This window comes from Cherax quadricarinatus, chromosome 86 (assembly GCF_038502225.1).
Source record: "Cherax quadricarinatus isolate ZL_2023a chromosome 86, ASM3850222v1, whole genome shotgun sequence".
NCBI lineage: Eukaryota > Metazoa > Arthropoda > Malacostraca > Decapoda > Parastacidae > Cherax > Cherax quadricarinatus.
The window spans coordinates 14,683,965-14,828,143 of record NC_091377.1 but is presented as its reverse complement, the minus strand read 5'-3'; the positions used below and the strand labels follow the sequence as shown (position 1 = coordinate 14,828,143).

The 144,179-nt window shown below is 44.1% G+C and overlaps 1 protein-coding gene across 1 annotated transcript; it reads right to left on the bottom strand.

Annotated features, from left to right (window-relative positions):
- Nucleotides 1-64,558: 64,558 nt before the first annotated feature.
- On the bottom strand, nt 64,559-128,584 carry LOC138855251 (uncharacterized). Its single transcript, XM_070103658.1, has 4 exons — nt 128,353-128,584; nt 114,330-114,428; nt 109,450-109,605; nt 64,559-67,443 (listed from the first exon to the last, which is right to left on the bottom strand). The coding sequence occupies exons 3-4, from the start codon at nt 109,595-109,597 to the stop codon at nt 67,235-67,237; spliced, it is 357 nt and encodes a 118-aa protein (XP_069959759.1). The 5' UTR covers nt 109,598-109,605; nt 114,330-114,428; nt 128,353-128,584; the 3' UTR covers nt 64,559-67,234.
- Nucleotides 128,585-144,179: the final 15,595 nt, after the last annotated feature.

Below are 144,179 nucleotides of genomic sequence, written 5' to 3'. Positions count from 1 at the left end.
ACACTGTTATACATAGAAACACTAGACAAAGATCATACCATAAATACATACATCACACTGTTATACATAGAAACACTAGACAAAGATCATACCATAAATACATACATCACACTGTTATACATAGAAACACTAGACAAAGATCATACCATAAATACATACATCACACTGTTATACATAGAAACACTAGACAAAGATCACACCATAAATACATACATCACTCTGTTATACATAGAAACACTAGACAAAGATCACACCATAAATACATACATCACACTGTTATACATAGAAACATAGAAACACTAGACAAAGATCACACCATAAATACATACATCACACTGTTATACATAGAAACACTAGACAAAGATCACACCATAAATACATACATCACTCTGTTATACATAGAAACACTAGACAAAGATCATACCATAAATACATACATCACTCTGTTATACATAGAAACACTAGACAAAGATCATACCATAAATACATACATCACACTGTTATACATAGAAACACTAGACAAAGATCACACCATAAATACATACATCACTCTGTTATACATAGAAACACTAGACAAAGATCACACCATAAATACATACATCACTCTGTTATACATAGAAACACTAGACAAAGATCACACCATAAATACATACATCACACTGTTATACATAGAAACACTAGACAAAGATCACACCATAAATACATACATCACACTGTTATACATAGAAACACTAGACAAAGATCATACCATAAATACATACATCACACTGTTATACATAGAAACACCATAAATGCTTCGCTCATATACAAACAAACAAACACACACACACACACACAATATATATATACATATACCACCAGTCCGATAATATTCTTCTTTGCAAATATACAGGGTCTAAAGCCAGCAACAAACAACAAAATACCTTTCATCCGTGGACTGCTTGCAGAGGCAAAGGCAATGTTCGCGGCTTTCACTGAGACCCACATAAAGGATCACTTGGACAACGAAATATGGATCCCAGGTTACAACCTATACAGATGTGACAGAGTGAACAGGCAAAAGGGGGGGGGTTGGCCTGTACATTGCAGAGTCACTTGTTTGCACAGAACTGCTTAATGCCTCAAATGACGTAGTGGAAGTTTTAGCAGTAAAGGTCGAGAACCAAAACCTAGTCATTGTGGTAGTCTACAAGCCTCCGGATGCAACATCCCAGCAATTCCAGGAACAGCTGTTAAAAATTGACCACTGTCTGGAAAATCTTCCAGCTCCTGCACCCAACATCTTGCTCCTGGGGGATTTCAACTTAAGGCACCTAAAATGGAGGAATATAGCAAATAATATTGTTGCAGTAATAACACCAGGAGGCAGCTCTGATGAAAACTCACACTCACACGAGCTTTTAAATCTCTGCACAAAATTCAATTTAAACCAGCAAATAATAGAGCCTACTAGACTGGAGAATACACTAGACCTCATCTTCACTAACAATGATGATCTGATAAGAAATGTCACCATATCAAAAACAATATACTCAGATCACAACATAATTGAGGTTCAGACATGTATGCGTGGAGCCCCAGACCGACAAAATGAGACTAGTCACGAGGGAGCATTCACCAAATTCAACTTCAATAACAAAAACATAAAGTGGGACCAAGTAAACCAAGTCCTAACCGATATAAGCTGGGAAGATATACTAAGCAACACAGACCCAAACTTATGCCTAGAACAGATTAACTCGGTGGCACTCGATGTATGCACAAGGCTTATTCCTCTAAGAAAAAGGAGGAGTAGATGTAAAATAGAAAGAGACAGGCGCTCCCTTTACAGGCGACGGAAAAGAATAACAGAGCGGCTAAAAGAGGTCAATATATCTGAAATGCGCAGGGAGACACTGGTCAGAGAAATAACAAGCATCGAACTTAAGCTAAAAGAATCCTTTAGGAGTCAGGAATCGCGGGAAGAACTAAAAGCCATAAATGAAATCGAAAGAAACCCAAAGTATTTCTTCTCCTATGCCAAATCAAAATCGAGAACAACGTCCAGTATTGGGCCCCTACTTAAACAAGATGGGTCCTACACAGATGACAGCAAGGAAATGAGTGAGCTACTCAAGTCCCAATATGACTCAGTTTTTAGCAAGCCGCTGACCAGACTGAGAGTCGAAGATCAAAATGAATTTTTTATGAGAGAGCCACAAAATTTGATTAACACAAGCCTATCCGATGTTATCCTGACGCCAAATGACTTCGAACAGGCGATAAATGACATGCCCATGCACTCTGCCCCAGGGCCAGACTCATGGAACTCTGTGTTCATCAAGAACTGCAAGAAGCCCCTATCACGAGCCTTTTCCATCCTATGGAGAGGGAGCATGGACACGGGGGTCGTCCCTCAGTTACTAAAAACAACAGACATAACCCCACTCCACAAAGGGGGCAGTAAAGCAACAGCAAAGAACTACAGACCAATAGCACTAACATCCCATATCATAAAAATCTTTGAAAGGGTCCTAAGAAGCAAGATCACCACCCATCTAGAAACCCATCAGTTACACAACCCAGGGCAACATGGGTTTAGAACAGGTCGCTCCTGTCTGTCTCAACTACTGGATCACTACGACAAGGTCCTAAATGCACTAGAAGACCAAAAGAATGCAGATGTAATATATACAGACTTTGCAAAAGCCTTCGACAAGTGTGACCATGGCGTAATAGCGCACAAAATGCGCGCTAAAGGAATAACAGGAAAAGTCGGTCGATGGATCTATAATTTCCTCACTAACAGAACACAGAGAGTAGTCGTCAACAGAGTAAAGTCCGAGGCAGCTACGGTGAAAAGCTCTTTTCCACAAGGCACAGTACTAGCTCCCATCTTGTTCCTCATCCTCATATCCGACATAGACAAGGATGTCAGCCACAGCACCGTGTCTTCCTTTGCAGATGACACCCGAATCTGCATGACAGTGTCTTCCATTGCAGACACTGCAAGGCTCCAGGCGGACATCAACCAAATCTTTCAGTGGGCTGCAGAAAACAATATGAAGTTCAACGATGAGAAATTTCAATTACTCAGATATGGTAAACATGAGGAAATTAAATCTTCATCAGAGTACAAAACAAATTCTGGCCACAAAATAGAGCGAAACACCAACGTCAAAGACCTGGGAGTGATTATGTCGGAGGATCTCACCTTCAAGGACCATAACATTGTATCAATCGCAGCTGCTAGAAAAATGACAGGATGGATAATGAGAACCTTCAAAACTAGGGAGGCCAAGCCCATGATGACACTCTTCAGGTCACTTGTTCTATCTAGGCTGGAATATTGCTGCACTCTAACAGCACCTTTCAAGGCAGGTGAAATTGCCGACCTAGAAAATGTACAGAGAACTTTCACGGCGCGCATAAAGGAGATAAAACACCTCAATTACTGGGAGCGCTTGAGGTTTCTAAACCTGTATTCCCTGGAACGCAGGAGGGAGAGATACATGATTATATACACCTGGAAAATCCTAGAGGGACTAGTACCGAACTTGCACACGAAAATCACTCACTACGAAAGCAAAAGACTTGGCAGACGATGCACCATCCCCCCAATGAAAAGCAGGGGTGTCACTAGCACGTTAAGAGACCATACAATAAGTGTCAGGGGCCCGAGACTGTTCAACTGCCTCCCAGCACACATAAGGGGGATTACCAACAGACCCCTGAAAGTCTTCAAGCTGGCACTGGACAAGCACCTAAAGTCAGTTCCGGATCAGCCGGGCTGTGGCTCGTACGTTGGTTTGCGTGCAGCCAGCAGCAACAGCCTGGTTGATCAGGCGCTGATCCACCAGGAGGCCTGGTCACAGACCGGGCCGCGGGGGCGTTGACCCTCGAAACTCTCTCCAGGTAAACTCCAGGTAATATATATATATATATATATATATATATATATATATATATATATATATATATATATATATATATATATATATATATATATATATATATATATATATATATATACAATTTAAATTAAGGAATTAAATACTATGATATACAAATAGAAGGATAAAATTTAAAATAATTGGCCTCACCATGGTGGTGTAACCGGACGGTACGAGTCTACCCGGGTGGATGTGTTTACACAGCACAGATTTCTGTGTGTCCCTCTCTGTAATCACATCTGTCTGTATATAATGATATTAAAACATTTATTGTAATATCATATATGAGTAATGTTCCATGGGAGGCTACATTTGAAGAGTTAAGTTCCTCTTTGAAGAAATGCTGTGTTTGGGGTTCACAGCTCTCAACATCCCCCTCAAATGCTGTGTTCGGGGTTCACAGCTCTCAACATCCCCCTCAAATGCTGTGTTTGGGGTTCACAGCTCTCAACGTCCCCCTCAAATGCTGTGTTTGGGGTTCACAGCTCTCAACGTCCCCCTCAAATGCTGTGTTTGGGGTTCACAGCTCTCAACATCCCCCTCAAATGCTGTGTTCGGGGTTCACAGCTCTCAACATCCCCCTCAAATGCTGTGTTCGGGGTTCACAGCTCTCAACATCCCCCTCAAATGCTGTGTTTGGGGTTCACAGCTCTCAACGTCCCCCTCAAATGCTGTGTTTGGGGTTCACAGCTCTCAACGTCCCCCTCAAATGCTGTGTTTGGGGTTCACAGCTCTCAACATCCCCCTCAAATGCTGTGTTCGGGGTTCACAGCTCTCAACATCCCCCTCAAATGCTGTGTTCGGGGTTCACAGCTCTCAACATCCCCCTCAAATGCTGTGTTCGGGGTTCACAGCTCTCAACATCCCCCTCAAATGCTGTGTTCGGGGTTCACAGCTCTCAACATCCCCCTCAAATGCTGTGTTCGGGGTTCACAGCTCTCAACATCCCCCTCAAATGCTGTGTTTGGGGTTCACAGCTCTCAACGTCCCCCTCAAATGTACTATGATAGTTTTTTTTTTCTTTTTATAATGCGAAGCCAAGTGAATGAGTGCAATGCACATTATTACACATTGTTAAAGAGTGTTGAGTGAGTGTTAGAGTGCAGAAAGTATTCTTTAACAATGTGTAATAATGCAGAGTGTGTGGGGGTAGTACAGAGTACATTAGCACACAGTGTCCCAGAGTGCAGAGATTGAGCAAGTCACTAATCGGAACATTGTTCCATTAAAAGGCTGTCCTACAAAGAATGTTTTATCCTCACTCTTTTACATAGCACACAGCATCAACTAATTTAATATAGCAAAGGAAGTTATGTGAGTAATTATCATAATCATAACGAGAAAGCACAATATTACTGGGAAATAATGTCTTGACCTTAACCAACACTATTATTATTCACATGTTCAACACTCACTTCTCTATATCACCTGAGATCAACTACAGCCCAGTTAGAAATAACTGATTTTCATAACCAATATGTTAAAATTATGGTATATAATAGTCTTTCCTTTATGTTTATTTAAGTAGTTGTAGATAACATGTCCGAGCAAACATTCTCAACAAGTCAAAGATATGATACAGGATTACCGATGACAATTTGTACACGATTTCGCTGTTAGAAATTACAAAATTTGTTCCTAACGTCTTAATTAAACTTGTTTAAAAAAAGACACTGCAAAAATTGGTAATGAAAACTATTATCTAAATGAAAAATAAATTGTTTATTTACTTTTATACTATATATTTTAAGCCCCTGAAAGCCGACTACAGCTTATCCAGCGAAGTTTTTTTTTTTTACATATAAATGGAAAATTATAGAAAATTGATGTATGAAACAGAGTTGTTTATACTCAGGGTCGATACTTCACCTGTAGTTCACATCACACCTTCACCTGTAATGAACCTAGCATGTTCACCTGTAATTTGTCCTTACATCTTCACCTGTAATTCGTCTTGTGTATGCCCCTGTAGTTCACCTACACCTTCATCTGTAATTCGCCTTTACACCTTCACCTGTAAATCGTAAAAGAAGCAAAAGGCACGATACAGTCACTGGAACAATTTACAAAAACCCCCACATAGAAGAACCTTATGACATTTGATGTGGGAAGGAAGGTTGCTGTTACCCTTGATGTGGGAAGGAAGGTTGCTGTTACATTTGATGTGGGAAGGAAGGTTGCTGTTAACCTTGATGTGGGAAGGAAGGTTGCTGTTAACCTTGATGTGGGAAGGAAGGTTGCTGTTACCCTTGATGTGGGAAGGAAGGTTGCTGTTACCCTTGATGTGGGAAGGAAGGTTGCTGTTACCCTTTATGTGGGAAGGAAGGTTGCTGTTACCCTTGATGTGGGAAGGAAGGTTGCTGTTACATTTGATGTGGGAAGGAAGGTTGCTGTTACATTTGATGTGGGAAGGAAGGTTGCTGTTACCCTTGATGTGGGAAGGAAGGTTGCTGTTACCCTTGATGTGGGAAGGAAGGTTGCTGTTACATTTGATGTGGGAAGGAAGGTTGCTGTTACATTTGATGTGGGAAGGAAGGTTGCTGTTACCCTTGATGTGGGAAGGAAGGTTGCTGTTACATTTGATGTGGGAAGGAAGGTTGCTGTTACATTTGATGTGGGAAGGAAGGTTGCTGTTACATTTGATGTGGGAAGGAAGGTTGCTGTTACCCTTGATGTGGGAAGGAAGGTTGCTGTTACCCTTGATGTGGGAAGGAAGGTTGCTGTTACATTTGATGTGGGAAGGAAGGTTGCTGTTACATTTGATGTGGGAAGGAAGGTTGCTGTTACCCTTGATGTGGGAAGGAAGGTTACCATTACCCTTGATGTGGGAAGGAAGGTTGCTGTTACATTTGATGTGGGAAGGAAGGTTGCTGTTACATTTGATGTGGGAAGGAAGGTTACTGTTACCCTTGATGTGGAAAGGAAGGTTGCTGTTACATTTGATGTGGGAAGGAAGGTTGCTGTTACATTTGATGTGGGAAGGAAGGTTGCTGTTACATTTGATGTGGGAAGGAAGGTTGCTGTTACCCTTGATGTGGGAAGGAAGGTTGCTGTTACATTTGATGTGGGAAGGAAGGTTGCTGTTACATTTGATGTGGGAAGGAAGGTTGCTGTTACATTTGATGTGGGAAGGAAGGTTGCTGTTACCCTTGATGTGGGAAGGAAGGTTGCTGTTACCCTTGATGTGGGAAGGAAGGTTGCTGTTACCCTTGATGTGGGAAGGAAGGTTGCTGTTACATTTGATGTGGGAAGGAAGGTTGCTGTTACATTTGATGTCTGAAGGAAAGTTTCTGTTACCCTTGATGTGGGAAGGAAGGTTGCTGTTAACCTTGATGTGGGATGGAAGGTTGCTGTTAACCTTGACGTGGGAAGGAAGGTTGCTGTTACATTTGATGTAGGAAGGAAGGTTGCTGTTACATTTGATGTGGGAAGGAAGGTTACTGTTACATTTGATGTGGGAAGGAAGGTTGCTGTTAACCTTGATGTGGGAAGGAAGGTTGCTGTTAACCTTGATGTGGGAAGGAAGGTTGCTGTTACCCTTGATGTGGGAAGGAAGGTTGCTGTTACCCTTGATGTGGGAAGGAAGGTTGCTGTTACCCTTTATGTGGGAAGGAAGGTTGCTGTTACCCTTTATGTGGGAAGGAAGGTTGCTGTTACCCTTGATTTGGGAAGGAAGGTTGCTGTTACCCTTGATGTGGAAAGGAAGGTTGCTGTTACCCTTGATGTGGAAAGGAAGGATGCTGTTACCCTTGATGTGGGAAGGAAGGTTGCTGTTACATTTGATGTGGGAAGGAAGGTTGCTGTTACCCTTGATGTGGGAAGGAAGGTTGCTGTTACCCTTGATGTGGGAAGGAAGGTTGCTGTTACATTTGATGTGGGAAGGAAGGTTGCTGTTACATTTGATGTGGGAAGGAAGGTTGCTGTTACATTTGATGTGGGAAGGAAGGTTGCTGTTACCCTTGATGTGGGAAGGAAGGTTGCTGTTACCCTTGATGTGGGAAGGAAGGTTGCTGTTAACCTTGATGTGGGAAGGAAGGTTGCTGTTACCCTTGATGTGGGATGGAAGGTTGCTGTTAACCTTGATGTGGGAAGGAAGGTTGCTGTTACCCTTGATGTGGGAAGGAAGGTTGCTGTTAACCTTGATGTGAGAAGGAAGGTTGCTGTTACCCTTGATGTGGGAAGGAAGGTTGCTGTTACCCTTGATGTGGGAAGGAAGGTTGCTGTTACCCTTGATGTGGGAAGGAAGGTTGCTGTTAACCTTGATGTGAGAAGGAAGGTTGCTGTTACCCTTGATGTGGGAAGGAAGGTTGCTGTTACCCTTGATGTGGGAAGGAAGGTTGCTGTTACCCTTCATGTGGGAAGGAAGGTTGCTGTTAACCTTGATGTGAGAAGGAAGGTTGCTGTTAACCTTGATGTGGGAAGGAAGGTTGCTGTTACCCTTGATGTGGGAAGGAAGGTTGCTGTTACCCTTTATGTGGGAAGGAAGGTTGCTGTTACCCTTTATGTGGGATGGAAGGTTGCTGTTACCCTTTATGTGGGATGGAAGGTTTCTGTTACCCTTTATGTGGGAAGGAAGGTTGCTGTTACCCTTTATGTGGGAAGGAAGGTTGCTGTTACCCTTGATGTGGAAAGGAAGGTTGCTGTTACCCTTTATGTGGGATGGAAGGTTGCTGTTACCCTTTATGTGGGATGGAAGGTTGCTGTTACCCTTTATGTGGGAAGGAAGGTTGCTGTTACCCTTGATGTGGGAAGGAAGGTTGCTGTTACCCTTGATGTGGAAAGGAAGGTTGCTGTTACCCTTGAGGGGGAAAGGAAGGTTGCTGTTACCCTTGATGTGGGAAGGAAGGTTGCTGTTACCCTTGATGTGGGAAGGAAGGTTGCTGTTAACCTTGATGTGGGAAGGAAGGTTGCTGTTAACCTTGATGTGGGAAGGAAGGTTGCTGTTACCCTTCATGTGGGAAGGAAGGTGTTACCCTTGATGTGGGAAGGAAGGTTGCTGTTAACCTTGATGTGGGAAGGAAGGTTGCTGTTAACCTTGATGTGGGAAGGAAGGTTGCTGTTAACCTTGATGTGGGAAGGAAGGTTGCTGTTAACCTTGATGTGGGAAGGAAGGTTGCTGTTACCCTTGATGTGGGAAGGAAGGTTGCTGTTACCCTTGATGTGGGAAGGAAGGCTGCTGTTAACCTTGATGTGGGAAGGAAGGTTGCTGTTAACCTTGATGTGGGAAGGAAGGTTGCTGTTAACCTTGATGTGGGAAGGAAGGTTGCTGTTAACCTTGATGTGGGAAGGAAGGTTGCTGTTAACCTTGATGTGGGAAGGAAGGTTGCTGTTAACCTTGATGTGGGAAGGAAGGTTGCTGTTAACCTTGATGTGGGAAGGAAGGTTGCTGTTAACCTTGATGTGGGAAGGAAGGTTGCTGTTAACCTTGATGTGGGAAGGAAGGTTGCTGTTAACCTTGATGTGGGAAGGAAGGTTGCTGTTACCCTTGATGTGGGAAGGAAGGCTGCTGTTAACCTTGATGTGGGAAGGAAGGTTGCTGTTAACCTTGATGTGGGAAGGAAGGTTGCTGTTAACCTTGATGTGGGAAGGAAGGTTGCTGTTACCCTTGATGTGGGAAGGAAGGCTGCTGTTAACCTTGATGTGGGAAGGAAGGTTGCTGTTAACCTTGATGTGGGAAGGAAGGTTGCTGTTAACCTTGATGTGGGAAGGAAGGTTGCTGTTACCCTTGATGTGGGAAGGAAGGTGTTACCCTTGATGTGGGAAGGAAGGTTGCTGTTAACCTTGATGTGGGAAGGAAGGTTGCTGTTAACCTTGATGTGGGAAGGAAGGTTGCTGTTACCCTTGATGTGGGAAGGAAGGCTGCTGTTAACCTTGATGTGGGAAGGAAGGTTGCTGTTAACCTTGATGTGGGAAGGAAGGTTTCTGTTAACCTTGATGTGGGAAGGAAGGTTGCTGTTACCCTTGATGTGGGAAGGAAGGCTGCTGTTAACCTTGATGTGGGAAGGAAGGTTGCTGTTAACCTTGATGTGGGAAGGAAGGTTGCTGTTAACCTTGATGTGGGAAGGAAGGTTGCTCTTACCCTTGATGTGGGAAGGAAGGCTGCTGTTAACCTTGATGTGGGAAGGAAGGTTGCTGTTAACCTTGATGTGGGAAGGAAGGTTGCTGTTAACCTTGATGTGGGAAGGAAGGTTGCTGTTAACCTTGATGTGGGAAGGAAGGCTGCTGTTAACCTTGATGTGGGAAGGAAGGTTGCTGTTACCCTTCATGTGGGAAGGAAGGTTGCTGTTACCCTTCATGTGGGAAGGAAGATTGTTGTTACCCTTGATGTGGGAAGGAAGGTTGCTGTTATCCTTGATGTGGGAAGGGAGGTTCCTGTTACCCTTGATGTGGGAAGAAAGGTTGCTGTTAACCTTGATGTGGGAAGGAAGGTTGCTGTTACCCTTTATGTGGGATGGAAGGTTGCTGTTACCCTTTATGTGGGAAGGAAGGTTGCTGTTACCCTCCATGTGGGAAGGAAGGTTGCTGTTACCCTTGATGTGGGAAGGAAGATTGTTGTTACCCTTGATGTGGAAAGGAAGGTTGCTGTTACCCTTGATGTGGGAAGGAAGGTTGCTGTTACCCTTGATGTGGGAAGGAAGGTTGCTGTTACCCTTGATGTGGAAAGGAAGGTTGCTGTTACCCTTGAGGGGGAAAGGAAGGTTGCTGTTACCCTTGATGTGGGAAGGAAGGTTGCTGTTACCCTTGATGTGGGAAGGAAGGTTGCTGTTAACCTTGATGTGGGAAGGAAGGTTGCTGTTAACCTTGATGTGGGAAGGAAGGTTGCTGTTACCCTTCATGTGGGAAGGAAGGTGTTACCCTTGATGTGGGAAGGAAGGTTGCTGTTAACCTTTATGTGGGAAGGAAGGTTGCTGTTAACCTTGATGTGGGAAGGAAGGTTGTTGTTACCCTTGATGTGGGAAGGAAGGCTGCTGTTAACCTTGATGTGGGAAGGAAGGTTGCTGTTAACCTTGATGTGGGAAGGAAGGTTGCTGTTAACCTTGATGTGGGAAGGAAGGTTGCTGTTACCCTTGATGTGGGAAGGAAGGCTGCTGTTAACCTTGATGTGGGAAGGAAGGTTGCTGTTAACCTTGATGTGGGAAGGAAGGTTGCTGTTAACCTTGATGTGGGAAGGAAGGTTGCTGTTACCCTTGATGTGGGAAGGAAGGCTGCTGTTAACCTTGATGTGGGAAGGAAGGTTGCTGTTAACCTTGATGTGGGAAGGAAGGTTGCTGTTAACCTTGATGTGGGAAGGAAGGTTGCTGTTACCCTTCATGTGGGAAGGAAGGTTGCTGTTACCCTTCATGTGGGAAGGAAGGTTGTTGTTACCCTTGATGTGGGAAGGAAGGTTGCTGTTATCCTTGATGTGGGAAGGGAGGTTCCTGTTACCCTTGATGTGGGAAGAAAGGTTGCTGTTACCCTTCATGTGGGAAGAAAGGTTGCTGGTACCCTTGATGTGGGAAGGGAGGTTGCTGTTACCCTTGATGTGGGAAGAAAGGTTGCTGGTACCCTTGATGTGGGAAGGGAGGTTGCTGTTACCCTTCATGTGGGGAGAAAGGTTGCTGGTACCCTTGATGTGGGAAGGGAGGTTGCTGTTACCCTTCATGTGGGGAGAAAGGTTGCTGGTACCCTTGATGTGGGGAGAAAGGTTGCTGGTACCCTTGATGTGGGAAGGGAGGTTGCTGTTACCCTTCATGTGGGGAGAAAGGTTGCTGGTACCCTTCATGTGGGAAGAAAGGTTGCTGGTACCCTTGATGTGGGAAGGGAGGTTGCTGTTACCCTTGATGTGGGAAGGCAGGTTCCTGTTACCCTTGATGTGGGAAGGGAGGTTGCTCTTACATATAATGTGGGAAGGGAGGTTCTGTTACCCTTGATGTGGGAAGGCAGGTTCCTGTTACCCTTGATGTGGGAAGGGAGGTTGCTCTTACATATAATGTGGGAAGGGAGGTTCTGTTACCCTTGATGTGGGAAGGGAGGTTGCTCTTACATATAATGTGGGAAGGGAGGTTGCTCTTACATATAATGTGGGAAGGGAGCTTGCTCTTACATACAGTGTGGGAAGGGAGGTTGCTCTTACATATAATGTGGGAAACGAGGTTGCTCTTACATATAATGTGGGAAGGGAGGTTCTGTTACCCTTGATGTGGGAAGGGAGGTTGCTCTTACATATAATGTGGGAAGGGAGGTTGCTCTTACATATAATGTGGGAAACGAGGTTGCTCTTACATATAATGTGGGAAGGGAGGTTGCTCTTACATATAATGTGGGAAACGAGGTTGCTCTTACATATAATGTGGGAAGGGAGGTTGCTCTTACATATAATGTGGGAAACGAGGTTGCTCTTACATATAATGTGGGAAGGGAGGTTGCTCTTACATATAATGTGGGAAGGGAGGTTCCTGTTACCCTTGATGTGGGAAGGGAGGTTGCTCTTACATATAATGTGGGAAGGGAGGTTGCTCTTACATATAATGTGGGAAGGGAGGTTGCTCTTACATATAATGTGGGAAGGGAGGATGGTAAATATAATCAGACATGGTGTAATTTAAATAATTTCGCAGTGTATGAGTATTTAAAACAATACTTGAAATTTCTACTGTTTCTCATCTGCAGCTGTTTTCTTTTTCAAGTTTCTTATTATTTTATGGAGGTGATGATGTGGACGGACTTGTGCTGAATTGAGCAGCAATTGTGCAGCTTTGGTTATGGCAACGTTTGTTTTTAAGTCAAGTCTGACGACAAAATACAGTTGATTCTCTCAGAATTCAGATATTCTATCAACCTACTTACCAGAGTAACTAAACTATTTCAGTACATTCCCATAAGTCATGCAGTGCTCGCGTGTCAAAGTCAGTTTACTATTTGCTCTGGATGCTGACTTTTTCAGCTAACTTTGGAAAAACATGTCCCTTAACTACGTGAACATTATAACTTTTGTTATGCAGAACTGACTTTCCCCTCGCAACAACCATCAGTGGCAACTTTGTGGCGAATGAAGTTGCTGCTATTTTCCTTGTACTGCAGCTAGACTACACCAAGTATTGCTGTTTTCTTTGAGTGGGATACCCGGACGAGGACTTACTATATCAAAAAGTATTAGCCACCCTGACACTCAGTGAACCCTTGAACAAAAAATGTTCGGTATTCTCTACCTGAAGACCCGAGCTTGATTTTGTTACAACGTTTACACGCTATAGTCTGGACAAAACGGTGGCAATATTAAAGAACCTCGGTAGTAAATCCTCGAGGCTCAATGATGCAAAAATCACTGGGGATGAATTGGTTGGTCCAAAGATTCGCGAGTTTCTTTGAGATGAGTTGAACTATATACTAGTCTGTGAGGAGAAAAATGCGTGGTATACCTTAAAATTAGTTGCAAAAAAAATTCTCGGAAATGCCAAAACTGACAGTTACAGAGAATAAGTGGAAACCTGCCGTTGTCCTGTCAACAGATGGGTTGCAGTATGCGTATGAAGAGGAACCGTCATCGAGGAACAATACCAGGGGTAGCACAGTGCTCTCAGTGATGCTGGAAGTGACAATAACCAACAGTGGTAAACACATCACTGGTAGCACAGTGCTCTCAGTGATGCTGAAAGTGACAATATCCAACAGTGGTAAACACATCACTGGTAGCACAGTGCTCTCAGCGGTGCTGGCAGTGACAAACAGTGAATACATCACTGGTAGCACAGTGTTCTCAGCGGTGTTGATAGTGACAATAACATCAGTGGACACATCACTGGTAGCACAGTGCTCTCAGCGGTGCTGACAGTGACAAGCAGTGAATACATCACTGGTAGCACAGTGTTCTCAGCGGTGCTGACAGTGACAACAGTGAACACATCACTGGTAGCACAGTGTTCTCTGCGGTGTTGACAGTGACAATAACATCAGTGGACACATCACTGGTAGCACAGTACTCACAGCAGTGCTGACAGTGACAATAACAACATTGGTGAACATATCACTGGTAGCACAGTGCTCTCAACGGTGCTGGCAGGTACAATACCCAACAGTGGTAAACACATCACTGGTAGGACAGTACTCACAGCGGTGCTGACAGTGTTAGTTTAATATGTTATTGTGCACCCCATACCCATCCTGTGGGCGGTAGTCAAAAGATTACAGAGGTACATAATTGGTCCAGGGACTGGACTCCAAAGTTTTGATAGCTGAGCAAGTTACAGTGGTAATGAATTCACAATTTACAAAGGTAATGAACTCACAAATTACAAAGGTAATGAACTCCGGGTAGGTCTAGTCACAATCATGACAAGTTACAAAGGTATTTACAGATTACAGAGGTACGTAATGGATCCAGGGACTGGGCCCCAAAGTTTGGATGGCTGAACTAGGTACAAGGTAATGAGCTCACAAGTTACAAAGGTAATGAATACTGTAAGAATGGTTACTTACGTTTATACATGGCTACAATCATGAACAAATTATAGTGTAATGAGCAATTCACACTTCCACACCCGGTCACAACTGTAGTGAGTTATTGGTGCAAATATTGATTGTTGAGTCGGCTGACAGTGACAATAGCATACAGTGGTGAAAATATCACTGGTAGCACAGTGCTCTCATCGGTGTTGACAGTGACAATGCTCAACAGTGGTGAACACATCACTGGTAGCACAGTATTCACAGTGGTGCTGACAGTGACAATAACCAACAGTGAACACATCACTGGTAGCACAGTGCTCTCAGTGATGCTGACAGTGACAATAACCAACAGTGAACACATCACTGGTAGCACAGTGCTCTCAGTGGTGCTGACAGTGACAATAACCAACAGTGAACACATCACTGGTAGCACAGTGCTCTCAGTGGTGCTGACAGTGACAATAACCAACAGTGAACACATCACTGGTAGCACAGTGCTCTCAGTGGTGCTGACAGTGACAATAACCAACAGTGAACACATCACTGGTAGCACAGTGCTCTCAGTGGTGCTGACAGTGACAATAACCAACAGTGAACACATCACTGGTAGCACAGTGCTCTCAGTGGTGCTGACAGTGACAATAACCAACAGTGGTGAACACATCACTGGTAGCACAGTGCTCTCAGCGGTGCTGACAGTGACAAGCAGTGAATACATCACTGGTAGCACAGTGTTCTCAGCGGTGCTGACAGTGACAATAACCAACAGTGGTGAACACATCACTGGTAGCACAGTGCTCTCAGTGGTGCTGACAGTGACAATAACCAACAGTGGTAAACACATCACTGGTAGCACAGTGTTCTCAGCGGTGCTGACAGTGACAATAACCAACAGTGGTGAACACATCACTGGTAGCACAGTGCTCTCAGTGGTGCTGACAGTGACAATAACCAACAGTGGTGAACACATCACTGTTAGCACAGTGCTCTCAGTGGTGCTGACAGTGACAATAACCAACAGTGGTGAACACATCACTGGTAGCACAGTGCTCTCAGTGGCGCTGACAGTGACAATAACCAACAGTGGTGAACACATCACTGTTAGCACAGTGCTCTCAGTGGTGCTGACAGTGACAATAACCAACAGTGGTGAACATCACTGTTAGCACAGTGCTCTCAGTGGTGCTGACAGTGACAATAACCAACAGTGGTGAACACATCACTGTTAGCACAGTGCTCTCAGTGGTGCTGACAGTGACAATAACCAACAGTGGTGAACACATCACTGGTAGCACAGTGCTCTCAGTGGTGCTGACAGTGACAATAACCAACAGTGGTAAACACATCACTGGTAGCACAGTGCTCTCAGTGGTGCTGACAGTGACAATAACCAACAGTGGTGAACACATCACTGGTAGCAGTGATGGTGACACTAAAAACATAAGAAAGGAGGAACACTGCGGCAGGCCTACTGACCCATACTAGGCAGTGCTGCAGCAACATAAGAGAAAAATCCTTTGTTTCTATATAGCCTATTATAAGATTACAGAGTACAATTAGGCCTATATAGGGAAAATCAATGACGCTATATGATAAACTACGATAAATCGACAATTTTATTGATGATGTTTTGGAAAAACCCTTAATCGCCCTGGCATCACTATGATCAGTCATCAGTGACGTTACATACTGTGTCTGCTGCACCGCCCACCAGTGAGTTTGGTCCAGGTGTATATGTGTCTGCTGCACCGCCCACCAGTGAGTTTGGTCCAGGTGGTGTATATGTGTATGCTGCACCGCCCACCAGTGAGTTTGGTCCAGGTGGTCAGTGGTCAGTCGTCACGTGAGGTCACAGACCCTGAGCTGCTTTGGGGATTAGCGTGGACGGTTACAAAGCATGGCTTGCTTCTGCAGTGTTTTAAAAATTGAGGTTGGAGAGTTGAAGGAGGAGGTCTTGCTTCTCCAGGAGGAGATTAGGAGGCTGAAGGTCCACCTCAATGGGTCTGGGAGAGAGTGTGAGGTGGCTGGAGTTGTGGGGAATGAGGCTTCTAGCAGTGAGGTGCAGTCTGTCTCTCGCTGTGAGGAGGCTGTAGTTGGGGAGGTAGCAACGGCTGCCAGCAGTGAGGTGCAGCCCAGCACCTGCTACAAGTGGCGAGTGGTTCACAGTAATGGGAGGCGCATCAGAGTAAGGAAAGTTAAGAGTGAAGATCTGAAGGTAGGAAATCGCTTCTCTGTTCTTCAGGATGAATGTACTTCAGTGGCCAGTGAAGGTAAGGGTACTATTGCCCCTGCTAATGGAGGTAAGCGCATTCTTGTTGTTGGTGACTCTCAGGTAAGATATATTGACCGTGCTTTTTGTAATAGGAATAAGAAGATGAGAGATAGAGTGTGCTTCCCTGGAGCTGGTGTTGGGGACATAGTCAACAGGCTGGATAATATCATGTCAGGTAATGGGAACAAGCCCATTATCTGTCTCAGTGCTGGTGGAAATGATATTGGGAAGGGTAGGAGAGAAGAGCTGCTAGATAAGTACAGGTCAGCTATAGATTTCATTAAGTCTAAGGGAGGGATCCCAATCATATGTAGCATCTTGCCTAGAAGGGGAGTAGGAAATGAATGGTTGTCTAGGGCAATTGGTGTAAATTGCTGGCTAGATAGATACTGCAAGGAACTTGCAATCCCATTCATTGACAACTGGAACAACTTTTATGGCAAACATGATATGTATGCAAGGGATGGGGTACATCTCTCTGGGGCAGGGGTGGTAGCACTTGCAGACTCGATTGAGAAGGCCATTGGTGAAATGCCTATGATTTTAAACTGATGAAAGATAGAGGTATGGGTGTGTGTGGGAAACAAGCAGGTTGCAACACTAGGATTGGAAACAGTAAATGTATAAAAGGCATTCAACATGAAGTTATAAATAAAGACAACAGATCAGGTCAGCAAACAAAGGGGGACAGCAGAGGGCAGCAAGGGACTAGCTCCCTTAAGGTCGCCCTCGAGTTGATAACATAATACTACGATAAGCATTCCTGTTTCACAAGGCTTCTATCTCTCAGTGGCGTACGACAGGGCGGTGGTACCTGCTCGTACCATGCACTGTCCTTCATGGACATAGTTGTCAGTTCTAGGCTCACAGACTCCATGGATATCGCTAGATGGTTCTGCATTAGAATGAAATATTTCCCTGATATTAAGGCAATAAACCTGGTCAAGTCAATGCTGAGTGAAATCAAAAGTGATATAGATACTTCCTGCGACAATTTCCAGGAGAGTGTATTGAAGAAAGTGATTAAAAGTCATCTGGTTGAAATAAGGAAGATTGATACATCTGGTAAACGTCCACTGGAGAGTGAGACGCCCTCAGCCCCACCACAAAAAGTGATTAAAGTCTGAATAATAAGAACTAAGAACAAGAACTAAGTTCAGAGTCCTCCCCCCCCCCCCGTCCAAAAACTGAAGGAGACAAGGTTAAAAAAAATTATATATCTATATATAAACATTGTCTCTACGTCCACAGCGGGACTCGAACCTGCTCTGTATCAGAGTTCACAGTACTTTACCACGTACCGTGTACTATAATACAATGTAATGCAATTACAATTCTGAATTCTTCTAGTAAATTTCCTTGGTTAGCCCAGTCGGTAGAGCGTCGGACTGTAAATGTGAGGACGGCGGTTCGAACCCAGCGTGAGCCTTTCTGTTTATTAATGGACAGTTCTTAATTAAACTTAATTTGAGTTAATATACATAACTAAGTATGAGAGTGAGAGTCAGGATGACTTGGTCATCATTGTTTGTGTATAAGATCATCCCTTGATCCCTGGACATCAAAGTGAAGCAATGAAATCCTCCGTAAGACAATATTCAGTTTGAAGATCATCATAAGACAACATTCAGTTGCAAGATCATCATAAGACAATATTCAGTTTGAAGATCATCATAAGACAACATTCAGTTGCAAGATCATCATAAGACAATATTCAGTTTGAAGATCATCATAAGACAACATTCAGTTGCAAGATCATCATCTTGCAACACCAGTTGCAAAATGATGATAAAGTGCTAGAAAAAAACTGCCTCTAGGCGCGACAGAACTGAAGACAAGTTTTAGATTTCTGACGGCCAGCTTTAAAAGGCCTAGCAGTGCTGTATAGCCCTTGTGGTTTAGCGCTTCTTTTTTATTACAATAATTTAAGTGCTAGTTGTAGTGACGGTGAGAGATGGTATTGATATTGGTCGTCGGCTGGAGTAAATAACATCAGTAAGTTTATTCAGGTATACACAAATACATTATTATTATTATTATTATTATTATTATTATTATTATTATAAAAAAAGCGCTAAACCACAAGGGCTATACTTCTTTGTCAACCTTCGTCGGGTGTAGACGTCTCTCTCTTCCCTGAGTATCAGTGACAAATGTTCTCAGTTAACCCGGGAGGCAGGGTTCAATACGGTGTAAGGTGTCAGAGGCCCTACAACCCAACAACAACAACAAGACGCTGTCAACTTAAGGCTCAGGGAGATTGACACCAGTGAGTCCATCTATCATCATTCTATCATGCAGGAGGAGCCACATGTCTATGGTGCATCCAACAAAATAAGCAGACTCTTGGATGTCACTACCGCCCGGCTCCGGCTGGGTTACAAGTATCTTTGGCAGGTTAAATCACCACCACCAGATGTAGACCAAACGAAATGTAAACTTTGCCAGATGGATTATTGTCACACCCTGCGTCATTATGTACTGGAGTGCGATAAAATTAATGAATTTAGAAACAACTCACTCAGAAGTGTTCAAGAAATGGCTAAGTATTTTATCCACAGTGGTATATTACAGACCATTCTGGAGAAATACCCTGACTTTGCTAGCTGTAAATAAAGCATTACCACATGTGTGCATGTGTGTGTGTGTGTGTGTGTGTGTGTGTGTGTGTGTGTGTGTGTGTGTGTGTGTGTGTGTGTGTGTGAGTATGAGTGTGTGTGTGTATGAGTGTGAGTGTGTGTATGAGTGTGTGTGAGTATGAGTGTGTGTGCGTGTGTGTATGAGTTTGTGTGTGTGTGTGTGTGTGTGTTTATGTGTGTGTGTGTATGAATTTGTATGTGTGTGTGTGTGTGTGTGTGTGTGTGTGAGAGAGAGAGAGAGACTCAGCAATCAACATTTGCACCAATAACTCACTACAGTTGTGACCGGGTGTGGAAGTGTGAATTGCTCATTACTCTAAAATTTGTTCATGATTGCAGCCATGTATAAACGTAAGTAACCATTCTTACAGTATTCATTACCTTTGTAACTTGTGAGTTCATTACCTTTGTAACTTGTGAGTTCATTACCTTGTACCTAGTTCAGCCATCAAAACTTTGGAGCCCGGTCCCTGGACCCATTGTGTACCTCTGTAATCTGTAAATACCTTTGTAACTTGTAATGATTGTGACTAGACCTACCTGGAGTTCATTACCTTTGTAAATTGTGAGTTCATTACCTTTGTAAATTGTGAGTTCATTGCCTCTGTGGCTTGCTCAGCTATCAAAACTTTGAGGCCCAGTCCCTGGACCCATTATGTACCTCTGTAATCTTTTGACTACCGCCCACAGGATGGGTATGGGGTGCATAATAAACATATTAAACTAACTAACTAACACTCTTGTGTCTCTCGTAGTCCCTGGACCCATTATGTACCTTTGTAATCTTTTGACTACCGCCCACAGGATGGGTATTGGGTGCATAATAAACATATTAAACTAACTGTCTGGCTTGGCAAGGGCGTCCCTCTGCTGGGGCTCGGCAAGGGTGTTTTAAAGTTACTGCATATTTTATACGTACTCTGATAATTATACTTATGTGTACCTGTACCTAAATATGCTTACACACTGTGCTGGTGTGCAGGTACACATTAAAATCGCTAAGTCTCTCTTTACTCATGACGCCCCAATACTACGTAATAATCACTCTTGGGCACACTAAATGTCTTATTTTACATCAATATAGGCATTTTCATTAATCCATCTATGATATTTTCCTCAAAATTATATATGAGACCCATTACATAGCATATAAACATGTTACATACACTCAGAATAAAAAATTGATGTAAATACGAGATTTGTTTATAAAGCAGCTGCTGTATAGCCCTTGTGGCTTAGCGCTTCTTTTTGATTATAATAATAATATAAAGCAGCTGTGTAGGTGGTGTCGGAAGAATTACGTTTTCTCTAGTCAAACACTGGGGGGTAAATAAATAACCCGCACATAAAAGAGAAGCTTACGACGACGTTTCGGTCCGACTTGGACCATTGACAGTCACAGTGTGACTTTGTCAATGGTCCAAGTCGGACCGAAACGTCGTCGTAAGCTTCTCTCTTTTATGTGCGGGTTATTTGTGTATCGTTCCAGTCACGGTATTGTGCCTTTTTGTTATTTACTGGGGGGTAAATGTAGAAAAATATTCTTTTCGTATGCCTTTACTCTATATATAGCAATTCACGACCCTTGTGGGTTTAGTGCTTTTTATTATAATAATAATATAATAATATTATTATTATTATTAATATTATTATTATATTATTATTATTATTAATTATTATTATCTTCATTCACTCTAAAAATGGGGTGTTTTCTGTTTGTTTATTCTGAACTAACTTGTACACAATGTAAGAGTGTTTGTATTGTGAGGTAATTATTATTAAAATAAAAAAATATATTGAGGTAAATGTTTTACAAACTCTTACAAATGGACGTGAATGAACTAAAAGTAGACACATGTTAATACGCACTTATTTCGCCTGACCAAGTGATCATCCACTACCTGTTCAGTTTGTGTTCTTACATTGTCTCAACTCTGTATCTCGTTCTCTCTCTCGTTTACTCTTTCGTTAACTAGTTGGCTCTCATTGACGATGGCGTCTAAGGTTAGCTGTAATAAAAAGAGAAGTCGTAAGCCTCTTGCTTTAAGTGCCAAGTTAGAGGATGATGGTGTGCCATTCTGATTTTATTCAATAAACACCCTGCCACTCACCTCTCACACATTAATATTAATATTTTAAGGTAAGTAATAAGTGTACTCTGTGTGTATCTTACCTTTTATTGTGTTTTTAATGCCTATTTCTATTGCTAACTTAATATAAGTTAGTGTAAACTTGTTGTCTGGCATTTATTGCATATTTTATATGCTCTGATAATAATACTTGTGGAGCCGGGTGGAGGGACAACATTACGTTTTCTCTGTTCAGCCATCAGAGAAAACGTGTATGAATCTGCGTTTGGCCCAGCCACTCCCCCACTCCGCTTTTGTTTACAATTTTCGGCATGAATTATTCATTACTTCTACCTTCTTTTATGATGGCATCTAAAGGTAGTTGTTAGAAATGATTAAATTCAGTGAACAAGGCATGTCGATGTTAATAATATGGCTCTGGGCCACGGTGTAGGCACCGGCTACCTACACTGACTTCCTACAAATAAATACTACTCACCTCTCTTCCTATATTATGACTACACATATTTTAAGGTAAATAATGAGTGTACTGTATGTGTATTTTACCTCTGGGATGTTTTAAATATCGTATATTAAGTATGAGACGGGGAGCCAGTGCTACCAACAACTGGGCTACCTGGAAATAAATGGTATAAAATACCGACACAATGGCAATATAAACACAAATGCAGTATAATGTGATCCTTTATTGACTACGTTTCGCCCACACAGTGGGCTTTTTCAAGTCACAAACAGAACAGTTCTGTTTGTGACTTGAAAAAGCCCACTGTGTGGGCGAAACGTAGTCAATAAAGGATCACATTATACTGCATTTGTGTTTATATTGCCACCTGGGCTACCTGCACCTGACTTCCTACAAGTAAGTACTACTCACCTCTCTCCCTACATTAAGATTACAAATACTTTAAGATAAGTAATGAATTTACTGTGAATGTATTTTATTTTGTGTGTTTTTAATGCCTAGTTCTATTACTAACCTAATATAATTTAGTGTAAACTTGTTGTCTGGCATTTATATGCATTTATAGATGGAAAAAATGGCATTCTGCCTTCCGGCGATGTCTGCTTTCCGGCGACAGCCTGGAACCTAACCCCCCGTATAAGTGGGGCCCTACTGTATACTCAACAGACTTATTTCCCTATAATTTTTGCACTCTCTTTTATTCCCTTTGCCTTTATACAAAGGAACTATGCATGCTCTCTGCCAATCCCTAGGTCTAGACCTTACCCTCTTCCATACATTTATTAAATAAAAGCACCAACCACTCTAAAACTATATCTCCACCTGCTTTTAACATTTCTATCTTTATCCCATCAATCCCAGCTGCTTTACTCCCTTTCATTCTACCCACTGCCTCACAAACTTCTCCCCACACTCACAACTCACTCCTCCTCACTCCTACAAGATGTTATTCCTCCTTGCCCTGTACAGGAATTCACAGCTTCCCTATCTTCATCAACATTTAACAATTCCTCAAAATATTCCCTCCATCTTCCTGATACCTCTAACTCTCCATTTAATAACTCTCTTATTTTTAACAATCAAATCCATTTGTTCCCTAGGTTTCCTCAACTTATTAATCTCACTCCAAAACTTTCTTATTTTCAACAAAATTTGTTGATAACATCTCACCCACTCTCTCATATGCTCTCTTTTTACATTGCTTCACCACTTTCTTAACTCCTCTTTTCCTCTCCATATACTCCTCCCTCCTTGCATCACTTTTTTGAAAAATCTCTCATACGCTAACTTTTTCTCTCTTACTACTCTCTCTACATCATCATTCCACCAATCGCTCTTCTTCCCTCCTGCAACCCACTTTACTGTAACCACAAACTTCTGCTGAACACTTTAACACTACATTCTTAAACCTACTCCATACAGCGCTGTAGCAATTAGTACTGTATGGGGTTTAGTGTGTCTTTTTTATTATAATAATGTAGTAATTATGTTCACAATATCACTAATAACTCCAGCTAACATTCAGTGATAAGTATGCTCACCATATAAAATAGTCAATATTTAACTATATAAACTATTTAACAAAATTACTTATGTTAGCACCTAGTGCAAATTATGCAGTGTTGTAGTGTGTGTGTGTGTGTGTGTAAGTGCAGTGTTGTAGTGTGTATTTACTTAATTGTGGTTGCAGGGGTCAATTCATAGCTCCTGGCCCCGCCTCTTCACTCGTTGCTACTAGGTCCTCTCCCTCCTCTATGAACTTTATCATACCTCTTCTTAAAACTATGTATGGATCCTGCCTCTACTACGTCACTCTCCAGACTATTCCACTTCCTGACAACTCTATGGCTTAAATGATTCCTAACATCCCTCTGATTCATCTGAGTCTACGACTTCCAATTGTGACCCCTTGTAGCTGTGTCCCATCTCTGGAACATTCTGTCTTTGTCCACCCTGTCAATTCCTTGTAGTATTTTAGATGTAGTTATCATGTCTCCCCTGACCCTCCTGTCCTCCAGTGTCATTAGGTCAATTTCCCTTAACCTTCCTTTGTAGGACATTCCCCTTAGCTCTGGGACTAGTCTTGTTGCAAGCCTTTGCACTTTCTCTAATATCTTGACATGCTTGACCAGGTGTGGGTTCCAAACTGATGCTGCATACTCCAGTATGGAGCCTGACATACACGACATACAGAGTCTTGAATGTTTCCTTATTGAGGTGTCAGAATGCTATTCTTGGGTTTGCCAGGTGTATATATGCCACAACAGTTATCTGGTTGATGTGCACCTCAGAAGATATGCTCAGTATTATACTCACCCCAAGATCCTTTTCCTTGAGTGAGGTACTTAATAATACCTGCTGGTTACTCAAAAGCTACACAAAAAAAAAAAACTTCTACCGTATATAATTTAAGACTGCTCAACTTAAAATTGTCTAAATTTCGTTACTGTATATTGTGCTGAGGATTGCTCAACCATTTATGTACTCATTACTTCAAAATTTGAATGTTTAAATTTCATTGTTTTAAATACTAAATTGCAATACCTCATATTGTAAATTGTTTAAATTGCTCTATTATAATAATGTAATTTTTATAAAATAATTCAAAACTGTAATTATGCTCTACTAAACTTCTCTGCTAGACTTATTAAAGCTATATAGCATTACCTAATAATTCTCAGTTCTCTTATTCTCACTTTAATTCATCTAATGACCACATAATCTGTTATTGCCTTAAGTTAATTTTAAGTTTGCCCGAAGTGCTCAGCATACAAGGGGCTTTTGGCATGTACACCCAACTATTTTATTCCATTGTACAACCATGTATCAAGTCAAAATAAAGTTATTATTATTATTATTATTATTATTATTATTATTATTATTATTATTATTATTATTATTATTATTATTATTATTATTATTATTATTATAGGTTTGTAGTCTTTGGCCCCCTAGCCTGTACTCTTGTCTTCAGTCTTCTTTGCCCTTCCCTGATCTTCATGACTTTGCATTTGCTGGGGTTAAATTCCAGGAGCCAGTTGCTGGACCAGGCTTGCATCCTGTCCAGGTCCCTTTGTAGTCCTATCTGATCCCTATCTGATTTAATTCTCCTCTTTAACTTCAAATCATCTGCAAACAAGGACACTTCTGACTATCACTTTCAGCAGGTCATTCACATATGCCAGAAACAGCACTGGTTCTAGAACTGACCCCTGTGGAATGCCACTCATCACAGGTGCCCACTCTGACACCTCGTCACGTACTGTGACTCATTGTTGCCTCCCTCTCAGGTATTCTCTGATCCATTGCAGTGCCTTTCCTGTTATGTGTGCCTGATCCTTTAGCTTTTGCACTAGTCTCTTGTGTGAAACTGTGTCAAAAGTCATCGTGCAGTCCAAGAAAATGCAATCTACCCACCCCTCTTTTGTTTTACTTCTGTTACCCTATCATAAAACTCCAGCAAGTTTGTGATGCAGAATTTCCCTTCCCTGAAACCATGCTGGTTGTCATGTATAAGCTTGTTCCTTTCTAGGTGCTCTACCACTCTCCATGACTTTGCATACTATACATGTCATTGATACTGGTCTGTAGTTTAATGCCTCATGTCTATCAACTTTCTAAAAAATTGGGACTACCTTTGCCGTTTTCCATGCCTCAGGTAGTTGCCCATGGAGAGATGTTGTCTGGTCCCACTACCTTTGCGGTATCTAGTTCACTTAGCAGCATCTTCACCTCCTCCTCGGTTGTGTGTATTTCATCCAGCTCTTCTTGGTGTATCCCCTTCTTGTGTACCCCCACTATCCTGGCTTTCTGGAGTCCTTCCTGTATCCACTTATAAATAGAGACAGACAGAGAGATAGATAGATAGAGAGATAGACAGAGACAGACAGACAGACCCTAAACTTAGGGTTAACATCACTTTCCTCTTAAAAGGGGAGTATTAATATGACATTACATCAGTGAATCCTTGGTGTTTGCCACACTGTTTGCTCTTGCTGGTGCTCACTTAACTGGCACTCCCACAAGGTACTAAGTGGTCCCAGATTTTTTTAATATGGTGCACACTGAGTGTTAAGACCCATTGTATGTTGACCAAGCATCTCAAGCCAGTCATGCCAAATTTGGAGGCAGGAAAAACAAAACGTATATATGCGTTAGGGGCGCTAGCGATAACGTATATATACATTTGGACCGTTTAGGGGTTAAACCAAGACAGCAATGCCTATGTGTACGTAATAAGGCAAACAGATTACTGGGATTTACATCAAGAAGTGTAAGCAACACAAGTCCAGAGGTTATACTACAGCTTTATACATCATTAGTAAAGCCTCACCTAGATTATGCAGCTCAGTTCTGGTCTCCATATTACAGAATGGATATAAATTCGTTAGAAAACATTCAGTGAAGAATGACAAAATTAATTCATAACATTAGAAATCTTCCGTATGAAGAAAGATTGAAGTCCCTTAAATTACAGTCACTTGTAAGACGAAGAATGAGGGGAGACATGATCGAAGTGTACAAGTGGAAGATGGGTATTACAAAGGGAATATAAATAAGGTCTTGAGGATATCTCTCCAAGAAAGAACCCGCAATATTGGATTCAAATTAGATAAGTTTAGATTTAGAAAGGATATAGGAAAGTAATGATTTGGAAATAGGGTAGTTGATGAGTGGAACAGTCTGCCTAGTAGGGTTATTGAAGCTTACTTCTTGGGTGGCATTGAAAATTGGGTTGGGCAAATATTTTGTTAGTGGGATGGATCGAAGTGTATAAGGGGATATAAATAAGGTTTTGAGGATATCCCTCCAAGAGAGAACTCACAATAATGGATTCAAATTAGACAAGTTTAGATTTCAAAAGGATATACGAAAGTACTGGTTTGGTAATAGGGTAGTTGATGAGTAGAACAATCTGCCTAGTAGGGTTATTGAAGCTAAAACCTTGGCTAGTTTCAAATTTAGGTTGGATAAATACATGAGTGAGAGGGGTTGAATTTGAGTGGGACTTGCACCTGAGTAAAGAGAATTATCAAAGTTTATTGCTTGGGTAGCGTTTATTTTGTTAGTGGGATGGATTTGTGAAGGACCTGCCAATAGGCCTGCTGCAGTGTTCCTCCTTTCTTATGTTCTTATTAGTGGCTTTCTTTTGTGCCTACCAATGTTTTATTTCATGTAAACTACATTATTTGTACCATATAAAGAAATAACTGTATTGTAATTACCAGTTTACAGCTGCAGGAGAAGAGCTCAGCTCACGGTGTTCTCGGTATTCACTACTTAATGTTTCCTCTTGCAAACAATTCAATGGATCTAACACACTTCATTCTTATATTTATGGCTTCTTTTGGAATTCATGGAGTCAGGAATTCTGTTAATATACCTCAAAACATGCAACAATATCACAAGAAAGAAGTGATATTTAAATATGCAGTTTCACCACTCTGAGATGGAATGAAATTCAGAATGCTCTCATAAGTTCCTAGTTACATTCTCATGGAAATGTTCTTTGAGAATAATCATGATAAATCTCAAAAGGGACTTGGAATTTAATTTCCCTTCAAATTAGTTAAACTGAAGAGCCGTTTATATAGAGGACAAAACAAGTGACTATGGCCTACCATGAAGGAAACATATATGGTGAGCATTTAATAGCAACATTTATTATCAACAATGTGTAGATGCTTGCAGCTCAGTTGGTAGCATCCTCATCCTTCACACTGAGGACTGGGAATCAGTTCCCAGCATGAGTGAGATGATGGGCATGTTTCCTTACACCTGCTGATTCTGTTCCCCCAGTAGTAATTATGTACCCAGGCATTAGTTGACTACTGTGGGTAATATCCAGGAGAAGGGAATCAAAGGACCCCAGTGGAAATAGGACTGACAATCCCCAATGATGCATAGAGTTTACAAACTTTATTTCTATAAAGTGGGGTAGAGTATTTTATACAGTTATGGTGACTGATATATATATTATACTTTATAGTAGTACAGTAGGGCCCCATTTATACAGCAGGTTAGGTTTCCGGCTATCACCAGTAAGCGGACATCACCAGAAATCAGAATGCCATTTTTCCACTTATAAATGCATACAAATGCCAGATAACAAGTTTACACTGACATAAATTAAGTTAACAGTACAACTAGGCCTTAAAAAACAATAAAAAGTACAACACATACACAGTACATTCATTACTTACCTTAAAATATTTGTAGTCTTATTGTAGGGTGAGACCTGGAGTTTACCTGGAGAGAGTTTCGGGGGTCAACGCCCCCGCGGCCCGGTCTGTGACCAGGCCTCCTGGTGGATCAGAGCCTGATCAACCAGGCTGTTGCTGCTGGCTGCGTGCAAACCAACGTACGAGCCACAGCCCGGCTGGTCAGGAACCGACTTTAGGTGCTTGTCCCGTGCCAGCTTGAAGACTGCCAGGGGTCTGTTGGTAATCCCCCTTATGTATGCTGGGAGGCAGTTGAACAGTCTCGGGCCCCTGACACTTATTGTATGGTCTCTTAACGTGCTAGTGACACCCCTGCTTTTCATTGGGGGGATGTTGCATCGTCTGCCAAGTCTTTTGCTTTCGTAGTGAGTGATTTTCGTGTGCAAGTTCGGTACTAGTCCCTCTAGGATTTTCCAGGTGTGTATAATTATGTATCTCTCCCGCCTGCATTCCAGGGAATACAGGTTTAGGAACCTCAAGCGCTTCCAGTAATTGAGGTGTTTTATCTCCGTTATGCGCGCCGTGAAGGTTCTCTGTACATTTTCTAGGTCAGCAATTTCACCTGCCTTGAAAGGTGCTGTTAGTGTGCAGCAATATTCCAGCCTAGATAGAACAAGTGACCTGAAGAGTGTCATCATGGGCTTGGCCTCCCTAGTTTTGAAGGTTCTCATTATCCATCCTGTCATTTTTCTAGCAGATGCGATTGATACAATGTTATGGTCCTTGAAGGTGAGATCCTCTGACATGATCACTCCCAGGTCTTTGACGTTGGTGTTTCGCTCTATTTTGTGGCCAGAATTTGTTTTGTACTCTGATGAAGATTTAATTTCCTCGTGTTTACCATATCTGAGTAATTGAAATTTCTCATCGTTGAACTCATATTGTTTTCTGCAGCCCACTGAAAGATTTGGTTGATGTCCGCCTGGAGCCTTGCAGTGTCTGCAATGGAAGACACTGTCATGCAGATTCGGGTGTCATCTGCAAAGGAAGACACGGTACTGTGGCTGACATCCTTGTCTACGTTGGATATGAGGATGAGGAACAAGATGGGAGCGAGTACTGTGCCTTGTGGAACAGAGCTTTTCACTGTAGCTGCCTCGGGCTTTACTCTGTTGACGACTACTCTCTGTGTTCTGTTAGTGAGGAAATTATAGATCCATCGACCGACTTTTCCTGTTATTCCTTTAGCACGCATTTTGTGCACTATTACGCCATGGTCACACTTGTTGAAGGCTTTTGCAAAGTCTGTATATATTACATCTGCATTCTTTTTGTCTTCTAGTGCATTTAGGACCTTGTCGTAGTGATCCAATAGTTGAGACAGACAGGAACAACCTGTTCTAAACCCATGTTGCCCTGGGTTGTGTAACTGATGGGTTTGTAGATGGGTAGTGATCTTGCTTCTTAGGACCCTTTCAAAGATTTTTATGATATGGGATGTTAGTGCTATCAGTCTGTAGTTCTTTGCTGTTGCTTTACTGCCCCCTTTGTGGAGTGGGGCTATGTCTGTTGTTTTTAGTAACTGTGGGACAACCCCCGTGTCCATGCTCCCTCTCCATAGGATGGAAAAGGCTCGTGATAAGGGCTTCTTGCAGTTCTTGATGAACACGGAGTTCCATGAGTCTGGCCCTGGGGCAGAGTGCATGGGCATGTCATTTATCGCCTGTTCGAAGTCATTTGGCATCAGGATAACATCGGATAGGCTTGTGTTAACCAAATTTTGTGGCTCTCTCATAAAAAATTCATTTTGATCTTCGACTCTCAGTCTGGTTAGAGGCTTGCTAAAAACTGAGTCATATTGGGACTTGAGTAGCTCACTCATTTCCTTGCTGTCATCTGTGTAGGACCCATCTTGTTTAAGTAGGGGCCCAATACTGGACGTTGTTCTCGACTTTGATTTGGCATAGGAGAAGAAATACTTTGGGTTTCTTTCGATTTCATTTATGGCTTTTAGTTCTTCCCGCGATTCCTGACTCCTATAAGATTCCTTTAGCTTAAGTTCGATGCTTGCTATTTCTCTGACCAGTGTCTCCCTACGCATTTCAGATATATTGACCTCTTTTAGCCGCTCTGTTATTCTTTTCCGTCGCCTGTAAAGGGAGCGCCTGTCTCTTTCTATTTTACATCTACTCCTCCTTTTTCTTAGAGGAATAAGCCTTGTGCATACATCGAGTGCCACCAAGTTAATCTGTTCTAGGCATAAGTTGGGGTCTGTGTTGCTTAGTATATCTTCCCAGCTTATATCGGTTAGGACTTGGTTTACTTGGTCCCACTTTATGTTTTTGTTATTGAAGTTGAATTTGGTGAATGCTCCCTCGTGACTAGTCTCATTATGTCGGTCTGGGGCTCCACGCATACATGTCTGAACCTCAATTATGTTGTGATCTGAGTATATTGTTTTTGATATGGTGACATTTCTTATCAGATCATCATTGTTAGTGAAGATGAGGTCTAGTGTATTCTCCAGTCTAGTAGGCTCTATTATTTGCTGGTTTAAATTGAATTTTGTGCAGAGATTTAAAAGCTCATGTGAGTGTGAGTTTTCATCAGAGCTGCCTCCTGGTGTTATTACTGCAACAATATTATTTGCTATATTCCTCCATTTTAGGTGCCTTAAGTTGAAATCCCCCAGGAGCTGGAAGATTTTCCAGACAGTGGTCAATTTTTAACAGCTGTTCCTGGAATTGCTGGGATGTTGCATCCGGAGGCTTGTAGACTACCACAATGACTAGGTTTTGGTTCTCGACCTTTACTGCTAAAACTTCCACTACATCATTTGAGGCATTAAGCAGTTCTGTGCAAACAAGTGACTCTGCAATGTACAGGCCAACCCCCCCCCCCCCCCCTTTTGCCTGTTCACTCTGTCACATCTGTATAGGTTGTAACCTGGGATCCATATTTCGTTGTCCAAGTGATCCTTTATGTGGGTCTCAGTGAAAGCCGCGAACATTGTCTTTGCCTCTGCAAGCAGTCCACGGATGAAAGGTATTTTGTTGTTTGTTGCTGGCTTTAGACCCTGTATATTTGCAAAGAAGAATGTCATCGGACTGGTGGTATTGTTGGTACTGGGGGGGGGGATTTTTTTTCCGGCATTAGTATCTGTATCTGTTGGTTTGGAGTGGAGGCCATTGACTGTGGTTCCACTCCAGAAATGACTGGATTTGGTGTACGATTTCTGCCATTTCCTGCCAGTTTTTTTCCTTCCTGGCACTAAAAAACCTCTCCCTCTTGAGTGGCTGTGGCTACCCAGGTTTTCCCATGGCCTGGATGTTTTGTATCTTTTTGTATCTTTTTATCCCCTTTAGATGGTGTGCCTGGCAATTTAAGTTATAGCACAGTCTTTCCTGTACTGAAGAGGTACACATTTCAGGGTGAAAAAGCTTACAGGAAGGGAGTTTGCATTTTCCTGTTGTCATATGGGCATGGCATTTTCTAGGGTGGTCATAGTTGCACGTCCCATCTGTTTTTCCAGATTTCCCATGTCTGCAGATACCAAGTGCATAGTATGTGCACAGGCTTGGTTTCCGTTTGCCTTGGTTTTCTGTGACTGTATTCCCTGTTGGTGCATGTTTCCCTGTCTTATTCCTATCCTCCCTAGCACCAACAATGGAGCTCCCACCAGTTGTTTTTGGTAATATATCCTCACTATTGCTAGTGGAGTCCTCTTGTCTGCTATTTCCTGTGGTATTTCTAGTTTGCAATATTGGTTTTATCTTATCTTTGACTACACTTGTTTCCCCACTATGGCTCCTGTCCCCTATGAGGTCATTTATATGTATTCCTTCCTGCATATAATTCCCGACTACCTGGACAAAATCTCCAGCTTCACCATTACTGTCTCCCAGGACAGCACCTCCAGCTTCACCATTACTGTCTCCCAGGACAGCACCTCCAGCTTCACCATTACTGTCTCCCAGGACAGCACCTCCAGCCTCACCATTACTGTCTCCCAGGACAGCACCTCCAGCTTCACCATTTCTGTCTCCCAGGACAGCACCTCCAGCTTCACTATTACTGTCTCCCAGGACAGCACTATCAGCCCCACATTTACTGACTACCAGGACATCACCTCCAGCCTTACAGCTTCTGACTACATGGCCAGTATCAAGGGCAGTACCATTCAGCCCAGACTTTTTATGTTCCCATCTGTTGTAGAAAGCTTCCAGGTTGTCTATGAAAGCAGCTTTGATGTTATCCTCTTTTAATACCCTTGTGATTTTAGTCCACAGATTTATCTCATTTGGGCATACCCAAAAACACTTCCCTGTTTTAATACTGCTTGTAGCTAGTTCTTGGATATCTGCACAAGGGGCGTGACACCAATTTCCACAAAAATTACAATTTATCCATGTGGAAGCCCGTTTGTTTGATTAACTGCAGACTACACAGGGCTTCATAATGATTTGAATGGTTGATTTACTGTAATTCTACTAGCAACCTCTTGAATACTCTATTAATAACCTCCTTAAATAAAGCTCTAGCTATTTGTATTTCTATTTCTAACTGTACTTGTATATTGGACAGCTTACCGTGTACGTTCCTGATTTATATTTATTGTTTGTGTTTGATAAGGGCACCTACAACCCCATCCGTTTACAGTCTGCTTTATTGTCTAACGAATTCGTTTGAAACCAGTCAAGGGTTCGGACCAGTCAAGGGTTCGGACCAGTCAAGGGTTCGGAACCAGGCTGATCTGATCAGTGGGTCGCTTATTTAAAACATACTGGTCGGTGATTTGGGCTAACACATGAAGGATCTACTTGAAATTATCTACCCGAGTAATATGTGATTTGATTGATACAAAAGTATAACTTGCGTGTTGAAGAACCGGTGATTTCTGGCAGCTCCTACAGTGACGAACGGTTGAGCCTCAACCCTTGTTTATCAATCGCTGTATCTAGCTTTTCTAGTTTTTTTCGTCTCCACCACAATAAATGCTATATTATCACTATAGGTGACTGGTGGAAATTTTGGAGGAAGGACGCTTTTTCTGTAGTAATAATTGCTTCTCGTTGTGTATATTGCGACCGCTGGTAACTACAGGTTATATGAAATTCACAGTATACGTCTGGTATTTCAAGAAAAAAGAAACTAATGAAAGTCACTCCACTCCACTAAGTACCATTATAATACTGGTTAGTTGCTACTACAACACTGTATTCTGCTATTCACTGGTATCACTAGATTATATGCGAGTACACTAGCAGGCCAGGAAGATTATTAAAACAGCTGACCACTGTGGTAAGATTCTGGCGACTTCTGGCACCTGCCTCTATAGGCTTATCACTTCATTTACAAATTCACCTGTTTTCAAATGACACTTTAGCCTTTATCATCTATATACTAGGGAGCCACTGTAGTATACACTATACACTATGTATACACAATGTTATCAGGGAGACTCTTTCCTGTGACAAAGAAAAGTTCTATTATTATTATTTTGCACACGGAACACAGGCCTATGATTCCCCTCTGGCAGTAAAACTCTGCTAGGTAGTGCACACTAATTCTCCTTTTTTGACTCAGTATATAATGTTTTCCGCCCAAGATTGGTTCCAGGCGCTAGAGGGATGTATCGTATAGGATTGATGGCACAAATTAAAGTTCTAGCACGTAAGAGCGACCGTGAAAACACGAGAAAACCCGGAGCACAACAAGGCACGCTGACACGCTGACAAGGGTGAGAGGTGAGTAGTATTTATTTGTTGGAAGTCAGGTGTAGATAGCCAGTAGATGTAGCAGCCCAAAGCTATATTATTACCATTGACATACCTTGTTCACTGAGTTCAATCATTTCTAACAACTACCTTCAGATGCCATCATAAACAAAGGGAGAAGTGAGTAGAAGTCATGCCGAGAATTGTAAACAAAGCCGAATGTGTTAATTAAGGGGAGTGACTGGGCCAAAGGCAGATTGATACACATTTTCTCTGGTGCTAGACCAGAGAAAACGTAAATTTTTCCCTCTGCCCGGCTACCACATCTCATATTTACGTGAAATTTATTGTACTGTGGGTGTATGTATCATGTTTATATGCCATGTAACGTGTTTCTTATATAATATTGAAAAAATATCATAGATGGATTAATGAAAATGTCTATATTAATGTAAAATAAGACATTTAATGTGCCCGAGAGTGATTATTATTATTACGTATTAGTATTATTATTGTTAATATGGTGTCAAGACTAGAGGGACACTTAGTGATTTTAATGTGTACCTGTATGCCAGCACAGTGTGTAAGTTTATTTAGGTATAGGTACACAAGTATAATTATCAGAGTACATATAAAATACACAGTAGCTTTAAAACACTTGAAATTTTGGAAAGTTTCCAGGCATAATGGAGAGACACTGAACTCAGGGAGATCGTAAACAAACCAGGTGGTGCACAGTAACCATATTAGAGAGTCAGGTGAGGGAGCTGTATAGTGAGTTTTGGTCATATTTGAATTGTCCATATTAGCAGAATGCTGTAAGGAGAAATGTTGTAAAGCAGGGCCCTACTGTACTACAAAAATTGAGAAGCATGTGAAAGGCCCTTGAAGTATGTGCTGTTTATTTTTTTATGCATATTTTAAGTCGTATATACAAAAAATCACACTCTAGATTGATGGGGTGTCTTACTGTAGTCAGTCTGCTGAATGGGGTGGAGTTGAAAGCCCTGGTAAGCCAGGTTGACAGCTAGCAAGACTGACTTGCAAGCAAGACTGGCTTGCTAGCAAGACTGGCTTACCATGGCTTTAAACCCCATTCCATCCAACAAACTGCTTGCTATTGTCTCACAATTTTGCAAGTCATTCTCTGGCAGTACACTTTGGATATAAAGGACATTTATATAACAGACTTCAGACATACTGGACAAAAGTGGCTGGTCAATCAGTTTTAAGACAAAATCCTCTGATCACACAATAACAGTAACACTATATCCTCTCTACCACCATTATCAGTCACCATCTACCACCATTACCAGTCACCATCTACCACCATTACCAGTCACCATCTACCACCCTTACCAGTCACCATCTACCACCATTACCAGTCACCATCTACCATCATTACCAGTCACCCTCTACCAGCATATTAAAACACTCATATAATGCACTAGTAGAGGATTGTCTAAGTGTCCTTTACAGGAGGCCCTCCACATTTGCGAGGGTTAGGGGACCAAGAACCTCGCAAATCTTGAAAATTCATGAATGTTTGGTACACAAATATGATGTAGGGAAATATAATAATACTGTACTGTACTGTTCGTGAATATTTTGATGAGCAAATATATTGTAGGGAAATATAATAATAGCATTTACTTAGCCTAACAATACTGCTTCCTTAACCTATTGAACCACGAACAATCATAAAACACATGAAAACATCATAAACTATTGTATATATGTGTTATGTTTAATAACAAATAATGAACAAACAAAACACTCACCACTCGTCAGGTTAGGCAGATGAACTCTGACGACTTGTGATGATGACAATGATGGTGATGATAGCCATGCAGTTCCTGATGACAGTTGAATGGAGGTGATTATATGGAGTGTAACTTCATGGCATGATGAGTCTAGTGTGTAGATTATAACTCTTCACTGTCAGCATCACTGCCGACATCGCTAGAGTCAGAGTTAGCAATGGAGTCAGATTCTGCCACGGGTCGAGATTCAGGTGAAGCAGTAGGGGTAGCGGCAGGGGTAGTGGCAGGCTTCCTTGTGAAGAACATTGTGATGGGCAACTGAGACCATTTCCTCTTCATATCTACAAACAGTTTTGTAAGAAATTATGCTCCTATCAGTGTTGCACATCACCTTCAAGGCCCTCAACTTCGATGGGCCTAAGTCGTAAAAAAATTGTTTGAGCTGTGCTGTCATTCTTATCACTTGCCCTAGCTTTTCAAGGGTGAGGGCTTGAGGTTGATTGGCCTCAGCAACACTCTCCTCTTCTTCATCCTCACTCTCTGCCTGCACAATCTCCAACAACTCTTCATCATTTAGGCCCAGTGCATGTTCTTCAACTAGTTCTCTCACCTCACCCTTCTGCATGTCCTCAAACCCTTCACCACCAACTAGCCTTGCTGACTCCACAGTCTTCCTCACGGCTTTGTTAACCTCGTCTTGAGGTCCAAATCCAACAAAATCACACACACACACACTAGACTGGCTGGTTGAGGGGGTAAAAGGGAGAATAGTGGGGATGCAGCGGGAAGTGTTTTCCCATACTTTTTTCCTGCATTAGTTTGGTAAATATGATTGGGCGACTGGGCATTCATGAATGTTTGAAGCTCGTGAAAGTGGAACTTGCGAAAGTGGAGGGCTTGCTGTATATCAGAATAATACTTTATGTAGTGTATATACTGTACACTGTATATAGTATATATTACAGTATACAGTGGACCCTTCCTTTTCGTCGATCTCCGTTACCGCTGATTTCTGTTTTCGCCAAGTTTTTTCGTCAAAATATTCGTTCTTTTTCCTCAATTTCCTACATTTTCATCGATGGTACGGAACCTGTCCAGTGCCCAGCACGCACACAAAGCCGCCTCCCACACACATTCTCAGGCAGTGTCGTGTTGTTTCTCAGCGAGGTCATATGAAGCATTTCGTATTGTTTATTGTGTGTGACTGCTGAATAAGCCACCATGGACCCAAAGAAAGCTCCTAGTGCCAGTCTTTTGATAAAGAAAGTGAGGAACACGATAGTATTAAAGAAAGAAATCATAGCAAAGTACCAAAGTGGAGGAGGAAGAGAGAGGGAAGAATGCGCCTTCTTCAGTGATTCAGTGATTCTCCGATATGTACGATACTCAAGCAGCACGAGTCAATAAAGGCTATAGCACCAGCCAGTGATAAAGTGTAGCATTAACAGCGTAGCAAGTAAGTTAAGCAATTAATCAATAGAAAAAGGACAGCACGAACCTAACTACTCTAATGTTGTTTGAGTTATATAGGGCTACTGACAACACTGCCGCCTCCACCACCACTATGTACAGCTTATGCTCTCAGTGGCCCTTATACACCCAACAGCAACAACACATCACCACCCGTGACATACATAATGACATATTTTATTCTAGAGTATATGTTATGTTTCTATATTATTAATATTGTTTATTATGTCATATTAGATGAATTATGATAGGTAAATAAGCTGTAGAGTTGATATTAGTGTCATACTGAAGCATATTGTCCTGTCTCCAACAATAAACTCGTCTCCCTCTCCCCTCCGCCCCATCTGCCATACACCAACAAGAGTCTTCAATAAAGGTAAGTGTGATGTTAAATGTTCATTTATACATTTTATTAGTGTTTTATATTTATTTGTCATTCTTTTCTACAAGTAAATCTGTAAGTTAAAAAAAAAAAAATTAATACTTCTGGGTGTGTGACACAGATTAATTGATTTACATTATTTCTTAAGGGAAAAATAGTTTCAGTTTTCACCGATTTCAGTTTTTGCCAATCTCTCTGGAACAGATTAACCCTTTGACTGTTTCCGACGTATAAATACGTCTTAAGAGCCAATGTTTCTGACGTATTTATACGCACAAATTCTAGCGGCTTCAAATCGCGCGCCAAAGGCCTGGTAGGCCTACACGGGAGAGAATGGGTCTCAGTGGTCGGTGTGCACCCTGTGAAAAAAATCTGGGACCTAGCGGTGCATTGTGGGAACGCCATGTTGTCAGTCCATTTTCACCATGCCTCTCGGTAAGAAGTTCCTCACTCCTCGGCGGATTGGAGGTCTTTTGTTCCCAAGTGATAGCTCTAACAGCGATGAAAATGTCAGTGACAGTGAATTCAAGGGTTTTCAAGTGAGTGTTACCGAAAAAAGTGCCCAGGATAACGTAAATAGTGACGAAAACCCAGATGACCCACAACCTTCGACCTCTGGTGCTGTGCCGGCTTGTTCACATTCACCTTCGCCTGTACCAGGACGAAAGAGGAAACTATTTGGTCGTGTACAACACCCTGATGATAGCAGTGATAGTGATAGTGATAGTGATTTCAAGGTCATTGAAAGCAGTTCTAGTGACAGTGAGAGTGAATATTCCCCAGTGAAGCGCCAGTATGTACGACGTAGCATGCGGTCTGGTAGTGTTTCATATGTTGTTCCAAGGGGAAGGAGAAACTCTGGGAGCACATCCCGTGGCCCAACACCACGACCTGATAGTGAAGATGACGATATTGTAACGATGGGTATGAATGGTGACAGTGAGGGAGGAGGCAGTGGTGGTGATAGTGAGGGTGGCACGGCCCATGTGGCACCATCACCGGGCCACGCTACTAGCCACGCGGCTGACTCAGCAGAACAACCAGCCTCACCCTACCCCACACTGCCACAACCTGCACCACCACAACCTGCACAGCCACAACCACGGTACAATATCCAGACCCCACCAGCAGACCGCATCTGGGATTGGCAGGACGGTGACGAGTTTGTTCCCAGTCCCCATGACTTTGATGAAACACAAAGTGGAATAAAGCCATCTTGTCCACTTGGGAACAATGCCAGTGAACTGGACTGCTTTGAGTTATTCTTCGATGAACCCCTGATGGACATCATTGTCAGGGAAACCAACACATACTGTGAATACACCATGGCAAATACAATTCTCTCACCAAAATCACGGCTACACAAGTGGAAGGAGACAACTGTGGCAGAGATGTACCTGTTTTTTGCCACAATAATGCTTATGCCACATGTGTATAAGCACACTGTCACCACATACTGGACAACAGATCGCCTGATTTCAACTCCAGGTTTTAGTGACATTATAGGTGTCAATCGTTTCCTGATACTGTTGCGTATGTTACACTTTTCAGACAAAACCAGGCCTGACAGAAGCGACAGGTTATATAAGATAAGAAATGTGTTTATGTACCTGAAACAAAAGTGCTGCATGTATTTTTATCCCTTCAGGAAGCTTGTTATTGATGAGTCCTTGATTTTATTCAAAGGAAGACTCTCATTCAAGCAATATATACCAAGCAAGAGGAAACGCTTTGGTATAAAGCTATTTGTACTGTGTGATTGCAGAAGTGGTCTTGTTTTAGATATTATTGTGTACACTGGCAGTAATACTTTGAGAGATACCATGAAGTTATTGGGTATCTCTGGTGATGTGGTTCGAACAATGATGGAACCATATCTTGGTAAGGGGCATATGTTATTTACTGATAACTGGTACACAAGCCCCTTACTCAGTGATTTCTTGCGAGTGAACTTGACAGATGTGTGTGGCACAGTGCGTGGTAATCGCAAACATATGCCAAGGTTCGACGCTGGCACTCGCAGAGGTGAGGTGCAAGCCTTTGCTGCCAATGACATCATGGCATTTCGGTGGCATGACAAACGTGATGTCACATTGTTGACATCAGTTCACACAAACGAAATGGTACCCAGTGGCAGGGACAACAGAGAGACCAATGAACCCATTGTAAAGCCTGCAGCTGTCATGGACTACAACCTCAATATGCGCTTAGTGGACAAATGTGACATGCAGATTGGGTTTGCAGACTGTGTACGCAAGAGTTATAAGTGGTATATCAAACTTTTTTTCCATCTTGTTGATATCTCTATGCTAAATGCTTATAACATATACAAGTTGAAGACCAACAAAACACTACAGTGGACCCTCAACCAGCGATGGCATCGATTAACGATAAATCTGACTAGCGATTCATTTTAATGTAAAAATTTTGCCTCGACTAGCGCTTAAAAACCCTACCAGCGCTATTTGTTCCGTACCATACGCGTCCACTTTGGCCTGAGCGCGCCTCACTTGTCCCTTTGGTGCCAGTGTTTATAAGCCAGCCAGCCACCGCTGTCGCTTCCAAACATACAACTGGAACATTTCATATTATCACAGCCTTTTTAGTGATTGCACCTGCAAAATAAGTCACCATGGGCCCCAAGAAAGATTCTAGTGCCAACCCTACAGCAAAAAGAGTGAAAATTACTATGGAGATGAAGAAAGAGATCACTGATAAATATGAAAGTGGAGTGCGTATCTCTGAGCTGGTCAGGTTGTATAATAAACCCCAATCAACCATCGCTACTATTGTGGGCAAGAAAACGGCAATCAAGGAAGCTGTTCTTGCCAAAGGTGCAACTATGTTTTCGAAACTGAGATCGCAAGTACTCGAAGATGTTGAGAGACTGTTATTGGTGTGGATAAACAAGAAACAGATAGCAGGAGACAGCATCTCTCAAGCGATCATATGTGAAAAGGCTAGGAAGTTGCATGATGATTTAATTAAAAAAATGCCAGCAACTAGTGATGTGAGTGAATTTAAGGCCAGCAAAGGTTGGTTTGAGAGATTTAAGAAGCGTAGTGGCATTCATAGTGTGATAAGGCATGGTGAGGCTACCAGTTCGGACCACAAATCGGCTGAAAAATATGTGCAGGACTTCAAGGAGTACATAGACAGTGAAGGACTGAAACCTGAACAAGTGTTTAATTGTGACGAAACAGGCCTGTTTTGGAAGAAAATGCCAAGCAGGACGTACATTACTCAGGAGGAAAAGGCACTCCCAGGACATAAGCCTATGAAAGACAGGCTTACTTTGTTGATGTGTGCCAATGCTAGTGGTGATTGCAAAGTGAAGCCTTTATTGGTGTATCACTCTGAAACCCCCAGAGTGTTCAGGAAAAACAATGTCCTCAAGGCTAATTTGTGTGTGCTGTGGAGGGCAAACAGTAAGGCATGGGTCACTAAGGACTTTTTCTATGACTGGTTACACCATGCATTTGCCCCCGATGTGAAAAATTACCTAATTGAAAAGAAATTAGACCTTAAGTGCCTCCTGGTATTAGACAATGCCCCTGGTCATCCTACAGATGTGACAGAGCGACTTTCTAGGGACATGAGCTTCATTAAGGTGAAGTTTTTGCCTCCTAATACCACTCCTCTCCTGCAGCCCATGGACCAGCAGGTTATTTCCAACTTCAAGAAACTGTACACAAAAGCTATGTTTGAAAGGTGCTTTGTAGTGACCTCAGAAACTCAACTGACTCTAAGAGAGTTTTGGAAAGATCATTTTACCATCCTCAATTGTGTAAACATTATAGGCAAGGCTTGGGAGGAAGTGACTAAGAGGACATTGAACTCTGCTTGGAAAAAACTGTTGCCAGAATGTGTAGACAAAAGGGATTTTGAAGGGTTTGAGGCTAACCCTGAGAATCCTATGCCAGTTGAGGAATCCATTGTGGCATTGGGGAAGTCCTTGGGGTTGGAGGTTAGTGGGGAGGATGTGGAAGAGTTGGTGGTGGAGGACAGTGAAGAACTAACCACTGATGAGCTGCTAGATCATCTTGAACAGCAAGAGGGCAGACCTGAGGAAACTGCTTCGGAGGAGGGGAGAGAGAAATTGAAGAAGTTGCCTACTCCTAAGATTAAGGAAATCTGTGCAATGTGGCTTAAAGTGCAAACCTTTATGGATGATAATCACCCTGACACAGCTACTGCAAGCCGTGTTGGCAACCTGTACTCTGACAATGTTGTGAACCACTTTAGGAAAGTCATAAAGGAACGAGAGGTACAGGCCTCTATGGACAGATATGTTTTGCGACAGAAGTCCAGTGACTCTGAAGCTGATCCTAGTGGCATTAAAAGAACAAGGGAAGTAACCCCAGAAAAAGACTTGCTGCCTCAAGTGCTAATGGAAGGGGATTCCCCAAACACTAACACCTCTCCCCTCCTCCCATCCCATCAATCATCACCAGATCTTCAATAAAGGTAAGTGTCATGTAACTGTGCATGTAATCTTCAATTTGTGTGTATTAAAATTAATATTTCATGTTGTAAAAAATTTTTTTTTTCAATACTTTTGGGTGTCTTGCACGGATTAATTTGATTTCCATTATTTCTTATGGGGAAAATTAACTTGACTAACGGTTATTTTGACTAACGATGAGCTCTCAGGAACAGATTAATATCGCTGGTTGAGGGTCCACTGTATATATATATATATATATATATATATATATATATATATATATATATATATATATATATATATATATATATATATATATATATATATATATATATATATATATATATATTATATATATATATATATATACATATATATATATATATATATATATATATTTTATTTATTTATTATCACACTGGCCGATTCCCACCAAGGCAGGGTGGCCCGAAAAAGAAAAACTTTCACCATCATTCACTCCATCACTGTCTTGCCAGAAGGGTGCTTTACACTACAGTTTTTAAACTGCAACATTAACACCCCTCCTTCAGAGTGCAGGCACTGTACTTCCCATCTCCAGGACTCAAGTCCGGTCTGCCGGTTTCCCTGAACCCCTTCATAAATGTTACTTTGCTCACACTCCAACAGCACGTCAAGTATTAAAAACCATTTGTCTCCATTCACTCCTATCAAACACGCTCACACATACCTGCTGGAAGTCCAAGCCCCTCACACACAAAACCTCCTTTACCCCCTCTCTCCAACCTTTCCTAGGCCGACCCCTACCCCGCCTTCCTTCCACTACAGACTGATACACTCTTGAAGTCATTCTGTTTCGCTCCATTCTCTCTACATGTCCGAACCACCTCAACAACCCTTCCTCAGCCCTCTGGACAACAGTTTTGGTAATCCCGCACCTCCTCCTAACTTCCAAACTATGAATTCTCTGCATTATATTCACACCACACATTGCCCTCAGACATGACATCTCCACTGCCTCCAGCCTTCTCCTCGCTGCAACATTCATCACCCATGCTTCACACCCATATAAGAGCGTTGGTAAAACTATACTCTCATACATTCCCCTCTTTGCCTCCAAGGACAAAGTTCTTTGTCTCCACAGACTCCTAAGTGCACCACTCACTCTTTTTCCCTCATCAATTCTATGATTCACCTCATCTTTCATAGACCCATCCGCTGAAACGTCCACTCCCAAATATCTGAATACATTCACCTCCTCCATACTCTCTCCCTCCAATCTGATATTCAATCTTTCATCACCTAATCTTTTTGTTATCCTCATAACCTTACTCTTTCCTGTATTCACCTTTAATTTTCTTCTTTTGCACACCCTACCAAATTCATCCACCAATCTCTGCAACTTCTCTTCAGAATCTCCCAAGAGCACAGTGTCATCAGCAAAGAGCAGCTGTGACAACTCCCACTTTGTGTGTGATTCTTTATCTTTTAACTCCACGTCTCTTGTCAAGACCCTCGCATTTACTTCTCTTACAACCCCATCTATAAATATATTAAACAACCACGGTGACATCACACATCCTTGTCTAAGGCCTACTTTTACTGGGAAATAATTTCCCTCTTTCCTACATATTCTAACTTGAGCCTCACTATCCTCGTAAAAACTCTTCACTGCTTTCAGTAACCTACCTCCTACACCATACACATGCAACATCTGCCACATTGCCTCCCTATCCACCCTGTCATACGCCTTTTCCAAATCCATAAATGCCACAAAGACCTCTTTAGCCTTATCTAAATACTGTTCACTTATATGTTTCACTGTAAACACCTGGTCCACACACCCCCTACCTTTCCTAAAGCCTCCTTGTTCATCTGCTATCCTATTCTCCGTCTTACTCTTAATTCTTTCAATAATAACTCTACCATACACTTTACCAGGTATACTCAGCAGACTTATCCCCCTATAACTTTTGCACTCTCTTTTATCCCCTTTGCCTTTATACAAAGGAACTATGCATGCTCTCTGCCAATCCCTAGGTACCTTACCCTCTTCCATACATTTATTAAATAATTGCACCAACCACTCCAAAACTATATCCCCACCTGCTTTTAACATTTCTATCTTTATCCCATCAATCCCGGCTGCCTTACCCCCTTTCATTTTACCTACTGCCTCACGAACTTCCCCCACACTCACAACTGGCTCTTCCTCACTCCTACAAGATGTTATTCCTCCTTGTCCTATACACGAAATCACAGCTTCCCTATCTTCATCAACATTTAACAATTCCTCAAAATATTCCCTCCATCTTCCCAATACCTCTAACTCTCCATTTAATAACTCTCCTCTCCTATTTTTAACTGACAAATCCATTTGTTCTCTAGGCTTTCTTAACTTGTTAATCTCACTCCAAAACTTTTTCTTATTTTCAACAAAATTTGTTGATAACATCTCACCCACTCTCTCATTTGCTCTCTTTTTACATTGCTTCACCACTCTCTTAACCTCTCTCTTTTTCTCCATATACTCTTCCCTCCTTGCATCACTTCTACTTTGTAAAAACTTCTCATATGCTAACTTTTTCTCCCTTACTACTCTCTTTACATCATCATTCCACCAATCGCTCCTCTTCCCTCCCACACCCACTTTCCTGTAACCACAAACTTCTGCTGAACACTCTAACACTACATTTTTAAACCTACCCCATACCTCTTCGACCCCATTGCCTATGCTCTCATTAGCCCATCTATCCTCCAATAGCTGTTTATATCTTACCCTAACTGCCTCCTCTTTTAGTTTATAAACCTTCACCTCTCTCTTCCCTGATGCTTCTATTCTCCTTGTATCCCATCTACCTTTTACTCTCAGTGCAGCTACAACTAGAAAGTGATCTGATATATCTGTGGCCCCTCTATAAACATGTACATCCTGAAGTCTACTCAACAGTCTTTTATCTACCAATACATAATCCAACAAACTACTGTCATTTCGCCCTACATCATATCTTGTATACTTATTTATCCTCTTTTTCTTAAAATATGTATTACCTATAACTAAACCCCTTTCTATACAAAGTTCAATCAAAGGGCTCCCATTATCATTTACACCTGGCACCCCAAACTTACCTACCACACCCTCTCTAAAAGTTTCTCCTACTTTAGCATTCAGGTCCCCTACCACAATTACTCTCTCACTTGGTTCAAAGGCTCCTATACATTCACTTAACATCTCCCAAAATCTCTCTCTCTCCTCTGCATTCCTCTCTTCTCCAGGTGCATACACGCTTATTATGACCCACTTCTCGCATCCAACCTTTACTTTAATCCACATAATTCTTGAATTTACACATTCATATTCTCTTTTCTCCTTCCATAACTGATCATTTAACATTACTGCTACCCCTTCCTTTGCTCTAACTCTCTCAGATACTCCAGATTTAATCCCATTTATTTCCCCCCACTGAAACTCTCTTACCCCCTTCAGCTTTGTTTCGCTTAGGGCCAGGACATCCAACTTCTTTTCATTCATAACATCAGCAATCATCTGTTTCTTGTCATCCGCACTATATCCACGCACATTTAAGCATCCCAGTTTTATTAAGTTTTTCTTCTTCTCTTTTTTAGTAAGTGTCTACAGGAGAAGGGGTTATGGAGTTTGACAATTATTTTAAAAGTCTGTTATATTTTTTTTTTTTTTTTTTTTTTTTCCAAATCTAGGGCAAACACAATATGCAGTATTGTACCACTGCTTAGACAAGATGGGACTTACACAGATGACAGCAAAGAAATGAGTGAGATACTGAAGTCCCAGTATGACTCAGCATTTAGTGAGCTTAATCAGACTAAGGGTCGACAATCTGAATGAATTTTTTATGACCATTAATTAAAAAAATCTGATATTATCCTAACACTACAAGACTGAAAAAACAATAAATGACATGATCATGCACTCTGCCCCAGGTCCAGACTTGTGGAATTCCGTGTTCATCAAGAACTGTAAAAAGCCCTTTTCACATGCCTTCAGCATTCTATGGAGAGGGAGCATGGACACAGGGGTCATCCCACACTCACTAAAAACAACAGACATAGCCCCCCCTCCACAAAGGTGGCAGTAAAGCAATTACAAAGAATTACAGCCCCTCAAGGGAGGTTCCTTGACACTGGTGAGGGGCTCTTGATCTAGGGAATTGGATGTGTACTCCAGTTTCCTGAATTGAGCCTGAATACCTTCCATCCCCCCCACATGCACTGTATAATCCTATGGGTTTAGTGCCCCCCCATAATAATTGTTATAAAGAATTACAGACCAATAGCACTAAGTCTCACATCATAAAAATCTTTGAAAGGGTCCTTAGAAGCAAGACTGCCACCCACCTAGATACCCATCAGTTACACAGCCCAGGGCAACGTGGGTTTAGAGCAAGTCGCTCCTGCCTATCCCAACTATTGGACCACTATGACATGGTCTTGGATGCTCTGGAGTAATATACACCGATTCTGCAAAAGCCTTTGACAGTTGCAATCATGGTGTAATAGCACACTAAATGTGTGATAAAAGAATAACAGGAAAAATGGGTAGATGGATCTATAACTACATAACAAATAGTGAAAAGCTCTGTTCCACAAGGCACAGTATTAACTCCCATCCTGTTCCTCATCCGTATACAGTGGACCCTCGACCAACGATATTAATCCATTCCTGAGAGCTCATCGTTAGTCGAAATTATCGTTAGTCGAGTTAATTTTTCCCATAAGAAATCAAATTAATCCGTTCCCGACACCCCAAAGTATTAAAAAAAAAAATTTTACCACATGAAATATTAATTTTAATACACACAAACTGAAGAAGACATGTACAATTACATGACACTTACCTTTATTGAAGATCTGGTGATGATTGACGGGATGGGAGGAGGGGAGAGTGTGGACGGTGTTAGTGTTTAGAAGGGGAATCCCCTTCCATTAGGACTTGAGGTGTCAAGTCCTTTTCCGGGGTTACTTCCCTTCTTCATTTAACCCTTAAATGGTCCAAACGTATATATACGTTTTTTCAACATCTGAAAGTATGTAATAAAATGTAGATTTTTTTTTTTGTTTTACATGTGAAAATGTGTAAAAAAACTTTTATCTACATTTTTTTTGTTATATTTGAAAATATGTAAAAAAAAGTAGATCTACTTTTGTAGCACTACGAATTTGAACGTCAATCTGTTTGGACCGTTTAAGGGTTAATGCCACTAGGACCAACTTGAGAGTCACTGGACCTCTGTCGCACAACATATCTGTCCATAGAGCTCTGTACCTCCCTTTCCTTTACGATTTGTCTAAAACGGGCCACAACATTGTCATTGTAATTGTCACCAGCACAGCTTGCAATAGCTGTGTTAGGGTGATTTTCATCCATAAAGGTTTGCAGTTCAACCCACTTTCCACACATTTCCTTAATCTTTGAAGTAGGCACAATGGACTCCACAACTGGCATTGGCATCTCAGGGTTAGCCCCAAACCCTTCAAAATCTTTCTTAATTTCCATATTAATTCTTACCCTTTTTATCACAGGGATGGCACTAGAAGATTTCTTGGGGCCCATGGTGACTTATTTTGCAGGTGCAATCACTAAAAGCGCTGTGAAAATATGAAATGTTCCGATTGTATGTTTGGATGCGACTGCGGTGGCTGGCTTGTAAACACTGCGCTAGTCGAGGCAAAAATTTTACGTTAAAATGTATCGCTAGTCGGATTTAACAATATACGATGTCATCGTTGGTCGAGATGGCGAAGTCATCAGTAACCGATAAATCCGGTATCCGAAGCATTATATCGCCAAAAATTTGCCTCATTTCCCGTTACAAAACCTGGTACGCGATACGATTCGTACGAGACGTGTCCACATGTGGCCTGAACTGCCCCATGTGTGCCAGTGTTTACAAGCCAGCCAGTGTGCGCGCATCTAAGGATACATTCAGTATATTCCATATTATCCATATAATCACTGATTTTGGTGCTTGTTTCTGCAAAATAAGTCACCATGGGCCCCAAGAAAGCTTCTAGTGCCAACCCATCGAGACCAAGGGTGCTAATGACTATTGAAATGAAGAAAGAGATAATTGCAAAGTATGAAAGTGGAGTGCGTGTGTCGGACCTGGCCAAGTTGTATAGTAAATCCCAATCAACCATCTCTACTATAGTGAGCAGGAAAACGGCAATCAAGGAAGCTGTTCTTGCAAAAGGTGCAACTGTGATTACAAAATAGCGATCGTAAGTGTTAGAAAATATTGAGAGACTGTTATTGGTGTGGATAAATGAAAAACAGATAGCAGGAGATAGCATCTCTCAAGCGATCATTTGTGAAAAGGCTAGGCAGTTGCATGAGGATTTAATTAGAAAAATGCCTGCAACTAGTGGTGATGTGAGTGAATTTAACGAGAGGTACAGGCCTCTATGGACAGATATGTTGTGCGACAGAAGTCCAGTGACTCTCAAGCTGGTCCTAGTGGCATTAAAAGAAGAAGGGAAGTAACCTCAGAAAAGGACTTGCTACCTCAAGTCCTAATGGAGGGGGATTCCCCTTCTAAACATTAAAAACTTCGACACACTCCCCTCTTCCCATCCCATCAATCATCACCAGATCTTCATTAAAGGTAAGTGTCAATTATTCTATTGTGATTTTTCTATTGTTATTATTGTTATTGTAATTATTCTATTGCATTAAACTTAATATTTCATGTGGTAAAAGTTTTTTTTTTCATACTTTTGGGTGTCTTGCACGGATTAATTTGATTTCCATTATTTCTTACGGGGAAAATTGATTCGCTTTCCAATAATTTTGCTTTACGATGAGCTCTCAGGAATGGATTAATAACGTGAACTGGGGGTCCACTTTATATGACATAGACAGAGATGTAAGCCACACCACCGTGTCTTCCTTTGTGGATGACAACTGAATTTGCATTACAGGCAGAGGCGAAAGTGCGGACCTGGAGAATGTACAGAGAACTTTCACTGCACATGAATTACTGGGAACGGTTGATGTCCCTTGATTTGTATTCCCTGGAATGCAGACAGGCAAGATACATGCTAATATACATTGGAAAATCCTAGAGGGACTAGTCTCAAATTTACACACAAAAATCACTTCCTACAGAAGTAAAAGATTTGGCTGGAGATGCAACATCCCCCAATGAAATGCAGGGGCACCACGAATACACTAAGAAACAACACAATAAGTGTCAGGGACCCAAGACTGTTTAACTGCCTCCCAGCAAACATATGGGGGATTACCAATAGACCCTGGCTGTCTTCAAGAAGGCTCTGGACAGGCACTTAAAGTCAGTACCTGACCAGCTGGGCTGTGGTTCTTACATCGTTTTATATGTGGCCTGCAGTAACAGCCTCGCTGATAAGGTCCTGATCAGCCAGGTTGGAGGGAGGGGGTAAAGGAGGTTTTGTGTGCGAGGGGTTTGGACTTCCAGCAAGCATGCTTGAGCATGTTAGATAGGAGTGAATGGAGACAACAGGACTTGATGTGCTGTTGGAGTGTAAGCAAAGTAACATTTAGGAAGGGATTCAAGGAAACCAACAGGCCGGACTTGATTCCTGGAGATGGGAAGTACAGTGCCGGAACTCTGAAGGAGGGGTGTTAATGTTGCAGTTTTATAACTGTAGTGTAAGCATGCCCCTGGCAAGACAGTGACGGAGTGAATGATGAAAGTTTTTCTTTTTCAAGCCACCCTGCCTTGGTGGGAAACAACCGATGTGTTAATAAAAAAAAAATTCTACAAATACATGTACAAGGTATACAGGCCTAGCTGACATCAATGACATACAGTGGAACCCCAGATTTCGTCCGCACTGGATGTTGTACAATTTGGATTTCGACCACTTTTTGGGGAAATTTTGCTCAGATTTCATACCTCGTCCTGGAAATCATCTGTATCAGATGCGTCCGCCCACCCGGGACGCCGCCACTCATGCGTACGTGTCTCAGTCTGGTTATGTCACGGGTTGAGTGAGCATTTATCCGAAACATATCATAATAATCCATTGTTTTTTGTACATGCTTATTGAGTGCGACTGCAAAATAAGCCACCCTGGGCCCAAAGAAAGTTCCAAGTGCCAGCCCTTTGGTAAAGAAGGTGAGAAACACGATAGAATTCAAGAAAGAGATTGTAGAAAAATATGAAAGTGGCGTACGTGTGGCCGAGTTCACCAGGATGTATGGCAAGTCCAAATCAACAATCAGTTCCATCCTGGCAAAGAAAGTAGAAATCAAGGAAGGTGATGTTGTGAAAGGGGTAAATATGCTAACAAAACAGAGATCAAAGTGGAATGAGGTGCAAACTTCTGTGGAAAAATATCACCCTGACCAAGCTGATACAAGCCATATCTGCAATATGTTCAGTGACAATACCCTGTCCCATTTTAGGTAAATCTTAAAGAGACACCAGAAACAGAGCACTCTGGACAGATTTTTAGTGCAACAGGGATCCAGTGCCAGTAAAAGACAAAGAAAGGAAGTAACCCCAGATAGGGCTTTGATACCTGAAATCCTTATGGAGGGGGATTCCCCTTCCAAACAGTAACCTCTGCTCCTCCTCCTTCTCCCCTCCTCACTGTCCATACCCCAACAAGAGGCTTCAGTAAAGGTAAGTGTGATGTTAAATGTTCATTTATGTATGTAAAAATATAGTTATTCTTTAAAAAATTTATTTTTTGTTAATATTTTTGGGTGTCTGGAATGGATTAATTGTGTTTATATTATTTCTTATGGGAAATATTGCTTTGGTTTTCATCCTTTTCAGATTTAGACTGACCTTCTGGAACAGATTAAGGACGAAATGCGGGCTCCACTGTTCTACTATATAGAGAGCTGTTTGTTATGCAGAGCATTTTGGGCAAATTAGATCAGTTTTATCCCAGGATGCAGCCCACTCCAGTTGACTAACACTCAGGTACTATTTTACTGCTAGGTGAATATGGACAGCAGGTGTCTTAACCCTTTGACTGTCGCAACCCTAAATCCTGAGGTCTCTCTCCTGGTGTCGCAAAATATTTTAAAAATAAAAAAAATATTTTTTCTTATGAAATGATAGAGAATCTTTTCCCGATGGTAATGACACCAAAATACGAAATTTGATGGAAAACTTATGGAATTGCGCTCTCGCAAAGTTAGCGACCTCGGCAATATTTACAAATCAGCAATTTTGTCCACTTTGAGCCCTATTTTCGGCTAATTCCGTTGTTCCAGTTGACCAAACTCATAACTATTTCTTTAGAACTCCATTTGTTCTATCGACTGAGTACAAGAAACTGCCCATTTACTGATTTCAACTACCCAATAAAGTGGTCAGAAATTGATAATTTGGCCAATTTCACACAAATTAAAAAATATGCCAATTTCAAGATAGGGTCCAGAATGAACAATGCAGACATTCCTGGCTCTAAAACAACATTTTCTTTGTTCATCAGTCATGTCTCCAGGCCCCTTTGATATTACTCTTGCTTTCCGCTTTGAATTTTTATTCAGACGAAAGATAGAAGATTTGCTGTTATGCAGACTACTGCAATATTGTAATAATTGTATAAATAATGTCAACCCATTCATGACTGCATATCAGAATGGCTAGTTGGACATTTATTGAACAATGACATCATTTGTTTACTCTTGAACATCGACAAAAATCAAACATTTCCCTTACTTTGAGCTCCATTTCAAGGCTCTTTTCATAGTAAAACCAATCAAAATCACCTCTATTTCTATAATATGTTTTCCATTCTATCAAATGGGACTACGAAAACGAGAATATAACCATAAAAACTATATGAAAATACACCTCAAATTTGGCATTTTAATCCAATAACACGGTCAGAGTTTTTTTCTCATTATGCACTGCGTGTTGCAGGATTTTTTTTATACAGTGCACACTGACCACACAGACCCATTCTCTCACATGTGGGCCTACCAGCTTTCTCCTGCTCGATTTGAAGCCACTAGAGTTTTTGAGTATGTATGAGTCAAACACATTGGCTCGTAAGACGTATATATATGACCAAAACAGTCAAAGGGTTAAGGAAACACGTCCTGATGTTTCCAGTCATACTGGGGATCAACCCCCTGGACCTCAGTATGTCAGCTGAGTGCTCTAGCAGTTGAGCTTCGGTTTTAGGTCATCAACTTGCTAGTACTGTATGCTATGGATAAAAAAATTTTGTTAGTGTGAAATATTCACACAACAGAAGAACCTTATATCCGTGTTGATCCAGACCAAGGATAAGTCTGCAGATACTGTATAAGCTGACCCTTTATCCCAGTAGGAACTGCTTTAAATGTGACCTTTTCTCACTTCCATGTAGGTGCCTTGATGCTGAAGGGCTCTTGATGCAAGGAAGTGGAGGTGCCTTCCCCTTGGATTAAACCTGATTACTTCTCATTCCACTTACAGGTTTTACACTTTCCATGAATATATGTTCTGTATAATACATGTATGTGAATGAACTAAGTGTATTTCTGTCATTTGATGATCTGAGAAAAGCATCCCTCCATTGCATTAGCCTAGCCCCCTCTACTACAATGCATGTGATAGGAACAGTGCTAGACAGTCAAAATATGAAAATATGTTTGTGATGTGTATGTATGTATGAGTATGTATCCATACGAAGTCTTGTGCACATGAATACGTTTGCATATATGTATGCATGTATGTAATGTATGTGCACTATTGTATATGCAAAATAACCAATGAAAGAAATAGAGTTTCCGAGTGCTTTTGTGACATGCAACCTTACCAGATACACAAATAACCCACACATAGAAGAGAGGAGCTTACGATGACGTTTCGGTCCGACTTGGACCATTTACAAAGTCACACTAACCAGAAGTGGAGCAGGACGGGTATATTTAGGCAGGAAGAGGTAGTGGTGGTAGTAGTAGAAGTAGTAGTGGTGGTAGTAGTAGCAGTAGTAGTAGTGGTAGTAGTAGTAGTGGTAGTGGTAGTAGTAGTAGTAGTGGTAGTAGTAGTGGTAGTGGTGGTGGTAGTGGTTGTAGTGGTAGTAGTGGTAGTGGTGGTGGTAGTAGTAGTAGTGGTAGTGGTAGTAGTGGTAGTGGTGGTAGTGTTAGTAGTGGTGGTAGTAGTAGTGGTAGTAGTAGTGGTAGTAGTAGTGGTGGTGGTAGTGGTGGTGGTAGTAGTGGTAGTAGTAGTAGTAGTAGTAGTAGTAGTAGTAAATTAAGGAGGAGGAGCCAGTCAAATACAAAGAAAGGGGAGCACTGCAAGGGAGCTAGGTGCCCACAGAGGGAGAGCAAGTTCACAGAGGTGGGGGGGAAGGGGAAGTGATGAAATAAATATTGAAGGAACAGAAACACGAGACAGAAGAAAGAAAGACAACCCAGAGGAGAAAGAAGAAGGAAAGAGGAAAAGGGAAGAGGGAGAAGAAGAAAAAATGAGGAATCAGGTTAAGTCACGGGTGTTCTGAAGTTTGGAGCATTTTACAATGTAGTGGGAGAGGAAGGCATCTACAGAGATGAAGCCAGGACTAAGATTCATACAAGGAAAGTTGTGTATTAGAGAGAATTCAACTAGACAGCGACTGTTAGAGTTGGGAGTAGGGAAGACAGTTTTAGCGGAAGACCAGTCAGTAGGATGGCTGTGATCTCTGACGTGACAGAACAGAGCATTGTTAGTGTCGGCAAGCCTAACACTAATTTTGTGCTCCCTACGTCTGTCAGAAAGAGATCAACCAGTTTCTCCAAAGTATTGAAGAGGACAGGTGGAGCAAGAAATAGAGTAGACACCAGGAACATCTGTAGAGGGAGGGGAGGTATGAACGAGATTAGTGCGAATTGTGTTAGTCTAGCGGAAAGTAAGCGGGAACTCTTCTGTCCTCTGCCTTCCCTACATTTCCGGTCTTTCTAATCTCAACAGTTCTGTCCGTCCCTCAGACATCAAGCTTACTTTCCGCCAGATTAACACTCTTCGCGGTCAGCGGTGCATGATCTTCCGGTTTCCTATGGAGGTATTACGTTCAGAGATTATTTTCCAGTCATCTCGGCACGTCTTCGCGGCCGTTGGCAACAATGGTGGTCAGGCATGCACCATAACAAATCACACTCTATTAAACCACTTTTAGGTTTGTGGCCATCTTACCACCCTTGCTTTACTCGGGAGACTGTGCTCTCCTGTCTCCGCATTGGCCTTACTCACCTTACCCATGGGTATCTCATGGAACGACACCCCATGCCTCTCTAGAAGGTTTGTCAGGTCCCTATTTCAGTTCTTCTCTTTCTTGTAGATTGCCTGGTTTACCACCGAGCTTGCAGGATTTACCTCCAACGATGCCACCGCTCTCCCACTTTTACCTTACCTTCCCTTCTTGCAGATGGCCCTGCCTTTACCTTACAATCACTTTTTGATTTTATGTCAGCAACTGCTTTACTGTACGAACTTTGGTAGGATTAGCGCTTCTGATGTATTATAATAATACTAATAACAATAATACAAACTTTGGCACAGCCCTTAGCGTCCCTCCCAGCCATTTTCTCCCCTCACCTCTGATCCCCTCTCCACCTAGCTGTTCATGGCCCAGGCACTGTTTTCTGCCCCACAGCACTGTATGACCCTTGTCAGTTTAGAGCTTTCTTTGATTATAATAATAATGATGATTGGAATGGTGTGGGTGAAGGGGTATACCTGGAGTATACCTAGAGAGTGTTCCAGGGGTCAACACCCCTCGTAACCTGGTTCATGACCAGGCCTCGCAGTGAATCAGGGCCTGATCAACCAGCCAGGCTGTTACTGCTGGCTGCACACAAACCGACATAGGAAACACAGCCTCGCTGGTCAGGTACTGACTTTAGGTGCCTGTCCAGCTCCTTGAAGACACCCAAGGGTCTGTTGAGGGGTGTGGCAATAGAGGAATTAAAGGAGCAGGTGGTATAAATAAGAGAAGGCAGGTATGTGTTGGAGGCATGGTGTGGGTGAAGGGGTGGATAGTATGGGTGGCAAGTGGATAGCCAGTATGGGTGAAGTTGCTGGGTATGTAGCAAGGATATTGGGCCATGGGGAGGAGGGTGTATGAATGAGTGGTGTGAGCAGAGGTTGCTGGAAATGAGTCAAGGCAAGCAGTATGCCAGAGGTGTGTGGCTGAGGTATGATATTGGATGCATACAGAGCACTGAAGTGAGGGAGGTTGTGTACATTAAGTAGGCCTCTCTGTAAGGCAATGGCCTTCCCTGTATACTCGCCATGAGACATTTTACCCCTGTATTCCACCAAGTAAACTTACTAATACACCATATTCACTGAAAATATAACACAATTTTGCAACTGGCAGTCTAATGTATATTAATATACAGCCTCTCCTTACTTAGCGATGTACTTGTTTATCGACGACTCAGACTTACGACGGGCTCTCTGACTAGTATGCATATCTAAATGTATATTAGAGCTGATTTCCTCTATTTGTTTATTACAGTATACAGTACACTACTGTATAAACATTTAAAAATATACCAAAAATATTATAAGTGGTGCAAAGGTGACATTAAAACAATATCAAAGATGGGTGACACAAACCCACTACCATTATAGCATGCTCCTTGCTTAGCAACAAATTCATTTACTGACGTGGTCTTAGGAATGAAACTCCATCGCTAAGTGAGGAGAGGCTGTATATTAAAGGGACACATCAGTTCCCCTGTTTTCTAATAATGTTATTTTTCCCCTATAATCTACGTTGTCCATAATTACTGTCACATTTGCTTTGTCTGCTTTCTTCAGGTGAAGTCTAGGGGCTTTCCTTAATTCATGGTATAACTTAACAAATCTTTGAGGACAGTTATGTTGCAGAGGTCTGAGCTCAGACTTCTGTAACACGTTTCCTCTAATAAATGTCCTGTCTAATAAGAATCTTTTTCCACATCTTGTCAGTATCACCATACCATTTTTTATTTACTGTAGTACACACACTTATGATTTTTTTTGAACTGTTCATCAACAGGAAGGTGGCCACGAGCACTGCATCCTTCCATTATTCTTGCTATGGAGGAGTAAGTCATCTTCACTAAACATTGTTTTTCCTTATTTAACTTATGTACAGTAACTTATAAAGAATGCATGTAAGACACCTGTATATGAAATTTGAGGAGAATACTCATTGTACATAATTACATGTTCCCATTACATTTATAATGATATATTAACACTAGTTGTACTTCTACAATTGCTGAACATGTTGGTGATTGATAACAAAGAGCAAAAGTTAAATGAAAAAGGTGTGTGGTGGAGGTACAGTATGTATGTTGAGTGAGGCACAGCCATGACAGTCATCTCACTGCTGAAACACATCACCATATTCCAGAGTTTCTCCACCTTGCTAAGCAGTAGTTTATTTGGCTGACTAATACAGTGAAGGAAGATGTATGGGCAAGTCTAATTTCAGCAGAGAAGCGGTATTTTGAGGGAAGAGGTATGAACGAGCATTCACTTTCTCCCTCCCATGATGACTCTGGCTTCTACCACAGCCTGTGGAGTAGTGATGCTCTTATTTCTCATCCACTAGGCATGGCATTAGTACAAGTAAGACGTGCAGCATCTGCGTATCTTTATTGCTGAGACGTTTCACTAACTGGCTGCATTTTTTCAGTTGAATACAGAGAATATAAACTAAAAAGAATAAAAAGTCACAATACCGTGACTGGAACAATACACAAATAACCCACAACCACTAACTAGTGTGTGATTAGTTAAAAGATCCAAGTTGGACTGAAATGTCGACATAAGTTTCTTTCTCCTATGTGCAGGTTATTTTTGTAATATAAACCAAGACAGTGGAAGAAATAGAGAGGTAATTTTGAGGTGCTCGGTTTCTCAGATTTGATGGATGTCCAGTTCCTTAGATTAGATTTTACCACTGAAATGGCTAGTTTATTGTGCACCCCACATTATCCTGTGAGTGGTAGTGGATAGTTTATTGTGCACCCTATATCCATCCTGTGGATGGCAGTGGCTAGTTTACTGTGCATCACATATCCATCCTGTGGACAGTAGTGGCTAGTATATTGTGCACCCCATATCCATCCTGTGGACGGTAGTGATTAGCTTATTATGCACCCCATATCCATCCTGTGGACGGTAGTGGCTAGTTTATTGTGCACCCCATATCCATCCTGTGGACGGTAGTGGTTAGTTTATTGTGCACCCCATATCCATCCTGTGGACAGTAGTGCAAGAGCATATGGATACACAAAAGGCCTAGGAACTAGGCCCCAAAAGGATTTACAGGAGTACATCTGGATTTATATCTACAGTTCACTCATTTAGGAAATTTGTTTAATATATCTGGAATCTTATTTTCATTAATAAAATATCTTGACATGTCACATAAGTTATTATACTATCTCTATATTCCTCAGTAAGTGAACAATTAACTCTTAAACAGTCCAAATGTAGATCTACGTTTGCTCGCGTAGCGCTCTGAACGTAGATTTACGTTTTTTTTTTTACATTGCTTCTTATGTAGAAAATCAAGGTCGGAGCACTACGCACGCAAACGTAGATCTACGTTTGGACAGTTTAAGGGTTAAGCACGTAGTGTTCAAGATAGTGACCATAGGGCTGCCACATACTTTGCATTTGGTTTGATTATCATCTATCTGTCTGCCAGACTGCCAAAAGTACTTGTTCCCAAGCCTAAGCCTCACCACTACATCAGTCAGTATGTTATATTAGTAATAATAATCTTTATTTCTACAAGTATATGTACAAGGTATACAGGCCTAGCTGACATTAATGACATACTACAGTAGACCATCATTTAACACAAGTTTATTTGGCACAATTTAGTTATAGCACGATTGAAGAATTACGGATTGTTTTATACGACACTTCGTCAGATTAATTCAACACGGTTCAGTTTGTGGGAGGGGAAAATATTTGGAGCGTCGGCTGCAGGATACTTCTGGCTTTGGGTTAAACTATCGAGTCAATGGGGGGAGGCCTACCGCCACCCCCACCACCCTTGTCCTAGTCTTGGGTTCATACATGTGTAGAACTGTACTCTCTGCTAGGATCTAGCTGTGATTATTTTTGTCTAGATCTTTTAATTGCTATATCTTGTATCTGCCTAGCAATCATGGCACCAAGTAGGCATACAAGTGTTGTTGAAAGTGGCAAGAAAAGGCTTAAGCATTTAAATCTAGGAATTACAAAGAAAATCAAGATATTAGTTAAGCTTAAGAGTGGCTCACGTGTGGTGGACATAGTGAGGGCCTGTGGCCTTAACCCTTTGACTGTTTCCGACGTATAAATACGTCTTACGAGCCAATGTTTCTGACGTATTTATACGCACAAATTCTAGAGGCTTCAAATCGCGCGCCAAAGGCCTGGTAGGCCTACACGGGAGAGAATGGGTCTCAGTGGTCGGTGTGCACCCTGTGAAAAAAATCTGGGACCTAGCGGTGCATTGTGGGAACGCCATGTTGTCAGTCCATTTTCACCATGCCTCTCGGTAAGAAGTTCCTCACTCCTCGGCGGATTGGAGGTCTTTTGTTCCCAAGTGATAGCTCTAACAGCGATGAAAATGTCAGTGACAGTGAATTCAAGGGTTTTCAAGTGAGTGTTACCGAAAAAAGTGCCCAGGATAACGTAAATAGTGACGAAAACCCAGATGACCCACAACCTTCGACCTCTGGTGCTGTGCCGGCTTGTTCACATTCACCTTCGCCTGTACCAGGACGAAAGAGGAAACTATTTGGTCGTGTACAACACCCTGATGATAGCAGTGATAGTGATAGTGATAGTGATTTCAAGGTCATTGAAAGCAGTTCTAGTGACAGTGAGAGTGAATATTCCCCAGTGAAGCGCCAGTATGTACGACGTAGCATGCGGTCTGGTAGTGTTTCATATGTTGTTCCAAGGGGAAGGAGAAACTCTGGGAGCACATCCCGTGGCCCAACACCACGACCTGATAGTGAAGATGACGATATTGTAACGATGGGTATGAATGGTGACAGTGAGGGAGGAGGCAGTGGTGGTGATAGTGAGGGTGGCACGGCCCATGTGGCACCATCACCGGGCCACGCTACTAGCCACGCGGCTGACTCAGCAGAACAACCAGCCTCACCCTACCCCACACTGCCACAACCTGCACCACCACAACCTGCACAGCCACAACCACGGTACAATATCCAGACCCCACCAGCAGACCGCATCTGGGATTGGCAGGACGGTGACGAGTTTGTTCCCAGTCCCCATGACTTTGATGAAACACAAAGTGGAATAAAGCCATCTTGTCCACTTGGGAACAATGCCAGTGAACTGGACTGCTTTGAGTTATTCTTCGATGAACCCCTGATGGACATCATTGTCAGGGAAACCAACACATACTGTGAATACACCATGGCAAATACAATTCTCTCACCAAAATCACGGCTACACAAGTGGAAGGAGACAACTGTGGCAGAGATGTACCTGTTTTTTGCCACAATAATGCTTATGCCACATGTGTATAAGCACACTGTCACCACATACTGGACAACAGATCACCTGATTTCAACTCCAGGTTTTAGTGACATTATAGGTGTCAATCGTTTCCTGATACTGTTGCGTATGTTACACTTTTCAGACAAAACCAGGCCTGACAGAAGCGACAGGTTATATAAGATAAGAAATGTGTTTATGTACCTGAAACAAAAGTGCTGCATGTATTTTTATCCCTTCAGGAAGCTTGTTATTGATGAGTCCTTGATTTTATTCAAAGGAAGACTCTCATTCAAGCAATATATACCAAGCAAGAGGAAACGCTTTGGTATAAAGCTATTTGTACTGTGTGATTGCAGAAGTGGTCTTGTTTTAGATATTATTGTGTACACTGGCAGTAATACTTTGAGAGATACCATGAAGCTATTGGGTATCTCTGGTGATGTGGTTCGAACAATGATGGAACCATATCTTGGTAAGGGGCATATGTTATTTACTGATAACTGGTACACAAGCCCCTTACTCAGTGATTTCTTGCGAGTGAACTTGACAGACGTGTGTGGCACAGTGCGTGGTAATCGCAAACATATGCCAAGGTTCGACGCTGGCACTCGCAGAGGTGAGGTGCAAGCCTTTGCTGCCAATGACATCATGGCATTTCGGTGGCATGACAAGCGTGATGTCACATTGTTGACATCAGTTCACACAAACGAAATGGTACCCAGTGGCAGGGACAACAGAGAGACCAATGAACCCATTCTAAAGCCTGCAGCTGTCATGGACTACAACCTCAATATGCGCTTAGTGGACAAATGTGACATGCAGATTGGGTTTGCAGACTGTGTACGCAAGAGTTATAAGTGGTATATCAAACTTTTTTTCCATCTTGTTGATATCTCTATGCTAAATGCTTATAACATATACAAGTTGAAGACCAACAAAACACCAAAATATGGTGAATTTTGCCTGTCAGTAATCAGACAAATAATTGCAAAGTACAAAGGAGCAACTCCTGCAATAGACCAGCGCCCACAGACGTCATCTCGTTTGAGGCCTGGTGATCACTACCCCATACAACTGCCTCCTACTACTGCCAAGAAAAATGCTCAGAAGAGGTGTTATGTATGTATGCATACCACAAAACGCCCACAAACACGCAGAGACACTCGTTTTATGTGTGAGAAGTGTGAAGTGCCCCTCTGCATATACCCATGTTTCAAAGAGTTCCACAAGCTGCAGCAGTTCTAGGAACATGTTTAGTGACTGTACATATGTATATATATTATGGAACAATAGTAATAAACATTGTTTTGTATTGTTTGTTTGTGTAAACAAAGTGTATACACAAACTAATAGTGATAAAGTTTGTTCTGTTATTGTGTTGTAAATAATGAGTGTATATTTGAACAATGCACCTTACATTGGTCTCACAGGCCACATAAGTTACCTGGAAAAGAAAAATATTGAAAAATGCAAGAAACCTTTGAATTAGAGTAAATAAAAGAATACCGGGTGGGCGGCAGTCGCCGCTGTTGCCGTACGCACGTCAATTTCTGCAAACTTTGCGGCTCTATATCTCGGTAAGTACTGATGGCAAAAATTTTTTTTTAGGCTTAAAACACTAGTAAAAATATTCCTAACATTTTCATAAGAAAAAATAATTTTTTTTTTTCGAATATTTGGCGACATAGAATGACAGTTTCAGAGAGGGCCCTGAAACAGTCAAAGGGTTAATGAAGCGTCAGTTCGTACAATTAAAAAGAGTGAGGTGAATATACGAGCTTATGTAATGAATAACCCAAGATGTCATCTCTTGAAGAGAATGACATGTAGATCACAAGTAAATAAAACAGAAAACTTGTTGCTTGAGTGGATCAAACCAAAGACAAAGAAAGGTGCACCACTTAATTTCAACCTAATTAGGGAAAAGGCCTTACAGTTGTTTACCACAGTGTGTGATAAGGGAGGAAGGCCTGAAAAAGAGTGTGTTTAGCACTGGCTGGTTCCAAAACTTTAAGTTGCATAATAAGTTACATAATATTAAGTTTTCTGGTGAAAGTGCTTCAACTGATCGTACAGCAGCAAGTAATATCCCTGCTGAATTGCAGGAAATTATTTCTGAGGGTAGCTATGAGCCACATCAAGTGTTTAATGCTGACAAGTGTTTTTTGGAAGAAAATGCCAATACGAACTTATATCAGTCAGCAAGAGAAAAGTGCACTGGGTTTCAAGGTGGCAAAGGATGGCTTCACCTTGCTCCTTTGCAGTAATGCATCAGGTGATTTCAAGTGTAAGCCCATGGTTGTTTACCGCTCTAAGAATCCTCATATTTTGAAAGGTGTAGATAAAAACACCTTACCAGTAATTTTGAGGTCAACCAGTCAGCATGGATGACAGAGGAAATATTTATTGACTAGTTTAAGTATCACTTTATTCCTGAAGTCAAGTTTTACCTGCATAGCAAGAACTTTGCATTCAAGACTCTCTTCATTCTTGATAATTCCCGTACTCATCCACAAGCTTTGCTGGATGTGACCCCACGTGTAAAAGTTGTATTTTTACCTCCAAATACAACATCTTTAATACAACCAGTGGATTGGGGAGTTATTAAGTCATTCAAGTGTAACTACACAAAATAAGTTATGAAAAAACTAGTTGCATCAATGGACTCCAACTCCAACCTGGCAGTAGCAAGCTTCTGGAATAAATTTAACATTGTAGATGCCATCAGCTGTGCTAGAAGTGCATGGAATGAAGTGCCCCAATCAGCATTAAATGCAGGCTGGGGAAAGTTATGGCCTTCTGTATTTAATTCTTTCATTGGTTTTCCCTTGCTTGAGAGTCAGGTTCAGGAAATTGTTCAGCTGGCAAGGAGATTACCAGGTGATGATTTTGAAGATATGAATGAAAATGTGAATGAGCTCTTAGAAGATAATGATGATGAAGACAGGAGTCCAGAGGAAATGTTGGCAGAGCTCGATGCACAGATACAAGGGAGGGAGATAACAGAAGATGAAGAAGAACCTGAAGAAAAACAGTTAACATTGCAGCAGTTACATGAGCAGCTCCATGTTGCTGCTAAACTAGCAGACTTTTTCACCGAAGAGGACCCTGACAAATCTAGAAGCAGTGCTTTGAAATGGGGTCTAGACCAGCTGATGGTGCCTTACCATCAGCTGTATAATGTACTGCAGAGTAAAAGAGCCCAGAGATCCATTACAGAATTTATGTACACTTCAATACAACCATCAACTTCAGTACCAGACCCTCTACCATCCACTTCTGCCGACAACTGACAACCATTCACCTCAGCCCAGTAGGGCCACACCATCCATATCCACTCTCTTCACAATCATCCACAAACACCATTACCCACAATTTAAGGTAAGAAATACTATTATTTCTATTGCATTTGTAGTCTTAAGCAGTAATTTATCACAATAATGAACTACAATTACATATTCACTTTTATTTTTGTAAGAAAAAGTTGTTTGGCTTTTTGGGGGCTCCCAGGAACATTACCCTATTTTCCCAATAAGTTCTTCAGTTCATCTAACACGGTTTTACCTAACACGGCATTTTCAAGAACATAATTACTGTGTTAAATGACGGTCTACTGTACTATATAAAAAGTCCCTTGTTATGCAGAGCATTTCGGGCAAATTAGGTCATTTTTGTCCCAGGATGTGACTCACACCATTTGACTAACACCCAGGCACCCATTTTACTGGTGGGTGAGCAAAGACAGCAGGTGTCTTAAGGAAACACATCCTAATGTTTTCCAACTGTACCAGGTATCGACCCCTGGACCTTAGAGTGTGAGTCAAGTGAGCTAGCAAATGAGCTACGGGACACTTCACATTAGAAGTTGCTCCATAAAATGTACTTATTTATGTTCATGTTTTCACAGTGGGTTATAGATCTACCAAGGCTTTTTAACTGCATACCTTTAATATTCAGTTCCTTAGACTCGATGAACCTGGGTCGAGGGACTGAACACCAATAAAGGCTGAGGGATTGAACACCTCAAAATTAGTTCTCCACTTCTTCCACTGTCTACAGTTTATGCTCTTTCTATCGGAGTGAAAAATACAACTGGTTGGTGAGAGATCTTGTCACTAAAAGTACCTGGGTGTTACACTTGTGTCGTACTCATTAGCTTCTCTGTATTGTAAACTATTAATATAATGACACAACATTAACATCCCTTCATGCATACAGTACATGAAAGCTTTTCTTCTCTTGATATTTAGTAATTTATACAGGAGAAGAGATTATTAGCTCTTTGCTCCCGGCATTTTAGTTGCCTTTTATGATATGCATAGCTTATAAAGGAAGGATTCTTCTCCACCCACTTTCCTATGCAATGAGTGAAAATTGCGATCCGGTGTTTTTTTCGTTATTGAATGCACCTGATAACACATTTACACTATCATATATTAAGTGCTCAATACAGCTAGGCATAAAAAAGATTAAAAAGTAAAATACACAGTATATACAAGACTTGAAATATGGCACTTGTTGCCCTTCCCTTACACATCTGTACTACAAAAATAGTGGAAAAGCAGTAAAAAGCACAGAATATAATTAACAATGACTCACTTGAAAGCCAACGACAGAGTGGAACACCAAAAAGAGGGTGCTGAATAAGTGAAGCCCTCCTTTATATATTTTTATATTTATTTTTAACACTCCAGCTGTCTCCCATTGAGGTAGAATGACCCAACAAAGAACACTCATTGTCACTCATTTTAATCAGTGCTTTGCCACAAGAGTGCCAATATCAGAGCACAGATGCCCCTCCAAATTGCAATATCTCCACCCCTTCTTCAGAGTTCAAGTACTGTACTCCCCACCTCTGCCCCTCCTTCATTGTGCAGGTACTGTACTTCCCACCTCCACCCCTCCTTTGGAGTACAGGTACTGTACTTCCTACCTCCACCCCTCCTTCAGAGTGCAGGTACTGTACTTTCCACCTCCACCCCTTCTCCAGAGTGCAGGCACTGTACTTCCTACTCCCACCTCTTCTTCAGAGTGCAGGCACTGTACTTCCCACTCCTACCTCTCCTTCAGAGTGCAGGCACTGTACTTCCCACCTCAGGAACTCTAGTTTGGCTAACCAATTTCTCTGAATCCCTTCATAAATGTTGCCTTGCTCACAATCTCACAGCACATCAAATGATAAAAACTACTTGCCTACACTAACTTCTGTCTACCCCACTCACACAAGCCTGCTGTATGTTCAAGCTCCTATTAGGATGTTCACATGTACTAAGAGGCACAGTTGATGCTCGAAGGCAGAAGCTCATCAAATAGCATGTAAGGAACACATGAAAGATTTGGGAGTAATTATGTCTGCTGACCTTTATTTCAAAGAACACAATAAGGCAAATTTCATGACAGCTTGGAAAAAGGCAGGATAGATAATGAGATCGTTCAAAACAAGGGAAATAGTGCCAGTGGTGACTATTCAAATAAACTTGTGCTCTCTCATTTAAAATGTTGCTTAGTGTTGACGGCCCCATTCAAGACAGGAGAAATATCAGAGATGGAACAGATGCAGAGACTGTTTCATGCCTGCATAGAACCAATAAAACTGGGAATGCCTTAAAGTCTTAAATATGTACTCACTGGAAAGGAGAGAGAGATACATGACAATATATTCCTGGAAAGTATTTGAGGGCCTAGTCCCAAATCTGCACACTGCCATAATAGCATACTGGAGTGAGAGATATGGAAGGAAGTGCAAAATAAATTCAGTGAAAAGGAGGGGGTGTTGTGGGCACAATAAGGGAACACTGTATCAACATCCATGACCCCAGACTACTCAGCATCTTACCAGAAGATATCAGAAACACTACTGGGACAAGTGTAGAAGTTTTCAAGAGGAAACTGGACAAGTATCTCCACTAGGTGCCAGATCAACCAGGCTGTGATGGATATGTGGGCCAGTGGGCTGCCAGCAGCAACAGCCTGGTTGATCAGGCAAGTACCAGACAAATCTGGCTCTGGAAGTGGAAAAACTCTCAAAACTCATCAAAGGCCTGGGTTAGTGTGTATTTGTGAAGATGCTATTAATGGTTTTTTTAAGTCAAGTGGAATCAGGGTTACATCAGAAATTGTGGAGATGTCAGCAGCATTTAGAATCTCATTCTTAAAAACACATATGGGTCATCAACCTTAATAATGATTAATGGTTCACTGAATACAAAGTTATATTGTGATTTTGCTATTTCACTTATTTGTTGTTATTGCCAGTGTATGTTCCATCTCCTTTAAGTAAGGGGCTGATACCAGATGCAAGTTGCAGCTTAGATTTTCCATATGAGAAAAAGAAATTGGGGTGTCTTATTTCATTTATGGCTCTTTTGTTTCCTGTTTCTCCTGGCCACATTCAATTTGATCTTAGTGCTGTCTAGTTCTCTAATCAATATTTCATACTTCAGAAAGTTGGGGTGCCTTTGAGATATTCTGTTATCTGTCACCTTCACCTGTAGAGGGAGCATCTCTCTCCCTCTCACACTCTCTAATTCACATCTTTCTGGAACATACTCCAGAGGTATCAGTGGTAGAAGTTACTTATATGAAAACAGCAAAGTATAGTCATGAAGGATAAAAGTCACAATACTGTGGCTGGAACACTTACCAAGGAATTGGTTAAGGTCCATGTTAGTCATATCTTCTCAATACATTTTGGCAAGGTCATAATTGATTTGGTTCCAGTTGATGTTCTTATTCTTGAAGGTAAATTTGTTGAATTCCTCCTCATGAGTGATCATGTTCCACTGTTCCAGATCAGTGTATATGGAAGTCTGAACCTCAATCAGGTTGTGGTCAGATTTTAGTCTTTGACAGCATTATGTTCCTTACCACTTCCTCATTATTCTTGGTAAGAACAAAGGTACTTTATAGGCTAGTCAGTTCCACTGTCTGCTGGTTTAAGGCAAATGTGTTACAGAAGCTTAATAATTTGACTAAGTGAGACTGTTTAGCCAAGCTAGCTCCTGGAACACTCTCTGCTATTACAGTATTTGCTACATTCGTTCATTTTAGATGCCTTAAAATAAAGTCACCAAGAAACATATTATTTAGGGCCCTGTTTGACAAGTTTCCAAGACAGTGATCTATTTTCATTAGATGGTCTTTGAACTGCTGGGACATTGCATCTGGTGGTTTATATACATGTAGACAACCAGACTCTGATTAACCATTTTAACCACAAAAATTTTATCTCTATAGTTTGTGTTAAGTAATTCAGTGCAAATGAATGACTAACATACAGAACAACCTGCCCTTCTTGCCAACTTTTCTGGCCATATCTAAATAGGCTGCTCCTTCCCCCACACTCATGTGTTTCAAATAAAAATTAAGAGAGGGTGAAGTACGTTATACTCTAGTAATGTTTACCTAGTACACAAGTAGAAAAAAATGGGTGACAAATTAGAAGGTATATGGAACATAACCTTATTTTTCCCATATGTTTTTCACTTTACAAATTACATTAATTTATGTGCCAATTTTCATGAACGTAACTTATCTCGTTCAGGGTCATGGAAACCACAGTTATAATGAAGCATAGAGTATCTAGTAAAATAATCTGATGTGTTTTAGTACCAGAATATTTAAACCCATGAGTAGTGGCCTAAAAGGAAACACTGTCGATAGCAGAGATTACTGTGCTGTTTGTGGGAAGCAGCAACAGTGGTCATACAACTCCTGGGATGTGGGCTGTAATTAGGTTTGATTCAAGGGAAAGATAGCTACAAATCCTTGGATCAAGATCTCTTAAACCCCTTTAAAGGGTAATCCTGTACAGTATAGTCTATTCTTTGAGATATACAGTATTTCATCTGTTATTTATATAGCAAGATAATGTTACAAAGTTCATTAATCTATTACTAACTTTACTGTCTAGATTTAAAGCAGAAGTATCTGGCAGCATATAGCTGAGATATGTATCTTAAGCTATAACAAAGAAAGGCACAGGCAAAGTCAAGTACGTATAGCTTCGTTGTCAAACTTAAGACCACTTCTCTCTCTTGATGGGCATAGAGAGGTCTGTTGGTCCAGCTTGGCTGCTGTTATTGCTGTTACTACTGTTATTAGTGCTGGCAGTGGCTGCCACTGAAGCAGCAGACACTACAGCTGCTGCAGCTGCTGCGGACTGTTGTAAGGCCGCGGAGGTTAAGGCCATAGGTAGAGTGACGAGGGGGGCTGTGGCACTTCCATCTGTGGAGATAATAAACTATTAGCATATACACAACAACAAATACACATTGTTTCTTTGGATGATTTATAGATAAATCGGGGAATGGGTGGGGTTTGAACCCGTGGTAAGTGAGTCTTAAAACTCACAGGCCAGTGTGTTAACCACTGGGCCAACTGGCTCTAATAACATTCAACCAACTAGGTACAGTGGACCCTCGGTTATCGGCCGTAATCCGTTCCAAAAGGTCAGCCTAAAACCAAAATGGCCGAAAACTGAAATAATATTTCCCATAAGAATTAATGTAAAGATGTAAAATTAATCTGTTACAGACACCTAAAAATATTAACAAAAAAATACATTTTTTAAGATTACAGTGGACCCCCGGTTCACGATATTAATCCGTTCCTGGGAGCTCATCGTAAACCAAAAATATCGGAAAGCGGATGAATTTTCCCCATAAGAAATACAGTGGACCCCCGGATAACGATCAGCTCCCAACTCGACCAATTATGTAAGTTTATTTTTGTAAGTGCTTTTGTAGGTGTATTTTTAGAACTAATCTAATTCACAATATTTCTTATGGGAACAAATTTGGTCTATAACGGCACCCAAACAGACTTCTGGATTGAAATAATATCGTTATGCGGGGGTCCACTGTAATGGAAATCAAATTAATCCGTGCAAGACACCCAAAAGTATGAAAAAAAAAACTTTTACCACATGAAATAGTATTAAGTTTAATGCACACAAACTGAAGAAGACATGCACAGTTTGTAGTATGTACTCTACTAACAATAGAATACATGACACTTACCTTTAATGAAGATCTGGTGATGATTGATGGGATGGGAGGAGGGGAGAGTGTCGAAGTTGTTAATGTTTAGAAGGGGAATCCCCTTCCAAAAGGACTTAAGGTGTCAAGTCTTTTTCCGAGGTTACTTCCCTTCTTCTTTTAATGCCACTAGGACCAGCTTGAGAGTCACTGGCAGCCTCACCATGCCTAATCACACTATGTATGCCACTACAATTCTTAAATCTTTCAAACCAACCTTTGCTGGCCTTAAATTCACTCACATCACCACTAGTTGTAGGCAATTTCTTTACCAAATCGTCATGCAACTGCCTAGCCTTTTCACAAATGATCGCTTGAGAGATGCTATCTCCTGCTATCTGTTTTTCATTTATCCACACCAATAACAGTCTCTCAACATCTTCTAACACTTGCAGTCGCTGTCTTGTAATCACAGTTGCACCTTTTGCAACAACAGCTTCCTTGATTGCCGTTTTCCTGGTCACTATAGTAGAGATGGTTGATTGGGGTTTTGTATACAACCTGGCCAGCTTGGACACACGCACTCCACCTTCGTACTTTGCAATTATCTCTTTCTTCATTTCAATAGTCATTAGCACCCTTTTTCTTGAAGGGTTGGCACTAGAAGCTTTCTTGGGGCCCATGGTGACTTATTTTGCAGAAACAAGCACCAAAAACAGTGATAATATGGAATGTACCAAATGTATCCTTAGATACGAGCACACTGGCTGGCTTGTAAACACTGGCACACACGTGGACACATCTCGGATGAATTGTATACCGGGTTTTTTAACAAGAACCGAGGCAAAATTTTTGCGTTAGAATGTATCGCATACCGGATTTATCGGATACCGATGGCATCGCGAACCAGGGGTCCACTGTAATTATACAGTGGAACCTCAAATTTCGAACGTATCGCTTATCAAACTCTTCGAAAATAGAACCCTTTTTACAAACCAACTTTGTCCTTATTATCGAACTTGCCCCTATTTTCGAACCGCCGGGTACCGGACCTGTCCGGTAGCCTGCTCTGTCCACGTCCCCACGCAGGCGCCGTGAGCCAGTCTGGTTTTGTTGAAGCTTGAGCGAACACTAACCTGCACTCTAATTCAAACATTTTACGATTATTTCATTGTGTTTAGTGCTTGTGGGACTGTGAAATAAGATACAATGGGAGCAAAGAAACTTGCTAGTGGTATCCCTGTAGTAAAGAAAGTGAGAAACACCATAGATGTGAAGAAGGAAATAATACAGAAGTGGAATGATGTCCAAGTGGAATGATGCCCAAATGTTTGTGGAGAAGTACCACCCTGAGCAAGCTGAAACAAGCCATCTTTGCAACAAGTTCAGTGATAGAACCATGTCCCATTTTAGGGAAATCTTAAAGAGGTACCAGAAACAGAGGACTGTGGACAGTTACTTTGTGAGACAGGGGTCCAGTGACTCTCAAGCTGGTCCTAGTAGCATTAAAAGACAGAGAAGGGAAGTAACCCCAGAGAAGGCTTTGATACCTGAAGTCCTCATGGAGGGGAATTCTCCTTCCAAACACTAACCCCAACTCCCTCTCTCCTCCTCCCTATCTTCCAGATGCCATCACTAATCTTCAATAAAGGTAAGTAAAATGTTATTTATATGTTTATTTAAATTTATTAATACATAATTGAACACTATATTTGTTGTGTGTATGTAAATCTATAATTAATCTCTATAAAATGTTTTTTTTTGTGTGTGAGAATATTTTTGGGTTTCTGGAATGGATTAATTGTATTTCCATTATTTCTTATAGGAAATATTGCTTCGCTTTTCAGACTTTTCAAATTTAGAACTAACTCCTGGAACGGATTAAGTTCGATATTTGAGGTTTCACTGTAGTTTTACATACATAAAACAATGAGAACTAAATAAAATAAATATATGAACAATAAAATCACTGTTAAATACCATTACTGAAGACTCTTTTTGCCTTATGGAAGATAGGGAGTTGGGGCTATTGTTTGGAAAGGGAATCCCCTTCCATAAGGACTTCAGGCAACAAGTCCCTCTCTGGGGTTACTTTCCTTCTTTGTCTGTTAATGCCACTAGGACCAGCTTGAGAGTCACTGGACCCCTGTCTCTCAAAATAACTGTCCAGAGTGCTCTGTTTCTGGTGTCTCTTTAAGATTTCCCTGAAGGGGGACGAGGTTTTGTCACTGAACATGTTGCAGATATGGTTTGTTTCAGCTTGGTCAGGGTGATACTTTTCAACAAAACTTTGCAACTCATTCCACTTTGCGCACACGTCCTTAATCACTGAAGAAGGCACCTTCTCCCCTCTCTCTTCCTACTCCTCTGAAGCAATTTCCTCAGCTCCAATCTGTTGCTGTTCCAGTTAAAGGTCTTGCAGCTCTTCAGTGGTTAGCTCTTTCCTGTAGTCCTCCATCAACTCTTCCACATCCTCACCACTCACACCCAACCCCATGGACTTCCCCAGTGCCACAATAGATTTTACAACAGGCATAGGGTCCACAGGGTCAGCCCCAAACCCTTCAAAATCCTTCTCTTCGACACAATCAGGCCACAATTTTCTCCAAGCAGAAAATTACCTATAAGGCTTATGCAATGGAGGATACTGAAGTGATTCCTCCAGAACTCTCTTAGGGTCAAATGAGTGTCTGAGGTCACTTCAAACCACCTTTGAAAGAGTGCTTTTGTGTAGAGTCAGTGTGACTTTGTAAATGGTCCAAGTCGGACCGAAATGTTGCCATAAGCTCCTCTCTTGTATGTGCGGGTTATTTGTGTATCGTTCCAGTCATGGTATTGTGCCTTTTTTAGTTATTTAGAGTCAGGAGGATGAGCAGGAGCACTGTCCAGTACCAGGAGGCACTTAAGTGGCAATTTCTTTTCCAGGAGGTATTTTTTCACACTGGGGCCAAACACATCATTGACCCACTCTTTGAAAATGTGCCTAGTGACCCATGCCTTATTATTAGCTTTCCATATCACACACAATCTATTCTTGACAACATTGTTTTTCTTGAAGATTCTGGGATTTTCAGAATGATACACCAGTAAAGGCTTCACTCTGAAATCCCCACTAGTGTTAGCACAGAACAAAAGAGTAAGCCTGTCTTTCACAGGCTTGTGTCCTGGCAGTGCTTTTTCCTCCTTTGGCATTTTCTTGCAAAAGAAGCCTGTTTCGTCACAACTGAACACTTGTTGGGGAGTAATCTTTCAGCCTTTACGTACCCCTTGACTTCCTGCACAATTTTTTCAGCTGCACATTTGTCTGAACTTTTAGCCTCCACATGCCTTACCACACTGTGAATGCCACTAATCTTCTTAAATCTCTCAAACCAGCCTTTGCTAGCCCTAAATTCACTAACAGCATTTTCTTTACAAGATCTGCATGCAACTGCCTTGCCTTCTCACAAATCATCGACTCCGCAACACTATCTCCCACTAATTGTTTTTCGGTGATCCACAAAACTAACAACTTCTCCATATCTTCCAATATCAGTGACCTTTGTTTGGTTAGCACATTTACTCCTTTTGCCACATCAGCTTCCTTGATTTGTTCTTTCTTTGCAAGGATAGAAGTGATGGTTGATTTGTTTTTCCCATACATCCTGGCAAGTTCTAGGACCCATACACCACTCTCATACTCTTCAACAACTTTCTTAAATTCCATTGTGTTTCTCACTTTCTTTACCAAAGGAACTTTGCTAGGAACTTTCTTTGGGGCCATGGTTACTTATTTCCCAGTTGCACTTAATTGATAACCACGAAAATCAATGAATTATAGCGAAATGTTTGGATGAATGAGCAGAAGCTTCCTCACTCGCCCAGAGACAAAGCCAGACTGACGCGCGAGTGGCTGACAGTGGCGGGTGGACACGTACCATACGTTGAAAAGCAAAATAATGACCAATAACTGGGAGCTGAAAAACCAGCCGATAACCGAGTTGGCTGATAAGTGGAATGGCTGATAACCAAGGGTCCACTGTATATTTCTATACATCAAAAGGAGAGAAGTTAGCATGGGCCCCATTAGTGGGGCCTATGCCTGGAGTTTTAGGACTTGCTTGCCGTAGGTTCAAGCCCAATCCACTCCACAATTTCTTTGTGATCGTGTTATTACAATTTCATGAGCCATGCTTTGTAGACATGGACATCTATTGGCAGGTGGAACAAGAGGGATAGCAGCTGCATCCCTTCACTGGATCAAGTTTGTCTTTCCCCTTGCCCCTCCTCTATCCTCCTTAGGAAAGTTCCAGTGCATGCCCATGGTTAGAAACATTATAATATAAAATAGATTTATAACCAACATGATCCACACACATACTCACCCAGAATATATTCAGAACCTTTGCAACAAGTGTGGCCCAAGGTCGGGCTGTGGCAGCAGAAAAACTCTTGAAACCCATTGCAAAAGTATCAAAGATACTTTGATATGAAATGAGCAAAGTATAGTAATAGAAACTAAAGGTCACAATATTGTTGCTCCATAATCACAATTAACTCCACTTCACAATTAACTCGCACTTAAGAAACAAAATTTTGATTATGGAGCATCAAGACTTGAACTATTTGTTGACAATAAGGGAGGACTATTTGTCCACTATAAATGTGGACTGGTTGTGAAGTACAGGTGTTGATTCTTTATGCTATACATGTGTTCCAAGCTCCTGGCATCTGTACTAGGCTTAATGAAGTCAAAAGCACTTAATTACACATACAGTGGTCCCTCGTTTATTGTCATTAATCCGTTCCTGGAAGTGCGACGATTATCGAAATAGACGATTTTTTGAATCAATTTTCCCCATAAGAAACAATGTAAATACAATTAACAGCATAACACTTACCTTTATTGGCGATTCTTCTTAGTGTATGGAAAACTGGAGGAGGAGAGAGATTGGATTAGTTACTGTTTGGAAGGGGAATCCCCTTCTATCAACACCTCAGGTACCAAGTCCTTTTCTGGGGTTACTTCTCTTCTCTGTTTCTTAATGCAACTAGGACCAGGTTGAGAGTCACTGGAGTCCTGTCTCGCAAAAAAAGTGTCCAGAGAGCTCTGTTTCTGGCATCTCTTTAAAACTTCCCTAAAATGGGCCAAGACTCTGTCACTGTACAAGTTGCCAATATGGCTTGCAACATCCTTCTCAGGGTGATGTTTCTCCATAAATCTTTCCATCCTACCCCACATTTCAAAAATCTCCTTAATTTCTGAAGAAGGCACCTTCTTCTGTCTCTCTTCCTCCTCCTCTGCAGCAAGATTTTGAGCTGTAATCTGTTGCTGTTCCTGCTGAACCTCTTGCAGCTCCTCAGTGGTTAGCTCTTCATTGTGGTCCTCCAACTACTCTTCCACATCCTCCAAACTCACATCCAACCCCATGGAACTCCCCAGTGCCACAATAGATTTCACAACTGACATAGGCTCATCAGGGTCAGTCACTAACTCTTCAAAATCCCTCTTGTGGACACAATCTGACCACAGTTTTCTCCAAGCATCAACAGCTTCCTTGATTTCCTTTTTCTTTGCCATGATGGAAGATATGGTTGTATGGGGTTTGTTATACATCCTGGCCAGTTCGGCCACACGTACGCCACTTTCATATTGTTCAATGATGTTTTTCTTAAATTCAGTCTTATTTCTCACCTTCTTTACCAAAGGCTTGGCACTAGGGGCTTTCTTTGGAGCCATGGTAGCTTATTTAGCACTTGCAAGCACTAAAATGAATGGAATATTATGAAATATTTTGTATGAACAAGTGAGGGGACCATTGCTCACTGGTAAACAATGGCACACTGGCTGGGAAGGGAGGCCAAGGCGGCTCAGAGCTGTGAGTACGCGTCCAGGACGAACGATGATAAGCGAGTCAACCGACCATTTGCGAGCCAACGTTCGGCTGAAAATAACGCAATGATGTCTGAAAAGGATGACTATCGAGTCCGACGATTATCAAGGGACCACTGTAATTAGAATTTTCAATGCACCTTGCAACCCATGCTGACTAGGTCACATATCTAAAAATTACTGATAGAAACAGAGCATCACATAATAGTGAATTTGCATAAAGAATGGGACAACTGTGTACAGTGGATCCCCGCCTTACGATAGTAATCCGTTCCTGAGAGCTCATCATATGCCGAAATTATCGTAAGGCGAATTAATTTTCCCCATAAGAAATAATGGAAATCAAATTAATCTGTGCAAGACACCCCAAAGTATGAATTTTTTTTTTTTACCACATGAAATATTAATTTTAGTACATACAAACTGAAGAAGACATGCACACTTAATACTCTACTAAGAATAGAATACATGACACTTACCTTTATTGAAGATCTGGGGATGATTGATGGGATGGGAGGGGTAGAGTGTGGAAGTTATTGTTTAGAAGGGGAATCCCCTTCCATTAGGACTTGAGGTAGCAAGTCCTTTTCTGGGGTTACTTCCCTTCTTCTTTTAATGCCACTAGGACCAGCTTGAGAGTCACTGGGCCTCTGTTGCACAACAAATCTGTCCATAGAGCTCTGTACCTCTCGTTCCTTTATGATTTGTCTAAAGTGGTTCACAACATTGTCATTGTAATAGTCACCAGCACAGCTTGCAATAGCTGTGTGAGGGTGATTTTCATCCATAAAGGTTTGCAGCTCAACCCACTTTGCACACATTTCCTTAATCTCTTTTTTCAATTCCATACTAATTCTCACCCTTTTTACCACAGGGATGGCACTAGAAGCTTTTTTGGGGTCCATGGTGACTTACTTTGCAGTTACAAGCACTAAAAACACTGGGGTAATGTGAAATGCACCAAATATATGCGTAGATGCAACCGCACTGGCTGGCTTGAAAACACTGGCGCTGAGGCCACACGTGGGACGCGTCCTGGATGAATCACGTAAGACGAGTTTTTTAGCGTGAGGCGAGGCAAAATTTTTGCGTTAAAATGTATCCTATGGCAGATTTAACGTAACGCGATGTCATCGTAAGGCGGGGGTCCACTGTAGTTATATTTATAGAAAAGTAACTATGAAAAGATAATTCATTTTAGTATTTGTTAATTAGTAAGATAAAAATTTTTTAGTAACAATTTCCAAATATGGAATGCAAAAGTTGATGTTTAAAGATAAAATAATAAACAAACAAAGTGGTTGTAACAAAGGACATTGTTTAAACAGTAGTGAAGGGAGGGAAGTAGGTATGTAGTGGTAGTAGTAATAGTGATATTATAAAGTACTCTGACAGTGTAGGTCACTCAGTACTCATTGCCAGAGAACATTATATATGCTATATATATTATAACACACACACAAAGAACAAAGATAAAAATAATAAACAAAAATATTAACATAAAATACAGCCTCTTCTCACTTTATGACAGGGTTCCGTTCTTAAGATTACATCATTTTACGAGTTCGCCGCTAAGTGAGGAGCATACTATAATGGTAGTGGGTATGTGTCAACGATCTTTGATAATACGTGACAAATGTGCCCGCATGCCGCTGCGGGCCCCGCTGTATTCTGTGTTTTTTTTTTTTTTGTGATTATCACGATCGCTTGCATGCTAGATTTCTAGACTGTGCCAGTGGACTTATAAGGTTCATCCCTCCAGTGTTTGGACCCAACTTCTTAGAAAATAGTATACACTGCGTCAAAAAAAGGAGAATTAGTGTGCAATACCTGCCAGAATATACTCTCAAGAGGGGACCCTGGGCTTAGTGTGTGTGCAGATAACAACAATATTAGAACTTTTAGCCAGAGGAAAGAGAGTCTCCAAGATAATAGAGTGTCATACATAGTGTTATGATGTTATTTGCAGTGGTATCGTAGTATATAGATAAGATACCAAAATAAATGTAAGGTGAAAATTAAGGTTAATTTAGGCCTAAGTAGGCAGGTTCCTTGTGGTAAATAGTTGCCAACAGTCGCCAGGACCCTACCATGCAGGTCAGCTTGTATTTAATAATCTTCTAAACCTGCCAGTGTACCCGACCTATTTTTTAGTGATACCATCCCCCTAGTGACATCATACAGAAACCTTACAGTGTTGCCATAGCTAATAACCAGTAACAAATTGGTACCTCTTGTGATGGAGTGGTAATACACTAAACCTGTAGTTAGCAGCGGTCACCATATACACAATGAAAACCAAATATCCCTCCAGAAATCTTCATCTTCAGAAGCCACAGCTGCTTCAACATGCAAGTTATACTTTTTGTATCAAACTGAACACACATTATTCTGTTAAATATTTTTTCCAGTAGTCCTTTTCATGAGCTAGTCTAAAATCACCGACTGGACACGTCCAAGAATAAGTGATCCACTAATCTGGATCTACCCGAATCGTGCAAGAAATTAGTGATCCAATTACCGGATTCAAATGAATTCGTTGAAAACAAGATCTCTGACCGGATTCTTAAGCTGAAGGGGTTTTATGTGTCCTCATCAAACACCCACACAGTAAGTACAACAAAAAAAATACAATACAAATAGACAGATCTACCTTTAAGGTGGTTATTAGTAAAAAATATACAGTGATCCACTAACTGAATTTGTCCGGATTCGTCCAAGAAAAAAGTGAAAAATCACTGATGTCAGCATAGTTGCTGATCCCTGTGTTATATAGGATAGCATATAGTATCATCCATGTGCTTTAGATAGGAGATCCCTTTTAGGCCTGTGACTATTGTGTGACGTCACGGGATGCGCATGTGCACGTTCGTACCTCTGCCCTGCTCTCAGACGGCGTGTAGACCTAGACAGGCTAAGACAGGCAGAGGCTGGGCTCCACGTTCATCATCACAGTCTGACAATATATGTTACCATCCAACAAGTGTGTCTACCTTCCTTCAACCCTCGATATCTCCATTAAGAACCCCTGCGATAAATGGTGCCAGCGGTGTGGGCGTAAAATTGATAATTACGCCGATGTACGGAGATTTCTTTCAACCAGCAAGACTGCCATTTCGTGTCCCCAGTAGGCCGACCTAGCCAGCCAGCTACCTCAAGTCAGCTACTCTCTCAAGTTCCTACCAGCTTCTACACCATTCACTGGTCAGTCTCTTTGTATTAGTGTTTATCTGCTTATTTGCATCACTCCTGAGGGGTTGACCCGAGTTTGCAAAATAAGCCAGCTTCCAGTCTGTGGTGAGGGAGCCAAGTCGAGCCTAGTCTATTTCATCCAGTTCTTTTGCCTGCCAAGCCAGCTTTCCACCCTTGCTGTGCTCATCGTGTGAGGTTGTCAAGCCATTCTGTGTGAAGGGTTAAGATAAACCAGCTAGCAACTAACCCAGGTGCCTTACCCCAGTACTCAAGCAAGCCACGTGAGTAGTCTTCATCGCTTGTGATTCAAGCTTAAAGCCATCCTGAGTGCTCTTTTTCATCCTTGTGGTGTTGTGGTATTTTGTGGGTGTATTTTATTAGAATATCTTCACGGCAGTGTGGCTGTTCTCAGTGAGGCTTACGCCGTTCAAGTTTCTTGGTCACGTAGTCACTCCTAGAGGGGTTACGACTGATCAAAGTAAAGTAACTGCAGTACTAAATTTTCCAACTCCCAAAACTGCTGATGCCGTAAGATCCTTTGTGGGCTTAGCAGGTTTTTATAGATCTTTCATTGTCAATTTTTCTTCCATAGCTGCTCCGCTAACTGAATTGCTTAAGAAAGATGCTCCTTTTGTTTGGACCTTCCGTCGAGAAAGAGCATTCCAAACTCTAAAAGAAAAGTTAACATCTGCTCCAATTTTGAAATTCCCAGATTTTTCTAAGCCCTTCTATCTGACAACTGATGCTAGTTCAATTGGCATAGGTGCCGTACTAGCTCAGAAGACTGATGGCAAGTACAACGCAGTTGCATTTGCTAGCCGAGTCCTTATGAAGGCTGAACGTAATTATACAGTAACGGAGCAAGAAGCTTTAGCTATAGTATGGTCTTTAAAGCACTTCCAAGACATTATTTACCAGTGCCCTGTTCATGACATGACAGACCATGCACCACTGATACCTTTATTCCAGAACAAACAGCCTACTGGAAGGTTAGCCAGATGGACCTTGACTATCCAAGAGTTCAATCCCACTTTTGAACATTTACCTGGCAAGTCGAATGTAGTCGCAGATGCTTTATTGCGACACGTTAGTGTAGTTACTGCAGATCCTCCATTTACTGTCGAGGATGTCAAAAATGCCCAAAGAACAGATCCCATGTGGTCTGGTGTGATTCGATTCCTGCTCCAGGAAGATCTTATTCTTACTGTGAAGCCACCAGCACCCATTAGTGACTTTGTAATGAGCCAAGAATTACTGTATCGAACAGCCGAGTTGGGTACTCCAAGTAGAAGAGTTTACCAGTTAGTAATTCCACAGTCACTAGTGAACGTAGCTCTACAGCTAGTTCATGATGCACCAGGTGTTGCACACCCTGGTATGGATCGTTCTGTGAAACAAGCCAGAATGAAATACTTTTGGCCACGTATGGCAACTGACATTTCCGAGTATGTTAAGAAATGTAGTGTCTGTATGCAACATAAAGGGAATGTCAATGGTCCTAATCCTATCCAAGTGTACCCAACCACTAGCGAACCGTGGGAAAGAGTTGCCCTTGACTTGTTAACCAATTTTAAATGTTCCCTCCAAGGCAACAAACATCTGTGTGTTATGGTAGACCATTTCACCAGATATTGTGAGTTAGTTCCTATTGCAGATAAGACTGCAGAGACAGTAGCTAAAGCGTTTAAAGAACGCATTATCTGCAGGCATACCACCCCTAAGTCCTTAATAACAGATAATGGAGGTGAATTCTGTAATGAGATTCTTGAAAATTTGTGTACTTTATACAAGATCTCTAAATCCACCATTGTTCCTTATCATCCTGCCAGCAATGGGTTAGCCGAATGAACCAATAAGAAAGTACTTGTTGTCCTGAGAGCCACTATCAACCCCAATAGTGAAACTTGGGATGAAGTCATACCAGATGTCCAATGTGCCATAAATTCTGCTTACAATGCTTCAATAGGTGATACTCCACATTATGCACTGTATGGTGTAGACAAGCGTTTACCCTGTGAGTTGTTATATTCCACTCCGAAACCTAATTACAACCCTGATGATTTCGTAGCAACTCGTACCAGCATGGCTCAAAGTGTTTTTAGAAGAATCCGTGAAACACTTCACAAATCAACAGCAGAATTTACTAGAGTAACTAATAGCCGTGCTAAGCCATCAAAAGTAAAAGTAGGTTCAAGAGTAATGCTGACAAATTTCAACAAAACATCCGAAATGCCTAAGCTCGATCAAAAGTTTGTCGGACCTTATCGAGTTGTAGAACATATCTCTGGTAATAAGTATAAGGTTAGAGAAATTAGTACTGACAAGTACAAAGACTCGCATTTAGATCATATGAAATTAGTATGCGGTATTGATGATATTGCTACCCAGACTAATGTGACAGATACTGAAAATCCTCTTGACTCTGTACCCTCTACCTCAAATACTCAGTCAGATAACCAACCTGAATGTCGTTACTCCTTGCGTACTCGACAAGTAATGAGAAACCCACAAGTATCTTTTGTAGATACTCGTTCAGATCTCCCTCAGTCAAGGCATGTGTTAGCCATTGCAGAGGAATTCGATCCTCCCAGAGATGATAACCATTCTGCATATGTAAACCTCACCCTCGCAGAATTGGGTTTAAATGTACATAGTCTGTATAACTAGATGTCCGAGATGAAGTAAATTGTCAACTGACTGTTATTAACTGATTAGTTTTTCAGAATTTTTTTTTTTTTTGTATCCACGTTCCCTCCGTATTCTGAGAATTGACAGTAATAGTCTGAGTGCAGTAGATGCCTTTGCTGTTAATTTCACCTTGTATATATATATTTATTCTTCCTCAGAATCCGTAGAGTGCATGAATACAGATCGATCGATCAATTCCATCCATATTTTACAATGATTTGTTCTTATAGTTTGTAATGCATTACGTTAAAACTCATTACGTTAAAAGTGATTACATTAACACCCATTACGTAAAACTCATTTTGTTAACATCCATTATGATACCATCCATTAGTTCTAAGTTATATATGAATTTGTTATTGTATAGAATCAGCCCAGAACCGCCTGCCTGTTCAGCCTATAGATAGTAGTGTATGTCGAGACGACATACGTAACATGACCGAGCTGTCAGCATAGTTGCTGATCCCTGTGTTATATAGCATAGCATATAGTATCATCCATGTGCTTTAGATAGGAGATCCCTTTTAGGCCTGTGACTACTGTGTGACGTCATGGGATGCGCATGTGCACGTTCGTACCTCTGCCCCGCTCTCAGATGGCGTGTAGACCTAGACAGGCTAAGACAGGCAGAGGCTGGGCTCCACGTTCATCATCACAGTCTGACAATATATGTTACCATCCAACAAGTGTGTCTACCTTCCTTCAACCCTCTATATCTCCATTAAGAACCCCTGCGATACTGAAACCAAACGGATTCGTTGGAATAAATAAAATGTATACAATACAAATAGACAGGTCTCCACTTAACCCTTTCAGGGTCCGTCCCATAGATCTACGGCTTTACGTTCAGGGTCCAAACCGTAGATCTACGTCATGAGCTCAGCTCACTCTGATAAACTGTGAGTGGTACATTTGGGCCTAGATATGAGAGAATACATCTATGTGGTATGTGTGCACCACATAAAACAGATCCTGCAGCACACTGTGTATAATGAGAGAAAAAACTGAAATCATGATTTTTTTATTAAAACAGCGACTTTGCAGTGTTTTTTCGTATGTTTTTTATAGTTGTATTTGTGATTTCTTGGTCTCATTTGATAGAATGGAAGACATATTACAGAAATAGAGATGATTTTGATTGGTTTTAGCACTGGAAATGGCTTGAAACTGAGCTCAAAATAGCAGAAATGTTAAATTTTTGCCGATATTCAAGAGTAAACAAACGACCTCACACGTCTGATACACACCAGCTGGTGGGTCTAATATGCATTCACAAATATGGTGATGATATTTATACAATTATTACAGTATTGCACAACAGTAAATCTTCTATTTTTTGGTGTGAATAAAAATTCATTATGCGAATAAAAAATCAAAATGGAATTTATTTGTAAAGCCTCAAAACGTAACTAATGAACAGAGGAAATGTTAGTTTAGTTCCAGGAATACCTACATTGTTTATTCTGGACCCTATTTTGAAATTGGAATATTTTGAACTTTGTGTTAAATTGGCCAAATTAACAATTTCCGATCACTTTAATTTGTAGTTGAAACAGTTGACTTGGCGATTTCTTGTGCTCAATCGATAGAATAGGAATAATACTAGTGAAATAGCTAAGAATTTGGTTGACTGGAATAATGTAATTGGCCTAAAATGGGGGTCAAAGTCGGCAAAATCGCCGATTCATAAATATCGCTGACACATCAAAATTCGCGAGAGCATAATTTCATCAATTTTCCATCAAATTTCGTACTTTTTGTTTTATTACCTTCACAAAAAGATTCTCTACCATTTCATAAGAAAAAATAACAAATTTTTTTTTTGAAAATTCTTGGACACTGGGGCACCACTTCAGATTTGGGCCTTGGACCCTGAAGGGGTTAAAGGAAGTATTAGTAGAATATACAGTAAAACAAACCAATAGAATCACATCATGAAATCCTGTGTAGTCTGTAACCAAACAAACAAATGGGCTACTGCATGGATTACATGCATTTTATGTGGTGAGTGGACCCACGTCCCTTGTGCAGGTATTCAGGAATCATCTACAAGAGATATTAAGGGAATATGCCTTGAGCATACCTCAAGTGCCACAGAGTTAATTTTTTCTAGACATAGGGTAGGATCCATGTTGCTTAGTCTATCTTCCCAGTTTATATCATTTAGGACTTGGTTTACTTGGTCCCACCTTATTTTTTTGTTATTGAAATTGAATTTGGAGAAGGCTCCCTCGTGACTGATCATATTTTGTCAGTCTGGGGCTTCCCGCATACATGTCTGGACTTCTGTTATGTTGGGATCTGAGTATATTGTTTTTGATATGATAACATTTCATATCAGATCATCATTGTTAGTGAAGATGAGGTCCAGCGTATTCTCCAATCTTGTAGGCTCTATTGTTTGCTGGTTTAGGTGAATTTGGTGCAGAGATTTAAAAACTCGTGTGTGTGTGAGTTTTCATCTGAGCTGCCTCCTGGTGTTATCTCTGCTACAGTATTATTTGCTATATTCCTCCATTTTAGGTGTCTTAGGTTGAAATCCCCCAGGAGCAAGATATTGGGGGCAGGAGCTGGAAGATTTTCCAGACAGAGGTCAATTTTCAAAAGCTGTTCCTGGAATTGTTGGGACGTTGCATCCGAAGGCTTGTATACAACCACAATGACCAGGTTTTGGTTCTCGATCTTTACTGCTAAAACTTCAATTACATCATTTGAGGCAATTAGTAGTTCTGAGCATACAAGTGACTGTAATATACAAGCCAACATTCCCCATTTGCCTGTTCACTCTGTCACATCTGTATAGGTTATAACCTTGGATCCATATTTCGTTGTCCAAGTGATCCTTTATGTAGGTCTCTGTGAAAACCACGAACATTGCATTTGACTCCATAAGCAGTCCACAGATGTAAGGTATGTTGTTATTCGTTGCTGGCTTTAGACCCAATATATTTGCAAAGATGAATGTTGTCGGATTGGTGATATTGGTGATATGGGGGGGGGGACTTTTTTTTCTGGCACTAGTATCTGTTGTGTTGGAGTGGAGGCCATTGACTGATTCCACTTCAGAAATGATTGGATTTGGTGTACGATTTCTGTCATTTCCTGCCAGTTTTTTTTCCTTCCTGGCATTAAAAAACTTCTCTCTCTTGAGTGGCTGTAGCTACCCAGGTTTTCCCATGGTCTGGATGTTTTGTATCTTTTTGTCCCCTTTAGATGGTGTGCCTGGTAATATAAGTTAAAGCACTGCCTTTCCTGAACTGAAGAGTGACACATTTCAGGGTGGAAAAGCTTACAGGAAGGGAGGTTGCATTTTCCTGTTGTCATATGGGCACGGCATTTTCTGGAATGGTCAAAGTTGCATGCTGTTTTCCAGATATTCCATGCCTGCAGATACCAAGTGCATAGTATTTGCATAGACCTGGTTTGTTTGCCTTGGTTTTTGTGACTGTATTCCCTACTGGTGCGTGTTTTCCTGTCTCATTTCTATCTTCAGTACTAATGCTAACAATGGAGCCTTCATCAGTTATTTCTGGTAATTTATCTTCACTATTTCTCGGGGCATCTCCTTGTTTACTATCTCCTGTGGTATTACTAGTCTGTAACATTGGTTTTTGCATGTCCTTGTCCACACCTGATTCCCCACTAGAGCTCCTGTTCCCCTCCAGGCCACCATCGTTTATTTCTCTATTCAAACAGTTTCTGTCTACCACGACAGCATTTGTACCATGGGCGATGGCATTATCTTATCCAGATTTTTTATTTTCCCAACTGTTATAGAATGCTGTCATGTTTTTTATGAAGGCCATTTTGATGTTATCATCTTTCATTATCAATGTGATTTTATTCCACCGTTTGGTCTCATTTGGTCATACCAAAAAACACTTCCCTGGTTTAAGGAAAAGGAGAAGATGTAAACTAGAAAAAGAAAGGCACTCCCTATACAGATGAAGGTAAAGAATAACAGAGCGGCTACAAGACGCCAATATATCTGCAATACATAGGGAGACACTGGTCAGAGAAATAGCACACACTGAACTAAAGCTAAAGGAATCTTACAGGAGTCAAGAAATGCGAGAAGAACTAAAAGCCATATATGAAACTGAAAGAAACCCAAAGTACGTATTTATTTTCTTATGCCAAATCAAAGTCTAGAACAACATTCAGTGTTGGGCCCCTAATTACACGGGATGGATCCTACACAGATGACAGCAAGGAAATGAATGAGCTACTCAAGTTCCAATATGACTTGGTTTTTAGAGAGCCACTAACCAGACTGAGAGTCGAAGACCTAAATTAATTTTTTATGAGAGAGAGGCAGAATTTGGTAGACACAAGCCTATCTGATACTATTATCCTGATGCCAAATGACTTCGAAAAGGTGATAAATGACATGTCCATGCACTCTGCCCCAGGCCCAGACTTGTGGAACTTTGTGTTCATCAAGAACTGCAAGAAGCGCCTATCATGTGCTTTTAACATCCTGTGGAGAGGGAGCATGGACACTGGAGTCATCCCACAGTTACTAAAAACAACAGACATAGCCCCACTCCGCAGAGGAGGCAGTAAAGCAATAGCAAAGAACTACAGACCAATAGTGCTAACATCCCATATTATAAAAATCTCTGAAAGAGTTTTAAGAAGCAAGATCACCACCCATCTAGATACCCATCAGTTACACAACCCAGGGCAGCATGGGTTTAGAACAGGTCACTCCTGTCTGTCCCAACTACTGGATCACTAGAACAAGGTCCTGGATGCTCTAGAAGACAAACAGAATGCAGATGTAATATACACAGACTTTGCAAAAGCCTTTGACAAGTGTGACCTTGATGTAATAGCGCATCTTTAATTTCCTAACAAATAAAACACAAAGAGTAGTAGTCAACAGAGTAAAGTCTGAGGCGGATACGGTGAAAAGCTCTGTTCCACAAGGCACAGTACTCACCCCCATCTTGTTCCTCATCCTCATATTCAATTCAATTCAATTCAAGTTTATTCTCTGTAAGGGTTACAATGTGGGGCTTACAGGTTTTGGGTATTGTGTGGTTTACATGTTATAAAATACTAATTACAGAGGGGGCCACTAGGACACCTAGCATGGCTAGGCATTTCGGGAAGACTTAGATTAATTCTTAACATTAAATCCTTACAGATTATGGTATTAAGGCTAAGTGACTACATCATAATTTGTGAGTTTAGCAATGTAAATGCTTTTGTTTTGGCATAATACAATGTGTCTATATTGGAGTATCATAGGCAAACTTATGACTAGTTAGGATTTATTATTTTAAGATTAAGATTAGTATTTCTGGGTTTATAGTCAGTGGGTGAGTGAGTGTAATTGTGAACCACCAGGTGGTTATCATGTAGTTAGTTGTCGGGGTGGATCAGGGAGATAAGGTGTTTTCTAACTGTAGTTTTGAAAGTGATGAATGTGTCTGCAGTTCTAGAGTTTTCAGGTAGGGTGTTCCAGATTTTAGGTCCTTTGAAATACATTGAATTTTTCTAAAGGTTTAGTCGAACACGGGGAATGTCATAGAGATGTTTGTGTCTGGTGTTATGCCTGTAGACACAGATAGGGATATAAGCCACAGTGCAGTATCTTCCTTTGCAGATGGCACCCAAATCTGCATGACAGTGTCTTCCATTGAAGACACTGCAAGACTCCAGGTGGACATCAACCAAATCTTTAAATGGGCTGCAGAAAACAATATGAAGTTCAATGATGAGAAATTCCAATTACTCAGATATGGAAAACGTGAAGAAATTAAAACTTCATTGGAGTATAAAACAAATTCCAGCCACACATAGAGCGAAAAACTAATGTCAAAGACCTGGGAGTGATCATGTCAGAGGATCTCACTAACAATGCTCTTTTCTGTCACGTCAGAGATCACAGTCATCCTATTGACTGGTCTTCTGCTAAAACTGTCTTCCCTACTTCCAACTTTAACAGTCGCCGTCTGGTTGAATCCTCCCTAACACACAGCTTTCCTTGTATGAATCTTAGTCCTGGCTTCGTCTCTGTAGATGCCTTCCTCTCCCACTACATTGTAAAATGCTCCAAACTTCAGAACACCCGTGACCTAACCTGATTCCTCCTTTTTTCTTCTTCTCCCTCTTCCCCTTTCCTCTTTCCTTTTTTCTTTTCTGGGTTGTCTTTCTTCTGTCTTGTGTTTCTGTTCCTTCATTATTTATTTAATTCTCTTCCCCCCACCTCTGTGTTCTTGCTCTCCCTCTGTGGGCACCTAGCTCCTTTGCAGTGCTCCCCTTTCTTTGTATTTGACTGGCTCCTCTTCCTTACTTCCCCATTACTACTTCCTTCCATCTCTGCTGCTGCTGCCGCCGCCACCACCGCCGCCACCACCACCGTCGCCGCCGCCGCCGCCACCGCCACCACCACCACCACCACCACCACCACCACCACCACCACCGCCACCACCTCTTCTTCTTCTACTACTACCACCACTACCTCTTCCTGCTTATATATACCCGTCCTGCTCTACTTCTCGTTAGTGTGACTTTGTAAATAGTCCAAGTCGGACCGAAACGTCGTCGTAAGCTCCTCTCTTCTATGTGGGGGTTATTTGTGTATTGTGCCTTTTTTTTGTTATTTAATGACCATAACATTGTATCAATCGCATCTGCTAGAAAAATGACAGGATAGATAATGAGAACCTTCAAAACCAGAGTTGCCAAGCCCATGATGGCACTCTTCAGGTCGCTTGTTCTATCTAGGCTGGAATATTGCTGCATATAACAGCACCTTTCAAGGCAGGTGAAATTGCTGACCTAGAAAATGCACAAAGAACCTTCATGGCGCGCATAACGGAGATAAACCACCTCAATTACTGGGAATGCTTGAAGTTCCTGGAGTATACCTCGAGAGTTCCGGGGGTCAACGCCCCCATGGTCCGGTCTGTGACCAGGCCTCATGGTGGATCAGGGCCTGATCAACCAGGCTGTTAGTGCTGGCCGCACGTAATCCAACGTACTCCAGTGAACGCAGGAGGGAGAGATACATACACGCAGGATGCTAGGTATATCCTGCTACTTCTACTTACACTCAGGTCACACTACACATATATGTACACGTACATGTATATACACATCTGAGTTTTATCCTGTTTTTTTGTTTTTAATAGTTCTTGTTCTCATTATTTCCTCTTATCTCCACGGGGAAGTGGGATAAGAATCTTTCCTCCGTAAGTCATGTGTGTTGTAAGAGGCGACTAAAATGTCGGGAGCAAGGGGCTAGTGACCCCTTCTCCTGTAGACATTACTAAAAATATGAACAAAATCACACTATATATACCCATACTTTATACCCACATTATATATCCTCACTATATACTCACATATATCCACGCTATATACCACACTATATATCCACACTACATACCCACACTATATACCCATACTATACACCTACAATATTACACAGTACACAAGAATCAATCTACACCTGGGCATCTTTACTGTAAAAACGTTTTGCCAAGCAGTGGCTTTATCATTCCAATAAAGAGAAGAATGGTGGAAGATGTGATGAGGGAGTTCAAGGTATCAGTCCCTCGCTTTCTGTCAAGTATAATCTGAGGGGGTGAAGAAGTTTGGTGGTGTTCGAGGCGTGTGTGGCGAGAATGAAATTTATATACATGTATACAAAAAAAAAAACTGAAATGCCTTATAGTGGTGCCAATATTTCAGCAGAGGTGTGAGAGAGTAAGTCTCACTAATATGTACACACATAAGTACGCCTTTAGCAGACTATTTAATTTGACAGTTTGGAGAAGTGTCAAGGAGACTTGTAGGTAGTGCCCCTTGTGTACTAATAACAATAATGGCTGTTGATAAATGGTTCAGAGAACCGACAAGTTGATAAATTAGACATATCTGCAACACTTGGGTATCTTTATTGTGGAAACGTTTCGCCACACGGTGGCTTCATCAGTCCGTACAAAGGAGAATGGTGAAGAACAGGAGTTTGACGTAGTCAGTCCCTCAGCCTTGAGTCGATGTAATCAGTCCATCAATTTTGAAAAGATTGAAGGATTGATTATTGGCTCATGGTGCAGGCTCAGGGTACTGACTCAGGGTACTGACTCATGCTACTGGCTCAGGGTACTGACTCAGGGTACTGACTCACTGTTCTGACTCTTGGTAGTGGCTCAGGGTACTGACTCAGGGTACTGACTCAGGGTACTGACTCAGGGTACTGGCTCAGGGTACTGAGTCATGGTACTGACTCAGGGTACTGACTCACTGTTCTGACTCTTGGTAGTGGCTCAGGGTACTGACTCAGGGTACTGACTCAGGGTACTGGCTCAGGGTACTGACTCACTGTTCTGACTCTTGGTCCTCTTCAAGGGGGGCTCCTTGGCGTGGTGAAGAGGCTCTTGGTCTGAGGAATTAGACCTATCGGTCTTCTTCCTCAGACCGAACCTAATTACCCCCCAATCTCCCCTCCCCTATCCCATCCTCCCCATCCTCCCCTTTTTCCTTTCCTCCTCCTCCTCCCCACTCCTCCCTTTTGCCCTTCCTCTTTTTGTCCTTTGGGATTTCTCCCACAGGCGCGCTAGTTCCTAGGTAGGAGAAAGGACACCGGGGTCCATCCCATTCCGTTGAGGTTTCTTGGCGGTGGCGTAGTTTGCCGTGGAATCTGGATTGCCTAGGGATGTCCCGATCCCTCTCCGGTATCCCGGAGTAGCTTTGGGTGTCTTTTGGGCGACGGGTGTAGCTCTGGAAGCCACCTTTCGGATTCCGGGGGTGGTGGCTGAAGGAGGTATGCTTTGTGGCGGATATCCGGCCGCCCTCTCTTTTGTCCACCGAGGTAGCTCGGCAGATGTGAGGTTGCTATCCCAGATTGCTGGTTTACTGGCATGAAGGGTAGGGTATGGCACGGGTTCCATGCTGCATCTGCGCTACTAGCGGTGTCGAGTCCTCTTGGGCGCGGAGGGAGATTTCTGGCCCTTTCATCCCTCCTAGGAACTATCCCTCCCCGGTCCCCCCTTTTTTTTTCTTTTTTTTATTTTTATTTTCTTTTCTTCTTTCTTTTTTTTTCTTAAAAACAAAAAGAAAGAAGTAACCTAACCATGGCAGCCCTAGTCCATGAACCTGGTACCCCCGGGCCCCTTCTTGATACCGCACCCCGTTCTGACCCCGCCTCGTCTTTGGACCACTCTTCAGACATTCCTCATGCCTCTGTACCTATTGCCGGTGCTGTTTCCTCACCCGCTTCAGGTACTGAGGCCTCGACTGACTCCTTCGATTTATCAGACCTTCGCTCTCCTCTGACTATGCTTCCGGCCTCTCCCTCTACGGTGCGGCAATTTTCAAATCGCCGACCCGTTCCACGTCGGACCAACTCTGGTCCCACGCCTAAACGTCAACGACAATTACCTGCTGATGATACTTCTCCACCTTCACCTTCTCGTTCTTCTCAGAAACGATCGACACGTCCTTCACTACCTTTCCACGCTCAGTTTCAGACTGAACAGTGGACTAAATTCTTCACTTTACGACCAACTTCCTCTACTGCCTATCTTTCTGACCATAGTATTGGCAAGGCACTCCTACGCCATGTTGGTAAAGATATTTCTTTTCATGCTCTTAAGAGCGGTACGCGCATCATTACCGTACAGAATGCTACCCAGGCTCGTGAGCTCTCTCGTCTTACCCATATAGATACTGTTCCTGTCACCCTTGAAAAACATCATTCCCTCAATTCTTGTAGTGGTACCGTTATTCTGCCCCATACCATAGTTCAACAAAATTTCCAGACATGTGGCACCGACATTCTAGAACAGCTGGAACTCCAAGATCTCCCAATCCTCAAGGTAGACACTTACGTTCTTCCTGCCCGTGGGCGGAGACGATACCCTAGCAATGTGGCTCGTTTAACTTTTGACAGCCGAGAACTCCCATCCTCCGTTTATATAGCAGGACATCGGTTACAAGTTCGAAAGGTGATCCCTACACCACAACAGTGTAGAAATTGCTGGCGATTTGGCCATCCAGCGAAATATTGCAGATCTATCGCCGAATGCCCAGTCTGTGGTGCCGATGACCATTCTAATACGTCTTGCAATCGATCTCCCTCTTGCCTTAACTGTCATGAGGCTCACCCTTCGTACTCTCGCCGTTGTCAGGTCTATTTAAACGAGCGGGAAATCCGTTACCTCAAAGAGACAGAAGGTCTCCCTTATGCCATGGCAGTTTCTCATCTCCGCCTCCAAGGGAGACTCCCACGTGTTTCTTATTCCCGTGTTTCAAAACGTCCCCCCACTTCTGGTATCCCATCTTCTACACCCACCTCTGTGGTTACCTCTCCCATAATCACTCCTGTATCTAATCCTTTTGCTGTCCTCGGCTCAGACGTCCCTACTTCAACGCCTCAGTCTAATCTCGCTTCTTCGAGTTCTCTCTTACAAGCCTCAGTATCGACGAGACCTCGTACGACACCTCTTCCCAATCGTCCCTCTACTTCTCAAAAGTCAAAAAAAGGTCCGGTAACACCTCCTACCCATCTTCCACCTCCTCATTTTACCCTCCCTGTCTCTGTCCCTAGTTCTTCCCCTCTCACTGGCTCAGTTACAAGTGCAGAGGTTCACCCTCCTCCTCGTAATGTACCTTCCTCCCCTGTTCCCTCCCAAGTTTCTTCCTCTTCTGCCACCTCCCAGGTTCCTGTCTCTTCTGTCCCCTGCCACGCTTCTCCAGTTCCCTCCACCCTTTTGCCCCCCCCTACCTTGGTACAGTCCAATACAGTTCCAATCTTTACTCATCCTCCCCCTACCATTCCCAATATTGTCTCCCATACGACATCTCTGAATTCCGAAACACTTGAAGCAATCTCTGAATATATTGCAGAGACCAAACCATCAATGGACACTGATCCACCTTCCGCTCTTCCTCTCTCCTCTGCTCCATCTGCGCAACTCCTTTCTTCACAGCGCACCGTTCCTTCGCTGCTTGAACATTTTCCACTGCCTCCGCATGTGGACTTTTCTAACCCTTCTAGTCCGTAGGAACCCTTACCTGCGGATTTCAAGTATCTTTATCATTGCCAATCATGGCCTTTTTACAGTGGAATATACGCGGCCTCAGGGGTAATCGGGGTGAGCTTCAGATGTTACTCTCCCAGTTTGCCCCTGTTGGTGTTTGCTTACAGGAACCAAAATTACACTCTGCTGTTATTTCTCACATCTCAGGCTATAATTTATTGTATTCTTCAGATCCTTTTCCTGATGGGACCTTTAATGAAAGTGCCCTTCTTCTCCGCACTGATATTCCGTACCATCAGCTATTTGTTCATACTTCGCTGCATTACACAGCAGCCCGTATCCACTTACATAGGTGGTATACGCTCTGTTCTTTATATCTCTCTCCTTCTCGGGCATTATCTATTCCGGATTTTGCCTTCCTTGTTTCGTCATTACCGCCACCGATTCTGTTACTTGGTGATTTTAATGCCCACCATTTCCTCTGGGGAGGGTCTCACTGTGATTCCCGTGGAATTCAGTTAGAGGCTTTTCTTGCCACCCACCCCCTCCATGTTTTAAATACAGGTACTCACACCCATTTTGATCCTCGGACTCATACTCTCTCTTGCATCGATCTCTCAGTTTGCTCTTCCTCCGCCGCATTAGACTTTACTTGGTCTGTTCTCCCGGACTTACATGACAGTGATCATTTCCCAATCATTCTTACTTCCCCTTCATATTCGCCACCTCTTCGCACCCCACGCTGGCAATTTAATCGGGCAAATTGGAACCTTTACTCACACCTGACTGTTTTTAAAGAGGTTCCTTCTTCGTCCTCCATCGATGAGCTTTTACACCTCTTCTCGTCCTCCGTTTTCACCGCAGCTTCTCATTCTATACCCCAAACTTCGGGCAGGCATTCTCAGAAATGCGTGCCTTGGTGGTCTCCTGCTTGTGCTCGTGCAGTACGTTTGAAACGCGCTGCATGGGGCAGGTACCGGTACAATAGAACCACAGAGCGACTCCTTGATTTTAAACAGAAGCGTGCGATCGCTCGCCGTGTCATCCGTGACGCTAAACGCACTTGCTGGCGAGATTATGTCTCCACCATCACCTCTGCTTCCTCTATGAGTGCAGTCTGGAAAAAAGTACGAAAACTGAGTGGTAAATATTCTCCTGACCCGGCTCCTGTTCTGCGGGTTGCCGGTGTTGATATAGCAAACCCACTAGATGTTGCCAATGAAATTGGCAATCATCTGGTCCGTATTTCTCAGGGACTCCATCTATGCCCCTCATTTCTTTCCTCAAAGTCTGCCAGAGAGTTAGCACCCTTGGACTTTTCTTCTCTCAGAGAAGAACAGTATAATGTGCCTTTTACACTTCAAGAACTGGAGGCAACACTCTCAGCTTGTCGATCATCGGCAGCTGGGCCCGACGACATTCATATTCGTATGCTACAACATTTACATCAGTCAGCCCTTGCAGTCCTATTACACCTTTACAATCTTATTTGGTCACAAGGAGTTCTTCCACAGCTGTGGAAATCCGCCATTGTTCTCCCTTTCCGCAAACCAGGCACTACGGGACATGAAACCTCCCACTATCGTCCCATTGCTCTTACCAGTGCAGTTTGCAAAGTAATGGAACGTCTAGTAAATAGACGTTTAGTGTGGTATTTAGAGACACACAACAGTCTCTCCACTCGTCAATATGGCTTTCGTAAGGGACGTTCTACCATAGACCCCTTACTGCGCTTGGATACGTATGTTCGTAATGCCTTTGCGAATAACCACTCAGTTATTGCCATATTTTTTGACCTTGAGAAGGCATATGACACAACTTGGAGGTATAATATTTTAGCCCAAGCCCACTCCTTAGGCCTTCGAGGCAATCTACCATCCTTCCTTAAGAACTTTTTAACTGACAGGCATTTCCGTGTTCGGGTTAATAATGTGCTCTCCCCGGACTTTGTCCAAGCTGAAGGTGTCCCCCAGGGATGTGTTCTGAGCACAACACTTTTTCTCCTTGCTATTAATGATTTGGCCTCTAGTCTTCCATCAAATATTTGGTCATCACTCTATGTTGATGACTTTGCTATTGCCTGTGCAGGCGCTGACTGTCACCTCCTTACAGTTTCTCTCCAGCATGCAGTCGACCGTGTTTCCAATTGGGCCACCACACATGGGTTTAAATTTTCCAGCACTAAAACCCACCAAATCACTTTCACTAGACGCTCTGTCATCTCTGATCATCCTTTGTACCTCTATGGCTCACGTATCCCTGAACGTGATACAGTCAAGTTTCTGGGCCTCCTCTTTGATCGTAGGTTATCCTGGAAACCTCACATTACCTCTCTGAAGGCAACTTGTCACAGCCGGCTGAACCTTCTTAAAACCCTTGCTCATCTTTCGTGGGGAGCTGATCGTCGAACCCTCCTTCACCTACATTCCACCCTTATTTTATCGAAACTTGATTATGGTGACCAGATCTATTCAGCGGCATCTCCTGCTACTCTCTCTAGCCTTAACCCCATTCATCACCAAGGATTACGTTTATGCCTTGGTGCTTTTCGCTCTTCCCCTGTCGAAAGCCTCTATGCAGAAGCGAACGTTCCATCCTTATCCGATCGCCGTGATGCCCATTGCCTGCGCTACTATGTACGCTCTCATGATCTCCGCAATCCTTCCATTTATAGAATGGTCACTGATATTAGTAGACATTCTTTATTTGTTCGCCGCCCCTGCTTACTCCGTCCCTTCTCTCTTCGCCTTCATTCGCTCTTGTCTTCTCTTCAACTACCACCTTTCTATGTACATGTAGCATCTCACTTTTCCCTACCCCCCTGGGAGGTCCCAGCTGTTCGAGTCTGTTCTTTCTCCCTCCCTTGCTCGAAAGCCCAACTGTCTACGGTCGCTTCCCGCTCTCTTTTTCTTGACCACTTTCACTCTCATTCTCATGCCATTGCTGTGTACACAGATGGCTCTAAGTCTTCTGACGGCGTAGGATTCGCAGCAGTGTTTCCGGACAGCGTCGTACAAGGGCATTTACTATCTTCAGCTAGTATTTTTACTGCTGAATTATATGCCATCCTTACAGCACTTATCCGTATTACATCTATGCCTGTGTCATCATTTGTGGTTGTCTCAGACTCCCTTAGTGCTTTACAGGCTATACAAAAATTTGATACACCTCACCCCTTAGTCCTCCGTATCCAACTTTGGCTACGCCGCATCTTTACTAAGCATAAAGATATTGTTTTTTGTTGGGTCCCTGGTCATGTTGACGTACAGGGCAATGAACAGGCAGACACTGCTGCGCGGTCAGCAGTACATGACCTACCAGTTTCTTACAGAGGTATTCCATGTACGGACTATTTTGCTGTAATATCTTCCCACCTTCACACCCGTTGGCAACAACGTTGGTCTACTATGCTCGGCAACAAACTTCAGTCTATTAAACCGAGTATAGGTTACTGGCCGTCTTCTTATCACCAGTGTCGAGGTTGGGAGACTACTCTCTCCCGTCTTCGCATTGGCCATACTCGTCTTACTCATGGATATCTCATGGAGAGGCGTCTTGCTCCTCTCTGTGAGAATTGCCAAGCTCCATTATCAGTCAGCCACATTCTGTTGGACTGCCCACTTTATCAACGAGCACGCAGAATTTACCTCTGTCGTCGTCTTCGCCCCGCTGCTCTCTCTTTACCTTCCCTTCTCGCTGATGGACCCACCTTTCATCCGGACTCTCTTATTGACTTTTTGACAACGACTGACTTACTTCACAAATTCTGATACTTTCAGCCCTTTCTACTTGTATCTCTTGCTACCCTCTACCCCCGTACTATCCCCTGCCCCGCTGTTTTCTGTAACCTGCTGATCATCCCCCCTCCCTCCTGCCATCCAATTCCCTTGCTTCCTTCCCTACCCTGCAGCGCTGTATAGCCCTTGTGGCTTAGCGCTTCTTTTTGATTATAATAATAATAATCTGACTCTTGGTAGTGGCTCAGGGTACTGACTCAGGGTACTGACTCAGGGTACTGGCTCAGGGTACTGACTCACTGTTCTGACTCTTGGTAGTGGCTCAGGGTACTGAGTCATGGTATTGACTCAGGGTACTGACTCATGCTACTGGCTCAGGGTACTGACTCATGCTACTGGCTCAGGGTACTGAGTCATGGTATTGACTCAGGGTACTGACTCATGCTACTGGCTCAGGGTACTGACTCACTGTTCTGACTCTTGGTAGTGGCTCAGGGTACTGACTCACTGTTCTGACTCTTGGTAGTGGCTCAGGGTACTGACTCATGCCACTGGCTCAGGGTACTGACTCATGCCACTGGCTCAGGGTACTGACTCATTGTTCTGACTCTTGGTAGTGGCTCAGGGTACTGACTCATTGTTCTGACTCTTGGTAGTGGCTCAGGGTACTGACTCAGGGTACTGGCTCATGCTACTGGCTCAGGGTACTGAGTCACTGTTCTGACTCTTGGTAGTGGCTCAGGGTACTGACTCAGGGTACTGGCTCAGGGTACTGAGTCACTGTTCTGACTCTTGGTAGTGGCTCAGGGTACTGACTCAGGGTACTGACTCAGGGTACTGGCTCAGGGTACTGAGTCATGGTACTGACTCAGGGTACTGACTCAGGGTACTGACTCAGGGTACTGACTCATGCTACTGGCTCAGGGTACTGACTCACTGTTCTGACTCTTGGTAGTGGCTCAGGGTACTGACTCAGGGTACTGACTCATACCAATGGCTCAGGGTACTGACTCATTGTTCTGACTCTTGGTAGTGACTCAGGGTACTGACTCAGGGTACTGGCTCATGCTACTGGCTCAGGGTACTGACTCACTGTTCTGACTCTTGGTAGTGGCTCAGGGTACTGACTCACTGTTCTGACTCTTGGTAGTGGCTCAGGGTACTGACTCAGGGTACTGACTCATGCTACTGGCTCAGGGTACTGACTCACTGTTCTGACTCTTGGTAGTGGCTCAGGGTACTGACTCACTGTTCTGACTCTTGGTAGTGGCTCAGGGTACTGACTCAGGGTACTGACTCATGCTACTGACTCAGGGTACTGACTCACTGTCCTGACTCTTGGTAGTGGCTCAGGGTACTGACTCAGGGTACTGACTCATGGTACTGACTCAGGGTACTGACTCAGGGTACTGGCTCAGGGTACTGATTTAGGGTACTGGCTCAGGGTATTGACTCAGTGTACTGTCTCAGGTTACTGGCTCAGGGTACTGACTCAGGGTACTGGCTCAGGGTCCTGATGCAAGGTACTGAATCAGGGTAGTAACAGGGTACTGACTCATGGTACTGACTCATGGTGCTGGCTCAGGGTACTGAATAAGGGTACTGACTCAGGGTACTGACTCATAGTACTAACTCAGGGTTTTGACTGAGGGTACTGGCTCAGGGTACTGATTCAGCAGACTGACTCAGGGTACTGATTCAGAGTACTGACTCAGGTTACAGATCAGGGCACTGGCTCAGGTGTATCTGCGAGGCTGGAGACAGCGGTGGTGGTGATATGTGTAAGTTCCAGGTGTAACTGTGAGGCTGGAGACAGTGGTGGTGGTCATATGTGTAAGTTCCAGGTGTAACTGTGAGGCTGGAGACAGTGGTGGTGGTCATATGTGTAAGTTCCAGGTGTAACTGTGAGGCTGGAGACAGTGGTGGTGATGATATGTGTAAGTTCCAGGTGTAACTGTGAGGCTGGAGACAGTGGTGGTGATATGTGTAAGTTCCAGGTGTAACTGTGAGGCTGGAGACAGTGGTGGAGATGGTATGTGTAAGTTCCAGGTGTAACTGTGAGGCTGGAGACAGTGGTGGTGATGATATGTGTAAGTTCCAGGTGTAACTGTGAGGCTGGAGACAGTGGTGGAGATGGTATGTGTAAGTTCCAGGTGTAACTGTGAGGCTGGAGACAGTGGTGGTGGTGATGATATGTGTAAGTTCCAGGTGTAACTGTGAGGCTGGAGACAATGGTGGTGGTGATGATATGTGTAAGTTCCAGGTGTAACTGTGAGGCTGGAGACAGTGGTGGTGGTGATGATATGTGTAAGTTCCAGGTGTAACTGTGAGGCTGGAGACAGTGGTGGTGATGGTATATGTAAGTTCCAGGTGTAACTGTGAGGCTGGAGACAGTGGTGCTGATGGTATGTGTAAGTTCCAAGTGTAACTGTGAGGCTGGAAACAGTGGTGGAGATGGTATGTGTAAGTTCCAGGTTGAACTGTGACGCTGGAGACAGTGGTGGTGGTGGTATGTGTAAGTTCCAGGTGTAACTGTTAGGCGGCTGGAGACAGTGGTGGAAATGGTGTGTGTCAGTTCCAGGTGTAACTGTGAGGCTGGAGACAGTGGTGGTGGAGATGGTATGTGTAAGTTCCAGGTGTAACTGTGACGCTGGAGACAGTGGTGATGATATGTATAAATTCCAGGTGTAACTGTGAGGCTGGAGACAGTGGTGGTGGTGATATGTATAAGTTCCAGGTGTAACTGTGAGGCTGGAGACAGTGTTGGTGAGGATATTTGTAAGTTCCAGGGGTAACTGTGAGGCAGGAAACAGTGGTGGTGGTGATGGTATATGTAAGTTCCACATGTAACTCGTGAGGCTGGAGACGGTGGTGGCGATGGTATGTGTAAGTTCCAGGTGTAACTGTGAGGCTGGAGACAGTGGTGGTGGTATGTATAAGTTACAGGTGTATCTGTGAAGCTGGAGACAGTAGTGATGATAGTATGTGTAAGTTCAGGTGTAACTGTGAGGCTGGAGACAGTGGTGGTGATGGTATATGTAAGTTCCAGGTGTAACTGTGAGGCTGGAGACAGTGGTGCTGATGGTATGTGTAAGTTCCAAGTGTAACTGTGAGGCTGGAAACAGTGGTGGAGATGGTATGTGTAAGTTCCAGGTTGAACTGTGACGCTGGAGACAGTGGTGGTGGTGGTATGTGTAAGTTCCAGGTGTAACTGTTAGGCGGCTGGAGACAGTGGTGGAAATGGTGTGTGTCAGTTCCAGGTGTAACTGTGAGGCTGGAGACAGTGGTGGTGGAGATGGTATGTGTAAGTTCCAGGTGTAACTGTGACGCTGGAGACAGTGGTGATGATATGTATAAATTCCAGGTGTAACTGTGAGGCTGGAGACAGTGGTGGTGGTGATATGTATAAGTTCCAGGTGTAACTGTGAGGCTGGAGACAGTGTTGGTGAGGATATTTGTAAGTTCCAGGGGTAACTGTGAGGCAGGAAACAGTGGTGGTGGTGATGGTATATGTAAGTTCCACATGTAACTCGTGAGGCTGGAGACGGTGGTGGCGATGGTATGTGTAAGTTCCAGGTGTAACTGTGAGGCTGGAGACAGTGGTGGTGGTATGTATAAGTTACAGGTGTATCTGTGAAGCTGGAGACAGTAGTGATGATAGTATGTGTAAGTTCAGGTGTAACTGTGAGGCTGGAGACAGTGGTGGTGGTGATATGTGTAAGTTCCAAGTGTAACTGTGAGGCTGGAGACAGTAGTGGTGATGGTATGTGTAAGTTCCAGGTGTAACTGTGAGGCTGGAAACAGTGGTGGTGATGATACGTGTAAGTTGCCGGTGTAACTGTTAGGCTGGTGACAGTGGTGGTGATGGTATGTGTAAGTTCCAAGTGTAACTGTGAGGCTGGAGACAGTAGTGGTGATGGTATGTGTAAGTTCCAGGTGTAACTGTGAGGCTGGAGACAGTGGTGGTGATGATACGTGTAAGTTGCCGGTGTAACTGTGAGGCTGGAGACAGTGGTGGTGATGGTATGTGTAAGTTCCAGGTTTAACTGTGACGCTGGAAAGAGTGGTGGTGATGGTATGTGTAAGTTCCAGGTGTAACTGTGAGGCTGGAGACAGTGGTGGTGATGGTATGTGTAAGCTCCAGGTGTAACTGTGAGGCTGGAGACAGTGGTGGTGATGGTATGTGTAAGTTCCAGGTGTAACTGTGAGGCTGGAGACAGTGGTGGTGGTGATGATATGTGTAAGTTCCAGGTGTAACTGTGAGGCTGGAGACAGTGGTGGTGGTGATGGTATGTGTAAGTTGCAGGTGTAAGTGTGAGGCTGGAGACAGTGGTGGTGGTGATGGTATGTGTAAGTTCCAGGTGTTACTGTGATGCTGGAGACAGGGGTGGTGGTGATGGTATGTGTAAGTTCCAGGTTTAATGTGAAGCTGGAGACAGTAGTGATGATGGTATGTGTAAGTTCCAGGTTTAACTGTGACGCTGGAAAGAGTGGTGGTGATGGTATGTGTAAGTTCCAGGTGTAACTGTGAGGCTGGAGACAGTGGTGGTGATGGTATGTGTAAGTTCCAGGTGTAACTGTGAGGCTGGAGACAGTGGTGGCGGTGATGGTATGTGTAATTTCCAGGTGTAACTGAGGCTGGAGACAGTGGTGGTGGAGATGGTATGTGTAAGTTCCAGGTGTAACTGTGAGGCTGGAGACAGTGGTGGTGGTGATATGTGTAAGTTCCAAGTGTAACTGTGAGGCTGGAGACAGTAGTGGTGATGGTATGTGTAAGTTCCAGGTGTAACTGTGAGGTTGGAGACAGTGGTGGTGATGATACGTGTAAGTTGCCGGTGTAACTGTTAGGCTGGAGACAGTGGTGGTGGTGATGATATGTGTAAGTTCCAGGTGTAACTGTGAGGCTGGAGACAGTGGTGGTGGTGATGGTATGAGTAAGTTGCAGGTGTAACTGCGAGGCTGGAGACAGTGGTGGTGGTGATGGTATGTGTAAGTTGCAGGTGTAAGTGTGAGGCTGGAGACAGTGGTGGTGGTGATGGTATGTGTAAGTTCCAGGTGTTACTGTGATGCTGGAGGCAGGGGTGGTGGTGATGGTATGTGTAAGTTCCAGGTTTAATGTGAAGCTGGAGACAGTAGTGATGATGGTATGTCTAAGTTCCAGGTGTAACTGTGAGGCTGGAGACAGTGGTGGCGGTGATGGTATGTGTAATTTCCAGGTGTAAATGTGAGGCTGGAGACAGTGGTGGTGGAGATGGTATGTGTAAGTTCCAGGTGTAACTGTGAGGCTGGAGACAGTGGTGGTGGTGATATGTGTAAGTTCCAAGTGTAACTGTGAGGCTGGAGACAGTAGTGGTGATGGTATGTGTAAGTTCCAGGTGTAACTGTGAGGCTGGAGACAGTGGTGGTGATACGTGTAAGTTGCCGGTGTAACTGTTAGGCTGGAGACAGTGGTGGAGATGGTATGTGTAAGTTCCAGGTGTAACTGTGAGGCTGGAGACAGTGGTGGTGGTGATGTGTAAGTTCCAGGTTTAACTGTGACGCTGGAGACGGTGGTGGTGATGGTATGTATAAGTTCCAGGTGTAACTGTGAGGCTGGAGACAGTGGTGGTGATGGTATGTGTAAGTTTCAGGTGCAAGTGTGAGGCTGGAGACAGTGGTGGTGATGGTATGTGTAAGTTCCAGGTGTAACTGTGAGGCTGGAGACAGTGGAGGTGATGATGATATGTGTAAATTCCAGGTGTAACTGTGAGGCTGGAGACAATGGTGGTGGTGGTGGTGGTGGTGGTATGTGTAAGTTGCAGGTGTAAGTGTGAGGCTGAAGACAGTGGTGGTGGTGGTGGTGGTGGTGGTGGTATGTGTGAGTTCCAGGTGTTACTCTGATGCTGGAGACAGTGGTGGTGGTATGTGTGAGTTCCAAGTGTAACTGTGAGACTGGACACAGTGGTGGTGATGGTATGTGTAAGTTCCAGGTGTTACTGTGATGCTGGAGACAGGGGTGGTGGTGATGGTATGTGTAAGTTCCAGGTTTAACTGTGAGGCTGGAGACAGTAGTGGTGATGGTATGTGTAAGTTCCAGGTGTAACTGTGAGGCTGGAGACAGTGGTGGTGATGATACGTGTAATTTGCAAGTGTAACTGTGAGGCTGGAGACAGTGGTGGTGATGGTATGTGTAAGTTCCAGGTGTAACTGTGAGGCTGGAGACAGTGGTGGTGATGATACGTGTAATTTGCAAGTGTAACTGTGAGGCTGGAGACAGTGGTGGTGATGGCATGTGTAAGTTCCAGGCGTAACTGTGAGGCTGGAGACAGTGGTGGGGATGATATGTGTAAGTTCCAGGTGTAAGTGTGAGGCTGGAGACAGGGGTGGTGATGGTATGTGTAAGTTCCAGGTGTAACTGTGAGGCTAGAGACAGTGATGGTGATGGTATGTATAAGTTGGAGGTGTAACTGTGTGGCCGGAGACAGTGGTGGTGATGGTATGTGTAAGTTCCAGGTGTAGCGTCAATATTTTAAAGAGAATAGAGAGTTTCAGAATTCCCAAGACACTGATAGACTGTGAGATATTGTCTCACGAAATCTTCTTAAGACGATTGTAAAGAAATCAAGGAACAGGTGGGGCTTGAACCCATGTCGAGTGAGTCTTAAAACTCGCAGGTGAGTGTTAACCACTGGACCAGCTGGTTCTAATAAGATTCATCCAACTATGTATACTTCTTTACATCACAGTGAGGTCAGCATGGGTCACACTAGAGGGGCAAGTTTGAGTCTTAGGGGAAAATATTACGCTCAAAGACAGGGAATAGCTATATGAAATCCACTGTCTCCCGTAAGTAATCTGTATATAGAGTTTTTTGAGACTAAGCTATTGAAAGATATCCTTCCCCGTAAAGCTGAGTGGTTCAGATACATGGATGACATGTCTTTGGCCGAATGATATGGATTTGGACACATTTTTACCGAGACTTTATGTTCTTGACCCGTTTGTTAAGTTCACTATGGAGAAAGAAGTGCGCTTTAAATTTCCATTCTTAGATGTTCTGATCCACCGGTTTGATAGAATGCTCAGGTTTACGGCATAGAGGAAGGCCACTAATGTTTGCTCATACCATAAAACGAGGGTAAAAAAAAAAAGTGTCTTTCTCACTATATTTCCGAGAGGTTACCCAGTGTGCACCACTGACACATCTTCCATCCTTCTCTGTACCAGCTTGAAGAAGTCACTGGCTGATGAAACATCTCCACAATAAAGACAACCAAGTGTTGGACAAGTGTGTCATTCATCAAATTATCGGTATTCTAAACCTATTATATATTAATACCATACACAAGTACCTAATAAACCAGGCTGTCGTGGTTATATAAATGTACGGGCTGCTAGCAAGCCTACACAACCACGATGTCAACAAGGACGCCTGGCTTCAGGTCTGGCAACGAGTCGCACATATTGTAATTTCTACGTACTCAAAACAAGGAATTAACTAACAGTTTTGCATCATCATAATTACAATATTAGTTGCAAAACGAGGCAGACACACAAGTCTATATAAAACTAATACCTGGAAGTATATTTTGAAATATGTTGAGATGGAGGGACGGACGAAAGAGTAGGTCAAACATACTGTGCACTGTTACCTCTTCAAGGGGGGCTCCTTGGCGTGGTGAAGAGGCTCTTGGTCTGAGGAATTAGCCCTGTCGGTCTTCTTCCTCAGACCGAACCTAATTACCCCCCATTCTCCCCTCCCCTATCCCATCCTCCCCATCCTCCCCTTTTTCCATTCCTCCTCCTCCTCCTCACCCCTCCCTTTTGCCCTTCCTCTTTTTAGCCTTCGTGATTTCTCCCACAGGCGCGCTAGTTCCTAGGTAGGGGAAAGGACACCGGGGTCGATCCCATTCCGTTGAGGTTTCTTGGCGGTGGCGTAGTTTGCCGTGGAATCTGGATTGCCTAGGGATGTCCCGATCCCTCTCCGGTATCCCGGAGTAGCTTTGGGTGTCTTTTGGGCGACGGGTGTATCTCTGGAAGCCACCTTTCGGATTCCGGGGGTGGTGGCTGAAGGAGGTATGCTTTGTGGCGGATATCCGGCCGCCCTCTCTTTTGTCCACCGAGGTAGCTCGGCAGATGTGAGGTTGCTATCCCGGATTGCTGGTTTACTGGCATGAAGGGTAGGGTATGGCACGGGTTCCATGCTGCATCTGCGCTACTAGCGGTGTCGAGTCCTCTTGGGCGCGGAGGGAGATTTCCGGCCCTTTCATTCCTCCTGGGAACTATTCCTCCCCGCTCCCCCCTTTTTTTATTCTTTTTTTTGTTTTTATTTTCTTTTCTTCTTTTTTTTTTTCCTTAAAAACAAAAAGCAAAGGAGTAACCTAACCATGGCAGCCCTAGTCCATGAAACCACTACCCCCGGGCCCCTTCTTGATACCGCACCCCATTCTGACCCTGCCTTGTGTTTAGACCACTCTTCGGACACTCCTGATGCCCCTGTACCTCTTGCTGGTGCTGTTTCCTCACCCGCTTCAGGTACCGGGGCTTCGACTGACTCCTTCGATTTGTCTGAACTCCGCTCTCCTTTGACTATGCTTCCGGCTTCTCCCTCTACGGTACGGCAATTTTCGAATCGCCCACCCATTTCATGCCGGACCAACTCCGGTCCTACTCCTAAACGCCAACGTCAATCTCCTGATGATGCTCCGTCGTTACCTTCCCATTCTACTCGGAAACGACCGACACGTCAAGCACTCCCTCTCCACGCTCAATTTCGGACCACACAATGGACTAAATTCTTTACTTTAAGACCAACTTCTTCTTCTGCCTACCTTTCTGACCATAGTATTGCCAAAGCGCTCCTGCGTCATGTTGGCAGAGATATTTCATTTCACGCTCTCAAGAGCGGTACGCGCATCGTCACTGTCCAGAATGCTACCCAAGCTCATGATCTTTCTCTCCTTTCGAATATCGATACTACTCCTATCACTATTGAAAAACATCTTTCTCTCAATTCTTGTAGTGGTACTGTCATTCTGCCCCATACCATAGTCCAACAGAATTTCCAGTCATGTGGCAATGACATTTTTGAACAGCTGGAACTCCAGGATCTCCCAATCCTCAAAGTAGACACTTATGTCCTTCCTGCCCGGGGGCGGAGACGTTACCCTTGCAATGTGGCTCGTTTAACTTTTGACAGCCGAGAACTCCCGTCCTCTGTATATGTCGCGGGACATCGGTTACAAGTTCGAAAGGTGATACCTACACCGCAACAATGTAGAAATTGCTGGCGTTTTGGTCACCCAGCGAAATATTGCAGATCTATGGCCGAATGCCCAGTCTGTGGTGCCGACAACCATTCTAATACATCTTGCAGTCAACCTCCATCTTGCCTTAATTGTAATGAAGCTCACCCTTCGTACTCCCGCCGTTGCCAGGTCTACTTAAATGAACGTGAAATCCGTTGCCTCAAAGAGGCAGAAGGTCTCCCTTATGCTATGGCAGTTACTCATCTCCGCCTCCAAGGGAGACTACCCCGTGTTTCTTATTCTCGTGTTTCCAAACATCCCCCCACTTCTGGGGTCCCATCTTCTGCAGCCTCCTCTGTTGTTACCCCTCCCATAGCCATTACGGCATCTAATCCTTTTGCTGTCCTTGGCTCTGACGTCCCGACTACAACTCAGTCTGTTCTCGCATCTTCGCGTCCTTCCTCACAAGCCCCAGTATCGACAAGACCTCGTACGACACCTAATACCAATCGCCCCTCTACTCAGAAGTCCAAAAAATCCACATTGCTCAAATCTTCTTTGCCCCTTCCTTCCCTTCTTCCACCTCCACACGTTACCTTTCCAGTCTCTGTACCTAGTTCTTCCCCTCTCTCTGGCTCTATTACAAGTGTGGAGATTCACCCTCCTCCTCGTACTATGCCTTCCACCCCCGTCCCCTCCCAAGTTTCTCCCTCTTCTGTCACCTCCCAGGTTTCTACCTCTTCTGTCCCCCCCCACACTTCATCTCCAGTCCCTTACACTTTTCCCTCCCCCTCTACTTTGGTACAGTCCATTACTGTCCCAATCTTTACTCACCCTCCTCCTCCTATCTCCAATATGGTTTCCCATACATCTTTGAATTCAGAAACACTTGAAGCCATTTCAGAATATATTGCAGAGACTAAACCTTCAATGGACACTGATTCACTTCCTGTTCCTTCTCTTCCCTCTCCTCCATCTTCACAACCCCATTCTTCGCAACGCTCCGTTCCTTCGCTACTTGAACATCTTCCAATGCCACCACACGTTGACTTTTCTAACCCCTCTAGTCCGTAGGTGCCTTTACCTACAGATTCCTGATATTTTCTTCATCGCCAATCATGGCCTATTTACAGTGGAATATCCGCGGCCTCAGGGGTAATCGGGGTGAGCTTCAGATGTTGCTTTCCAGGTTTTCCCCTGTTGGTGCTTGCTTACAAGAACCAAAATTACACTCGGCTGTTTTCCAACCTATCTCAGGCTATAATTTATTGTATTCTTCGGATCCTTTCTCAGATGGGACCTTTAATGAAAGTGCCCTTCTTCTACGCAATGATATTCCGTACTGTCAACTATTTGTCCATACCTCGCTGCATTACACTGCAGCCCGTATCCACTTGAATAAGTGGTTTACAATATGTTCTTTATATCTCTCTCCTTCTCGAGCATTTTCTATCCCAGACTTTGCCTTTCTTGTTTCATCCTTACCACCACCACTTCTGTTACTTGGTGATTTTAATGCCCACCATTTCCTCTGGGGGGGGTCTCATTGTGACTCACGTGGCATTCAGTTGGAGGCTTTTCTTGCCTCTCACCCCCTCCATGTTTTAAATACGGGTACTCCCACCCATTTTGATCCTCGTACTCATACTCTCTCTTGCATCGATCTATCAGTCTGCTCTTCCTCCACTGCACTAGACTTCACCTGGTCTGTTCTACCAGACTTACATGACAGCGATCATTTTCCGATCATTCTTACTTCTCCTTCCTATTCACCACCTTCCCGTAGCCCTCGCTGGCAATTTGATCGGGCAAATTGGGATCTTTACTCACACCTCACTGCTTTTAGTGAGGTTCCTTCTTCATCCTCCATTGATGAGCTCCTACACATCTTCTCGACATCAGTTTATACCGCAGCTTCTCATTCTATACCCCAAACCTCAGGCAGGCATTCTCAGAAGTGCGTGCCTTGGTGGTCTCCTGCTTGTGCTCGTGCAGTACGTTTGAAACGTGCTGCATGGGGCAGGTACCGGTACAATAGAACCGCTGAGAGACTTGTTGATTTTAAGCAGAAGCGTGCGATCGCTCGCCGTGTCATCCGTGAAGCTAAACGCACTTGTTGGCGAGACTATGTTTCCACCATCACCTCTGCTTCTTCTATGAGTGCAGTCTGGAAAAAAGTGAGGAAATTGAGTGGTAAATACTCTCCTGACCCGGCTCCTGTTCTACGGGTCACTGGTGTTGATATAGCAAACCCTCTCGACGTTGCCATTGAACTTGGCACACATCTGGTCCGTATTTCCCGAGGGCTCCATCTATGCCCCTCGTTTCTTTCCTCAAAGTCTGCCAGAGAGTTAGTACCCTTGGACTTTTCTTCTCTCGGAGAAGAACAGTATAATGTGCCTTTTACACTTCAAGAACTGGAGGCAACGCTCTCAGCTTGCCGATCATCGGCAGCTGGGCCTGATGACATTCATATTCGTATGTTACAACATTTACATCGGTCAGCCCTTGTAGTCCTCTTACACCTCTTCAATCTTATTTGGGCACAAGGAGTTCTTCCCCAGCTGTGGAAATCTGCCATTGTTCTCCCTTTCCGCAAACCGGGTACTACAGGACATGATGCCTCCCACTATCGCCCCATCGCTCTTACAAGTGCAGTTTGCAAAGTGATGGAACGCCTCGTAAATCGACGTTTAATGTGGTATTTAGAGACTCACAACAGTCTCTCCGCTAGTCAATATGGCTTTCGTAAGGGTCGTTCTACCATAGACCCCTTACTACGCTTGGATACGTATGTTCGTAATGCCTTTGCGAATAATCACTCAGTTATTGCCATATTTTTTGACCTTGAGAAGGCATATGACACAACTTGGAGGTATAATATTTTGGCCCAGGCCCATTCCTTAGGCCTCCGAGGCAATCTACCATCCTTCCTTAAGAACTTTTTAACTGACAGACATTTCCGTGTTCGAGTCAATAATGTTCTTTCCCCGGACTTCGTCCAAGCTGAAGGTGTCCCTCAGGGATGTGTTCTAAGCACAACACTTTTTCTCCTTGCTATAAATGATTTGGCCTCTGTTCTTCCACCCAATATTTGGTCATCACTCTATGTTGATGACTTCGCTATTGCTTGTGCAGGCGCTGACTGTCACCTTATTGCAGTTTCTCTCCAGCATGCGGTCGACCGTGTTTCCACTTGGGCCACCACACATGGGTTTAAATTTTCAAGTACCAAAACTCACCAAATTACTTTCACTAGACGCTCTGTTATCTCCGATCATCCTTTGTATCTCTATGGCTCCCGTATCCCCGAACGTGATACAGTCAGGTTTCTAGGCCTTCTCTTTGACCGTCGGTTAACCTGGAAACCTCACATTACCTCTCTGAAGGCAACTTGTCACAGCCGGCTAAACCTTCTTAAAACCCTTGCTCATCTTTCCTGGGGAGCTGATCGTCGAACTCTGCTTCGCCTACATTCAGCCCTCGTTTTATCGAAACTCGATTATGGTGACCAGATTTATTCCGCGGCCTCTCCTGCTACTCTCTCTAGCCTTAACTCTATCCATCACCAAGGCTTACGTTTGTGCCTTGGTGCTTTTCGCTCTTCCCCTGTTGAGAGCCTCTATACAGAAGCAAATGTTCCATCCTTGTCTGATCGCCGTGATGCCCATTGCCTTCATTACTATGTACGCTCTCACGATCTACACAATCCTTCCATTTATAGAATGGTCACCGATATTAGTAGACATTCTTTATTCGTTCGCCGCCCCTGTTTGCTCCGTCCCTTTTCTCTTCGCCTACTTTCACTCTTGTCTTCCCTTCAGTTACCACCTTTATATGTTCATGTAGCATCTCACTTTTCCCTACCCCCCTGGGAAGTTCCAGCTGTTCGGGTCTGTTCTTTCTCACTCCCTTGCTCGAAAGCTCAACTGCCTACGGTGGCTTCCCGCTCTCTTTTTCTTGATCACTTCCACTCTCATTCTCATGCCACCGCTGTGTACACAGATGGCTCTAAGTCTTCAGACGGCGTCGGATTCGCAGCAGTGTTTCCGGACAGTGTCGTACGAGGGCATTTACTATCTTCAGCTAGCATTTTTACTGCTGAACTGTATGCCATTCTTGCAGCACTTATTCGTATCGCATCTATGCCTGTGTCATCATTTGTAGTAGTCTCAGACTCCCTTAGTGCTCTACAGGCTATACGAAAATTTGATACATCTCATCCCCTAGTTCTCCGTATCCAACTTTGGCTACGCCGTATCTCTACCAAACATAAAGATATTGTTTTTTGTTGGGTCCCTGGTCATGTCGACGTACAGGGCAATGAACAGGCAGACACTGCTGCGCGGTCAGCAGTATATGACCTACCAATTTCCTATCGAGGTGTTCCATTTCTGGACTATTTTGCTGCAATAGCTACCCACCTTCGCACCCGTTGGCAACAACGTTGGTCAACTCTGCTCGGTAACAAACTTCATTCTATTAAACCGAGCATAGGTTACTGGCCGTCTTCTTGTCATCAGTGCCGAGGTTGGGAGACCACTCTCTCCCGCCTTCGCATTGGCCACACTCGTCTTACTCATGGGTATCTCATGGAGAGGCACCCTGTTCCTCTCTGTGAGCAGTGTCAAGTTCCAGTATCGATTAGCCACATTCTGTTAGACTGCCCTCTCTATCAACGAGCACGCAGAATTTACCTCCAACGTCGTCTTCGTTCTCCTACTCTCTCTTTACCTTCCCTTCTTGCTGATGGACCCTCCTTTAATCCTGACTCTCTCATTGACTTCTTGACAACGACTGATTTACTCCACAAACTCTGATGATACTTTTCGCACTCCCCTCAGCCCTTTCTGGTTCAGTCTCTTGCTGCCCTTTACCCTTTCACCATCCACTGCCCCGCTGTTATCCGTAACCTGTTGCTCATCCATCTCCCTTTTGCCACCTGATGCCCTCGCTTCCTTCCTGCCCTGCAGCGCTGTATAGTCCTTGTGGCTTAGCGCTTCTTTTTGATTATAATATAATATAATGTGCACTGTTACAAGAGGGAAAATGAAGAGTAAGAGGAGGGAAGAGGTGCAGGTCAGAGGTGCTGACAGTTTATCAGTTAGTAGACAATACTCTTTGTTAAACAATAATCCACGACTCGTTATATATCGTAGGTGTAAAACGTAGCTGGGCTGCCCAGCTATGCTATGTTTTCAGGTTATGTTATTCAAGTTATATCGTAACTTGAATAAAGTTACGATATTCACGTTACATTATTCAAGTTACGATATTTAAGTTACATTAGGTTTAATAAGGTTAGATTATCGTCTATTAATAAATAAGTTATCAATTATAACATAAATAAGATAACGGCGATAATTAACAAAAATTTAATGTGGGAACAGAAAACTAGACAACAGTCAGACAGTCACTGTTTACAGTTCCTTAAACAGTCACTCATTTGACTAAGCAACAGTGAAATCCACTCTGTTAAGACAAACTAAACCCTGACGGGAATCCAAGTTATAACAAAGAGGAGAAAAGATGGGTTACTTTGGTCATGGGTGACTTGTAGTCCATGGGGGAGGTTGAGAAGGAGGGGCGCCGCCCCCTCCGGCAGGGTAGTGTGGGGGGAGGCAGCATACACTACCCCACCACTAGCAGCATACATCACCGACCCTCCACTACCACCCACCACCATACTTCCTCCTGCAACATAACCATACATTAATATATTCGAAATTAGTCGGTTTTCATATTAAGAGTAAATTTTTCCTAAATAACTCAAAATTATAATATAGGTCTGTGTTATTAACCAGAACATACAAACATAACTTACACTGTAATATAACTCTTTATTAATAACTAGAGAATAAAATCATACCTTACGTTACAATGTGGCCACAAAAACACTCCCTAATTTCAAACAGGTATAACATGTAACTTTGTTGTAATAATCTTTGACAGTTAGTAGCTTCAGATGCAGGGTATCATTCAGTGTCATGTGGTATAGGGTAGCATTGAAGGTACTCAATGTGAGCAAGTGGCCTGCGAGGTCACCAGACCTAACTGTTTGTGACGTCTTTGGGTGTACGTGAAGAAGACAGTTTACGTACCACCACTACCTGCAACCCTGGACGAGCTGATAATTTCCATCACTGAAGCAGTTGGCATGATAACACCAGATATACTGCAGAGCGTCTGCACCGAACTGGACTATCACATCGATGTTTACCGAGCAACCAGAGGGGTGTACATTGAATGCCTTTAATGCTACCCTATACCACCTCTTCAAGGGGGGCTCCTTGGCGTAGTGAAGAGGCTCTTTGTCCGAGGAATTAGACCTGTTGGTCTCCTTCCTCAGACCGACCCTAATTACCCCCCAATCCCCCCTTCCCTATTCCATCCTCCCCATCCTCTCTTTTTCTTTTCCTCCTCCTCCTCCTCCTCCCCACCCCTCCCTTTTGTCCTTCCTCTTTTTGGCCTTTGGGATTTTTCCCACAGGCACGCTAGTTCCTAGGTAGGGGAAAGGGTACCGGGGTCCATCCGATTCCGTTGAGGTTCTTGGCAGGGGTGTAGTTTGCTGTGGAATCTGGATCACCTGGGGATGTCCCAATCCCTCTCCAGTCTCCCTGGGGGTGGCTTTGGCTATCTTTCAGGCGACAGGTGTATCTCTGGAGGCTGCCTTTCAGATTCCAGGGGTGGTAGCCAAATGAGGTATGCTTTGTGGCAGATATCTGGCCGCCGTTCTTTTGTCCACCGAGGTAGCTCAGCAGATGTGAGGTTGCTATCCCGGATTGCTAGTTTACTGGCACGAAGGGTAGGGTATGGCATGGGTTCCATGCTGCATCTGTGCTACTTGCAGTGCTGAGGCCCCCTTGGGTGTGGAGGGAGATTTCTGGCCCTTTCATTCCTTCTAGGAACTATCCCTCCCCAGTCCCCTCTTTTTTTTCTTAAAAACAAGAAGAAAGAAGTAACCTAACCATGGAAGACCCAATTCATGACCCATCTACCCCCAGGCCCCTTGTTACCGGACCCCGTTCTGACCCTGCCTCGTCTTTTGACCACACTTCGGACACTCCTAATGTCCCTGTACCTCTTGCTGGTGCTGTTCCATCACCTGCTTCAGGTACCGGGGTTTAGACTGACTCCTTCGATTTGTCTGACCTCCACTCTCCTTTGACTATGCTTCCAGCCTCTCCCTCTATGGTGTGGCAATTTTCGAATCACCAACCCATCCCACATCGGACCAACTCTGGTCTCACTCCTAAACACCAATGACAATTGCCTGATGATACTTCTTTGCCACCTTCTCGTTCTACTCAGAAAAGACCGACACATCGTGCTCTCCCTTTCCATGCTCAGTTTCCGAATGCACAATGGGCTAAATTCTTTACTTTATGACCGACTTACTCTATTGCCTATCTTTCCGACCACTGTATTGGCAAGGCAATCTTATGCCATGTTGGTAGAGATATTTCCTTTCATGCTCTCAAGAGTGGTACCCGCATCATCACTGTCCAGAATGCCACCCAAGCTCATGATCTTTCTGTTCTTTCACATATCGATACTATTCCTGTCACTATCTAAAAACATCATTCCCTCAATTCTTGTAGTGGTACTGTTATTCTGCCCCATACCATAATCCAACAGAATTTCCAGACATGTGGCAATGACATTCTCGAACAGCTGGAACCCCCAAGATCTCCCAATCCTCAAAGTAGACACTTATGTCCTTCCTGCCCACGGGCAGAGACATTACCCTTGCAATGTGGCTTGGTTAACTTTCGACAGCCGTGAACTCCCATCCTCTGTTTATGTAGCAGGACATCATCTACACATTCAAAAGCTGTATAGCCCTTGTGGCTTAGCGCTTCTTTTTGATTATAATAATAATAATAATACACATTCAAAAGGTGATCCCTACACTGCAACAGTGTAGAAACTGCTGGCAATTTGATCACCCTGCGAAATATTGCAGATCTATAGCCAAATGCCCAGTCTGTGGTGCTGATGACCATTCTAATACGTCTTGTAGTCGATCTCCCTCTTGCCTTAACTGTCATAAGGCTCACCCTTCTTACGCTCGCCATTGCCAGGTCTACTTAAGTGAGCGCGAAATCCATTGCCTCAAAGAAGCTGAAGGTCCCCCTTATTCTATGGCAGTTTCTCAACTGTGCCCCCAAGGGAGACTGCCCTGTATTTCTTATTCTTGTGTCTCTAAGCATCCCCCCACTTCTGAGGTCCCATCTTCTGCAACTTCCTCTGTGGTTACCCCTCCTATAGTCACTCCTGTCTCTAATTCTTCCCCCCCTACTTTGGTACAGTCCATTACACTTCCAATCTTTACTCACCCTCCTCCTTCCATCTCCAATATTGTCTCCCATACCGCGTCTTTGAATTCTGAAACACTTGAAGCTATCTCTGAATATACTGCAGAGACCAAACCATCAATGGACACTGATTCACCCCGTTCCTTCTCTTTCCTCTCCTCCATCTGCACAACTCCTTTCTTTGCAGCGCACCGTTCCTTCGCTGCTTGAACGTTTTCCGCTACCGCCGCATGTGGACTTTTCTAACCCCTCTAGTCCATAGGTACCCTTACCTGCAGATATCTGGTATCTTTATCGTTGCTAATCATGGCCTATTTACAGTGGAATATATGCGGCCTCAGGGGTAATCGGGGTGAGCTTCAGATGTTTCTCTCTAGGTTTTCCCCTGTTGGTGTTTGCTTACAAGAACCAAAATTACACTCTGCTGTTATCTATCCCATCTCAGGCTATAATTTGTTGTGTTCTTCGGATCCTTTTCCTGATGTGGAAATTGAGTGGTAAATACTTTCCTGACCCAGCTCCTGTTCTACGGGTCGCCGGTGTTGATATAGCATTGAAATTGGCAATCATCTGGTCCATATTTCTTGGGGGCTCCATCTATGCCCCTCGTTTCTTTCCTCAAAGTCTGCCAGAGAGTTAGCACTCTTGGACTTTTCTTCTCTCAAAGAATAACCGTATAATGTGCCTTTTACACTTCAGGAACTGGAGGTGACACTCTCAGCTTGCCGATCATTGGCAGCTGGGCCTGACGACATTCATATTCGGATGTTACAACATTTACATCAGTCAGCCCTTGCTGTCATCTTACACCTCTTCAGTCTTATTTGGTCACAAGGAGTTCTTCCCCAGCTGTGGAAATCTGCCATTGTTCTCCCTTTCCACAAACCAGGTACTACGGGACATGATGCCTCCCACTATCGTCCCATTGCTCTTACCAGTGCAGTTTGCAAAGTGATGGAACGTCTGGTAAATCGACGTTCAATGTGGTATTTAGAGACGCACAACAGTCTCTCCACTAGTCAATATGGCTTTCGTAAGGGCCGTTCTACCATAGACCCCCTTACTACGCTTGGATACGTATATTCGTATGTCCATCCTGTGGATGGACATACGAACTATTGCAAGGTGACATAATTCATAAATCACTGCTGTTAGGTGACATAACTCATAAATCACTGCTGCAAGGTGACATAATTCATAAATAGCTGACACTAACATGAAGTAAGAGTCCTGGCTTCTGTGCATTTCTGGTCGCCAGAAAAGTTTAGAAATAAGGTGGGAATCCACTTGGCCAACAGTGGTAAGAGAGGCGCAACCCCCAATTCCCTTGTTGAGTGAAAGAACATATGCTCAACTAATGTGACACTTATTTTGTAGCAACGTTTCGCTCACCAGAGCTTTGTAAAGTTACAGCTGTATAGCCCTTGTGGCTTAGCGCTTCTTTTTGATTATAATAATAATTTGTAAAGTTACAAACAATACAGGGATACACAGCTTTGTAAAGTTGTTACAAATAATACAGAGACACAGAGCTTTATAAAGTTGTTACAAATAATACAGAGACACAGAGCTTTATAAAGTTGTTACAAATAATTAGCAACATAGTTGGGGTTGTAGCCAGCAACAGCTGTGTGAGCATTTAGCCTATCTTTGCTTTTCTTATTAATTGTGGCATGGTGGTTTTATCGAAGTGTTCATCTACAGTCTACATCAATGTATCTGTACAACTTAACGTAGCTGATATTTTCACCGTGCAAACAGATGGGTGGGAGATGTCGTCTGCTTGTCAATATCTTTGTTTTAGATGAAGAGAAGAGGCCTAATCGATTACAAATTGCTTGAACTTTGCCAAGAATGGTACTTATCTTCTTATGCCATGTTGTATGGATCATGATGTCATCACCATAGCTTATAGCTATATGCTGAGGTGGGGTAGGTAGAGCATTTAGGAGAACACTGATCTCAGAAGATCAGTTGTCTGACCATACCTGTAGATACATTCTTCCCTACCTCAGGTTCATGGTTGTAGTCTTACAGTGAATGTTGAGGGAACTTTTATGTCAGAGTGGCTGTCATGAGGTCACTGACACACAGTCTTACCTGACAACACGGTGGAGGTCTTGCTGGAGGTGGTGGTGTGAGAGGTGGTGTGAGAGGTGGTGGTGGTGTGAGAGGTGGTCAGATAAGGTGGGCGGCGACCTGAGGACAGGTATCTGGTTAGTTGCAACACTCACAACACACTGTTAATATACACTACAAATACTATAAACAATGATCTATATACACCTGCAACACTATATCTGCAAACTGTCACACACACCTACAATGGTCTGATAACTCCTGTAGAGGAAATACAATGGGAGGATGAAAGGAAGAGGTCAATCTTTGTTCATGGGCTTCAGGAGGCCGAAGGGGCAACTTATGCAGTAAGACAACAGGAGGAGGAAAAAGATACTGAAAATATCATGACAAATATAGGAAAGGAAGACATGACCTGACAGATTTTCAGAGAACAGGAGGGTTCTTGAGGGGAAGAAACCGTCCAGTTAAATTGATTTTCAAGACAGAAACAGTGCAAAACAGGATCCTTCAGAAGAAAGCATGACTAAGGGGCTCAATAAATTACCAGTGGGTGTACCTCGACTATGACAGAACACAAGAAGACAGAAACTGGGAGGATACAAAGATGCAAGGAGCAGGAGAGTCGAAGATGGAGATGGGCAGGAAACCCAGACTCAGGAGGAAGAGCAAACACCTCTCCCAAAAACACCTACAGAAGACCTTCAACCTTGACAACCCCACAGCAACCAAACTAAAAGCAACCCACAATCCATACCAAGAGCCCCTATTCCCCCACTACAAACTCCACCTTTACAGCAGTCCCCCATCCAGCCAGGTTTCCCACTCTCTCAACAAACCCCCCAGGCTACAGTTTTAGAAAAGCTGAAGGATTGGTACATCAATGCAGATGGAATAAATGAGAGGAGTGGCATGAAAGAATCATGGAGACATCCCCGGACATCATAGCACTCACAGAAACGAAGCTCACGGGTATAACAGATGCGATCTTTCCATCTGGATGTCAGATCCTGAGGAAAGATAGAGGGGAAGGAGGAGTTGCACAGTTCATCAAAAACCAGTGGAGATTTGAGGAAATGAAAGGAATGGCCAGAATGGAATCAAGAGACTACATAGTAAGAATACTTCAGACTGTTGGTCCCAAAGTGGTGATTATTGCTGTGACGTACAATCTGCCACAGAATAGCAAGAGGCCAAGAGAAGAATATGAGAGCAAGAGAGCAATGGCGGACACACTAGCTGAGGTGGTCAGTAGGGCCCATATAGGTAGGACAAAGTTACTAACTGTGGGTGATTTCAATCACAAGGAGACTGGGAAAACCTGGAGCCATATGGGGAACCAGAAGCGTGGAGAGCTAAGATGATGGAGGTGGTGCTGGAAAACCTCATGCATCAGTACGTCAGGGGCACTACCAGAGAGGAGAGGATGAACCAGAAAGGCAGGACCACATATTCACCTTCAGTAGTTCTGACACTGAGGACATCACATATGAAAGGTCCCTCAGAACTAGTGATCACATGGTCCTGAACTTCGAATACATTATAGAGATAAAAGTGGAGAGTGAAGCAACATAAGCAGGATGGGAGAGGCCAAACTACAAAAGAGGGGACTACACAGGCAATGAGGGATTTCCTGCATGAGGTGCAGTGGGACAGAGAACTGATGGGAAAAACGGTAAAAGAAATGATGGAATATGTGACCACAAAATGCAAGGAGACAAAAGAGAGGTTCGTACCCAAGGGCAACATAAACAATAAGAAGACCAAAATGAGTCTTTGGTTCACCCAAACTTGTATAGAGATCAAAACTAAGTGCGCTAGAGAATGGAAAAAGTATTGAAGACAAGTACTCAGGAAAATAAGGAGATTAGCCAAAGACCTAGAAATGAATACGTATGGATACGGAAGGAGGCCCAGCAGCAATACGAGAATGATGTAGAATCGAAAGCCAAGTCTGACCCAAAGCTGTTGTACAGCCACATCAGGAGGATAACAACAGTCAAGGATCAGGTAATCAGACTGAAGAAGGAAGGGAGATCACAAGAAATAACGAAAAGATATGTGAGGAACTCAAAATGACATTCAAGGAAGTGTTTTCAGTGGAGATAGAAAGAACTCCTGGAAACTGGGATGGAAGGGTACACCAACAAGTGCTGGACACATCACATGCAACAGAGGAGGAGGAGGTGAAGATGCTACTATGTGAACTAGATACCTCCAAGGAAGTGTGACCAGACATCTCTCCATGGGTCCTGAGAGAGGGAGCAGAGGCACTGTGTGTGCCTCTAACAACAATCTTCAACACATCTATTGAAACAGAGCAACTACCTGAGGTGTGGAAGACGGCAAATGTAGTCCCAGTCTTTAAGACACGAGACAGGCAGGTGGCATTATCAGGAGGAAAGTGGTGGAGCATCTAGATTGGAATGAGCTTATAAACGATAACTAGCATAGGTTCAGGGAAGGAAAATCCTACTTGAGTTTTACGACAAGGTGACTGAACACAAGAGAGAGAGGGGTGTAGGTAGACTGCATTTTCTTGGACTGCAAGAAAGCCTTCGAGATAGTTATGCATAAGAGATCAGTGCAAAAGCTAGAGGAGCAGGCATGAAGATGAGAGAAGATCAAAGAAGAATGCAGAGTACATGCTAGGGGCCAAAGACTGCAAACCTCACTCAAGGAAAAAGATCATGAGGTGAATATCATACCAAACACATCTCCTGAGGCGCACATCAACCAAATAACTGCTGTAGCATATGGGCGCTTAGCAAACCTAAGAACAGCATTTCGACACATGAGTAAGGAATCATTCAAGACTCTGTACATCGTGTACGTCAGGCCCGTATTGGAGTATACAACACCTGCATTCAGGTTTATTCTCTATAAGGGTTACAATGTGGGGTTTACAGGTTTTGGGTATTGTGTGGTTTACATGTTATAAAATACTAATTACAGAGGGGGCCACTAGGACACCTAGCCTGGCTAGGCATTTCGAGCAGACTTAGATTAATTTTTAACATTAAATCCTTACAGATTATGGTATTAAGGCTAAGTGACTACATCATAATTTGTGAGTTTGGCAACGTGAATGCTTTTGTTTTGGCACAATACAAAGTGTCTATATTGGAGTATCATAGGCAAACTTATGACTAGTTAGGATTTATTATTTTAAGATTATGATTAGTATTTCTGGGTTTATAGTCAGTGGGTGAGTGAGTGTAATTGTGAACCACCAGGTGGTTATCATGTAGTTAGTTGTCGGGGTGGATCAGGGAGACAAGATGTTTTCTAACTGTAGTTTTGAAAGTGATGAATGTGTCTGCAGTTCTAGAGTTTTCAGGTAGGGTGTTCCAGTTTTTAGGTCCTTTGAAATACATTGAATTTTTGTAAAGGTTTAGTCGAACACGGGGAATGTCATAGAGATGTTTGTGTCTGATGTTATGCCTGTGGATCCTGTCACAACTATCAAGAAAGCATTTTAGGTCAAGGTTAATATTGGAATTTAAGGTCCTGTAGATATAGATTGCACAGTAGTAAGTGGGGATGTTCTGAACAGGGAGTAAGTTTAGATCTATGAAGAGTGGGGGGGGGGTTGCCAGGGAAGGGATTTAGTGATTATTCTTACTGCGGCTTTTTGTTGGGTTATTATTGGCTTTAGGTGTGTTGCTGCAGTTGAACCCCAAGCACAGATAGCATAGGTGAGGTATAGCTATATAAGTGAATGGTATAGTGTGAGAAGGGCAGTTTGCTGCACGTAGTATCGTATCTTGGAGAGGATCCCCACCGTTTTGGATACTTTTTTTGTTATGTGTTGGATATGGGTGCTGAAATTTAGGTTGTTGTCAAGGTATAGCCCAAGGAATTTGCCCTCATTATGTCTGGCAATTAGAATGTTGTCGATCTTAATGTTAAGTTGTGCAACACCTGCTCTGCTACCAAACATAATATAGTAGGTTTTGCCAGTGTTAAGTGTATGTTTATTGGCTGTCATCCAAGTCGATATTTTGAGCAGCTCTTCGTTAACAAAGGTGTTGAGGGTGGCAAGATTAGGGTGGGAGATGACATAAGTCGTGTCCTCAGCAAAGAGAATGGGTTTCAGGTGTTGGGATATGTTTGGAAGATCATTGATGTAAATGAGGAAGAGCAGGGGGTCCAAGGACACTTCCCTGCGGAACTCCAGTATCAAGTGGCCGTATTGATGAGGCTGTGTCTTTAATGGTGACATACTGATACCTATTAGAAAGGTAGGATTTAAAATATGCAAGCACATGGCCTCTTATACCATAGTGGTCAAGTTTGTGGAGTAGGATGCCGTGGTCTACTGTGTCAAACGCTTTTCTTAGGTTAATAAAAATTCCTAGCGAATTTCCTTATTTTCCAATGCTGTGTAAAGCAGGTCTAGCATTTTTCCTGAATCCAAATTGGCAGGGGTTGAGTATGTTTTGTGATGTTATAAATGAATATAGTCTCCTGTGCATGAGTTTCTCGAAGATTTTGGATAGCAATGGTAAGTTTGATATTGCCCTATAGTTGTTTACGTCTGTAGGGTCACCACCTTTATGTATTGGTGTAACCATTGCTGTCTTGAGTAGTGTTGGGAAAGTGCTAGTTTCTAGTGACTTGTTAAAAAGTAATGTAATAGCATGCGAAAGGATATGGGCTGCTCGCTTGTACAATAATGGTGGGATGTGAGACAGATTCCCCGAGTTATTTTTAAGTGACTTTATGATCGCGGTGACTTTCGTGGGCTCAGTTAGTACAAGATAGAAGGAATTTGGGAAATTCCCATCTAGGTAGTCCCCGGCACGGGCATTGGTAGGTGGGATTTTACTGGCGAGATTAGATCCTGTGTTTGAGAAGAAGTCGTTTATCTTGTTAGCTGTGTCAGTGGGATGCAGTGGTGTTTCATGAGGTTTAGTTAGAACAATATTCTTGTTTTTTATCAGTGGGTCCCCAGAATCTGGGAAAGTGTTTTCCAGGTATTTTTTATATCTCCTCTTGCAGTGAATCTGCTGGAGTAGTACAGTTGTTTGGATTTCTTTATTAATTTGGTGAGAACTGTTGAATATTGGAACCCACACCTAGCGAAGCACGTCAAGAAATTAGAGAAAGTGCAAAGGTTTGCAACAAGACTAGTCCCGGAGCTAAGGGGTATGTCCTACGAGAAGAGGTTAAGGGAAATCGACCTGACGACAGTGGAGAACAAGAGGGATGGGGAGGGGGACAAGAAGACATAAAATACTGAGAGGAATTGACAGGGTGGAGAGGGACAGGATGTTCCAGAGATGGGACACAGCAACAAGGGGTCACAACTGGAAGTTGAAAACTCAGATGAGTCACAGGGATGTAAGGAAGTATTTATTCAGTCATAGAGTTGTCAGGAAGTGGAATAGTCTGGAAAGTGAGGTAGTGGTGGCAGGATCCATACATAGCTTTAAGAGGTATAATAAAGCTAACGGAGCAGGGAGAGAGTGGACCTAATAGCAACCAGTGAAGAGGCAGGGCCAGGAGCTATGAATCGACCCCTGCATCCACAATTAGATGAGTACACTAGTTTATACACATCTGCAACATTATACTCTGACTTACACACACTTGTAACACTATACACTGACTTATGCACACTTGTAACACTGACTTATAAACACCTGCAACACTGACTTATAAACGCCTTCAACACTGACTTGTACACACCTGCAACACTATACACACCTACAACAATACACAGTGGCTCTTAATTCCAAGCAGATAAGAATGAAACTCAACTATATATTAGACACACATCTAATAATCTTATGAGTAAAATACTGAAATTTTGATTACCATTAAATTACGCTAAAAATACATGAGTCACCCTCTCGAGAAGTTCAATATTTAATAACTGATGCGTCTTAGTGCCAACAGAGTGCCAGCAGAGTGCCAGTCTAGTAAGTAAGTAAGTAAATTTATTCAGGTATACACAAATACAGTTACATAGAATTATCATACATAACAGCATATGTGTAGAGAACCTAGGATAACCCAAAAAAGTCAGACAGAGTGACTTATTTCCATTGGGGTCCTTTTACCTTATTATTATAATATAAAGGTTATAATATTTTCTTATTATTCTACAATGAAGATAACATCTTATTATCATACTAAAAAGACTATCTACAACACGAGGGTCATTAAGACTATCTACAATACGAGGGTCATTACTAGGGATAAGGTAAAATTTACACGTATTTTAGCTAAAAAATAGAAAATCATTCCCCTCCCTTTCTGTTGCTTCATTCATCAGACACTTTTTGGCAGTCTTCTTGAACTGGTTCATACTATGACTGGCTTTGACATGTGCGGGTAGTCTGTTCCATTCCTTTATTGCTGTACAATAAAAGGTGTTTGACGCCTGGCCACTGACTGTGGGTACTACAAAGTTGTGCTCTCTCCCCCTAGTACTATGATTGCTTTGGTTCCCAACCTTGACAAAATTGACAGCAAGATATTCTGGACACTGTTCGTGAGCAATTTTATAAACATGATTTAGCTTCAGTTGTTTTACTCTGTCTTCAACATTCAACATATCCAACTGCTGTAATTCATCCTGGCCTACATGTTCTCTTGGTCCCAGCCCCAGGATGAATCTTACGATTTTGTTCTGGGTGATTTGCAGTCTATCTTTCAGTTTTTTTGTCAAGGCAGAGTACCATGAAGAGCAAGCGTAATCCATATGGCATTGTGTAAGGGCTAGACATAGGGTCCTGCGAGCCTCAGTAGGTAGACACTGTGCTTGTCTATACAGGAACTTCAGTCTGGCATTCGCTTTCTTTACTACACTGTTCCCTATCAATTCTCCTGACATGCATGGGTCAAAGGGGATTCCCAGATATTTTACTGATGAAACCAAAGTGATGGACTCCCCATTACACTGAACATTAAAATTATTTACCCTTCTCAGTTTATGTTTCGTTCCAAAGAGAATGGCTTCAGTTTTCCCTAGGTGTAATGATAGTTTGTTGTCTACTAACCATTTGCTGCAGGACTCCAGTTCCAGTGTTAAAACATTAGCAATATCTTGTGGGTCTTTACCTGTCACTAACAGAGCACTGTCATCTGCATACAGTAGGAGTTTGCACTTGACACTGATAGGCATATCATTGACATAACATAAGAATAATAAGGGACCCAGAATACTACCTTGGGGAACTCCACATGTTATCGGCAGGGGTTCTGATTCCGTTTTGTTGATTTTGACTATTTGTCTCCTGTTGCTAAGGTAGGACTTAAACCAGTCTACAGAACCTATACCGATAGCTTGAAGTTTCTTACATAATATATTGTGGTTGACAGTATCGAAGGCCTTTTGCAGGTCTAAGGTTACCATACCTATGAGGTTCCCTTTTGACATTTCAGTTCTCAGGTAATCCATCAGATTAATAAGGGAGGTATTGGTTGAGTAGGATCTTCTAAAGCCCGATTGATAGCTATGGAGAATGCTGTTGTCATTAAGGTACTTAACTACTTGAGAATACACCGCCCTCTCCAGAATTTTAGATATTATACTGAGTATACTAACAGGTCTATAGTTGCTTACATCAGACCTATTATTTTTCTTGAAGATAGGAGTAACTCTGGCCTCCTTGAACCCCTCCGGTACGGTATTAGTGGTGATTGATAGATTTATTATGTGAGCAATAGGGATTGACAGTTCAGAAGCACCATCTTTTAGGAACTTAGACGGGATGTTATCAGGGCCAGTGCTCTTAGTTGGGTTTAACCTGCTTAGTTCTTTTTGAATGAAGTCATGAGATACACTTACTAGTTGACAACTGTTTGGGGTTACCCCTTTATTGGTATAGTATGTTTGAAACTTATCAGAGTCTGTGTTAAAGGTATTTGATGCAGCTGGTAGTTTACTTACTAGTGTTGATGCAACAGATGTGTAGTAGGAATTAAAGCAATTTGCCACCTTAGATGTTTCGTGGCATACCTCATTATCGATAGTGAGTACTATGTTAGACCTATCTACTGGCTTATGGCTATACCCCAACTGTTTTAGTTGTTGCCAGAGCTTTCTGGGGTTATGCTTATACTCTTCAATTTTTGAGCAGTAGTGCTTTGCCTTTGCTCCTTTTATAAGCCTCTGTACTCTGTTCCTCACCCTTTGGAATTCATTTAGTGCTGCAATATCCTGTCTGTTTGCTTTAAATCTTTTTAGCAGCTGGTCTCTGAATTTCATATTATCTAATATCTCAGTATTCATCCAGGGTTCAGTTCTTCGTTTAATCCTAACCTCTTTAACTGGTGCAATATTATTAAGAATGGTAGTGAACATTGTTTTGAATTTTTCCCAGGCATCGTTTACGTCCGTGCAACTTGTCATCTCTGTCCAGTCACAATTGTGTAGCCTATTTACCAGTGTTTCTTTACTGTAGTTTCTAGTTGACCTCATTTTTATTGTCCTGTGTAGGCCTATCCTATCCCTAGTGATTTTCCTGGTGCAGTAAATGATGAAATGATCACTAAGACCTGTGGTAATGACGCCTGACTGACTAATGTTCTCAGAGCGGTTACAAAGTATGTGGTCAATTAGGGTGGCTGAGAACTGTGTGATCCGGGTTGGTGTATTAATTAGTTGGGTGTAGCTATTTAATCCTAGAATTTGCTTATACCTTTTGCATAGCCCGTTATTTTGCTGCTGAAAACAGATATTGAAGTCGCCCAGTATTATTGTCTCGCAATTGTTTTCAACTCCGGACAAGACTCTGGAAAAGTCTTCTAAGAACTGGTCCTGGGTAGGAGGGCGGTAACTAGTTCCTACTAAGATGGGTTTGGTCTTGGGAAGCAGCACTTCAAACCATAGAATCTCCAGTTTATTGTTATTTAAATCAGGTCTTGGGTTGTAAGCTAAGTCATTTCTAATGTAGGCACATACTCCACCACCCTTTCTGTTCCTATCTAAGCGTTTTATATTGTAACCTTCTATTTTGACCTCGTCGTCAGTCACCGTATCATCCAACCAAGATTCAGAGATGGTTATAACTGCCGCCCTAATTTTGTTAGCTAGAATCCTAATCTCTGCCAATTTAGGAAGAAGTGATCTTACATTGACATGAATAAAGTGAAGGCCTGTTTTCATAAAACAATCATAATCATCAATATATGGCAATGGGTCATTTGTATTAAAATTAGGTAAATCACTGTCATCACTGCTAAAGGGTAACTGTGCCAAAGTGCATTTGTTACACACAAAATGAATTCTGGCACCGTTGTTATAATTGTACATACATCCATCATGCACCCACCCCTTACACATTTTACATAAGGTGCCTTTTCTGTTTTTCATGCGTACTTTAGTACAGTGTATGCACCTGTTTGGTAGTGTTTGAGATAATAATGGCTGTATTGTCTCACATTGACCTATGTATGCATTACATATGGAGTTAAGGTTATCATCCCTAGCTACTAGACCGTCATTATCGCCGTCATTTATCTGTCTGTTTTGCCTCTGCACAATAGTTTGAGGTCCTGGATTAATTTGGATATCACCACTTAAGAGCGCTACAATAAGAGCTGTGTGCCACTGTTTTTGTTTGGGTATGCGGTGTTGCCAGACCTTGCGGCGATAGTGAGGTTTACTTTTCTGGTAGGATGGCAACTGTTGGGCTTTTACTGTCCAGGGTGCTGTTACTCCATTCACCTTTTCCAGCCCCCATGACTGATTTCTTTCTTCATGGAATTGAAGAAGAAATATAAATATAATTATGGCAGCCTGTACCCCCCTAATGCCTGCCATTTTCACTCTTCGCTCTTTTACTCATATACAATAATATTTATTTCTCTTTTCCAGTCCCTAGTACACTTAGTATCTGCTTTAGCAATCACCACTGAATTACTAGTAAAATTTCCTCTTCAAAACCCTCTTCACTGCTCACTTTTCCCTTAACTTCACAAAACCCTTACAGTTAACCTCTTCAAAACCCTCTTCACTGCTCACTTTTCCCTTAACTTCACAAAACCCTTACAGTTAACCCCTTATTACACACTCCCCTTCCCACCTCACTTCACAGTCTGGCTTCACCAATTAACTTCTAACTCCTTTCCATTCTGGTAGACCAGAAAGGTTTAATCAATGGTTTTATCCTTCCAAATCCCCCTCAATTCCATTTATCGGGGGTTGTGTCGTGTTGTTGTCTCCTGACCTGGTCTGCTGACTCAGCCATTTTTAAAACGCTGAGGGGAGTAACGCCACCTACAACCTGACTTTCCTTGAGTTTATAGATATATTTGTCTCTATGCTGACTTTGTCTCAGACAACATTTGTCACTCTACTATGTAGTGATAGTGTGTTAATAGTGTAATACATATATATATATAGTATATAGTATATATATATATATAGTATTATATATATTGATAGTAGATTATAGTCATGGTCCCTGTCAAGCCTCGCTGTGTCCTGCGCATGTGCTGATACAGATTATAGTCACGGTCCCTGTCAAGCCTCGCTGTGTCCTGCGCATGCGCTGATACAGATTATAGTCACGGTCCCTGTCAAGCCTCGCTGTGTCCTGCGCATGCGCTGATACAGATTATAGTCACGGTCCTTGTCAAGCCTCGCTGTGTCCTGCGCATGCGCTGATACAGATTATAGTCACGGTCCCTGTCAAGCCTCGCTGTGTCCTGCGCATGCGCTGATACAGATTATAGTCACGGTCCCTGTCAAGCCTCGCTGCGTCCTGCGCATGCGCTGATACAGATTATAGTCACGGTCCCTGTCAAGCCTCGCTGCGTCCTGCGCATGGGCTGATACAGATTATAGTCACGGTCCCTGTCAAGCCTCGCTGCGTCCTGCGCATGCGCTGATACAGATTATAGTCACGGTCCCTGTCAAGCCTCGCTGCGTCCTGCGCATGGGCTGATACAGATTATAGTCACGGTCCCTGTCAAGCCTCGCTGCGTCCTGCGCATGCGCTGATACAGATTATAGTCACGGTCCCTGTCAAGCCTCGCTGTGTCCTGCGCATGCGCTGATACAGATTATAGTCACGGTCCCTGTCAAGCCTCGCTGTGTCCTGCGCATGCGCTGATACAGATTATAGTCACGGTCCCTGTCAAGCCTCGCTGCGTCCTGCGCATGCGCTGATACAGATTATAGTCACGGTCCCTGTCAAGCCTCGCTGTGTCCTGCGCATGCGCTGATACAGATCCTCCTCACTTCTTGACAGACGTAGCGACGGGCGGAGTCGCTAACGTACGGTGGTCCCAACATACAGTTTTGTATCATATAGATCGCAGGTTTGTTGCTGCATTTCACAATGCAGCAACAAACCTGCGATCTTAACAATGACCAACAAGCCAGATGGGGATGGAAATCTTTAGCTCTGGATCTTTCACACTTTCGTGCGTCGTCAGGAGCTATACTGTTGCAAGACAGCAACAGATAGGTGAAATTCTGAGGTAAGGCAGAAGGTATCAGCTTATGACACTGTGTCATGGGCTGCCAGTGATACCTTCTGCCTTCCCTCAGAGAATTTCACCTATATGTTGCTGTCTTGCAACACTATAGCTCCTGACGACGCACGACAGTGTGAAAGATCCAGAGCTAGACATGTCCATAGTGATATTTATATTTAATAACTAAAGGATGTCTCGTCTCATCGTTGGATTCACATCAATTACTGGTGAATGGTTTTTCAGATAAGCTTCAAACTTTCAGTATCGGTAAACTTCATTAGGTGAAAGCGTGATGTAATTACTAAGTAATGGTTCTTCCGATCGAGTTCAACCACTTCTCATCACTGTATCTTCCCTGGAAATACTTTTATACAATTTTAAATAGAACTACTGAAACCTGAGAACTACTGAAAACTTGCGTTTTCTAAAACTAACGAGTTTAGTGAGATAAACAGATGTATATTCTGTGGTATTCTGTGCAATAACTGCAGAATGCCTCTTCTGGTCGGCTTCAAACTTTTAGTGTTGATGTGTTGTCCTCAGAGTAAGCTTCACCTTTATGTTACCTCGTCTAAGTTATCAAATGTCAATTTTACCCACAACATGTTAGGTACGAGGACACAGGTGCTACTGATGTGACATTTTATTGTGGCAACGTTTCGCTCTTCAGGAGCTTTGTCTAGCTGTTACGGAGAGCGAAATGTTGCCATAAAGAGGTGTTGCATTAGCTGCACCTGTGTCCTCTTACCTAAGTTACAGTGTTTGACTGTATTAACTTATTTTAAGTTTAATCAACTTAAATATTGTTTTATCAGCCAATAACAGTCGTGTACCTTAAAAACCAGTGTTAAAACCAGTGTTAAAACCTGTGTTAAAACCTGTGTTAAAACCTGTGTTAAAACCAGTGTTAAAACCAGTGTTAAAACCAGTGTTAAAACCAGTGTTAAAACCAGTGTTAAAACCAGTGTTAAAACCAGTGTTAAAACCTGTGTTAAAACCTGTGTTAAAACCAGGGTTAAAACCTGTGTTAAAACCTGTGTTAAAACCTGTGTTAAAACCAGTGTTAAAACCTGTGTTAAAACCTGTGTTAAAACCAGTGTTAAAACCTGTGTTATGTGCACAAAACCTGTGTTATGTACACAAAACCTGTGTTATGTACACAAAACCTGTGTTATGTACACAAAACCTGTGTTATGTACACAAAACCTGTGTTATGTACACAAAACCTGTGTTATGTACACAAAACCTGTGTTGTGTACACAAAACCTGTGTTATGTACACAAAACCTGTGTTATGTACACAAAACCTGTGTTATGTACACAAAACCTGTGTTATGTACACAAAACCTGTGTTATGTACACAAAACCTGTGTTATGTACACAAAACCTGTGTTATGTACACAAAACCTGTGTTATGTACACAAAACCTGTGTTGTGTACACAAAACTTGTGTTATGTGCACAAAGCCTGTGTTATGTGCACAAAACCTGTGTTATGTACACAAAACTTGTGTTATGTGCACAAAGCCTGTGTTATGTGCACAAAGCCTGTGTTATGTGCACAAAACCTGTGTTATGTACACAAAACCTGTGTTATGTACACAAAACCTGTGTTATGTACACAAAACTTGTGTTATGTGCACAAAGCCTGTGTTATGTGCACAAAACCTGTGTTATGTACACAAAACCTGTGTTATGTACACAAAACCTGTGTTATGTACACAAAACCTGTGTTATGTACACAAAACCTGTGTTATGTACACAAAACCTGTGTTATGTACACAAAACCTGTGTTGTGTACACAAAACTTGTGTTATGTGCACAAAGCCTGTGTTATGTGCACAAAACCTGTGTTATGTACACAAAACTTGTGTTATGTGCACAAAGCCTGTGTTATGTGCACAAAGCCTGTGTTATGTGCACAAAACCTGTGTTATGTACACAAAACCTGTGTTATGTACACAAAACCTGTGTTATGTACACAAAACTTGTGTTATGTGCACAAAGCCTGTGTTATGTGCACAAAACCTGTGTTATGTACACAAAACCTGTGTTATGTACACAAAACTTGTGTTATGTGCACAAAGCCTGTGTTATGTGCACAAAACCTGTGTTATGTACACAAAACCTGTGTTATGTACACAAAACCTGTGTTATGTACACAAAACTTGTGTTATGTGCACAAAGCCTGTGTTATGTGCACAAAGCCTGTGTTATGTGCACAAAGCCTGTGTTATGTGCACAAAACCTGTGTTATGTACACAAAACCTGTGTTATGTACACAAAACCTGTGTTATGTGCACAAAACCTGTGTTATGTACACAAAACCTGTGTTATGTACACAAAACCTGTATTATGTGCACAAAACCTCAAACTTACTTAAATCATGAACACTTAGAGGGAAATTTAGACTGAAGAATAAAAGGCACAATACCGTGACTGTAACAACACATAAATAACCCACATACAGGAGAGAGGAGCTTACCACGACGTTTCGGTCCAACTTGGACCATTTACAAAGTCACAGTGTGACTGTAAATGGTCCAAGTCGGACCAAAACGTCGTGGTAAGTTTATCTTATGTACGGGTTATGTGTGCACAACATACCTGGGACGGAGGGAGTGAGCACCAAGCCTGGAGGAAGGTGCACAGGCAGTGCCTGGCTGACGATGGTGTGTGCCGAGGAGTGTGCACCTGCTGAGGAGTGTGCACCTGCTGAAGAGTGTGCACCACCCTGGCTGGCCGAGGGCGTGGGCGTGTCTGAGGGCGTGGGCGGGGAAGAGGAGTCAGACTGACTGGACGACCCACCACCAAGGTAGTCCTCACGACCCGCACCTTCCTGTAAACACAAAAATTACGAGATTAAAATTATCCCTTATATATACTAAGTAGGTTATTTTGGGTTTGGTTAATTAACGTGATAATCCTGGGATACTGATGGTATAATTACGTCATAGTGGCCTTGTATAATGACCTGGTCAGTATAACTAAATCATGGCGACCTATGATGACCTGGTCAGTATAATTACCTCATGGGAGCCGTGTATACTGCTGCTACACCATGTACACTGCTGCTATACCATGTATACTGCCGCTACACCATGTACACTGCTGCTACACCATGTACACCGTTACTATATGTACACTGCTGCTATACCATGTACACTGCTGCTACACCATGTATATTGCCGCTACACCATGTATACTGCTACTACATGTACACTGCTGCTACACCATGTACACTCCTGCTGCACCATGTACACTACTACTACACCATGTATACTGCTGCTACACTATGTACACTGCTCCTACACCATGTACACACCTGCTACACCGTGTACACTGCTGCTACACCGTGTATACTGCTCCTACACCATGTACACTGCTGCTACACCATGTACACTGCTGCTACACCATGTATACTGCTGCTATACCATGTATACTGCTGTTACACCATGTACACTGCTGCTACACCATGTACAGTGCTCCTACACCATGTACACTGCTGCTACACCATGTACACTGCTGCTACACCATGTACACTGCTGTTACACCATGTATACTGCTGCTATACCATGTATACTGCTGTTACACCATGTACACTGCTTCTACACCATGTACACTGCTGATACACCATATACATTGCTGCTACACCGTATACATTGCTGCTACACCACGTATACTGATGCTACACCATGTACACTGTTGTTACACCATGTATACTGCTCCTGATGAAATTAAGACACATGTGCAACATCTGGGTATATTTATAGTAGACGTTTCGCCATCCAGTGGCTTTATCAATACAAATTCTAGGACATAACTTGAAGACAGTAGGACTATATACAGAAGATGAGGTAATCAGTCCCTCAACCTAGGAGTAGGTGCGAAGAGCACCGTAGTCGGGGAGATTCTGAAGCAGAAGCAAGGAGCCTGGCGCTTATATAGTAACGTCAGGTGTAGCAGACGAGGGCATATTCACTGGTAGGCGGGATTCCCCAGTGGAAGTAGGTCCTTCCCAAAGAGATGGGTTAGTTGTAGAAGTAGTTGTCGTAGTCGTGAAAGTTATGTACATCTTGTCGGTATTATATACCATTCTTGCACAACATACTGCTCCTACACCATGAATACTGTTCCTACACCATGTATTCTACTGCTGCACCATTTATATTGCTGCTACACCATGTATACTGCTGCTACACCATGTACACTGATCTTGCACCATGTACACTGCTGCTACACCATGTATACTGCTCCTACACCATGAATACTGATCCTACACCATGTACACTGCTGCTACACCGTGTACACTGCGGCTACACCATGTATTCTGCTGCTACACCATGAATACTGTTCCTACACCATGTACACTGCTGCTACACCGTGTACACTGCTCCTACACCATGTACACTGCTGCTACACCGTGTACACTGCTGCTACACCATGTATACTGCTGATACACCATGTATACTGCTGAGGAGACGAGATCATGAGAGAGGCGGCTGTATTCTGAGGAGACCAGACCACAATCTTTAAGGTATCTATGTCCAGAAGCAAAGAAAGCTGGTAATACTTGCTTCTTACTGGAATAATACTGGTCATAAGTGGACGTAAGTAGTGGACATAATAATACTGGTCATAAGTGGACGTAAGTAGTGGACATAATGTGAAGACTGTAGAACTATGTACAAAAGATAAGGTAATGAGTCCCTACGGTGACGAGCACCATAGTCTTCAAGACTACGGTGATCTTCAGCAACTCCATTATTGAGGGACTGATCACCCCATATTTTGTGTATAGTTCTACAGTCTTCACGCTGTATAGCCCTTGTGGCTTAGCGCTTCTTTCTGATTATAATAATAATCTACAGTCTTCACATTATGTCCTTGTACTGATAAAGTCAATGGATGGCGAAACGTCTACAAATAAAGGTACCCAGATGTTGCACATGTCTCACGAATTCGCAATGACACGAGTGCAAACAAACCGCGGGTTCAATCCCCGCCGGGGTATCGTTTATGTTGCACATGTGTCTAATTCTTTATCTTGTCGGTATTACCTGGAGGTTACCTGGAGGTTATTCCGGGGATCAACGCCCCCGCGACCCGGTCCATGACCAGGCCACCCGATGGATCAGGGCCTGATCAACCAGGCTGTTACTGCTGGCCGTACGCAGTCCAACGTGCGAGCCACAGCCCGGCCATTTATGTACAACTTGTCTACAAGGTAGCCCAAGTTGTTTACAATCGTGTAGTTACAATTTCACAACTCTTAGTATATTAATGGTAGTGTGTGGTGGATGCTGGCACCGGTAGTGTGTGGTGGATGCTGGCACCGGTAGTGTGTGGTGGATGCTAGCACCGGTAGTGTGTGGTGGATGCTGGCACCGGTAGTGTGTGGTGGATGCTGGCGCCGGTAGTGTGTGGTGGATGCTGGCACCGGTAGTGTGTGGTGGATGCTAGCACCGGTAGTGTGTGGTGGATGCTAGCACCGGTAGTGTGTGGTGGATGCTAGCACCGGTAGTGTGTGGTGGATGCTGGCACCGGTAGTGTGTGGTGGATGCTGGCGCCGGTAGTGTGTGGTGGATGCTGGCGCCGGTAGTGTGTGGTGGATGCTGGCACCGGTAGTGTGTGGTGGATGCTGGCACCGGTAGTGTGTGGTGGATGCTGGCACCGGTAGTGTGTGGTGGATGCTAGCACCGGTAGTGTGTGGTGGATGCTGGCACCGGTAGTGTGTGGTGGATGCTAGCACCGGTAGTGTGTGGTGGATGCTGGCACCGGTAGTGTGTGGTGGATGCTGGCACCGGTAGTGTGTGGTGGATGCTGGCACCGGTAGTGTGTGGTGGATGCTGGCGCCGGTAGTGTGTGGTGGATGCTGGCGCCGGTAGTGTGTGGTGGATGCTGGCACCGGTAGTGTGTTGTGGATGCTGGCGCCGGTAGTGTGTGGTTGATGCTGGCGCCGGTAGTGTGTGGTGGATGCTGGCGCCGGTAGTGTGTGGTGGATCCTGGCACCGGTAGTGTGTGGTGGATGCTGGCACCGGTAGTGTGTGGTGGATGCTGGCGCCGGTAGTGTGTGGTGGATGCTGGCACCGGTAGTGTGTGGTGGATGCTGGCACCGGTAGTGTGTGGTGGATGCTGGCACCGGTAGTGTGTGGTGGATGCTGGCACCGGTAGTGTGTGGTGGATGCTGGCACCGGTAGTGTGTGGTGGATGCTGCCGCCGGTAGTGTGTGGTGGATGCTGGCACCGGTAGTGTGTGGTGGATGCTGGCGCCGGTAGTGTGTGGTGGATGCTGGCACCGGTAGTGTGTGGTGGATGCTGGCACCGGTAGTGTGTGGTGGATGCTGGCGCCGGTAGTGTGTGGTGGATGCTGGCGCCGGTAGTGTGTGGTGGATGCTGGCGCCGGTAGTGTGTGGTGGATGCTGGCACCGGTAGTGTGTGGTGGATGCTGGCGCCGGTAGTGTGTGGTTGATGCTGGCGCCGGTAGTGTGTGGTGGATGCTGGCGCCGGTAGTGTGTGGTGGATGCTGGCGCCGGTAGTGTGTGGTGGATGCTGGCGCCGGTAGTGTGTGGTGGATGCTGGCGTCGGTAGTGTGTGGTGGATGTTTGCGCCGGTAGTGTGTGGTGGATGCTGGCGCCGGTAGTGTGTGGTGGATGCTGGCGCCGGTAGTGTGCGGTGGATGCTGGCACCGGTAGTGTGTGGTGGATGCTGGCACCGGTAGTGTGTGGTGGATGCTGGCGCCGGTACTGTGTGGTGGATGCTGGCACCGGTAGTGTGTGGTGGATGCTGGCACTGGTAGTGTGTGGTGGATGCTGGCGCCGGTAGTGTGTGGTGGATGCTGGCACCGGTAGTGTGTGGTGGATGCTGGCACCGGTAGTGTGTGGTGGATGCTGGCACCGGTAGTGTGTGGTGGATGCTGGCACCGGTAGTGTGTGGTGGATGCTGGCGCCGGTAGTGTGTGGTGGATGCCGGCACCGGTAGTGTGTGGTGGATGCTGGCGCCGGTAGTGTGTGGTGGATGCTGGCACGGGTAGTGTGTGGTGGATGCTGGCGCCGGTAGTGTGTGGTGGATGCGGGCACCGGTAGTGTGTGGTGGATGCTGGCACCGGTAGTGTGTGGTGGATGCTGGCACCGGTAGTGTGTGGTGGATGCTGGCGCCGGTAGTGTGTGGTGGATGCCGGCGCCGGTAGTGTGTGGTGGATGCTGGCGCCGGTAGTGTGTGGTGGATGCTGGCACCGGTAGTGTGTGGTGGATGCTGGCACCGGTAGTGTGTGGTGGATGCTGGCGCCGGTAGTGTGTGGTGGATGCTGGCACCGGTAGTGTGTGGTGGATGCTGGCACCGGTAGTGTGTGGTGGATGCTGGCGCCATTAGTGTGTGGTGGATGCCGGCACCGGTAGTGTGTGGTGGATGCTGGCGCCGGTAGTGTGTGGTGGATGCTGGCACCGGTATTGTGTGGTGGATGCTGGCACCGGTAGTGTGTGGTGGATGCTGGCACCGGTATTGTGTGGTGGATGCTGGCACCGGTAGTGTGTGGTGGATGCTGGCACCGGTAGTGTGTGGTGGATGCTGGCACCGGTAGTGTGTGGTGGATGCTGGCACCGGTAGTGTGTGGTGGATGCTGGCGCCGGTAGTGTGTGGTGGATGCTGGCACCGGTAGTGTGTGGTGGATGCTGGCACCGGTAGTGTGTGGTGGATGCTGGCACCGGTAGTGTGTGGTGGATGCTGGCACCGGTAGTGTGTGGTGGATGCTGGCGCCGGTACTGTGTGGTGGATGCTGGCACCGGTAGTGTGTGGTGGATGCTGGCACCGGTAGTGTGTGGTGGATGCTGGCGCCGGTAGTGTGTGGTGGATGCTGGCACCGGTAGTGTGTGGTGGATGCTGGCACCGGTAGTGTGTGGTGGAAGCTGGCACCGGTAGTGTGTGGTGGATGCTGGTACCGGTAGTGTGTGGTGGATGCTGGCGCCGGTAGTGTGTGGTGGATGCCGGCACCGGTAGTGTGTGGTGGATGCTGGCGCCGGTAGTGTGTGGTGGATGCTGGCACCGGTAGTGTGTGGTGGATGCTGGCGCCGGTAGTGTGTGGTGGATGCTGGCACCGGTAGTGTGTGGTGGATGCTGGCACCGGTAGTGTGTGGTGGATGCTGGCACCGGTAGTGTGTGGTGGATGCTGGCGCCGGTAGTGTGTGGTGGATGCCGGCGCCGGTAGTGTGTGGTGGATGCTGGCGCCGGTAGTGTGTGGTGGATGCTGGCACCGGTAGTGTTTGGTGGATGCTGGCACCGGTAGTGTGTGGTGGATGCTGGCGCCGGTAGTGTGTGGTGGATGCTGGCACCGGTAGTGTGTGGTGGATGCTGGCACCGGTAGTGTGTGGTGGATGCTGGCACCGGTAGTGTGTGGTGGATGCTGGCGCCGGTAGTGTGTGGTGGATGCCGGCACCGGTAGTGTGTGGTGGTTGCTGGCGCCGGTAGTGTGTGGTGGATGCTGGCACCGGTAGTGTGTGGTGGATGCTGGCGCCGGTACTGTGTGGTGGATGCTGGCGCCGGTAGTGTGTGGTGGATGCTGGCACCGGTAGTGTGTGGTGGATGCTGGCACCGGTAGTGTGTGGTGGATGCTGGCACCGGTAGTGTGTGGTGGATGCTGGCGCCGGTAGTGTGTGGTGGATGCCGGCACCGGTAGTGTGTGGTGGATGCTGGCGCCGGTAGTGTGTGGTGGATGCTGGCACCGGTAGTGTGTGGTGGATGCTGGCGCCGGTACTGTGTGGTGGATGCTGGCACCGGTAGTGTGTGGTGGATGCTGGCACCGGTAGTGTGTGGTGGATGCTGGCACCGGTAGTGTGTGGTGGATGCTGGCATCGGTAGTGTGTGGTAGATGCTGGCACCGGTAGTGTGTGGTGGATGCTGGCACCGGTAGTGTGTGGTGGATGCTGGCACCGGTAGTGTGTGGTGGATGCTGGCACCGGTAGTGTGTGGTGGATGCTGGCACCGGTAGTGTGTGGTGGATGCTGGCACCGGTAGTGTGTGGTGGATGCTGGCACCGGTAGTGTGTGGTGGATGCTGGCGCCGGTAGGGTGTGGTGGATGATGGCACCGGTAGTGTGTGGTGGATGCTGGCACCGGTAGTGTGTGGTGGATGCTGGCACCGGTAGTGTGTGGTGGATGCTGGCGCCGGTAGTGTGTGGTGGATGCTGGCGCCGGTAGTGTGTGGTGGATGCTGGCGCCGGTAGTGTGTGGTGGATGCTGGCACCGGTAGTGTGTGGTGGATGCTGGCACCGGCAGTACTGGGGTAGCAGCAGTACTGGGGTAGCAGCAGTACTGGGGTAGCAGCAGTTCTGGGGTAGCAGCAGTACTGGGATAATAGTACTGGGGTAGGAGCAGTACTGGGGTAGCAGTACTAGGGTAGTAGCAGTACTGGGGTAGCAGCAGTACTGGGGTAGGAGCAGTACTGGGGTAGCAGCAGTTCTGGGGTAGCAGCAGTATTGGGATAATAGCAGTACTGGGGTAGTAGCAGTACTGGGATAATAGCAGTACTGGGGTAGTAGCAGTACTGGGGTAGAAGCAGTACCGGGGTAGCAGCAGTACTGGGGTAGTAGCAGTACTGGGATAATAGCAGTACTGGGGTAGTAGCAGTACTGGGATAATAGCAGCACTGGGTTAGTAGCACTACTGGGATAATAGCAGTACTGGGGTAGTAGCAGTACTGGGATAATAGCAGTACTGGGGTAGTAGCAGTACTGGGGTAGCAGCAGTACTGGGGTAGTAGTACTGGGGTAGTACAAGTACTGGGGTAGTAGCAGTACTGGGGTAGCAGTACTGGGGTAGTAGTACTGGGGTAGTAGCAGTACTGGTGTAGTAGCAGTACTGGCGTAGCAGCAGTACTGGGGTAGTAGCAGTACTGGGGTAGCAGCAGTACTGGGGTAGTAGCAGTACTGGGGTAGTAGTACTGGGGTAGTAGCAGTACTGGGGTAGTAGCAGTACTGGGGTAGTAGCAGTACTGGCGTAGCAGCAGTACTGGGGTAGTAGCAGTACTGGGGTAGCAGCAGTACTGGGGTAGTAGCAGTACTGGGGTAGCAGCAGTACTGGGGTAGTAGCAGCACTGGGGTAGCAGCAGTACTGGGGTAGTAGCAGTACTGGGGTAGTAGCAGTACTGGGGTAGCAGCAGTACTGGGGTAGTAGCAGTACTGGGAAAATAGCAGTACTTGGGTAGTAGCAGTACTGGGGTAGCAGCAGTACTGGGGTAGTAGTAGTACTGGGGTAGTAGCAGTACTGGGATAATAGCAGTACTGGGGTAGCAGCAGTACTGGGGTAGCACCAGTACTGGGGTAGTAGCAGTACTGGGGTAGCAGCAGTACTGGGGTAGCACAAGTACTGGGGTAGCAGCAGTACTGGGGTAGCAGCAGTACTGGGGTAGCAGCAGTACTGGGGTAGCAGCAGTACTGGGGAAGTAGCAGTACTGGGGTAGTAGCAGTACTGGGGTAGCAGCAGTACTGGGGTAGTAGCAGTACTGGGGTAGAAGCAGTACTGGGGTAGTAGCAGTACTGGGGTAGCAGCAGTACTGGGGTAGCAGCATTACTGGGGTAGTAGCAGTACTGGTGTAGCAGCAGTACTGGGGTAGTAGCAGTACTGGGGTAGCAGCAGTACTGGGGTAGCAGCATTTCTGGGGTAGTAGCAGTACTGGGGTAGCAGTACTGGGGTAGTAGCAGTACTGGGGTAGCAGCAGTACTGGGGTAGTAGCATTACTGGGGTAGCAGCAGTACTAGGGTAGCAGCATTACTGGGGTAGTAGGAGTACTGGGGTAGCACCAATACTGGGGTAGCACCAGTACTGGGGTAGCAGCAGTACTGGGGTAGTAGCAGTACTGGGGTAGCAGCAGTACTGGGGTAGCACCAGTACTGGGGTAGTAGCAGTACTGGGGTAGCAGCAGTACTGGGGTAGCAGCAGTACTGGGGTAGCAGCAGTACTGGGGTAGTAGCAGTACTGGGGTAGTAGCAGTACTGGGGTAGTAGCAGTACTGGGGTAGTAGCAGTACTGGGGTAGCAGCAGTACTGGGGTAGCAGCAGTACTTGGGTAGTAACAGTACTGGGGTAGCAGCAGTACTGGGGTAGCAGCAGTACTGGGGTAGCAGCAGTACTGGGGTAGTAGCAGTACTGGGGTAGCAGCAGTACTGGGGTAGCAGCAGTACTGGGGTAGCAGCAGTACTGGGGTAGTAGCAGTACTGGGGTAGCAGCAGTACTGGGGTAGTAGCAGTACTGGGGTAGCACAGTACTGGGGTAGTAGCAGTACTGGGGTAGCAGCAGTACTGAGGTAGCAGCAGTATTGGGGTAGCAGCAGTACTGGGGTAGCAGCAGTACTGGGGTAGCAGCAGTACTGAGGTAGCAGCAGTACTGAGGTAGCAGCAGTACTGGGGTAGCAGCAGTACTGGGGTAGCAGCAGTACTGGGGTAGTAGCAGTACTGGGGTAGCTGCAGTACTGGGGTAGCAGCAGTACTGGGGTGGCAGCAATACTGGGGTAGCAGCAGTACTGGGGTAGCAGCAGTACTGGGGTAGCAGCAGTACTGGGGTAGCAGCAGTACTGAGGTAGCAGCAGTACTGAGGTAGCAGCAGTACTGGGGTAGCAGCATTACTGGGGTAGCAGCAGTACTGAGGTAGCAGCAGTACTGGGGTAGCAGCAGTACTAAGGTAGCAGCAGTACTGAGGTAGCAGGAGTACTGGGGTAGCAGCAGTACTGGGGTAGCAGCAGTACTGGGGTAGCAGCAGTACTGAGGTAGCACCAGTACTGGGGTAGTAGCAGTACTGGGGTAGCAGCAGTACTGGGGTAGCAGCAGTACTGGGGTAGCAGCAGTACTGGGGTAGCAGCAGTACTGAGGTAGCAGCAGTACTGGGGTAGTAGCATTACTGGGGTAGCAGCAGTACTGGGGTAGTAGCAGTACTGAGGTAGCAGCAGTACTGAGGTAGCAGCAGTACTGGGGTAGTAGCAGTACTGGGGTAGCAGCAGTACTGGGGTAGCAGCAGTACTGGGGTAGCAGCAGTACTGGGGTAGCAGCAGTACTGGGGTAGCAGCAGTACTGAGGTAGCAGCAGTACTGGGGTAGCAGCAGTACTGGGGTAGCAGCAGTACTGAGGTAGCAGCAGTACTGAGGTAGCAGCAGTACTGGGGTAGCAGCAGTACTGGGGTAGCAGCAGTACTGGGGTAGCAGCAGTACTGGGGTAGCACCAGTACTGAGGTAGCAGCAGTACTGGGGTAGCAGCAGTACTGGGGTAGCAGCAGTACTGGGGTAGCAGTAGTACTGGGGTAGCAGCAGTACTGGGGTAGCAGTAGTACTGGGGTAGCAGCAGTACTGGGGTAGTAGTACTGGGGTAGCAGCAGTACTGGGGTAGCAGCAGTACTGGGGTAGCAGCAGTACTGGTGTAGCAGCAGTACTGGGGTAGTAGCAGTACTGGGGTAGCAGCAGTACTGGGGTAGCAGCATTACTGGGGTAGTAGCAGTACTGGGGTAGCAGTACTGGGGTAGTAGCAGTACTGGGGTAGCAGCAGTACTGGGGTAGTAGCAGTACTGGGGTAGCAGCAGTACTGGGGTAGCAGCATTACTGGGGTAGTAGCAGTACTGGGGTAGCACCAGTACTGGGGTAGCAGCAGTACTGGGGTAGCAGCAGTACTGGGGTAGTAGCAGTACTGGGGTAGCAGCAGTACTGGGGTAGCAGCAGTACTGGTGTAGCAGCAGTACTGGGGTAGCAGCAGTACTGGGGTAGTAGCAGTACTGGGGTAGCAGCAGTACTGGGGTAGCATCAGTACTGGGGTAGCACCAGTACTGGGGTAGTAGCAGTACTGGGCTAGCAGCAGTACTGGGGTAGCAGCAGTACTGGGGTAGCAGCAGTACTGGGGTAGTAGCAGTACTGGGGTAGTAGCAGTACTGGGGTAGTAGCAGTACTGGGGTAGCAGCAGTACTGGGGTAGCAGCAGTACTGGGGTAGTAGCAGTACTGGGGTAGCAGCAGTACTGGGGTAGCAGCAGTACTGGGGTAGCAGCAGTACTGGGGTAGTAGCAGTACTGGGGTAGCAGCAGTACTGGGGTAGCAGCAGTACTGGGGTAGCAGCAGTACTGGGGTAGTAGCAGTACTGAGTAGCAGCAGTACTGGGGTAGTAGCAGTACTGGGGTAGCAGCAGTACTGGGGTAGTAGCAGTACTGGGGTAGCAGCAGTACTGAGGTAGCAGCAGTACTGGGGTAGCAGCAGTACTGGGGTAGCAGCAGTACTGGGGTAGCAGCAGTACTGAGGTAGCAGCAGTACTGAGGTAGCAGCAGTACTGGGGTAGCAGCAGTACTGGGGTAGCAGCAGTACTGGGGTAGCAGCAGTACTGGGGTGGCAGCAGTACTGGGGTAGCAGCAGTACTGGGGTAGCAGCAGTACTGGGGTAGCAGTACTGAGGTAGCAGCAGTACTGAGGTAGCAGCAGTACTGGGGTAGCAGCAGTACTGGGGTAGCAGCAGTACTGGGGTAGCAGGAGAACTGAGGTAGCAGCAGTACTGGGGTAGCAGCAGTACTAGGGTAGCAGCAGTACTGAGGTAGCAGCAGTACCGAGGTAGCAGTACTGGGGTAGCAGCAGTACTGGGGTAGCAGCAGTACTGGGGTAGCAGCAGTACTGAGGTAGCACCAGTACTGGGGTAGTAGCAGTACTGGGGTAGCAGCAGTACTGGGGTAGCAGCAGTACTGGGGTAGCAGCAGTACTGGGGTAGCAGCAGTACTGAGGTAGCAGCAGTACTGGGGTAGTAGCATTACTGGGGTAGCAGCAGTACTGGGGTAGTAGCAGTACTGAGGTAGCAGCAGTACTGGGGTAGTAGCAGTACTGGGGTAGCAGCAGTACTGGGGTAGCAGCAGTACTGGGGTAGCAGCAGTACTGAGGTAGCAGCAGTACTGGGGTAGCAGCAGTACTGGGGTAGCAGCAGTTCTGGGGTAGCAGCAGTACTGAGGTAGCAGCAGTACTGAGGTAGCAGCAGTACTGGGGTACCAGCAGTACTGGGGTAGCAGCAGTACTGGGGCAGCACCAGTACTGAGGTAGCAGCAGTACTGGGGTAGCAGCAGTACTGGGGTAGCAGCAGTACTGGGGTAGCAGCAGTACTGGGGTAGCAGTAGTACTGGGGTAGCAGCAGTACTGGGGTAGCAGTAGTACTGGGGTAGCAGCAGTACTGGGGTAGCAGTAGTACTGGGGTAGCAGCAGTACTGGGGTAGTAGTACTGGGGTAGCAGCAGTACTGGGGTAGCAGCAGTACTGGGGTAGCAGCAGTACTGGGGTAGCAGCAGTACTGGGGTAGCAGCAGTACTGGGGTAGCAGCAGTACTGGGGTAGCAGCAGTACTGGGGTAGCAGCAGTACTGAGGTAGCAGCAGTACTGAGGTAGCAGCAGTACTGGGGTAGCAGCAGTACTGGGGTAGCAGCAGTACTGGGGTAGCACCAGTACTGGGGTAGCAGCAGTACTGAGGTAGCAGCAGTACTGGGGTAGCAGCAGTACTGGGGTAGCAGCAGTACTGGGGTAGCAGCAGTACTGGGGTAGCAGCAGTACTGGGGTAGCAGCAGTACTGGGGTAGCAGCAGTACTGAGGTAGCAGCAGTACTGTGGTAGCAACAATACTGGGGAAGCAGCTGTATTGAGGTAGCAGCAGTACTGGGGTAGCAGCAGTACTGATTTAGCAACAATACTGGGGAAGCAGCTGTATTGAGGTAGCAGCAGTACTGGGGAAGCAGCAGTACTGGGGTAGCAGCAGTACTGGGATAGCAGCAGTATTGAGGTAGCAGCAGTACTGGGGTAGCAGCAGTACTGGGGTAGCAGCAGTACTGAGGTAGTAGCAGTACTGAGGTAGCAGCAGTAATGGGGTAGCAGCAATACTGGGGAAGCAGCAGTATTGAGGTAGCAGCAGTACTGGGGTAGTAGCAGTACTGAGGTAGCAGCAGTACTGAGGTAGCAGCAGTACTGAGGTAGTAGCAGTACTGGGGTAGCAGCAGTACTGGGGTAGCAGCAGTACTGGGGTAGCAGCAGTACTGGGGTAGCAGCAGTACTGAGGTAGTAGCAGTACTGAGGTAGCAGCAGTACTGAGGTAGCAGCAGTACTGGGGTAGCAGCAGTACTGGGGTAGCAGCAGTACTGTGGTAGCAGCAGTACTGGGGAAGCAGCAGTACTGGGGTAGCAGCAGAACTGGGGTAGCAGCAGTACTGGGGTGGCAGCAGTACTGAGGTAGTACTGGGGTAGCAGCAGTACTGAGGTAGTACTGGGGTAGCAGCAGTACTGAGGTAGTACTGGGGAAGCAGCAGTATTGGGGAAGCAGCAGTACTGGGGTAGCAGCAGTACTGGGGTAGCAGCAGTACTGAGGTAGCAGCAGTACTGGGGTAGCAGCAGTACTGGGGTAGCAGCAGTACTGGGGTAGCAGCAGTACTGGGGAAGCAGCAGTACTGGGGAAGCAGCAGTACTGGGGTAGCAGCAGTACTGAGGTAGCAGCAGTACTGAGATAGCAGCAGTACTGAGGTAGCAGCAGTACTGGGGTAGCAGCAGTACTGAGGTAGCAGCAGTACTGAGGTAGCAGCAGTACTGCGGAAGCAGCAGTACTGAGGTAGCAGCAGTACTGGGGAAGCAGCAGTACTGGCGTAGCAGCAGTACTGAGGTAGCAGCAGTACTGAGGTAGCAGCAGTACTGGGGTAGCAGCAGTACTGGGGTAGCAGCAGTACTGGGGTAGCAGCAGTACTGGGGTAGCAGCAGTACTGTGGTAGCAGCAGTACTGGGGAAGCAGCAGTAATGGGGTAGCAGCAGTACTGGGGTAGCAGCAGTACTGAGGTAGCAGCAGTACTGTGGTAGCAACAATACTGGGGAAGCAGCTGTATTGAGGTAGCAGCAGTACTGGGGTAGCAGCAGTACTGATTTAGCAACAATACTGGGGAAGCAGCTGTATTGAGGTAGCAGCAGTACTGGGGAAGCAGCAGTACTGGGGTAGCAGCAGTACTGGGATAGCAGCATTATTGAGGTAGCAGCAGTACTGGGGTAGCAGCAGTACTGGGGTAGCAGCAGTACTGAGGTAGTAGCAGTACTGAGGTAGCAGCAGTAATGGGGTAGCAGCAATACTGGGGAAGCAGCAGTATTGAGGTAGCAGCAGTACTGGGGTAGTAGCAGTACTGAGGTAGCAGCAGTACTGAGGTAGCAGCAGTACTGAGGTAGTAGCAGTACTGGGGTAGCAGCAGTACTGGGGTAGCAGCAGTACTGGGGTAGCAGCAGTACTGAGGTAGTAGCAGTACTGAGGTAGCAGCAGTACTGAGGTAGCAGCAATACTGGGGAAGCAGCAGTATTGAGGTAGCAGCAGTACTGGGGTAGCAGCAGTACTGGGGTAGCAGCAGTACTGTGGTAGCAGCAGTACTGGGGAAGCAGCAGTACTGGGGTAGCAGCAGTACTGGGGTAGCAGCAGTACTGGGGTAGCAGCAGTACTGAGGTAGTACTGGGGTAGCAGCAGTAGTGAGGTAGTACTGGGGTAGCAGCAGTACTGAGGTAGTACTGGGGAAGCAGCAGTACTGGGGAAGCAGCAGTACTGGGGTAGCAGCAGTACTGGGGTAGCAGCAGTACTGAGGTAGCAGCAGTACTGGGGTAGCAGCAGTACTGGGGTAGCAGCAGTACTGGGGTAGCAGCAGTACTGGGGAAGCAGCAGTACTGGGGAAGCAGCAGTACTGGTGTAGCAGCAGTACTGAGGTAGCAGCAGTACTGAGGTAGCAGCAGTACTGAGGTAGCAGCAGTACTGGGGTAGCAGCAGTACTGAGGTAGCAGCAGTACTGAGGTAGCAGCAGTACTGGGGAAGCAGCAGTACTGAGGTAGCAGGAGTACTGGGGAAGCAGCAGTACTGGGGTAGCAGCAGTACTGAGGTAGCAGCAGTACTGGGGAAGCAGCAGTACTGAGGTAGCAGCAGTACTGGGGTAGCAGCAGTACTGGGGTAGCAGCAGTACTGGGGTAGCAGCAGTACTGAGGTAGCAGCAGTACTGTGGTAGCAGCAGTACTGGGGAAGCAGCAGTACTGTGGTAGCAGCAGTACTGGGGTAGCAGCAGTACTGAGGTAGCAGCAGTACTGGGGAAGCAGCAGTACTGAGGTAGCAGCAGTACTGGGGAAGCAGCAGTACTGGGGTAGCAGTAGTACTGGGGAAGCAGCAGTACTGGGGTAGCAGCAGTACTGAGGTAGCAGCAGTACTGGGGAAGCAGCAGTACTGGGGTAGCAGCAGTACTGGGGAAGCAGCAGTACTGGGGAAGCAGCAGTACTGAGGTAGCAGCAGTACTGAGGTAGCAGCAGTACTGGGGTAGCAGCAGTACTGGGGAAGCAGCAGTACTGGGGTAGCAGCAGTACTGGGGAAGCAGCAGTACTGGGGAAGGAGCAGTACTGGGGAAGCAGCAGTACTGAGGTAGCAGCAGTACTGGGGAAGCAGCAGTACTGGGGTAGCAGCAGTACTGGGGAAGCAGCAGTACTGGGGTAGCAGCAGTACTGGGGAAGCAGCAGTACTGGGGTAGCAGCAGTACTGGGGAAGCAGCAGTACTGGGGAAGCAGCAGTACTGGGGTAGCAGCAGCACTGGGGAAGCAGCAGTACTGAGGTAGCAGCAGTACTGAAGTAGCAGCAGTACTGGGGTAGCAGCAGTACTGGGGTAGCAGCAGTACTGGGGAAGCAGCAGTACTGAGGTAGCAGCAGTACTGGGGTAGCAGCAGTACTGGGGAAGCAGCAGTACTGAGGTAGCAGCAGTACTGGGGTAGCAGCAGTACTGGGGTAACAGCAGTACTGAGGTAGCAGCAGTACTGAGGTAGCAGCAGTACTGGGGTAGCAGCAGTACTGGGGTAGCAGCAGTACTGGGGTAGCAGCAGTACTGAGGTAGCAGCAGTACTGGGGTAGCAGCAGTACTGGGGAAGCAGCAGTACTGGGGTAGCAGCAGTACTGGGGAAGCAGCAGTACTGGGGTAGCAGCAGTACTGAGGTAGCAGCAGTACTGAGGTAGCAGCAGTACTGGGGAAGCAGCAGTACTGGGGAAGCAGCAGTACTGGGGAAGCAGCAGTACTGGGGAAGCAGCAGTACTGGGGTAGCAGCAGTACTGAGGTAGCAGCAGTACTGAGGTAGCAGCAGTACTGGGGAAGCAGCAGTACTGGGGAAGCAGCAGTACTGGGGTAGCAGCAGTACTGAGGTAGCAGCAGTACTGGGGTAGCAGCAGTACTGAGGTAGCAGCAGTACTGAGGTAGCAGCAGTACTGGGGAAGCAGCAGTACTGGGGAAGCAGCAGTACTGGGGAAGCAGCAGTACTGGGGAAGCAGCAGTACTGGGGAAGCAGCAGTACTGGGGAAGCAGCAGTACTGAGGTAGCAGCAGTACTGGGGTAGCAGCAGTACTGAGGTAGCAGCAGTACTGGGGTAGCAGCAGTACTGGGGTAGCAGCAGTACTGAGGTAGCAGCAGTACTGGGGT

Bases quoted from the DNA above. Each gene is read 5' to 3' on its own strand.
- LOC138855251 (XM_070103658.1), bottom strand. From the start codon at position 109,597: ATGGTGGTGGGTGGTAGTGGAGGGTCGGTGATGTATGCTGCTAGTGGT. The intron at 67,444-109,449 runs GTAACCCATCTT...TTATCTCCACAG, and splicing joins ACAAGTCACCCATGACCAAA to ATGGAAGTGCCACAGCCCCC.